Below are 128034 nucleotides of genomic sequence, written 5' to 3'. Positions count from 1 at the left end.
GAAGATATACTTTATTAATCCCTCAATGGGGAAATTCTTTTTTTTACTCTATTTTATAATTTTTTTTACATGCATTTTGACCCGGACACACACACACATGCAGTACAACGGCATAGACATGTGGAACAAATGTGGAGAGAGATGGTAGAGTGATGGGCAGCCAGCCAGACCAGCGCCCAGCGAGCAGTTGTGGGGGGGGGGGGGTGGGGGGGGGTCGTTTCCCTCTTCTTTACTCAAGGGCACCTCGGCAGTGCCCAGGAGATGAACTGGCACCTCTCCAGCTACCAGTCCACTTTCCATATTTTTGGTCCATGTGGGACTTGAACCGGTTCCCAAGCCAAGTTCCCAAGCCAAGTCCCTATGGACTGAGCTACTGCCGCCCCCCTGAAACTAAAAAACTGAAACTGAAACAAAGCATAAAATAAAAACACAGATTAGAACATACTAAGACAGCTCAAGATTTTAGAGCAAAGCAAGGCACAAATCAAAGAAAATGCATCACCACATGGCAAGCAGGCTAGCTAGCTCCTCAAAGGCAAAGTTTGTCTTCTGTCCATTTTCTTCAATTCTGAAGAGTAGCGAGGTATTCTCTCCTCCATCTCTTGTAAAAAAGTGTCTAGCTCTGCTGGGTCAAAGTTGCCAGAAGGTGCTGATAGAGCACTTATCTTCTGAGTCAAAACCATCACTGGATTGAGGACAGTTGGCATCTCTGGGTCTGTAAGCAACCATACTAGCATTCTTGTATTAATTATCGCCATGACTTCAGCCATCAAGGTACTCAGTACTTCATGTGTAGGTTGAGCATGTGCAGACTGGATGAGCATTGCATCCAGGATCCGCCTTGCAACCCTAATAAGTCTTTCCCATGACCCACCCATGTGTGAAGAATATGCAGGGTTAAATTGCCATGTGCAGGCTCTTTCCTGAAGATAGCTGTTCAGTGTAACATCACTGTGTTCAATACTCAACTCTTTGCAGGCACTAATAAACTTTTGCAGGTTCACGAATCAAACTCTGTGCCAAGCTGGTTTTTTTTACAGTGGACACAAGGCAATTTACTGTACATATACATTTTAGTCCACTTTGAAAAGGCTAAAAAAAAAGCTCAGATCTGCCAATGAACTTCCTCTCCTTTAATCTACACAAGTCTATTCTCTGCATATTCACTACACTGTCGATGAGGTTCTGATTGGCCCGTGACTATCAAATATCAATCTCTGGCTTTCTCGTTCGAAAGGTGAGAAAGTCCCTTCATACAAGAAGGTAGATCCACATGGTAAAAGGTCATTGAGGGCATATTGCCCCAACTTTAGATGTTCCTTTTCCACATCACACCAGAACTATCGCTGTCTGGGCTGCATCTGCATCTTTAGCACAGTCCCTCACCATGCCGCTCCACTGCCATCTTTGACTTTTAAATCTTCTTTTTAAATCAACCATGTTGACGGTATGTCTTAGTAGATACATCTGCATCTGCATACTACAGGGTGTCCAGCAGTGACAGGTGAGCCAATACCAGTCTCTCAAAAGATTTCACAGATGTCAGGACGACGGGTCTGTAGTCATTAGCGTTTAGCCTTTAGTTCCAGTGATCTGTTGAAGATCTGTATGTGGTCCTGGTGCCTTCCTGATCTTCCGTTACTGAAAGAGGTGACAGACATTCTCTTCACAGATCCTCAGTGCAGGTGGGGGGTCAGTGGGTAGCCCACTCTTTTTATGAGTCATTTTACATAGGCTGAGGGATCATGTCTGGAAGAAAACACAGCATGCAGTGTATGTCACTGACTGAACTCTAGGTCCTCCTGTATATGCTGCTCATGGAGGGTTAACAAGAAGCTCCTTCCTTTATGTTTTCTGTTTTTTAATACAGGTATCTGTTATAATTATGTTCTATCTCTTTATCCTTTGTAGTTTTAATTGGTTTATCTTATTCCTCCTTTCCTCTCCTGTTATGCCAAAAAAGTTTAATTATATATTAATGAAAGTCAGATTTTTGTCCGCTTTGTTAATTTGTGACTTTCTTCACTGTGTCGACAATAACAACAACTGCCACTCACATGTGTCATGGGGAACTGTGGAATAAAGAAAGTGTTATTTCAGTGAGGCACAGCATTAATCATTCATATTCTATCTATGATACAGTCAGTTCAGTTTACTTTTTGAGTAGAAAGCTCACACTCCTCTATGGAAGTTGTGCTGCTGCTGGGAGCACACAGGTAGCTCAAGCATCAAGACACATTGCAAACAACAATGTGATTCATACCAACAAATGCTGGCCTATCTAGTCTGCACATAATACAACAACAGTGGAGACTTGATATCATGTGACACATGGTGCGTCAGAGCTCTGCTCATGTAGAGAAAGAGAAAGAGAGGGAGGGGCAATGATGGATTATGTGTGTGCATATGTGAGGAGAAAACCTCATTGTAGTTGTGACGTGGGTAACCAATTATCAACACTTGCTCTGACATCAAACCTTGTCAACAGAGTTCCCCCAAGCTATGTGGGACCAGCTGTGACACTGGCAGGCCAAGAGAATCCTCATAATCTGTGTTCACAAACAGTGTTCCTCAGAATTCATGAAGAGATTTTCTCATTCACCTCCTTCTGTGTTTTATCCTCTGTGCAAGAATGCAATTTAGTAATCCTAATCACATTTGACAAATGAACTTCTATGACTCACTACTACTCAAACAAGAACCCACATGTGTAGGCCATATGGTATTTATTTACATTTTGATTAATAAATGTTTCACATGGATCTCTGTTTTAGACAGGCCACAGTTCATCAAAAATCACCATCATTACCCAAATGGAATACATTGAGAGTGCCAATAAATTAGTGAATGTTGTGTAATGTAAAAGTGCCTTGCTTGGTTGAAATATATAGAGAGACTTAACAATGCCACCACAAACAAAGAAACACTGTTTAAACTTAGCACAGAGAGCTGAAATATACTGAGTATATAGTGACTGCACTGGCTGTGTACCAGGATCAGTGGACTGGGTGGGTTTGACAACCAACATAACCTGCTGGTGACAAGTGCTAGCAAAGAAGCTTTGGGACACATGGAGCAAGATGTTTTTTAAGGCTGAAGGAGAGAGGAAGCCAGTGGGTAATGAACAGGAAGTGGATAGAACAAGATCTGGAGCTGGGCTCTGAGTGGGCTCTATTTCTTTTTCATTCAGAATGGTCTTGATGTCCCTTGTGATCCAGGGCTTTTTGTTGGGGTCCAGGCAGAAACAACATTGTCCAAACAGGAATTCACATATACTGTGTTGCTGTGTGTGAACCTCTCAACATCTTGGTGCTCAGTCACCTCCTCAGAACAACTCCTCAAAGTCTTGTGTGCCTGCAGCGACCATCCTGTCCTGGTGGTCACAGGCTGCTGTTAAAGAGGATCTGTGAAGGGTTTCACCATGGGCCTGAGCTGCTCCAGAACCAGTCTCTCCATCGTCTTCATGATGTGCGATGTTAAAGCTACAGGTCTGTAAGGCAAGGTAAGGCAAGGCAAGTTTATTTGTATAGCACAATTCGTACACAAGGCAATTCATAGTGCTTTACAGAGGCAGGGAAAAACATTTGACATTAAGACAAGCAATAGCAATAGAAATAAAAAATGCAAAAGAAGAAAATTTGATTAAAAATATCAGAATGTCATTTAAAATCATTAAAACAGCAAATTTGAAAACAATTTAAAACATTAAACGAATCACTGGATTATGATTAAAAATTCTTTAAAAGTTCTTTAAAAGAGCTCAGCCATAAGCACGTGAAAATAGAAACGTTTTTAACCTGGATTTAAAAGTGCTCAGAGTTGGGGCTGATTTCAGTCCTGCTGGTAGTTTGTTCCAGTTGTGAGCAGCATAACTGCTAAATGCTGCTTTACCGTGTCTGGTTTGAACTCTGTGCTCCACTATCTGACCTGAGTCAGTAGAAAACCCTAAACCCTACTGGGTCTATATTCTACTAACATTTCGTTTATGTATTGTGGGCCTAAACCATTCAGTGATTTGTAACATAGAGCAGAACTTTAAAATCTATTCTGTGGCTAACTGGGAGTCAGTGTAAAGACTTAAGAACTGGGGTGATGTGTTCTGATCTCTTTGTTCTGGTCAAAACTCGAGCTGCTGCGTTGAATGAGCTGCAGCTGTTTGTATTTTTGGGGGAGTCCAGTCAAAAGACCTTACAGTGTCAAGTCTACTGGAGATGAAAGCATGGATCAGCTTCTCCTGATCTGTTTGGGACATAAAGCGCTTAACTCTGGATATGTTCTTAGTTGGTAGAAGGCTGTTTTGGTGACTGATTTTATGTGACTGTTGAAGGTCAGATTGGTCTATCATACGCCAAGTTTCGGACTTGGTCTTTAGTTTCTAGAGACAGTAACTCAAGGTGTTTACTGACAGCAACCCTCTTCTCTTTATTGCCAAAAACAATGACCTCAGTTTTTTCTTGATTTAACTAAAGAAAATTTTGGTTCATCCAATTTTTGACTCGCTCAAGACAGTTACACAATGACTCTATAGGACTGCAGTCATCTGGGGACAGCGCAAGATATTCTGTGTGTCTCTGCATAACTATGATAGTTGACATTAGAATCTGCAGAATTTGCCCAAAGGCAGCATATATAGGCTGAACAAAAGGGGTCCAAGAACTGACCCCTGAGGAACCCCACATGTCATAGCCACTCGATCTGATTGATTGCTTCCAATGGTCACAAAATAACTCCGCTCCTCCAAGTAGGACCTGAACCATTCTAGGACTGTTCCACGGAGTCCTGCCCATGTTTCCAATCTGTTCAGCAGTGTGCTGTGATCCACAGTGTCAAATGCAGCACTTGAGATCCAGCAGGACCAGAACTGATACTTTGCCTGAGTCAGTGTTCAACCTTATGTCATTTAACACTCTAATAAGAGCTGTTTCTGTACTGTGGTGAGCTCGAAAACCTGATTGAAACAAAAAGTCCACTGGAGTTCAAGTAATTACTGAGTTGATTAAAAACCACTTTCTCAACAATCTGGCTATAAAGGAAGATTTGAGACAGGTCTGTAGTTGGTTAACTTGGAAGTATCCAGCGTTCGCTTTTTTAATAGTGGCTTGATGGCAGCTACTTTTAGGGGTTTAGGAAACGTGCCGATTGAAGTGAGCAATTTATTATTTGCTGCAGATCTGTTTGGACAGATTTTACAATAGCTTTAAAAAAGTCAGATGGCATTGTGTCAAGACAGCATGTCGATGATTTAAGATGCTGAACTGTTTCTTCTATGTTTTTGATCAACTGTATTAAATTCTGACATCACATTCCTGATTCATTCCTAGGCGGTTTTAGGGATTGCGTCACTTTATCATTTTGTAGATTTGTGTTGATATTTAACTTTATAGATTGTATTTTTTCATTGAAAAAGTGAGCAAATTCATTGCATTTTTCTTTTGAAGAGAGTTCTGGAACTATCTTATTTGGGGGGTTTGTAAGCTTATCAACTATAGCAAACAGAGTGCGAGTGTTGTTGATGTCTTATTAATAATTTTAGAAGTGTGCTGTCTAGCCTTGATTAACTCATGGTTGAAATTACTGAGACTTTGTTTGTAGAGGTCGTGGTGAATTTGGGTTTAGTTTTTCTCCATTTACGCTCTGCTTTCCTGCATTCTGTTTTCAATGCCTTTACCGTCATAGTGTTCCTCCATGGTGATCTCTGTCTACTCAAGGTCATCTTAGTTTTAATAGGTGCAACAGCATCCATGACATTTGAGATTTTCCAGTTGAAATTATCCAGGAGTTCATCAACTGTCTCTGCGCTCACAGTTGGTGACATTGCTATAGCCTCCATTAACTTAGCACTAGTATTCTCATTTATGTACCTTTTCCTAACAGACACAGAGGTTATCTGAATGTTTGGAATTATCTGTAAGTCAAAGAACACGCAGAAATGATCAGAAAGAGCCAAGTCCTTAACAACAACAGAAGAAATGTCAACACCTTTAGAGATAACCAGATCTAGAGTGTGTCCCCGAGTGTGTGTGGGCCCTTTCACGTGTTGGACAAGGCCAAAGGTGTGCTGGTCTGTAGTCATTGGGGGTCGCTGGGGCGTGGAGTTTTGGGGACTGGAACCAGGCAGGACGTCTTCCAAAGCAGAGGGACTTTCTGCAGAAAGAAGATGGTGTGAAGTACTCTACAGAAGTGGGGGGCACAGGCTTTAAGCACCCTAGGGCAGATGTTATCAGGGCCTGCAGCCTTGCTTTAGTGGAGCTTTTGAAGCTGTCGACTGACCTGGTCAGGAGTGAAGGACACTGAAGAGGTGGGTGTGGAGTCGAGTTGTGTAGGACAGGAGTTGTGAAGAGGGGAAGGGGCAGGTGTGTCCGATGGGGGGTCTGAGGGGAGGGGGAGGTACAGAGTGTTGGGTGGGCGAGGTTACCATCAAACCTATTGAAAAATAGATTCATGTTGTTGGCCCACTCCCTGGTGTCGTTCCCCCCTCTATTAGCAGCACTTTTAATTCCAGTGATGGTTGTCATGCCACTCCATACCTCTTTTAAATTGTTCTGCTGGAGCTTCCCTCTAGTTCCTCCTGTATGCATCCTTAGCTTCCTTAATCTTAATTTTAAATTGCTGTTGGACTTTTCTCACCTCCTCACTGTCCTCATTCCTGAAAGCTCTCTTCTTTGCATTCAGGATGTCTTTGATGTCCTTTGTTACCCACGGCTTGTTTGTTGGCATAACAAAGGTGGTGCTTGGTGGTCCGTGGTGTCAACACAGAAAGTGTGGCTCGCAGAGTGCATTCCAGTCTGTCACCACAAAACATTCCTGAAGTGCCCCAGTAGCCTCCTCCGTCCATCTCCTCACAGTTCTGGTGGCCACAGGTTTCTCCTTACCAGAGGCACATAGCAGGATTTGAGTGTACCAGGTTGTGGTCTGACCTCCCAGTGAGGGAAGGGCAGTTGAGCTGTATGCATCTTTATACACATAGTTAGAAAATCAGGAAGGGGTAGATCAAGTGGAAAAATGGAGGGCAGAATGGGGTTTTAAATTTTCAGTGGAAAAAAGTAAAGTAATGTTCTCCTCAAAAAGAAAATCAGTGAAAATAAAAAGTTATATGGAAAGAAGAGGTAAACAGCATGCAATTCTTGGGATTGATTTTGATTCTAGATTAACGTGGGAGAACATGTGAAGGGAATAGTTAAAAAAGTAAGGGAGGATTGAATATATGAGGTGTTGGCCGGGTTAGAGTGTGGAGCTGATTATGTCATTAAAATATATATATATTATATATATAAATAATTATATATAATAATATATATATATATATATATATATATATATATATATATATATATATATATACTAAATATATATATATACAATAGCCCTAATTATCTAGATAGAGTACGGTGGTGTGGGGTACGGATCAGCAGCTAAATCGGTCCTCTCGCAGCTAGATGTTATTCAGTCTCGAGCATTAAGAACTTGTCTAGGAGCAATGAAAACAGCTCCAGGAAGTTCCCTTCAGGCTGAAGCAGGAGAAATGCCTATGGGCTAAGAAGAAAACAGCTTATAGCCAATTACTGGACAAATGAAGACCATCCAACAAAGAGAGATTTGGAAATGTCTTGGGAAAAGGGGAAAGAACAAAAATCAAGCTTTGGATTTGTCAGTGACGGAATAGCAGAACGACTAAAATACAGATAGAATTCAGCCCAACAGTTTTGTGGACAACAATACCAGAATGGGTGATACAAGAAGCAAGCGTAGATCTGGAAATGTGGGATGTCTAGAAGAAATAAAAAAAGCGGACCTAGTACAGGTATTTTATAACTACGTAAATGTAAAGTATGGGGAATATGTTTACATATACACCAGATGGATCAAATGATCCAAAAACAGGAGCAACAGGTGCAGCAGTGGTGGTTCAGTCATCTATCACAATATCAAAAGAACATCAGATCATTTAAAACATATATGCAGTGGAGATATGTGCATATATTACTGACAATAGAATGGGTGGAGGACAGGGTGGACAGGAAGACAGTCATATGTAGTGATTCCGTTTCATCACTCAACATAATTATCATAATATCAGGGAAACATCCAACTGGTCCATGTAGCTGTGGAGAGAGACAGTGGAGCATGTGATGGTTGCTTGTCATGGTATGAAAGGGAGAGGAAGAGATATAGCGGGCTGTGGAAGACAGGAAGAGTGAGAAGAGTTTCAAGAGTAGAACAGAATGTGGGAATGTAGAGAAGGGAGGAAACATTATGAGATATCTAGTTTTAACTGGGTTAATAAGATACAACAAAGAAGAAGTAAAGAATAAAGTCCAGAAGAGGGCGGTATAGGCAACAATAAGGATGCGGACTGCCGTTAAACAGCTAAGCAGAAGAAGCAGCAGAAGGTGGAGGTGAAGTGATAAGCGCAGCTCTGTGTTCATCCTCTCTGTGTCAGGATGGCTGAGCGGCTCGCTGCGGCGGGTCGGACCGGAGCACGCGGTAGGTTGTTAAAGAGCGTGTTGAAGCTGGGTCCAGGGTCAGTGTCTGTTCTGTGTGCTGTGTCTTTGTGTACAGTGTTAGCAGCGGCTATGCTAACTGTAAGCTAGGTCTGACAAAGCCAGGCTGAACTTTATGTCGTGCTCACGGTAACCGGCTGACAGCAGAGACACCGTGCTCAGGCTCACCGTGAACGGAGGCTCTTCCGTTAGAAGGGGCTGGTGTCTGCTGTCTGTGTGTGAGCGGCCGTGCAGTCCACGCCAGCTGCAGAAGTCACAGAGGAAGGCTCGTTGTGTTGTGCTGCTCACACACACACACACACACACACACACTGCTGCTCACACACCACCTTTCTCTGAGTCATGTTTCCTTCTCGGTGTGTGTGGAAGGTAACGTAAGTGGACAGTACCTAAAAACCTACTTCCTGAGTTCACACACTTCTGTTACAGTCACTGAAGAAGGAAGTGGACCTTATGTTGTCTCTAGGGATAATTCAACCCTCAAAAAGTGAGTGGTGTAATCCTGTGGTTCTGGTTCCAAAAAAGGATGGAACAATCCGGTTCTGCATCGACTTCAGGTACCTGAACTCAATTTCAAAATTTGATTCATACCCTACTCCACGTATTGATGACCTTATCCAGTGTCTAGGGAAGGCAAAATACCTGACCACAGTCGACCTCTGCAAAGGCTACTGGCAGGTGCCCCTGACCCAGCGGTCTCAGGAGTTGACAGCCTTTCGGACCCCCTGGGGGCTGTTCCAGTTCACAGTCCTGCCATTAGGGTTGCATGGGGCCCCTGCAACCTTTCAAAGATTGATGGACCAGGTACTCTGTGGACTCTCTGATTTTTCATGTGCATACCTTGATGATATTGTTATCTATAGCAGCACCTGGGAAGAGCATCTGAGGCACCTGGGAGAGGTCCTGGAACGGCTGAGGTCAGCAGGCCTGACAGTCAATCCAGCAAAGTGTGTCATTGCCAGAGAAGAGACTGAGTATCTCGGTTTCACCATTGGAGGTGGGTTAATAAAACCACAAGTTCATAAAGTCCATGCACTTGAGTCCTGCCCTCTCCCTCAAACTAGGAAGCAGCTGAGATCTTTCCTGGGAATGGCTGGCTTCTACCATCGGTTTATACCAAATTTCTCAGCCAGAGCTGCTCTCCTCAATGATCGAACCGGCTCCAGATGCCCTAACCATATTCAGTGGACAGCTGAGGCAGTGGAAGCTTTCAAGGACATCCAGAGATCTCTGAGTAAGAACCCTGTCCTTCACAGTCCAGATTTTGAGAAACATTTTGTATTGCAAACCGATGCGTCTGAGAGGGGTGTTGGAGCTGTGCTTCTTCAGGGACCGAAAGAGGACCGGCATCCTGTGGCTTACATCAGCCGGAAGGACTTCGACACCGGCCCCAGTAGTAATTGGCAAGGACTCGTCTAGCGACAGTGACTTGTGGCTACTAGTCCCAGAAACGCCTTTGCTGCAGGCTGGAGCAGTACCAAGTTTGTCTGGCACCACTAACTCTCCTGTTGCAGAAGCCCGACCAATTCCAGACACACCTTTGGCACAGGGAAGCGCTAGTGCAACCCGGCTCCATCTTTAGGTCAGTCTAGCCATAGCGAGGCCTTACGCCATACAGCCCGTCCTACAGCTGGTCAACATCCAAATGTTCACCGTCTCCCTCGTGCTGTTAACTTCAGAGACCAGGGGATTGAACAACTGCCCGGGCTAGTGTTAAATGCCCAGTCTGCCCTATTTCGGCCTTGGTGTTAGCTTGGTAACGTTGTTGGTTCATCGTCGGGGCAACGATGCAAAGGTGGGGGGTAGAATGTGGCAGGTTGAGGGTTTTCCCTCCCCTTTTTCACTCGCCACGGCATGAGCACACTCAGGTGCAGTGATTGCAGGCAGTGCGTATATAGGGTGAAGCAATTAGTGCTCAGGTGTGTGTCTTGGTCCTGGAGCTGGTGGCAGCAGTCGTGGTGCGGTCCTGTTCGGTGTGGCAGCAGTGTAATTTTGCGACTCAGAAAACCTGTATCCAAATTGTAAGTAGCTGTTTTCAGTTTTGTCATTTGTAAATTGTAAATTTGCGTTGTTTTGGTTTTGATTTTGTTTCTCTTTTTTGGTGCGTTATTTCGTTTCAGTCTTTGAATTGGTTTTGTTTTTGTTTATTTTGTTTTGGGTTAATTGCCCTATGGTATTTTGCGCTTTTTTTTCTTATTTTGCTTTTTCTTTTATTTTGTTTAGATTAAGTGACAACTTAAGTTACTCTCCTCCTATTAAAGGCACTCTGACGTGATGACGTACATTGTAGACTTACGCATACACACCGAGATGCTGTGATTTTTCTTATAAATTGACTGTGTTGCCTTGGGTTTGATTTTCCTCTCGTTGTATTATTTGGGGTTTATCTATAGTGTGTTTTCTATTTGATATTATGTTGGAAATCTCCTGCATCCTGTGCGTTTGTATTGTGTCTGACCATCACCTGTAGAAGTCAATTTAGTGCAGTCTGTTGGAGGCCACACACAGTCAGCTGTTTTTGTTATTTTTTGATTGTCACTTAGTTTGAAAAGATTAAATAAAATATATTTTTTTATACTGAAATCACGTCTGCCTTAGTGTGCTCTTTGAACCTGTGTGACCTTAAGACTCCCTTGGTGGAGTTCCTGGGGTTTAGGTCCCCCCAGGTGCCGTTGTTGAGCTTTTCAATACAAGAAGCAAGCGTAGATCTGGAAATATGGGATGTCTAGAGAAGAAATAAAACAGCGGACCTAGTACAAGAATTTTATAACTACGTAAATGTAAAGTATGGGGAATATGTTTACATATACACAGATGGATCAAAAGATCCAAAAACAGGAGCAACAGGTGCAGCAGTGGTGGTTCAGTCATCATATCACAATATCAAAAAGAACATCAGATCATTTAAACATATATGCAGTGGAGATATGTGCAATATTACTGACAATAGAATGGGTGGAGGACAGGGTGGACAGGAAGACAGTCATATGTAGTGATTCCGTTTCATCACTCAACATAATTATCATAATATCAGGGAAACATCCAACTGGTCCATGTAGCTGTGGAGAGAGACAGTGGAGCATGTGATGGTTGCTTGTCATGGATATGAAAGGGAGAGGAAGAGATGATAGCGGGCTGTGGAAGACAGGAAGAGTGGAGAAGAGTTTCAAGAGTAGAACAGAATGTGGGAAATGTAGAGAAGGGAGGAAAATCATTATGAGATATCTAGTTTTAACTGGGTTAATAAGAATACAACAAAGAAGAAGTAAAGAATAAAGTCCAGAAGAGGGCGGTATAGGCAACAATAAGGATGCGGACTGCCGTTAAACAGCTAAGCAGAAGAAGCAGCAGAAGGTGGAGGTGAAGTGATAAAGCGCAGCTCTGTGTTCATCCTCTCTGTGTCAGGATGGCTGAGCAGGCTCGCTGCGGCGGGTCGGACCGGAGCACCGCGGTAGGTTGTTAAAGAGCGTGTTGAAGCTGGTCCAGGGTCAGTGTCTGTTACTGTGTGCTGTGTCTTTGTGTACAGTGTTAGCAGCGGCTATGCTAACTGTAAGCTAGGTCTGACAAAGCCAGGCTGAACTTTATGTCGTGCTCACGGTAACCGGCTGACAGCAGAGACACCGTGCTCAGGCTCACCGTGAACGGCAGCTCTTCCGTTAGAAGTGGGGCTGAGTGTCTGCTGTCTGTGTGTGAGCGGCCGTGCAGTCCACAGCCAGCTGCAGAAGTCACAGAGGAAGGCTCGTTGTGTTGTGCTGCTCACACACACACACACACACACACACACACTGCTGCTCACACACCGACCTTTCTCTGAGTCATGTTTCCTTCTCGGTGTGTGTGGAAGGTAACGTAAGTGGACAGTACCTAAAAACCTACTTCACTGAGTTCACACACTTCTGTTTACATGGAAATGATTGTGGAGACTGGACGGCAGTGTGTCTCCATACTGATCCTGTGTGGACTGCAAACCTTTTCTCTCTCTCTCACACACACACACACACACACACCGTGAAACTCCATCCTGTAGATCCAGTTAGACATGTCAGGCTGCACGGACAGCAGAGCTGTGATCAATGCTGCACAACATAATCATAATCATAATCACAAACATAAACAGTACACTTGGCTGGAGTGTATTTTATTACTTTTATCCAAAACGGGGAAACAGCGCCACCAAATTCAGCTTGTGGTAAAAACAAATATTACACTTGTAGTAAAAAAAAAAAAAAGAACCTGTAGAATGAATGTGATGAAGCTATACATTTTTATGACTAGTATAAAAATCTTATGCACTCGACCTTTGTAAAGAAGATATTTTGTTGTATGTAAGAAGTCAGAGAACTAAATACAATCTAGTGTTATAGATGTATCCAGTGTATGTCCATTTATGTTAGTTGCTGTGAGTTGACTCAGCAAACAGCATAAAAACATTAGTTGTCAATATCTGAGAGATCCTCAGTTTTAGTCTCAGTCCAAAGACACACAATTCTCACAATGCAATTCATGTTCTCTGTTGTAAATTTGTAGTTGCCAAGCAAAGATAGCTTGATGACATCACTATGACACAGTGCTGTCAAGCCCAAGTCAAGTCCAAGACTAGTTGAGACCAAATCAAGATCCAAAGAGGTTCCAGTCCAAGTCAAGTCGAGTTCAAAGACAGAGACAGGATAAAAATAATCTTCTTCACACAGCCCAGAACAGGAAGGCACCGTTAAACCTATTAAAGCTGCCTGCTAAAACATTGGTGTTCATCAATTAGGCATCAGTGATAACATAGGTGAGGTGCATGCACACATCCCAAAGAATATTAAGACGCCATCCAGCCTGTTCACCGTCCTGCTATATGACACAGAAGTGATACAGAAGTAACGGTTGAAGCGCTTGAATGCGGAGCAGCTTCTTTTCTCAGGCTGTGACTGAACTCATCCTCCACACTCCTGATTTTCCTGTGCAGCTAAAGAACTACAACTTTCATTTCATTGTGCATCCTTTGCTGTAGAATGTCAAATGAAGCTTTAACCTTGATGATGCAGTGGAATTCACAGATCTTGAATTGAAAGTCTTTCTGCTGAATGCTGAAAGTTGTTAATGTTGATCACACATACAGTTAACATAAACACATTACTATTAAGGTCAATCAGAAACTAATTTAAAGTTTAGCGTAGTGTGCCATTGCGTCTGAGTTGGATGTGTTATTTGTCCCGTTACAAAGCTTCATGTTGTTGTGACGTGGCTTCACTGCAGGGGCGTGTTGGCCTGATACCAGTCTTGAATGAAGGATCGTCTTGTTTATCCGTGCTCATGGCTCCTCTGCGTAGCCTTCTAACTCCTCAGGTTAGCCGAGAAGAGAAGAGACATGAAATAGGTCAATGAGAATCACTCTGTGTCTTTGTGATGTGTCCAGAACTAGGTTCATGCTTTGGAAAGTCTCCAGGCTGCAGGAGGGAGGATAGTGTGTATGTATAAGCCTGAGGAGTGACGCACAAGCGATGGGTCCTCGAAGGAAGGCCTCTAAACTCCAGCCTGTAGGGAGCAGCAGCGGAGGGGAACTGATACTGAGACCCAGTGAGCCCAAAGACTACATCAATGAGCTGTCCCATGAAGTCCTGTGTCATATTTTCAGGTACGCTTACCTTCAGTTATACCATTCTGCGAGTATACATTCTGGAATATATTCCAGGGCTGGGTGGGGTTCCACAGTGTGTTTCATTAGTTAGCATAGTTGCACATTAGGTGACATATCACAGCTGAAACAATCTAACACAGTACAGTATGTTCATTTTGTTTTTATTCAAAGGGTAGATCAAATCCAATACTGTGTTGAAGCAGTCCTGTTCACTGATATACATCATTGCTTGGTTTTGTAGGTACCTTCCCATGAAGGACATCATGTGTATGGAATGTCTGTCTAGAAAGCTTCGAGAAGCTGTTACTCTGTACCTGCGAGTAGTCAAGGTAGTGGATCTATGTGCTGGTCGCTGGTGGGAGTATATGCCTTCAGGTAAGTGCTTACATAAGTGCATTCCTTTTTTTCCTTTTTTCCCCCCCTTTTTTTAAATGAATGACTTTGGAAGAAGAAGGGGTGGCTGTGGCTCAGAGGTAAAGCGGATCGTCCACTAAACAGATGATCGGCTGTTTGATCCCTGTCTCCTCCAGTCTGCATGTTGAAGTGTCCATGGGCAAGATACTGACTGGTGTGTGAATGTGTATGAATGGTTAGCTCCTCAAACTGATGAGCAGTTGGCACCTTGCATGGCAGCTAATGCCCTCAGTGTATGAATGTGTGTGAATGAGATATGTAGTGTAAAAGAGCTCTGAGTGTTCGAAAGACTATAAAGGTGTTACAGTGGTCCCTCGTTTATCGCGGGGGATACGTTCTAAAAATAACCCGCAATAAACGAAATCCGCGAAGTAAGTTTTACAATTATTATACATGTTTTAAGGCCGTAAAACCCCTAACCACACACTTTTACACGCATTTTGTACAGTACTCCCTTAATCAGGACGCAATGCGGTTCTCCCTTAGCCAATATAGGACGCAGAACACAATGCGCGTTCATACTGTACAGTACGCTGTAAAAAAAAAGCATGCAAAATTACACTGATAAAAATCCGCGAAACAGCGAGTCCGCGAAAAGTGAACCACATTATAGCGAGGGACGACTGTATATAAGTACAGTCCATTTATCATTTACTGTATTACCTTATTTCACAGGCGTGTGTTGAATTGACATATTTGTGCGTTTTGAATGGCCATAAGTGAAAACCTGTTAAATTGAGAAACCCTCCGGTGGTTCACCAGTTAATAATGCTGTTTTTGCACATTTTGAGAAAAGCGTGATGTTTCCTGGTTTAGGCTTCACGGACAGCAGCTTTCTGCTCCTCCTGAAGAAGATGCCAGATCTGGAGCAGCTGTATGGCCTACACCCTCGAAACTTGGAGAGGAGACGAGTCAGAGGCTACGAGGCTTTCAGCATACCTGGAGTCCTGGAGGCATTACAAGCCTGTCCCAACCTGCTGGTCAGTATGTAGTATAAGAACAATATATTTCTGAGAAGTGTGTGGCTCAGCAGGTAGAGCGGGTCGTCCACTAATTAGATGATTGGTGGTTCGATCCCTGGCTCCTCCACTCTGAACCTGTCAGTCTGTGAATGTGTGTGAATGGTTAGCTCCACAAACTGATGAGCAGTTGGCACTTTGCATGGCAGCTAATGCCATCAGTGTGTGAATGTGAGTGAATGAGATACGTACTGTAAAGTGCAGTCCATTCACCATCTACTATTTACACAGAGCCAAGAGGTTTTCAATCAGATCAAGATCAGACTCTGAGATGTTTAAAGTTCCATATTAACCACTAACTATGCTTTTGAAGAATATACATTTTGGCTTTGACCATCTGTCATATTACAGCATTGTGCGTTAACAATACAGGTCAATAACCTTTGGATCTGTTTGTTGATGCTTATATTTACTCGGCTGTTCACAGTGGACGGAGATAAGAAATGAGCGATCCACTGACATTATTTGACCTGATTTAGGGTGTGGAGACGTCCCATCTAGAGCTGGTGGAGGCCATATGGAACTACATGCCTCAAGTTCACATACTGGGAAAGTTCCGCAACCGTAACGGGGCTTTTCCCATTCCTGCTGAGAACAAACTGACCATCCCCATAACTGCAAAGATCCAAACCCTACATCTAGTGGGTAAGTAGCATATCAAGACAAACTGACAGAATGACCTTGGGAGCCATGCTGTGCTCTAGTTTTATTACATAGCTGTATTCATGTACTTCACATATTGCTTGTTTTGTTGTAGGTGTGAATGTCCCAGAGATTCCCTGTGTGTCCATGCTGCGCCACCTTTACCTGAAGTGGGTCCGTCTAACCAAACCACAGCCATTTAAAGACTTCCTGTGTGTGAGCCTGAGAACCTTTGTCATGCGGAACTGTGCGGGGCCAACCAACTCGCTCAAATATGTTCCTCTAGTTACTGGTTTAGCATCTGCCCGGAACCTGGAGCAGCTGGAGTTGGTGAGAGTTCCCTTCCTAGGAGGATTAATCCAACATGTGGTGGAGGACAGTTGGAGGTCAGGTGAGGAGAGCGTGTGTTTATGAAGTGTTGCTTTTACCAGAATAATATGTGTCTTATTGAAGTGAATCAGCGACTTGGGCTGTGGATATACTGAAATACAGTTCATATGATTATTTCTGTCTACAGATTACTGCTTAACATGTTGGCACACTACATGTGATCTTCTATTGATTTTATGTTTCATGTCATCTTTGTGGGACAGTATTAGTTCACAGTAACAGTTCAGATCCTCTCTAAGATTTTCTGACTTGAAGGTTAGGATCCGCTCACCATGCTTTTGTTATTTGTATAGCCCAAAATCACAAAGTACATTTGCCTCAGAGGGCTTTACAATCTGTACAGGGAGTGACACCCTCTGTCCTTAGACCCTCGGTTCCAGTGAGGAAAAACTTGCCCACAAAAAACCTTTAACAGGGGAAAAAAGGTGGAAGAAACCTCAGGAAGAGCCACAGAGGAGAGATCCCTCTCCCAGGACGGACAGACGTACAATGGATGTCACGTGTACAGAACAAATCAACACAGACACTAAGCTCTTAGATCTTACCTAAATGCTGACAAATGTACCCCTTTTGATTGCGTGTTTAAAAAGTTGTCTTGTCTGTAATGCTGTGTATGTCTCATCTCTAGGAGGATTTCGGAACCTCCACACTATTGTGTTTGGAGCCTGTAAGAATGCTCTGGAAGTGGACCTGGGCTACCTCATCATTACTGCTGCTCGCAGGTGCTCAGCTATCTTCAGCTACGTAAACTGACGGAGAGGAACACTCGCAGCTTATGTTTTTAATGTTTCAGCGTTTTTTATTGTAATACTGTAGCAAATGTTACACAATGTTCAGTCTTGAAAAGCAGTCTGTGGCAAAGAAAATGATCCAAATTAAGAAGTTCAGTACATCTTATATTTATGTGATTGTCAGGTCTAATACTCACTTTTACACTGAAGCTCCTCATAATTATCACACTTGCTATCGTATGCTGTATTATAACATTTAGCTGAACGTACATTCTTGAGTGTTTTTGTGAACATTAGACATAAGAAGACTCAAAATCGTCTTTAACTTCACTGAACAAACAGAAAAGGTTGTCAATTGCAAAATATTGTTGAAATGACTTCTTACCTACATAAATGCATTTAATTTTATGATTTCTGTGTGTTTAATAGGCTTCATGAGCTGCGTATCCAGCCTTCACTCACTAAAGATGGAGTCTTCTCAGCTCTCAAAATGGCTGAACTAGAGTTTCCTCAGTTTGAGACACTTCATCTGGGATATGTGGATGAGTTCCTGTTGCAATGTAAGTCCCTTCTATCAAATAACATGTTCTCAGAGAGCATTGGGTAATGGCCCCTCTCTGACAAAAATGAGTGGGTTCTCCTGTACTTCATATATGCGTGTATTAAAAAATGCTAAGCAGGCTAAGTTTATTCAGATTTTTTAATCAAGATTTAAAGAGTTAAAGAGCAATGTGAGTTTAATAACGGTTCATTGTTGGGGCGTGGGTGGCAGGAGCTTCACAAAGATTGTTCATCGGACTGTAATAAATTACAATGTTTAAAAATGAAAAGTCAGCAAAAGTGCAATTCTGGTGAATTTTGTACATATGGTTTCCAGGTGTGGAAAAAGTGCAACATAGTGTGTGTGTGTAATTGCAGGTAAGATGAGTCACTCAGAGCTGGTTAAGTACGGTCTGGCTGATGTCATTGAGAACCCAGGCATCATCACTGATATTGGCATCAAGGTGGTGAACGAGGTGTTCACTAATATCAAATACCTCCTCATCTACAACTGTCCTCACCTGCATAATCCTCACCACTGGATCACAGGTAAAACACTACTGTCCTCACTACTGCATGCCTAACTTGCCACATGATCCGAATATTAATATCAATATGTTTGTGGTGAGCTCAGTTTCTTTATATAAAACTGGACCTTCATGTTACAGCTGTACATCATCTGTCACTCTTTGAACAGTGAAGTCATCGTGTAGTCCTCTGTGTAGCTGTTATCTTCTGCCTGTTTCTGTCCTCAGATCAGTCCAGATGGAGCCGTCTTGTTGATCTCACTCTGGTTCGCTGTCATGCTATCAAACTGGAATCCTTCTCCCAGTTCATAGAGATACTGCCCAGTCTGGAGTTTATCTGTCTGGACCAGATGTTCAGGGAACCACCCAAGGTACTTAGTTCACTTTTACATTACATTACATTACATTACATTGCATTTAGCAGACGCTTTTATCCAAAGCGACTTACAGAGGAGGACATAAGCTGAGAAAGGTGTAAAGGAGCACAGAATAGTTGTTAGTTTTGTTAGGCAGGGAAGCATTCTCGAAACAGAAAGGTTTTTACAAGTTTTTTAAAGGTAGAAAGGGATGTTGCTGTTCTGGTAGCCGTTGGTAGGTCATTCCACCATTTGGGGACGACCACAGAGAAGAGTTTAGAGTAACCTCGCTTTGCGAGAGGCGAGGGTACAACTAGACTGTTTGTATGAGCGGAGCGTAACGCCCTGGTCGGGACGTGAGCCTTTAGTAAGGCGCTGAGATAGGCAGGGGCAGATCCTGAGATGGTTTTGTAGGCTAGCGTCAGAGCTTTGTGTTTAATTCTGGCAGCTACAGGCAGCCAGTGCAGGTCGCTGAAGAGTGGGGTGACATGTGACCTTTTAGGTTGATTGAAAACCAGTCGCGCTGTGGCATTCTGGACCATTTGCAAAGGTTTGATCGCGCAAGCAGGTAGGCCAGCCAAGAGCGAGTTGCAGTAATCGAGGCGGGAGCTGACTGTAGCCTGAATCAGGAGCTGAGCGGCATATTGGGTCAGGTACGGTCTGATTTTTCTAATATTGTACAATGCATAGCGACATGACCTCGCTACGGAGGAAATGTGTTCAGAGAGAGAAAGACGATAATCTAGTACCACGCCCAGGTTTTTAGCAGCATGGTTAGGGGTAATAGTGACAGTACCAATTTTCAGGTTGAAGTCATGGCAGATTGACTCATGGGCAGGGATGACCAGGAGTTCGGTTTTTGACAGATTAAGCTGGAGATGGTGGTCTTTCATCCAAGTTGACAGATCAGAGAGACAGGTGGAGATGCGTGCGGAGACCGTGGTGTCGTCCGGCTGGAACGACAGGTATAGCTGTGTGTCATCGGCATAGCAGTGGTAGGAGAAGCCGTGTGAGCGGATAACATGGGACAGCGAGGTGGTGTAGATGGCAAACAGAAGGGGACCCAGCACCGACCCCTGCGGCACCCCCGTGGAGAGGGTATGAGTTGATGACAGACGACCTTGCCAAGACACATTAAAGGAGCGTCCAGCGAGGTAGGACTCGAGCCAGGAGTGGGCAGAGCCTGTAATGCCCATGTTAGCGAGTGTGGTTAGGAGTATGTCGTGATTGACTGTATCGAAGGCAGCCGATAAGTCGAGAAGGATGAGTACAGATGATTGCCCTCGTGCTCTGGCTGTTTTTAAGGCTTCTGAGACAGATAGTAAGGCTGTTTCGGTGGAGTGGCCACTTCTGAAACCCGATTGCTTTGGGTCAAGTAGGTGGTGATGGGTGAGGAAGTCAGTGATTTGTTTAGAGACCGCCCTCTCAATGGTTTTCGAGAGGAAGGGGAGCAGTGACACCGGCCGATAATTTTCAACCGAGGCGGGGTTAAGCGTAGTCTTTTTTTAGTAATGGCGTAACTCTGGCTTGTTTGAAGGCCGCTGGAAATACGCCTGAGGACAGTGAGGCATTAATCACGGATGTGATCGGTGGGACTACCGTAGGAGCGATATCTTGTAGGAGTTTAGAGGGGATGGGGTCCAGTGGGCAGGTGGTGGGTCGGTTGTTTATGATCAGTTCACTGTTCACCTTTTGCATGCATTCATGCATAGCATTGATCATACCTCACACTTGCAGCGTTTTCTGTAATCTATCTGTGTATGCTAATGTGTGCACTCGCATCTAAATCCATTCATCCCTTAACTGCAGTATACCTAATTATATATTATTGTTATTATAAAGATTCCAATAGCAGTTCCAAAAGTACAATCAAAAACTATTAAAGTATTTTTGAGAACTCCTAAGCACGTTGTTAGTGGAAGTAAATATGTCTATATATATATATATATATATATATATATATGTGTGTGTGTGTCAGGGCTGTGCCAGGGTGGGCCTGAGTGCAGGAACTGGTATTGGTGTGTCCTCCGCACTGGTCAGCAACCAGAATTCCAACAATGACAACGACAACAACAACAACAATAACCACAACCACCACCACCACAACAATGAAGCCAACCTGCCTCCTGCTCCTCCACCTGTCAACAACAACATAAACAACAACCAAAGGCAGCAACAGCCACAGCACAATGGCAAGTGCCCGCCATCATTCTTAGTCAGTGGAGCAGCAGCAATGAAATCGCAGCAGCTCATTACCAGCATGGATTGTGGCTTCTAAAGTTTTTAGTATTTTGTTGAGCAATTTAAATTTGAAATGTTACTGTTGGAACTCCCTAAAACCTGACAGCAGTATGTCGGTCAAGTAGACTTCTGATCTGTTAACAGACAAATCATAAGACTGCACTGGAAACATAAACTCCATTGTGAATGTAAGTAAGGAAGTTTTGGTTGTTTTCACAGCACAAGTTGAGGTAAATGGGATGGAAGAAGAGGAAGAGGGGGAAGAGGAGGTGATGTTGGAGGAGGGGAACATGGAGGCTGAGCCGCAGATAGAGCTAAAAGGAGCAGAAGAAGAAGTGAGTGTGGAAGAAGCTGATGTAGCTCCAGGGCCCAGTCGTCCAGCTGGGACAGAGCGTCCTGATGAGGAGCAAGCAGGTTAGATCTGTCTCTTTTTTGATGATTAGCAGAGGTGAAGGCAAACTTCACCTGCATTCTTACTCTCCATTGTATTAAATAGAAGGTGTTTGGTATTAAGCATTGGTGTCTGCTGATATATCTTCCTACCTCTAGGACCCAGTGGTTTAGTCCAGCAGTGCAGACCAGCTGGGGTCACTGTTGCCAAGCCCTCACTGGTCATCTCAGACTCAGACAGTGAAGAAGAAGAAGGTCTTGTTTCAAGGCTAATGCCAGCTTCCTGTTTACAGCAGCCAGCTTCCTGTACAGAAGGTCAACACAACACATTTCATGAGCTTATGATTGTATGTTGCATTGCAGACTGTTCATTCAGCATATATTAGTGAAGCATGTCCATCTTCATGTGTACCAGTAATTCAGACGCATACCTAACTTTCATACCACCTAGTTAACCTAGTCGGGTGTAGAAACTGGTGTGGTGAGTGAAGCTACAATACCAGCAACTTCTGATATTACACCACCAACACTTTCTAGTTTCATACACATGTGGCGTTGTGTTGTATCAGTGTTACTCAATTAAATGTTAAAGGTGTAATATAGGTGTGAAAAGGTGTCGTATAGGTGTACTACAGGTGTAATATAGGTGTGAAAACGTGTACTACAGGTGTAATATAGGTGTGAAAAGGTGTCATATAGGTCTCAAAACGTGTCGTATAGGTGTACTACAGGTGTAATATAGGTGTGAAAAGGTGTTGTATAGGTGTACTACAGGTGTAATATGTGTAATATAGGTGTAGTATGGTATGAAAAGGTGTAGTATAGGTGTAGAATAGGTGTGAAAAGGTGTTGTATAGGTCTGAAAATGTGTACTACAGGTGTAATAAAAGGTGTACTACAGGTGTAATATAGGTGTAGTATAGGTGTGAAAATGTGTACTACAGGTGTAATATAGGTGTAGTATAGGTGTGAAAAGGTGTACTACAGGTGTAATATAGGTGTGAAAAGGTGTCATAGGTCTGAAAATGTGTACTACAGGTGTAATATAGGTGTAGTATAAGTGTGAAAATGTGTACTACAGGTGTAGTATAGGTGTGAAAATGTGTACTACAGGTGTAATAAAGGTGTACTACAGGTGTAATATAGGTGTAGTATAGGTGTGAAAACGTGTAGTATAGGTAGGGTAGGTCTGATTTATTTATTTTTATTTTTTTTCTTAAAAACATGTATAACTATTGTAATACTATGGAAACTGTAGGTGTATTGACAGGTTGATCTGTTCAGATGTGTTGTTTGAGGTTTTGCTGTGCATAAATATTTATGTTCCACACTGTGTGTACATGTCCCCACCAGTCTGACATAAATGTGTGTATTTCCAGGTAAAGGAAAGACTCCTCTGCGACGGAGCAACAATGTAGCTGTATCAGTTGCTGCCTCAGCAGATCAGACAAAGGCTCAGATGTTAGAGAGCAGCTGTGAGAAGAGCTGTCAGGTGACCAGTGAACAGATCAAGGCGGACATGAAGGCTGCTGCTGAACACAACAAGAGGAATAGCAGTAAAGGAATTACTACTGAGGCTGGCGATACCACTGCAAGGCCTGGGGCTGACAGTGGGACAGTACAGGGCACTGGGAGTTCTGGGACAGCTGCAAGGACTGGAGTGAAATCAGCACCTGGTTCTGTGGGCAGGGTTGGACCTGGGGTAGCCACATCTAGGCAGGTTGGTGGATGTGGAAGGGTGGTGGCAGGGACCACACACAGAGCAACCACAACCACTGACAGAGCGACAGGAACTGGGAGGACTAATAATGGCACAGCGGGCCCCTCTGGAGCACATACTGGGGGCCATTGCACAAGAGAGTCTGGGGTGAGGCCAAGCTCCGGACTGTCCAGTGTGGACAGCCAGGATGCTGCTGTAAACCACACTCCCAGGAGACCTACACTGCTGGATGGTCAGGGAGAGATCTCTGCTGAATCTGCCTCTGTTGTTGGTTCAGGGTCACAGCAGGGTTTTGTTCCTAGACGACCTTTGACCCGATCTTGTACCCGTATGTCTTCTGCGTCCCTGGTACTTGAGACAGGTAAGACTGAAGTTACATACACAAAACAGAACAATACATACACACACAGTTACTTGCTGTTAAAATATGACACAGCTGTGGTACATCTTATGCCATGAGGCACAGAGAATAATGCATAATAATCATAAGATGAATCTCCACCAGATTTCCTCGTGGTCATGGGTAGAGTTGCGTGCTGTGTCTGTTCACCACCACCACAATAACTATGTAGGCTAATAGTCCAACAACGTTTCACTTCATAGATTTCACCGTCTACAATCCAGAATGTCATTAGAGACTCGGAGAATCCAGAGAAATCTCTGCCTGGCTGTGACCTTTGACCCCTTTGCAAAAGCCAGCATGGGGTCGTCTTAGTGATAGCACTATGAATATTCTGCACATCAGTGAAAACTCCAGTAATGCACACAAGTACATACCGTTTGGAACAACATATGCTGCAATCCTTTGGCATCTTTTTCTGGGACGTCTCTGCATATTTTCAACAAGACAATGCCAAGATACTCCACGGTAAAGAAGTCCAGCTACTAGATTGGCTTCTATCCCACACCTGTCTTCCACTGATATGTGTAGCAAGCAAACAATGGAGACTGTCCTACCCACTATAGTATCATACCAGCAGTAACTGATATAGTATGGTGTGGTATAAAACAGTATGAATATGAACACAACAAAAACAAAAACTACATTAAAGATAAAAAGGTGCAGAAGAAGAGACATTTTTGAGCACTCTTCTGTTTAATGAGAGCAGAGCATACTGTATCACTCCCACTGTGTATACAGCAGCGTTTCTGAGCCTAATGATTGGCCTGAACTGCAGTTGAGTTGCATTTTGGGTAATGTGAGTGTTTGACAAAGAAGAAGAGTGTGTGAGACACAAACAACATGTCTGCTGCATCAGTTCAAATGCTCTTTGTAAACTGTTCAGTCTGACAGTGTCCGAGAAGTGCAGCGCTAACTGTGTACAGTACTGTGTTGTCTCCAGATTCTAAAGTAGCTGACGGTTTTCTGGCAGGCAGTTAAACGTGAACACACTCTGTGTGTTGCTCACTTTGGTAATGTTCTCTGTGTGAGATTTCACTCTTGTTTTCTAGATCTTTCAAGAGCCAGGCCTCGAGTAGCAGTGAGGAGGAAACGAATGGCTGACAAATCAACAAGCACCTCAGACCCGGTCACTGAGGATGACCATGTACAGGTACACACACACACACACACACACGTTTTCACTGTAACATTATAGTCACTGTCATTCAGTCAGTGCAGGCAATTAATTATACGTTATACAAAGTACATAGTGATAATACACTTCACATTGCAAACTTGTTCCAAAGTGTAAATGTAATTAAGGTCTTCGTCCTCTGGAGGGAGTCAGAGGGGAGAAGGGTCTTTTCCTTCATTCAGTTCACTTCATTACTCTTGCAAAGCCAATGTGATGTGAGCTGCACTGAGGCAGGGCAGGTAACCTGCTGTTTGCTGTAACAGTTGCATGCTTTGTATTCTTTGTTAGTGTTATTGAGATACAAACTGAGATGTTTTTGCTCATGCAGATTTTGTCTCTGAAGAGTAAGAACCTGGTGGGCATCACTCTAACCAACTGTGGAATCACTGACCTGGTTCTCAAAGATTGCCCCAAGATGATGTTCATTCATGGTAATGAATTCTGATCTTCTCTTTTTTTCATTTTTGCCTGACTTTGACTGAATGTGTTCCATTAATGTTCAACTAAAACCTTTCTGCAAGTGGGTGTTGTTTAGCTCAGTTGGTAGAGCAGCCGCCCCATGTACAAAGGCAGCCAAGGGTTTGAATCCGACCTGTGGCTCTTTCCCGCATGTCATTCCCTATCTCTCTCCCCACATTCCTGTCACTCTTGCTGTCTGTCAAATAAAGCTCAACAAGGTCAGAAAAAACCTTTCTGTGAGTGGATTTAAAACCCTCAAGTACAGTACAAATGTGGAATTTGCAGGGTATGTGTTCCAGAAGAAATTCTAGCCACCCACAAAACATGACCCAGGTCAACCCTAAGGAGTCGGTACAATAAAGTCATCAAAGCAACATGTAAACCAACTGTACGTCACACATTCAGTAGCTCTCTATCAACATTTCATTTAAACTTCATAATCTTAGATTGTCATTTTTGGAAAAAGCACCTATTCTCACCTCCAGATATGATCACATATCCAATATGTCCTCTAGTACTGAATGTTTGAATTTGTAATGATTATGTTTTAGCTGCTGTGCATTCAGTTCAGAGTTGCAGTGTGGTGCTTGGATCTTAGAAAACTTACTTTGTCAGGGCTATCAAAAACATTCCTTCATTCCCCTGAGGTCGTCAGTATTCACGGCAAAGATTTGAAGAGATCTGTACCAAACAGACTGACAATCTCTTGAGTGTTGTGCGTGGTGTCCAGCTGCTCCAGATAAGTGTCCTTAAGCAACATGGCTGTGACGCTGGTTTATGAAAGTATGCAGAAAGTTCATTGTTGATTATCCAGTGCAAAACTTTCTCTAGTCTGTTTTGATCCAGTCACAATGAGTTTAGTTCAGACTCTAACTTCTATTCAGACTGTGAAAACATTCAGTCACAAACTGTCTCTTTGTGTTTGTCCTCTCTGCAGCTACCAGATGTCGAGTATTGAAGAAACTGCGAGTAGAAAGTGCCCCCATAGTGAACCGCTTTGATTATGCTCAGTGTAAGAAGCTGGACATGGAACAGGTCCTGGATCAGATACTGAGGATGCCTCCTGAGAGGAACCGCATCATCTACATGCGCCCTATGCACCAGGTAGATCATCTGTGATGTCTCTCTGTCCTCATGAACTTCATTCTGAACATGATTGTATTGACAGAGCTGGATGTGGCAGCGCCACTCAATCTTACTGCCAGTTGGTCTCACTGGTCCCCTTCTGTTTCTAACAGGAAAGTCGGATTTCAAGTGCAGCTCAAAAAGCATTTAACCCATAGACCTCCATTCTGAAAAACAGGACACCTCAGACCGTGAAAGTCAATTCTCATCAGTCTTTAAACCTGAAGATTTTGAATTTGTAAAATATTTCCAGAGATGTCATCCCAATGAAACCATGGTAGAGCCTGAGGAGGAAACTGTAATGAACATGTGCAGTGTGCAGAATACACAGATCCTAATAAAGGCTTAACAATCTTTGACACTAAATGTGACAAACATATCTGTCAGAAGTTCAGTTGTTCAGACGTGCTTCTGTTTGTTTCCACACGAATGGATCTCTCTTTATATGATCGGAACTGATTTGATCAAACATTCCTGTGATCAGGCATGTTTAGTCTTTCGACACCAAAAACAAGCATGTGCTAATGTTATCAGATGGATCACATTGGAATGTAGCACCAGAACATAGCCTTACATGTGTAAGCTGTTCAATGAAACAGTTCTACATGTGGCTCATAGTAAAAGGCTTTAAGTGAAAATAATTGATCGAGACTTTTATTTTGAAAAGACAACTGTAAGTCAGCCAGCACTTAATTTTGGTTCGGCTGGACATTTGTTGGTCGATCCGTTTTATTCAGCAGAACATGTCCTGTTATGTATACATGTTCCAGACTGTTGACATTGTTCTTCTTCCAGCTCTCTGTCTCTGCCCTCACTGGAACACACCATCTCATAATTTCTCTCTCCTCTCTTCAGATTGACTCAGTTGCATTGGAACGGCAGCTCTTCCAGGGGCCTTATCCCTATCACATTGCTATAGTGCATGAGTTCAGCAACCCTCCAAACATACGCAATAAGGTTCGCATTCGCAGCTGGATGGACACCATCGCAAACATCAGCCAGTGAGTATGAGCAACCTCCACATACAGAGCCAAAGTCTCTTCCACTCTCTTCTGTCACCATCTTGAGCCTGTGAGAGCTGAATTTCCATAATTTTCTGACATTACCATTACACCGGTGCATGCACATAAATACACCAACAAACAAAGTCAAGAGTCAAGACAAAGTCAGACAAAGTCAAGCTGGGATTTGCTGTCTTTTGGAGACTTTTCAGTGATTACATTGCAAGGTCTTCTTTAGTGTAACTTGCTCATAAATCTTGTCACTATACGTAGGGAAGCCATCTGTCCTCTGAATACCTTCAGTCACTAGTTTTTAGTGACTATGTTCGAGGTCACAACAGGTCATCTTATACAGTGAGATCAGTTTGATAAAATGATCACTCTGCAGTAAAATGACATCTATGAGCTGAGCTCATTTGAATTCACAAGAGAATCAGCATTTTAGTCAGACCCAAATTCTGACATTCAGTGCTGTTTCAGTATTTGTGTACAAATCCATTGCAGCCATTTGTTTTAGCATATGTAAACACAGCAATCACTCTGATGCAGTGTAAAAAACTGAGCTCTGACTGATTTTCAGTAAGATTTCATTAGCTGAACTACAAACAAACCATCTGATAAAGAAATGTGTTCAGGAAATGATCTTTGTAATCAGTCTGCTGAGTCAGTATGGACAGGAACCATCCAGATTAAATTTTTTCTCTTGGTCCAGAACAAATGATGTGAACTGATCAATGTGTTTCCTCTTTCTGTCTCTCAGAGAGTTAATTAAGTATGAGTTCTTCCCAGAGGCCACCAGGACAGAAGATGATGTGAAGAAGTTTCCCAAATACCCCTGGGGCCGGGATATCTATACACTAGAGGGTAAGAATGTCACACTACATGTTTCTGCTTTACCACTGATGGTGCACTAGAATAATTGTTGTGCACATACTTATTTTAAAGTGTGTGTGTGTGTGTGTGACAGCTGTCAGGCTGGAGAAGTGGAGTGTTTTTGAAAGTGAACCATCTTGTGTGCTGTTGCTGAACAGGAGTGGTGGATGGAGCTCCTTACAGTATGATAACAGACTTCCCCTGGTTGAGGACTCTGAGAGCAGCTGATCCCAACAGCTACGCCCGCTATGACTTTGAGGATGATGAAAGCAGTGAGTGCAGTCAATCCATCCATCTGTCCTCTGAGCAGTCACTCCGCTCTGTGCTTATTTCTTAGTATTTACAGTTATTATATGCTCCCTGTAACAGGAATAATTTACATATCTATCAGCACATGAAACGTTTTCCTCTGTTGTGTTGCATGTTAGCCACCATCTATGCCCCGCGGCGTAAAGGCCAGCTGTCAGCTGACATCTGCATGGAGACCATCGGGGAGGAGATCTCTGAGCGACGACAGGGCAAAAGAGGAGTGTTTCAGAGAGTGGTGGTCCTCTTCCTCCATCACTGTGATACACCAGGAGAACCTGTGGATGATCACTACATCTAGACACCACAAAAGCAGACAGCAGTCCCGCTGCAGCTCCTGACTGTGACACTTGATTTTCTTTGGAAAAGGCACAGACGTGTGTAATCTGTATGCTGTGGAGGCTGCAGGTCAGAGCTGTGTCCATACACACTGACGTACACATGATCTTTTAGAAGCTTAACACGCTTAATAACGAAGGAGTAAGTGTAGTATAAGTTGACTGTGATATGGAGGGACACTTCCTAAGATGAATGATCAACGGAAGTGGCCAAAGGATGTCTTCCAAAGAATGTACACATTTGTGATTTGGTTCATTTGGACCAGACTGAAGGCTTTGTCACTTCATCTATTTCAGTTTCTTAAGGCCTGTGTGAAAGACCAAACACTGAAATCTAATTTATTTGTGTGTTCGGCTTTCAACACGAGGCAGTCAGGAATAAAGGTGTGTCTGGTGTCCTGTTCCAGAGAAAGGTGGGGCTCTTTCTGCTGTCCTCAGGTGTCTGCACAGTGATTCAGCTGCTTTTCTTGTCGAACATGCTCACACCGAGAATACATGTAGAGCACCATCTCTGTTCTGTTGATTGGTTTTTCATTATTCCACAAAATCGGATTTTTAAGTTTCCCCTTTCTTTTCTTTTTTTTTAACAGAATGAAATTTCAGTTCATCTTTGCTTAGGTTTATCTGTTCAGATTTTTCCCAATGATCAAACGTGATTATGATTGGATGGTTCAGCCCTGGTCACACATGATGAACATCTGAAGCAGCTGCTCTGTGCGCTCCATCATTATCCTCATCTGTGATATTGTTTACAGGTAACCAGTCACAGCCATGATGATTCATAGTAAATGTATGATGTTGATATTTGACATCTAAACTTCCTGCTTGGTCATGCTGATGAGTTCTTTCTTTATTTCTCCTCAGACTTCTGAAATCATTTTAAAAGCATTTACCATGTCATTTACCAGTCATATATACATTTATAGAGTATATATCATGAGGATAATGTCACAGACATTTGTCAAAGTGGACAAATTAGAACATTAAACAGACACTTGAGTCTGACTGACTGCTCAGACCACCTCTCCAATTCTCTTCTTCAAGTCTGTGTGATGTGATCGTGGATAGAAGTCAGATTGAAGATTGTGAAATTGTAAATGTTTTGACCGATGGATGCTGTTTGTTTTTTGTTTTTGTTTTTTTCATTTGCAGGATACAAAATGTGGATGCCTTTTCCTCTAGCTTCTTAAAGGAGTCAGCATTTGTTGGCTGATTAAAGGTCATGTATGTGACAGGTGTGTGCTGTAGGACTGCAGAGCACAGACACCATAACTGACTGTTCCATGTTCAGGCTGAATTTATGTTGAGAACAATAAACAACATCAATGGTGAATGTTGAAAAAACTGCAGATTGAGTGGACTGAATGAGTCCACCCTTGTGTTTGTGTATTGACAACTGTACAGCTGTCATGGATGACGAGACGCTTCCATGGTGTTTATATGTTTATAAAGACAGAAGACTTATTTCACATACTGAAAAATAAAAGAGAAAAGAATTCTTGTCTGTTTTTTTCTACCATTGAATGTGGAAGTGACCGGGGGGAAAATTACTAATAAAAAAAAAAATATATAGATAGTATATATACATACATACACACATACACATACACACACACACACACACACACACACACACACTGAAGGAAAAAGCACCCCAGCTCATGATTGAGCCTCCTCCACTGTGCCACGTAGAGAACATCTCCAGTGGAATCTCCTTGTCATGCCAGTAACGTTGAAAGCCATCAGGACCATCCAGATAATTTTTTTTCTCGTTAGAGAATAAAACTTTCTTCCACCTTCTAATGTCCCATTTTTGGTGCTTCCTTGCTATGTGCAAATGGACAAGTTTGTGGTGTGGGAGGAGATGTGGCCTTTAAAGACATTTTTGTTCTTTAAGGCCTTCTGTTGCAGATGCTGTCTTATGGTGATTGGGCCATTGGGCCACAGTCAGTACAGTACAGTAAAGGTCTACGTTTGGGTCAAGAATCTGAATCTGTCATGTCCTCACTGACAGCCCGACAGATCCTCCAGCTCAGTGCAGGTGAAATGTTTTTGGGTCTGTCACTTGACTTTTTGTCCCATAACCCTCAGGATCTTTGCGAGAGGCTCAATAATCCTGTCACATTCAAAGACAGAAAACCTTTTTGCCTTTGCCATCAGGGGGTCATGACAGCATGAATGCCTGATGTGCAAATATTAGTATTTTTTCTCCCAGTCTTAAGATCTGCAATCTGATCATTATGTCATAACTGTATGTTGAATGAAGTTGAGCAGGCTGTCTGTTGAAAACTAGTTTTAACTAAACTAGTTAAACTAAGTTCTGCTTTCCTCTGGACTATCAATAAGTTGCAAACATTAGTTGGTTTATTTAGTTTCATCAATAGTTCAAGCAGGAAAATAATTCAAACTTCATCAAGTGTCTGATATTCTCCAATCATTTCACTGATAGATCATTTTCTCTGAGCTGCTTGTTTAGCTGTTTGCTGTCTGAATGTCTTTGCTGGTTGAAATGTTATCAAGTGTAGTGAATGTTGAACTGCTGCAATGAAATGTTTGAACATGCTATGAGTGTTCTGTTCACTGATGAAGTTCCACAGCATAGAGCTGACAGAAAGCAGATCCATGCAGCAGGGCTGTAGAGACAGAGCAGATCTACCTGTACACACTGTTCTAATTCTGGCTTCACTAATCTCTTTTCTTCCTGCTTTGACAAGTTGGAGTACAGTGAGATGGAGTAACACTCAGTCTCTGTGTCACACATACACACATACAGCGCATGAGGGAATCAGACTCCCCTGCTGCTGTCGCTGAATGTAAACAGAGTGAAACTGTCCACAGCCTTCTGTCAACCTGCACAACCTCCTGCTGTTCCACTGGACTTACTGTGACACTAAACAGCTTCTGTTAGACTTTCACACTGTTTCAACACAACATGAGCTCTCATCTGATCTTTAGAATGCATTAGTAACAGGATCATGTTAAGATCTCTATTAATGTTATATATTGATTAAAGAAAAGAAAGAAGTGTCTTCAGGAGGAAAGTCTGATGTTGGACAATATGGTCTGAATGATCACAGAACACTGTACGATCAAGCAACAACCACCTTGTTTGTGAAAAGCAGCCAACATGGAAATGCTGAAAACTGCACTTCCTCTTCTCGTCCACTTGAGGCTGGCTCCAGAAGTGAGTCAGTCTCCATAAGTCCCCATGTTCAAATGTCCAACTTCACAGCAGAAATAAACATGTTTACAGCCTGGTACAAAAAACAGCTTTGGTCTCTATAGCTAATTTCCCCGTTCATGACAGCTGTACTGAGGGTGAATTTATATACAACTCACCTGTTCACATTATATTAAGACCTAAATTTATGCTGATTTAACAGCGTGGCAGTTACAGGTGGCTTCTCTGATGCCCCTTTAAAATCCTAACATTAATACCCTTTCGCACACAAATGTGCGCATAAAAACATCAAGCTATAAAAATCTTTTTTTTTTTTAAACCAGCATCCCTCCTAATCATACATATCAAATATTAATGTTTTATTCTTCTTATTATTATTATTGACTTAAATTTTTGTGTTTTTTAGACTAAAATATGGAGGTGCATTATGACAAAAATTTATTTTCAATACACTTCATGCAAACTGGATTATTTATGGTTTGTTTATTGCATCTTGGTGTATGTGAAAGATTAGCAGCAATATTTATTTATATGCATTATTATTTTCTTTGTAGTGTCATTTACATAAAATCTTCACTAATCTACATTTAAAAGCATGTTTTATACTTTGTATCTGAGCAGGATCAAAGTAACAACAGGTCTATTTTAGTCCACATTGTTTACAATAGGCTAAAAATAAAAAATACATTAAAAAATTTTGAGAACACTCAAAAATGCACAACCTTGCATAAATCATCAACAATATGCATTAAAAAAATGATATAATATGCTAGATAGTAAAAGCCAAATACACAAAAATGTGCAAAGGGGCATCAAAGGGTTACATACCCAGGTGTCAGTCAGGCCACCTCTGTTCGACCCAGACTCCACCTCTGCCTCCACCTGCCCATTGTTTGATTGGCAAGCAGATGGAGACTGCCAGAGTCACCACAATGAACTTCACATCAGCTCTGTGGGTGATGTTACAGATGTCCATGGTTCATACAGTCACCCCTCAGAAGACAACCTGATGTAGACCAATAGCTATGGAAGCACACAGTACATAAACAGTATAATTGTGTTTAATCAGGTAATGTGTACCTGCTCCAAAAACAGAATCTTTTATATTGTGAGGCCGGAACTCTCAAACAGAGGTGTCATGTACACCAAAATTCTGGTAAGGAGCAATTAGAATGGGGGCCATGGTGGCCCTTCCCTTGTAAATGATGATGCAGTTTGACAGGACATGATTCTGGATATATAGTAATATACTGTTTATGTATTTAAAGATTTGGTTATTGAAAATGAATGTGCTTATTCACACAGTTTAAGCTAATAAATTCAGTCAGCATGATAATGATGATCAAACACAATGTGTCAGAAACAAAGGAACATTTTCTCTGTGAGATTTGTGTCCATGTGCTATAAGAGCAATCACCAGGCCTGGGTTGCCAACCGTCCCTTGAAAAACGGAATCGTCCCGTATTGAGCTGAAAAGGGACGCACTTTGTCCCGTAAAAAATAGTCAGTAAAATGCCAATGGAAAATGAATAACAGGGCGCTTTATATGAAAGTTTACGGTAAACTTGTTCCCGGGCCCTGTCCTGCTCTGTGTACAATGAGCTGACACAGTATGACAGTACAGCATCCGCTCAGCCCATTGGTCCAGGTACTGCTGCTCGTGGAGCAGATAGCGGAAGACAACAAAGCAGCATGCATGGTGACAGTGACACTGCTTTAGGGACGGGACAGCTCCGAGCAGCAATGCGACTTGTACTGCTCCGAGAAAAAACAGAACAGGATGCACAGATACCGAGAGGAATGGGAAAAAGCAAACACCTGGGTGGACACAGTGCGCGGTAACATCCATAAAGCGCACTGCTTCCGTAGCCCATGGTGGACTGACTGAGCTGAAACAACAGCTTCCGGCGGTGGACACATGCGAAGCACAAGGGACAACTAAACTGAGACCAAGCTGCTGTCCACCAGGCAACGCCAGAGGCAGATAAGGTGTGTAAAGAACTTTTTTTATTTATTATTTAATATGGGAAAGTAGCAAGTGCAATGGATGTCAGCATTGTATGGACAAAGGTATTATAATTGTATTTTTTTAGTACATTAAATAGATAAATAATACATAGATAATAATAATATACTGTATCTTATATATGTCTTTATATATATTATATATATATATATAATATATATATATATAAATCAATAAAGAATAATAGATAAATTGAACTCTAAGTAGTATACAAAATTATGAATATATCCAATAAGATTTTTTCCCATTTATTTACCACCGTAAATGACAACTTTTCATGTCTTCTGGTAGGCTGAACATCTCCATGGATGATCTGTATGAAGAATGTGTAACTGCAAACAGTCTTCTGGAGCGCCTCACTCAGGAGAAGGAAACCTGGCAGTCCAAAGGAACAGCAGAGAGGTGGATGGAGGTTCTTCAGGCAGCTGACCTTCCCAACATCCAAGCTGCTGTATCCTTTGTCCTCAGCATCTCATCTTCCACTGGGTTTGTGGAGAGGATTTCCTCTTTTATGAAGAACAAATGGACTGATGTGCGCAACAAATGTTCCACTGAATTAATTAAAGGTGAGCTCATTGTCTGCCTCAATTATGAACTGTCTTACTCAGAGTTTTTCTCTGTAGCACTCAAAGACAAACAACTCCTCACTGCAGCAAGAGCTCAGAAGAAACACACATATCTCCACAGAATGTGGCACTGAGCTGTTGAGTTCATACGTTGTTTTTTTCAGTTTTACTACAACTGTAGCTTACAGTCATGGCCTTTGAGGCACAAATATTTTTACAAGTTTTCCACAGACTTTTGTTATTGCACTAAAAATGTGCACTATTACATTACTTGTATGTTCTATCTATTGTTTTATAATAATTTATACGATTTTATGTTAAGCAGGACAGGTTTCTGTTTAAGAAAGATACTTATTTTATTGAGTTAATTTTGTTATTTTGTATTAAAGTGAATTGCTGGATAATAATTTGTTTTCCATGTGTTTATGTCACTCAAAAATATGCATCTAATTCAGTTCAGGTTCGAGTCAAATAGTTAAAAAATGGTTTCACTCACAAAAAAAGGGGCTAAAAAAATTCACCACACCAGGAAGGGTGAAGGCAATCGGGTCGGCCGGCCCTGCCAATGAGGTGTCCCTTATTTATTTTTCAGGGAGTTGGCAACCCTACCACCATCTATACACAGAGCATGTTTCATTGCTGGAAGTTGTCAGGAGCAGCACATACAGATCCAGAGGATCCCAGTGAAGGGCCAAAAAATGTGGCTCTCCCAACAGTCAGTCGGTGTGTGTGTTCACAGACGTTGTTGCTGTCTGCTCTCCCCATCCCTCATCTTGGATTTTAGAAATCCTTCAAAGGTTTTGGTCTTGTGCTTGCATGTAGCAGATGAACAGATGTTTATACATTTTGGTGGGTAGGACTCCTCTCCATATGAGGACAAAGTCTGCAAACACACACTCTGATTTATATCAAATTTAGTCCTGATGTGGTCTCATTGTACATTTACTGAAAGGTAATTTTAAGTGTGTGTGTGGGTGTGTCCATGCTTGGTTGCCATCACTAATAGCCAGTCTTGTCAGCTGCTGTAAACAGTGAACCATCTCCAAACATTACCTTATTAAGACACAAGAGACAGAACAGACAGAGAGGAGAGTTTGAAGCTGGTTTATATCTGCCCCCCTTTACTCTCTCACACATGCACACATTGTAGTTACAATACTTTAACAGGGAAAATATCAATATGAATAAAACCAACATTCAGAAATGTTGATTCTGTTTGACTGGTGAGTAATATTCTTACTAGTTACACACACATACAGTTTAACCAGGGAAGTATATAATAATGAGTGCCCTCTTTTTTTAATTGTGCCAAGCCCAGCACTGATAGATCTCATGAGACTCATCCATCTTATGCCATGCTATGTATGACTTCCAGACAGTTATCAGTTAAGGATGTGTGGCCTATGGTCAATCCAGGCAGTCAGGAATAGCCTCTGAAAAACAAGACAATCAAACAAAGAAGGCTAGCACCATGGTATAGCCAGCAGACTCGTAAATTAAAGCAAGAGGCACGAAAATCTGAACACAAATGGCGTGCCACTAAACTGGAGGAATCTTGATTGGCGTCTTAAAACATACAGGAAGGCTCCCCGTAATGCCAGAACAGCCTATTACTCTTCATTAATAAAATAATAAAAGGAAAATAAGAACAACCCCAGGTTTCTCTTCAGCACTGTAGCCAGGCTAACAGAGCCATTGAGCCATCTATTCCTTTAGGTCTGAGTAGTAATGACTTCATGAGCAATTCCATTCCCTTTCTCTCTAAGATACAATGATGAATCCTCCATGCATACCAAAGTTTGTCATGGAGTCCCACAAGGTTCTGTACTTGGACCAATTGACCAAGCCACATGAAAGCAACCAGTTAGCTAAACTTCAAACATTCCTAACATAAAAAACTGGATGAGCTGCAACTTTCCCACCAGTCAATCAGAACTGAAGAAGCTTCTTGGATGAGAGGCGAAACGTCTTCACAGATCTACAAATGGTCAACAATTGCCCCAGACTTAACCTTTTTGAAGAAAGATGACCTGGATGACTGAGAACCTTCACAGATGGACACCCTCAGATTGGTTTGGGAGTATGATAACTAGGAAAGTGGCTGACTACAGGAACCACCTACGTTTCAACCTAAGATGCACTAACAAACTAAGAGAACCTTCCTAGTATAACACAGACTCCCCACCAGATTGTACCACTAGATCAGGGATTGTAGTTGAGCCTGCTGATGTGGTCCTGCTTGATGACCACTACAAATATTATTCTTATTATTAACATTATTAGTACTATCAGTCATATCTCCACTAAAGTTATCATTATTATTATTTTTGCTCCTGTGCATCTCTCTCACTCGTTCTCATTTATCTATCTATCTATCCTTCGCTCTCTAACTCAGTTGTTCTGTCTGTTAGTTTTCTTGACAACATCACTAAGTGCTTGCTCATGATTGGAACTGTTGGTCTCTGTTAATAATACTATAATATGTACGGTCTAGACCTGCTCTGCATGAAAAGTGTCATGAGATAACGCCTGTGATGATTTGGCGCTATATAAATAAAATTGAATTGAATACACCAGTGATTTAAAGGAGACATATTATGCTAATTTTCAGATTCATACTTTCATTTTAGGTAACTACTACTATAGGTTTACATGATTTATGGTTAAAAAAAAACAACAACATTTTTCTCATACTGGCCATAGCTACAGAACTTCTTTCCATTCACTGTCTGAAGTGCTTCGTTTCTAGGCTCCCCTACTGAAAAGCCTTGGATACCCCAGGGCTAATCAGGCACCACCCATTGTGCTTCTGCATCACTTCCACAGGTGTTAGGGATTTCCTGGCAGTCAGGGAGTCAGTTTAACCCATTTTAGTTGTTTTTAGTTTTAGTTATCCCTTGATTGAGGCATGACAGCAATAACATCCTCCTCTGATGGGTCCAGAAACAACTAAGCTTCATCAGGTCATTCTGAAAAACAGGACAGATTTAGTGTTAGTTGTAGGACAAATACTGTATATAACAATCTTCAAGTATAAGTACAACTAACTACAGCTCGTTGTATCTCATTGTAGTCTCAATATATGAATCTACACAGCTGCACTTAAAGAGTCTGGCAGTGAGTCTCTGGGGTGGATCAGTCTGGCTTGTTGCAGGAAATGGTTAGAAGTAACACCAACTTCATTTCAAATGTGTAGTTATGGCAACAGGTACACATAGATAGATAGATAGATAGATAGATAGATAGATAGATAGATAGATAGATAGATAGATAGATAGATAGATAGATAGATAGATAGATAGATAAAACTTTAAATAGATAGATTAAAAAAAATTAAATCAATTACTGTATCAGAATGTGATTGAACAGAACATTTGACCATGACTTATCCTATGAGCTCAGAAGGCCCTCATGCAAAAAGCAGCACAGAACTATCTCTATTATCATGGTACATGTGGTACAAATAACCCACACCATGACCTTGCATTTGTTGTTACTAAAATAGGGTCCAAGTGTTTTTGAATGGCCTCATTGGAGGATTACAGGGTTAACAGTGCACTGTCAGAGAGAGGGCTAGGAAAAATGTACTTATAGGGATGATGGAGCACACTGCCTCTCTCCTCTAAGACATTTATTGTAGCACTAATTTGTTCACATAAAAGTCGTGTTAAAACAGGCTATGACTGTTTGTGAAAGTTTGAATAATTTAAACATGTTGTAGGATGAGAGAGAGAGCTTTGGATAAAGTCTCCAACCCTAAACTCAGATAATGTCATCATGACATCATCAGGCTGAGTGGTACTGTGTGTGGTGATCATTAAATAAGTAGTTCAGTGTTCATGAATGTATGATTACTGTATGAATTGAGTCTCACAGCCTGTGCCTCTGTTGGTGTGTGGTGTGTGGACACACAGCAGGGTGAACGGGCTGGCTGTGCTGCAGGGCTTTCTCTTTAACTTCAGGACTGATTCCAATGGCACAGTCCCCTCTCTTCCTCTCTCCCTCTGTCTGTCTGTCTGTCTGTCTGTCTGTCTGTCTCTTTCCCTCCCTTTCTATCTGTCTTCCTCGCTCTCAGCAGCGTAATAAGTTCCACATGGTAATTCAGTTTGCTGTCTGGTCAGCTGCCTGATGCAGAAAAAGCCCAAATTTAGAAGAAATATGAAATTTTGCCCCCCCCCCCCCCCAACGCACACACACAACAACACACACTCCTTATTTCCCTTTCTCTGTTCAATCTTACTTCTCTTTTTTCCTCTTCTTTCCTATCTTCCCTCCTCTTTCTACACACCCTCCCCTTCTCTCTTTCCCCGTCTCCTTTGTTTCTCAGCTTCTGTCTTCTTTTACTTACACTTACACTCCTACCTCGGCCCTCTTTTTCCTTTCTCTCTCTCCCCTCATGCAAACACTCTCTTCTCTGTTTATCCCTCTGTCTCTCCTCTCCCTCCACATCTTTCCCAGACAGACTCGACAGGTCACTAGTTAAGGTTCCTCAGTCATCGTTAGAGGGGGCATTCCCTTGTGTAAGGCCCGCCCCCCAGTGACCATACAAGGTAACAGTGGAATGCATGGTTTGGCTGTCCATCTGCTTCATAAGAGAGACACACAGAGAGCAGAGGGTGTACCACACTGATGAACTATACTATCAGTCTGAATGCAACTTCAGCTCACTGGTAAAATACTGAAGCTGTGAAAGTAGACCTGCTCCAGACAACGACATGACAGGCAGTGGACCTCATCAGTGCAGCAGTTATACCGCCTGCCAGCTGCAGATGACAGCTCCCAGCAGCACCTCAGCTGACCTGCAGAGGACTTAATAAGGTATGATCATGTCTTTGACAACTCATTAGAAAGGTCTGCACAGCAAGCAATCACATGTTGATGTTTGAAGTTAAACGCAGATTTCACTGTCACTGCCATGCATTTCTGTTTTTCTTCATCGTCATGGACTACATGTAAGATCTACTGATGTATGATTTGTGCATGAGAGTGATTCATCACTATTTCACTTTAATAAAGATGCCAGTATGTATGCTATTCTTGCAATAGCCAATGAACTGTGGCAGTACAATAAAAAAAAAAGTTAAAGTCACTTTAACTCAAAGACCTCTGCAGGTTAGATTTGATATGCAACCTGCAATGTTACAGAGAAATGATTGTGCACATCTGGATGGTAACTAACCATCTTTTTAAAATACCACATCGGTATGTAGATCTGTGTGCTACACATCATATTTGAAAAATAAGCTTCAATTGGTCAGTTAATGACTCGTCTCATTGATCACACAGTCTGACAAAACGTATCTTACAGTCTGACAGAGACTAAATGAAACCTCTCTCATACGATACAGCGAACCTGTAAATTTTATCATATCACACAGAGAGTAAGGGTCTTGAGATGGATCAGCCAACTCAAGCAAGTTTTACTTAAGCGCAGTTAAAAAATGAGCCCATAGTGGATAAAACCAAAAGGATTCTGCACATTCCAAAATCTAAAACACTGTACTGGGCTCAGTGTATACTCTGGGTCACTTCACTCATTTATTAATTTGTTCGTAGCCCAGCACGGACTGAACTAAAGATTTCTTTTTTGAACACCAACTCACCCAAATAACCCTCTTGGGGGGGGGGGGGGGGGGTCTGTCCTTAAATGGTCAAAACAGAGCAACAATCTGATATGAAACCCTCCTGCAGTATGGCTGACATCACTCTCACATAACTTCTTTTCTCATGCACCAGGAACCAGTCGTGGACCAGCATCCATGACTAGGGCCAAATCTGCAATGGGTGTTAAACCAAGAGGAATGTCGGGAGGTGCAGCAGAAACAGACAAGGTAGAAGGACTACACACACACACACACACACACACACACACACACACACACGCATTATCTGTCCTGTAACCCTACCCTTACCCTAACCTAATCATAACTCGACACATTAAATCTTCTTAACAGTCAAATGGTCCCTGAAGTAGCTGGGGGCCACAAACACATTCCTATTATGATGGTTTCAAACTGAAATGGGTCCGGTCCTCACTGAGATAGTACCACGAGTCCAAACACACAGAGCATTTTTGTAGTTTGTTCTTGAACTTCTTGTGAAAACCTTTGAACATGAGAAAATGTATGGAGGGAGGAGAAGAGGAAGTGCTCTATTTATTTACTGAGTGGTCAAAAGTCTTAAGGGCACTGGTTTGGAGGACTTTCACACAACCCCCTATACACACACACACACACACACACACACACACATGCACAAACCAGTCCCTTTTTGGGACCAAGAGACCATGATTCCCAGGGTCAATTTCACATGGGAGAAGGAGGGGGAAGGGGGCAGAGGAGTAGAGGCATATGGAAGGTGAGGGAAGTGGGAGGAAGGAAAAGAACAGGAAAAGAGAGAGAGATAAACTACTCTGATACTCAGTATCATTTTAAATTCCTTCAGCAATAATGCTTCAGCTGGGTTAGGGTTAGCCTCTTCATGGCTTACTCTTCCGCTGACGCCCTTTCTGTGCTTTCATTTCAGTTTCAACTGACATGGAATATTTCACATGCAGTACGTTAAGACATTCAAACCCGTTCATAGTGTTTCTGCAGTGTTCAGATTAAATTCTTATGCCTGTTGTCATTTTCTACATATTTTCTCGAATTTCAGATTCTAAGAAAACAAGTGGTGCCTCCATATATTTAATCTTCTGTCAAAATCAGCTTGTAGATAGTTAAAGGTTTTTTTGAGTCACTGTTATCAGTCACATAGTGTGAAGGTAAAATACCTGATCTCAGTCATCAGTCAGCCAATGCAGGACCAGTTACAGGAAGCAGTAGTCCAGCCTGTCTTTTTACTGAACTCTTTCATTTTTATTCTTATTTGGATTGGATTTCTACATCTCTAAAAGTATCAAAAGGCAAAGGCGACTTGATGAAATCAGTGTCAGCTTTTGGTTTGGATAAATAAATGTATACCGTATGTATTGCCATGCACTGTATGTATGTATTGTCTGGCTGCTAGAGTGTCTTTGGACCTCAAGCGTCCAGGCAGCACCCTGTGTAGTAGCTCCCTGCCATTGTTGTGTGATGGGTGAAGGAGTGGTAAAACCTTGTAAAGAGCTTTGGAACCATTTAGTGACAGCAGGTCCAACAACCTCTCGGCTCCATTCATTACAGGTTATGACCTTGGCATCACCATGAGTTGTGATCCTTTTTTTTTTATTACATAGATTTCTTATTAGCTTCATTAACTTCTTATTTAACTTCTGATTTTTCTTACTCTAAGACTCCTCCAGAACCTCAGCCTGCAGGCTGCTCTACATTACAACTAAGACTCCCTTTTAAACCATTTAGGCCCATTCTGTCACTACTGGCCTCCAGTCTATCACCAACTGCGGGTAGAGCATTACCATTTTTGGTAATTGATTTTAAGATCCACTTACACAGTGACTTTTCTGTTTCTGTTTAGATCTTAGACACAATGTTTAGTCCTTCAATCACTGGAGTACTGCAGAGGCATTTAGTGTGACACAGAATGAGTAAAATGGAGAGAAGGCTTCCTGTGTGTGATTTACAGAGCAAAGGGGAGAGAGACTAGAACCATATTAGGCAATGTTTGGCTCAACAGGAGAGATGGCTCTCACAGCCTGTCTAAACACACACACACACACACACACACACACACACACACACGCTCGTATAGACACATTCCCTCTCAGTGCTGCTAGTTAGACTGTGAAGTTAGTCTGCACAAAGTGTTGGAATGCTTGGCTTTTTAGTTCATGTAAATCTTTTTCTTTAAAAAAGGAGAAATGATACAGTGATTTGATGTTTTGTATCATATTGAGTCAGGATGAATACAGCGGTTGTGCTGACTCCATCGTCCTGCATTCTTTCCCTCCTGTGCTGTAGATTAATTCCCATTGTTGGCTGTGTTGTTGTGATCTACTGTTGTACTTTAGGTGGTCATATTATGTTCAGCTCAGACTATTTATTGTTGGGATTAATATATTTCAAACTGCCTCAATCCAGAGCAATACAGCGACATATGTGTGTGTGTTTCTTTATACCACTACTAGGAGCTGCCAAAGTCAAATTTTGATATTTAATGTCAAAATGGAACAAATAAATAGCAAATGTTAAAATTGTGATAAGAACTATCAGACTAGTACGACCACTTGACTAGAACACACCCAGTTTCAATTCTACACAGTCCCACTACCACCGCTCTACCACATATTCATATTTCTGTTGAACCTGAGGTAACTTTACATTCAAAGTGTTGTCATTTTTCTATTATCTTCACTGAAGAAAGGAAAACATTTTGGCAGCTTACCACATGACATGATCATCCCTGGTTTGTTCTCAGCTCTGCGGACCCTGAATGAACCACACCTTTGTCTCTAGGGATGTGTGAAATGTGTCGTGTGAAAGTTTCTCCACTGAGAAATCCAGAAATCTGAATTAAGAATGTTCCATGGTAAAAAAAAAAAAAAAAAGAAAGCTAGCAGTTAGACTATAGTCTACACTTGATATGAATATATTTGAAATTATCAGGTTTTATAACTCCAGATCTGTCTTTAGCTAACCAAAGACTCAGTTGTAGATTTGAATGCTGTAATTGTAAATGTTATTATACTAAGAGAGTGACCCAGGCTTTTATTTTGACAAACACAGTACCAGTCAAAGGTTTGGGCACACTTCTCATTCAACGCATTAATTCAATACTACACCTCCTCCTCTATCTTCACGGTGGGAACCACACATGCAGTATAGGTTACTTTGGGTCTTCCTTTTCCACATGAGAGCCAGTTCTCAAGTGACAGACTGACTGACTTTCAAGTCTTAAAGTAATGATGGTCATTTCTCTTAATTAGTTCAGCAGTTCCTGTCATAATATGAATTGCTACAGTAATTGAATAGAGCTGATGAAGCTGATTAAGTGTACGAAGCTGTCACCAAAGCAAAAAAATCTAAAATATAAAACATATTTCTTTTCTGTTCCTTCACAGTTCTGATGTCTGTTAATCTACAATGTAGTAAATAATAAAAAATAAGAAACTTTTGACTGGTACTGTAAATAAAATAATGCCAAAAGCCTCAGTCTGTGAAAGGTGACACACTAAAGAGAGAACCAAGTGATTTTATCAGAATTTGTCTAATAGCATAGATTTCCAGATTTCCATTTTGTGTGAAGAACATACCATAGCTCATTATTTTAACATTTTTTATCTAATTGAATGGAATGGAAGTGGAACAACATGACAGAACTTATCGAATGATTTCAGAAAATATACTTTTTACTTTTTTTCTGAGAATGAGATGAGAGGATCATTCTGATAACATGAGCTGGATAAGTGCTGGACTTCTGGATTTAGTGTTTGTAGGACTCCAACCACCAGTCCTGACTCCAGCTTAGTCCCTAGCACACAGGCAAGATATAAATTATATTCATCTTCTCATCACACACACAATAAGCATATTTCCCAACATGTTGAACTATTTATAAGAATATAGACTGGACCCTGGTTAAATCTTCATCCTGTCTCAATCCACCCGTGTCAAACACGATGATGCTTTCAACACAAAGCTAATACAGCTGATTAGAATGGATATTAACAAGTAGGACAACATCATTTTAATCAATGTTGATGATTGTAATGGTGAAGAAATTGGAGTGCTGGCTGTGGTGTGAAACTTGGGACAGGATGCAGGCTTGAAACTTGATGTCATGTAGCATACACATAGACACAGTCAGGCTGGGAGAGGGCACGTTTGTTTGTTGGTTTATTTTAGTGAGGGCAACACTTCTTGAGGACAGACCTGTGGGAATTCGGCCATGAGAAAGAGAGAGAGCAGGTCTTTCTTCTTAATATGGACTTGTTGAGCCCAGAGCAGAGGGAGAAGGTCTGAGTGAGATAAAGGCCTCTCTCCCTCTGCTGCCTTTTAAGTGAATCTTTCCCCACTGTGACTAGAAAAGGGAATGTATGCAGCCAGCTGGAAGGAGGAGGTGGTGGTGGTGGTGGGGTGGGGGATGGTGTTTATCCAAAGCAGTAATCCCATTTTCCATGATCCCCAAAATAAAAGGCTGGCTCAAGCCTTATATGGGCAGACTGGGAGTTTCCAGCCAAGCAGAGTCAGAGCATTCCTGGAAAACACCCGGCTTCTCTTTCTCTCCATCTGTCTCCTCTCTCTCTCTCTCCCTCTCTCTCTCTTCTTGATATATCATGAACTCAGTGATATATGAAGGTGACTGTTTGTGTGCCAGTGCTGGCATCTAGATGACATTAAACGCCCATGAGAGCATTGTAATCATAGATAATCTTAGTTTATTTTAAAATGTTCACTCTGTTCTTTTTAAGGTGTTGCTGTTGAGATCATGGAGATCAAAGATGGAGATCCAACAGTCTGCAACCGTGGTAAGAGAACAGCTTCAAGCTGTACAGAGCGTTGTCTCTTTTGAACTTATGCTTTTGTAAGTTTCAGAACAAAAGAGTGTTTAAAACATCTGCACATTTGACATAAATCTTCCAGAATAACATTTCATCTACTGAGCTCACAGGAAGCTATTACCACCACTGCCTCAACTGTACAGTCCAGAGCTTTAGCCTTACATTCATTCTGGGTGATAAAGTAAAGAAATAAAGTTCAGCTCCAAATGAGCTGACATACCAATATCAGCTGTGTCCATAAGTTCTTTACTCATTTTTTTTAAATTTACAATTCAAAGTAAATTGGACGTAAAGTATTTGCCAATTGTTGGTGTGTAAGTGTCACACCATGTGTGACATACACACACACACACACACACACACAGTGACACATCCATCCATCACAGATCAGTATCTCCTGTTACTGAACCTGTCTAGTGCTGTAGTGTTTGGTAGTGTATCGGAGTATGCCTCAGCTAGGGTTAGGACCAGGAACCTTCCTGAACCCTGCGTCATACAGATGAATCAAAAAGGTCCAATCTCACACATATTTGCTCTGACGTTATTACACTGAGCCCTTTGGAATGTTACATATACACATAGCTGGCTTTCAGAGTCTGAATTTAGGCAAGGAAGTAGGCAAGGTATTCTAGGTAATATTTTGAAACCTTCATGGTTTAAAGAAATGTTAAATGTTAATTGTTCACTGCACTACAACATAGGATGTGGAACACTAGCCTCCTGTGCCAACATCATATGACCTGTATTGCCATTTCCCACCTCTACTTCTACACCTTTTACCCTTCCTCACCACAATAATCACATGAACCATCTCTGGATGTCAGAGTTACTCAAGCAGGGTAACCAGGAACACAAGAAACAGGACCCAAATGCACACTCTGATGCTGAACTGCTGCAATACAACAGATTTAATTATCAAATGAAGGATATAAAAGCACACTGAAGGCATACTGTGAACAAAGAGGCAAGCAAGAGTCAAAACCAGGAAAGCAGTCCAACATAGACAAACAAATCCAAAGTCCATGAACAGGCAAAGTCCACAAAAACATTAAAGAAAAAAGTTTATTGTGTCTGTAAACTACAGCATTTATATTAGGCTAGTAAAAAATATTTAGACTCATTTCCAACTATAAAAGAAAGAAAGTATTAGGCTGCACTGTGGAGACTCAATTGTTTTAGGGTTTTTTTGCCAAAGAAACATCAGTTTGTCAGTCAACCATGTTTTTTGTTCACAGTTTGGAGGTAGGAAGTTTGAAATTTAAACTGTGGAACTGTGTGTGTGTGTGTGCGTGTGTGTGTGTGCGTGTGTGTGCGTGTGTGTGTGTGTGTGTGTGTGTGTGCGTGTGTGTGCATACAGTCACAAATGTCTGCTTCTACAATGCCTCTATTTCGTGTTGTGTTTCAGATATCAGAGACAGCATATAATTGGCATGTAATGGAGAAGTGAGTATCACACACGCACACACACACACAATGTGTGTGTGTGGAATGTAAGAGGGAGCAGCAGCAACAGGAAGTTGGTATTATAGCGATCTACAGGGTTTTAAGTAATTTCCTGTTTATACCTCCCCAGCTAGAATGTTTGTGTGCTCTCTCTCTGTCTCTCTCTCACTCACACACACACACACACACACACACACACGCACGCACGCACGCACGCACGCACGCACGCACGCACGCACGCACGCACACACACACACACACACACACACTGTCATCATATCTGAACATGGTGTCTAAACCGACTCCAGTCCACTTCCTGGTCCTATTCCTGTGGCCCATGGTGCAGTGCTGCATCTCTGGTCAGTTGGTAGTCTGAGATGAAGCACTGTAGCTCGGGACAGAGGACAGACATTCCAGTCTGCTCTGCTCACATCCAATCCAGAGCCACTGAGGACTCTAAAGTGTCTGTGAATGGTTGTCTGTCTCTATGTGACAGGATGTACACCGTCTGTCAGGTTCAGCTGGGCTCCAGCCCCCCTGCAACTCTCCTGAAGATAAATTTGAATAGATAATGGATTGATAGGAAAATATCATTCTTCATTCATTTGTACAAAATAATAACTTTAGAGTCTTCATTTAATATTTCAGATGAATGTAGTTTACCATAGCACACATCAGATTATATGCCGAATTCCACGATTAAGGTGTTTCAACAGCAGAAGATGGAAAGCAGAATAGAGGTGTGACTGTTTCTATGTCTGATGTGATGAATAACGGATCAGATCAGAAGAGGAGGAGCTCACTGACCTCATTTTTTTTCTTTTCCTCTCTCCTAGGGTCCAGTTTTCCCAGGAATCCCTTGACCTATCAGAAAGGGGGATTCCTGGAAATACTGTTCTTGGGGGCGGGGTTTATCAGCAATTCCATTAACAGTGTTATACTATAATTATGTGAGGTGTGTTTAATCTTGTTCTAAGTTTATATTGAATGAGTTTTGACAGAATTTAGTGTTTAGTCACGTTTAGACATGTGGCCTGCTTCTGTGCTACAATATGAAAATTCCATGTAAAATGTGTGATTACTGCTCATAAATAAACATTTAAAGAAATCAAAATCTACCCAAATCATTTATCGTCAAAATGTACATGAAGTGCCAACAAGTAAAAATATTCCATTCTGCAGTGAAATGCCTTCGTCTGACAGTCAGTACTATCAAGAAGGAGGGGTTTTGGTTTTGGGGGCTGATGAACACTTTTTATTTTTCACTTTTCATCACTGATGTTAGTTAAAGTTATCTATATACAGAGAGAGAACTTGCTGTTGTGCAGCCTTCCTGGTCATTGTGTTGTTCATGAAAAGGCATTTACTTTCCTTTCTTGGATTTTTGCAATAATGACAGTAGTAATATGTGTAGTGGACGTCATGCAGGACCACAGCAGCAGCAGTCACGATCCACGAGAACCTGCTGGACGACAGAGCACAGAAACTCTGGGGAAGAAGTTTAAAAATTAAAGAAATAAAAAAGGCTAATGTAAAATACTGCATTGCTGCAAATATATATGACACTGTATGAACTGAGCAGCCTAATGGGCCTAGCAATAATTAAGGAGGTATGAGGTCAGAAAAACATGATCTGTGTAAATGTGTTCACACATTATTGGCTGTATACTGCATCATTACATATTACTGACTGTTCTACATTTTGGTTATTCGTGTCAGAGATGAACTGAGAGTCATGAAAAACACTCTCAGAGTTTGAACAAACACAAAGGCATCATGATATTTAGAGAAAGATGGAGAGAGTGAGTCAGCAGAAATATCTGAAATATCTGAACAGAAAATACAGTCATATTTTCTTATTTGGAATCACAATTGTGTACACTGTAATTCTATGTATTAATTGTCATTCACATCCCAGCTATGTTACAAATTTATTTATTTTATTTTATTTTATTTGTACAGAGACGTGATCATACTAAAGCAAAAAATAGTGTTAATACATCTTAAATGCCACCATTGGATAATTGTAGAGGTTTGGACGTGACGACATGAAATCACAGAGTTATGACATGTGACCAAAAGGTGGCCCCATTGTCAAGCACACAGCTCTTTGTTCAGAGAAACACAGGAAGACACTGGCCTAGCTCCTTAAGATACTCATCTTCCATGATCACACACATAGGATGTCTGTTTATAAGATGTTCTCAGATCTAAACCTGTTGATAGTGGCTCATGTTTCCATATATGAGTTCATTTGTGTTTTCTCCATCTATTAGCAATAGACACATAGGTATGAGACACAGAGTCCAGCAGTGTTTCTGTAGGACTCATGTCTCATTCCTCTTCTGGTATATATATGAGGACAGGTGTAGCTGTCACACCTCTCTATGGACTTGTTTTACTCATGTATGTCCGTGGATTTAATCTTGAAGAATGCGCTCTGCTGAAATTTTCATCTTCAAAACTTATCAGAAGAATTAATGAATATATTGTTTCTCTTCACCTAAAAGAAACAGACGAAAACACAACCAGGTGAAACACTGATCTGAAGGCAGTGTGAGTGAGTGAGTGAGTGAGTGAGTGAGTGAGTGAGTGAGTGAGTGAGTTTAACTTAAGAAGAAATACACCAACAAAATGACAGAGCCCATTACACAAAATGGGCAGAAACAAGATGAGGCAGGCTGATGGGAGTTTGGCAGCATTGCTCCACCCACACACAGGTACAGTCTGTCCTGTCAGAGCAAGCAGAGCAGCACAGAACACGCAGAGGTTCTGCACTATGAATAAAAGCCCTGAAAAGTAACAGGCTGAACTCAGAACAGTACTGCATGTGCAGCATTAGTGCCATTCAAGTCATCGAGACCAACTACTTTCTGCAAAGAATACAAGAGCTGCTCCACATCATCTGATGAAAGAAACTTTGATAACATGTTCTATGAATACCACATCTATAGTGCATTATATGTTTTTAAAAAAATATTTCATCAATTTATCAGTGGAATATTGTTGGATGGTTGAATGGATGGAATCAGTTCAGTCAGTGCAAAGAAAGTTCACAGGAGGCCAAGATGTCTTATGCTGGAAGGCTTGATCAAGAAAAACTGAGGATTTCTGTCATGACATGATGCCGCCTCAATGCTGAACAAGCTGTCCTTTCTGATTCGTCTATATGCCCTCAGGACACTGACACTACTACTCTATGTACAGAAATGGTTATTAGTGTACAGACATTATCTGACTCTGTAGATGCTTCTGCAATATGTACTTCTCTGGTGCGACTATGGAGTGAGGCAGCCCTATCCTCTGACCTTGGTTACCATAGTAATGATCAGAATGGCGCTCTTTCCTAAACACAAACATACAGCTGCTCTGTATCGCAAGGAGAGAAGTCAGTGTCTCCATAACAATCTAAGATTTAACACTGTCACTACAGTGACTTGCTTGACCCTGTGTAACACCATGTGTGACATGCTAGAATAGAAAGTCTCCTCAGATATAGTAGAGTGCCAGTTAAAAGTTTGGACATACCTTCTCATTCAATGGTCAGCATAAGACTGAAATTTATCGACTCCCTATGTCTCGCCCCAACCAGGGTGACCAGCGAGAAACTTAGAGGTTGTGATTGATGACTAACTAACCGTCTCTAATTATGTTACCTCAGTTGCCTGGTCTTGTCGCTTTAATGGTCGAGAACACAACGGTGCAGCTGGTTTTCAACCCAAAAGGGGGGTGGCCAAACGTGAATGTTACCCTGCTGCTCATTGAGCTCCACTGGCTACCTGTATCATTACATTTAAATCGCTAATGCTGAGTACAAAGTAGTCTCTGTTTCTGCACCTACCTATCCTACCCATATGTTACCTCACGACCACTGCACTCCTCCACTGGACGATGCCTGGCTCTCCCACCTGTTCACTCAAGGCAATCCAGATTCTGTCTGTTGTTTCCCGTTGGTGGAACGCACTAATATCAGGGGTGTCCCTCAAAGAAGTACTGAGTTGTCACACTACATCATGCCCACTTTGGTGGCATGCCTTTGGTGTGTTTGGGGACCCAGAAGTGTACCAATGGAAGCAGGGCATGCTGCTGGTCGGGCTCAGTGGAGTAGAGCTCAGATGGTATTCTCATCATGGGCCACAAAACACATGTGGAGGCAGACCAAGACCATGATGGTAAATGGACTGTATTTATATAACTCTTTTCTAGTCCTCTAACCACTCAAAGCTCTTTTACACTACATATCTCATTCACCCAGTCACATTCATACACTGATGGCATTAGCTGCCATGCAAGGTGCCAACTGTCATCAGTTTTAGGAGCTAACCATTCATGCAAATCTTTCAGTATTTTGACCAAGGAGACTGGACGAGCCGGGGATCAAACTGCGAACTAGTGGGCAACCCGCTCTACCTGCTCTACGCTATGATACCAAGCTTCTGACCAATGTAAGCAGGTCAAGCTGCGACTTAACCTAAAAATTTAATTCAAGGTGCCAGAGGCCAGCTGTCATGGGCACTGTCCACTGTGGGCTGGAATGCAGGTCCTTCATTTTTTGTTCAATAACATTTTTTTAGAATTCACAGATAATAAAAATACAGATTTATTTTTTAAGTGAGTTTGTAATGCACATCCGTGAAAATCACTTCAATCAACTGGATATATTTGCTTGGATTATTATCATACATTCAATTTGATTCAATTTTGTCTATATTTTGCCAAATCATCATTATCTCATGACACTTTCCATACAGAGCAGATCTTGATTGTACTCTTTTTAATATTATTTACAGAGATTCAACAATACCACCTGGAGCAAATTTCCCCTGTCATTTGGTGATGGAAAAACTTCCTTTAAGAGCCACAAATCTGGACCAGGACCCAGCTCATGGTGGATGGACATCTGCCGTGATCGGTTGAGTTCATGGAGGAAGAGAGACACAAATGCACCTTTAAAACAAATAACACACCTACACACACTTTTTGATTGTTTTGTTTTTTCCCCTCTCTTCGACCTCCTTCTTTTGTCTACTGACCAGCTTGTATTGTAACCTTCTTGCACAATAAAAAGTGAAATGTAGTATTTATGAGCCATTAGTTAAAGAAGTGTAGCACAACACAAAAACCCTGTGTCGTCTTCGGCTCCCTCACGTTATCATCCATCTCCAGTTCAACAATGCTTCCAAGGACATTTGCATAACTGGTTCAACAGCTGGGTGACTTTCTCACATGTGGTCACATGTTCTGTGTGAGTGTTTTTTGCATGCAGCTCTTCTTGTCAATGCACACGTAAATACCCTATGTAAATGTAAGAAAGGTTCATAGTTGGCACAGAGGAAAGATTGGTGAGGTATGGACAGACTGATTTGATTTAGCTCTGCAGGTGAATGAACAATGACTGTATGCTCACTTTGCTCTTATTAATCACAGCAGCAGTCCACAAAGTCAGACAAAAAGAAACTCTGTGAGTTTTTAAAAGTTAGAAAAAAACACCTCTTTGCTTTCCCAACAGTGTTCTACTCAAACACCCTGAAGCATTTAGCCTTTACTCTGCTTTCTTCCAATAGAGCTATTCTGTATTCTGCCCATTCATTTCATCCTAACCAAACTTCCAATCTTCTGAGATATTTGTAGCAATAAACATTTAACAGAGCATGAACTCTGTTAACATTTATTTTACTGATGACAATAATAATAATATCTAGTACTGTAGGTTATATAATAACATGCTGATTTGAACTGATAACTGGTTGTTCAGTTTCAGCTCCAGCTCTAATCAACCCTTTAATTCAAAACCTCCTAAACCAATGAGCTGCCAGTGCTACTGACTGCACTCTGTCCTGTCTTTTGTGTGGTTGTGATATCACATTGATTTAGAACAGCTTGTTTAAATAATGATTTATAATAATAATGATTAATGTTTTTCATGACACCATTAGGACAGTTATGGGCAATTTGTCACTCAAGATTAAGATGGCAGAAAATGAATCTTAACATAATTTCAGAGTCACAGGAGGGACACTGCTACAAAAAACATGCTTTAATACAAAAGATAGCCAGTCAACAATGAAGTGACAATACAAACTTTTGACATTCACTGAGATTTCAGCTATGATTGTAATGTGAACAGAAACTGTCCTTGTAGTGAACTCAGCATAGACTCATGCAGTGCAGTGCAGCTTTTCAAAGCCTCAAATAATTCTGGATGCTTGAATTGTATCTGGTATAATGATAGCAAAAGCACATTGTGATACATTTGGAATTTAAGACATGTCCTAATTAACACAAATTAAACAATCCAGCTCCATACATTTCCATATACAGTGCGAAGAAGTTCCAACTTCCATTCAGTACTTCCAGCACAAATCATCCTCCATCAGCTCCTCTAAAATCTATGCAATGCCTTCTCTGGTATGTCAACCTCCCCTGTCCTTTATTTACACATTAAACATATTCTGCCAAGAGCTTCTGTTTCTGTGTATATAAACATATAACACATATCTGATTTATGAATTTTGAGTTACTGATGAAGATGAAATGACTCCTAACTCAGCCCTGTAGTCTGTTAGATACTTTATATTACTAATTCTACACCAGGTATGAAGAATTATGTGTTCTCACTGACTAATCCTGAGTTAACACTGAGTGTTGCAGCACTTACTCACGTGTCAGACAAATGAATACATGCAAATGGAGTGCAGTCTACACAGGTTAATGCAGTCAACAGAAACTGAGCATCTCATCAAAGAAGATCATTTACTGATGTGAAGCTGGTTAGACAACTTTACACACAGAACTGTGTCAAAAAGTGTGTGTGTGTGTGTGCTTGTAGATTGGAGGTTTCTACAGGTAAAAGCATGTCCCACAGCAAACACACACACCTGAGGCCAATCGTCTTTTGAACGTCAGTGAGAAGATTTGTCAGAAAGGAGCGGCTGAGCAGCACACCCACACACAAAAATCTGTCCTGCCCCAACTGCATAGTTAAACCAGCAGAACCTTTCTGGGTGTGGCTGGATTTTTAGTGACTCACTATAATGTCATGTACACACACACGCACACACTGCACACCTATAGTCTGTAAAAGATCCTGCAAACACCGTGATGTAACATAATAGTAAAGACTGTATGTGCGTTCCACATGAGAAGGTGTCACAGTGTGACATGTCAGCTCTCACATCACTCTCCCTTCACATATCCTGCCTTCACCACTGCAGACTAGCTGGCACCTGAATCAGCACCTTAACACGAGCTAGTTTCAACATGAGCTACAGCCTGGTTTAACACTAGCTATGTGTGAGAAGTGACCGTTTGCTCGGAATCAGCAATGGCGGCTGCCACTGGCAGTATTTCTTTATTGAGAGTAGAGCAAAGAACGACACTGAGGGCATGTTTTCACTGTTCTGCGGACTGCTTTGACTCCATCATATGATTTGTGGATCTGATTGGTTGAAGTCACCTGTAATAGACAGAGGTTTCATCCAATCACCTGGTCTGTAGTTTTTGAAAGAGTCTACTCTTTTTCAAATAGTTTCTGACCGACCTTTCAGATTAGATAGAAACAGCACAGTGAAAGAATGTAGCTACAGACTGAACTAAAGGCTATCAGCTCTCCAGCTCTTTTCTATGTTTGACTCCATAAAGATACATTCTATTACATTTTGCAGTATTATGTCTTGTGATGTCACTAGTTATTGCTGTATAAATGCAACCTTTCAATTTCACCAATTCTTTCTATTCAATTGAATTCAGCACAAAAGTAAGAAATGAAATGTTCACACTCATAAACTTTATTGTTTTTTGTAAATATACACTCATTCTGAATTTGATGCAACAAGACAAAAGTTGGGACAGGTTCAACAAAAGACTGAAAGTTGTGGAATGTCTGAAGCTTCCACAGGTGAACAGTTTCATTCAGGTATGAAAAGGGCGTCCTCGAAAGGCTCCGCAGTTCAGAACAAAGAATGGAGCTAGTGTGAGAGCTGTGCTCCAGTTACTAAATAATCAGTTTTTACATTTAGCTGGAGGGATTATAAATAATACTCTTAACACTAAATAAATGTCTGCATGTGCTGCATTTAAAAATAACATGCATAAGTGTTTGTTTTTTTTACTGTGGCATTTAAGCTTTTCTACTTCCCCCTGTCTAATTAAGTGTCACCTGCTCTAGGCAATGAGTCACTGTAAATACTGGGCGGCACTGTAGAGCCCTAAATATGTAGACTTGTTACTATGACTCGGATGTGCATTATCCTACCTCTTCCAAAATGTGGTGTCTGTGTGGGTAACGTGGTTGTTGTGTCCAAGTCAGGGTGTTCTATACTGTCTATGGGGATTTTCAGGGACTGTAAGGCCCTGTTTACACGTACACGGGTATTTTTAAAAACGGAGACATTTCCCTTCGTTTATACCTATCTTTTACACGCAAACGGTGAATTCGCCTCTGAAAACGAATCTTTCTAAAAACTCCGGCTAGAGTGGAGATTCTGGAAAACTCCGGTTTTGCGTTTGCGTGTAAACTGAGATAAACGGAGTTTTAGGCAGCGGATGCGCCAAAAGTGCGACCAATGTTTACTTGTTGCTATGACGATGCTCATGGAAGCATTATTCTGATTGGCTTGCAGAGGATTCGCCTTCTTCCTACACTGCCACCCACAGGCTTGGCGTAGTTATGACGGCGCTCGATGGCGTATTTATGCGGGTTGACTTTTTTGAAAACGATGCTATGTGCACGATGTTATTTTGGAAAACGGAGGGAGGGAAATATTCGTTTCTCAACATACCCGGCTACGTGTAAACGTAGCCTAAGTGAGGCATTCTTGCAGCTTTTTCATGTTGCATGTTGATAGTTGTTGTGTTATATGTGCTCTGTACTTTTCATCATACAGTTTGTTCAAAATAATAGCAGTGTGTTTAAAAAGGTAATTAAAGCCCAAAATCCTTCTAATAGCTTTTATTTCCATACACAGATGCATTGGGAACACTGCACATTCTATTCCAAATCAAAACATGAAAAATGTATCAAATTTGTTATGACTTTACAGAAGGTGTAAAAAAAAGAAATATTAGGCTGTTCAAAAAAATAGTAGTGCAGAGCTCAATTAGTGAGTCATTCATTCTGTAAAAAAAAACAGATGCAGAAAATGAATGGCTGCTCAGCTAAAATGATCTCAAATGCTTTGAAATGACCAGAAGACGTGGAAGAAAACGGAAAACTACCATTTGAATGGATTGAAGAATAACCAAAATGGCAAAGACTCAGCCCATGATGAGCTCCATGGAGATCAAAGGTCTAAAGTTAGACAACAATTAGAAGACGCCTATGTGAAGCCAAACTATCAGAAAAGTCCCATTGTTACAAAAATGACGTGCTGAAGAGGTTACGATTTGCCAAAGAACACAATGACTGGCCTAAAGAGAAATGGCACAACACTTTGAAGACTGATGAAAGCAAGATCATTCTTTTTGGGTCTAGAGGCCGCACACAGTTTGTCAGACGGCCCCCAAACAATAAATTCAAGCCACAGTACACTGTGAAGACAGTAGAGCATGGCGGCACAAGTATCATGATATGGGAATGTTTCTCACACTATGGTGTTGGGCGTATTTATCGCTTACCAGGGAACATAGATCAGTTTAAATACATCAAAATACTACCCAATCCCTAAACCTTAATCCAACAGAAAACTTCTGTTTCTGTTTCTGAGGCAAAACAAAGAAATGCAGAGGAATTGTGAAATGTAGTCCAATCGTCCTGGGCTGGAATATGTGTTCACAGGTGCCATGAGATGGAGAACGAAAAAGCAGTTCTCAGAAACAGTGGTTATACAACTAAATATTAGTTCAGTGATGCCCAGGAAAGCTAAATCTTCAAACATGTTTTAGTTTATACAGTAAATGTTTGAGTTTGTAAAGGAAAATACAAACACTGCTATTTTTTTGAACAGCCTAATTATACCTTTTTCACTTTCTGTAAAGTAATAAATTTGATACATTTTTCTTCATGTTTGAAGAATAGATTTGGAATAGAATGTGCACTGTTCCCAGTGCATCTGTGTATAGAAATAAAAGCTATTAGAAGGATTTGGGGCTTTACTCGCCTTTTTTAAACACACTGCTTTTATTTTGAACACAACTGTAACTGGCTCGTCTCCAGCCTCCTGGAGCCTGCTCTCAGCTGATTGATTCACATCCATGCTGGGGGACCCACAAACGACTTTATGAACAGTCCTATTTATCAGATCAGTCTCAGTTCCACAAAGTTCTGTGCTGGACCAGTTTTAGTCACCTTATATATGCTTCCTTTAGGCAATTATGTTATATATTAATTAGGTATTATGAGTAATCACTCCATCAACTTTCATTATTAGACTGATGATACCCAATTTTATTTACTGATCAAGCCTGATGAAACCAATCAGTTAGATCAGGGATATGTGTGGTGCGTGCGAGCTGCTGCTAGGGGGTGCGCCATATGAAAAATGTAATGGCGGTCTGATAATTACACAATTACAGTGTTTTTTCCAAACACAATAAAGACATGTAAATAAACATTTCCTTTGTAAAATTTAAAATAAAAAACTTGAAATGAAGCACTGTATATGCGCAACTAGCTTGTGGCCTCTACATCATTCATTATCGCAATTGGCTGAAATCAGGGAAACTGTCAGGTGAGACATCTAAAGTCAAAGTTAGTGATGAAGGAGGAGAGGAACCCAGAAAGAATGAGAAATTGGAGGCAACAGAGGAGAGAACTGCAACGGATCCAGGAGAAGAAAACGAGCAGGAGTCAGAAAATGATGAGCCTGGAGGAAACCGCAAGGAAGGGAAGGAGATGGCAACAAGGCAAAAGAGGTGAAGAGGGTGAACACCAGACGGGGAAAAAAAGAAGGAAATACGACGAAAATGATCTGGGTCTGGGCTTCACTCGGATTGGTAATACAGACTGCCCAAAGCCACAGTGTGTGGTGTGAGGTTCTAGCAAACAGCTGCCTGAAGCCTTCTTATCTACGCCGCCACCTTCACATGAAGCATGCTAATGTTACAGGCTTCATATCTTGTCGGCTACAGAATAGCAAGAAAGAGGCTGTCTCTTACAATTGCCGAAGATGTGTGCTTGCCAGCTGTCAAAGAGATGGTGGGATGCATGATTTGAGAGAAAGAAACAAAAAAGTTAAACATGATTCCAGTATCCAATAACACTGTGTCGTGCCGCATCGATGCAATGTCTGGAGACATCCTGGCTACATTAGGCACACGTGTGAAAGAAAGCGATTTTTACTCTCTGCAAGTAGACAAGTTTACAGATGTGGCAAATCTGGCCAATCTCCTGGTGTATGCCCGTTACCTTTTAGAAGGCACGGTCCCTTGCTACGCGAACAACAGGAGAGGAAATCTTCAATTTAATTGACGTGTTTATGAGGACCAAGGGGATCGACTGGACACGCTGCGTGGGCATTTGCACTGACGAGGCAAAATTGATGAGGTGGAAGCACACAGGGCTTATAGCTCATATCAGGAAAATATGTCCATCCATTCACTGGTTACACTACAGTGTTCACAGGGAGGCCTTAGCAGCCAAAAACATGCCAGTTGATTTACCTGCAGTCCTGCTAAATTCAATACTGTTCACACTGTTATGCAATGAGATGGGCAGCGAACACAAAGCATTACTGCTGCACACTGAAGTGCGTTGGTTGTCCCGAGGCAAAGTGTTAACAAGGCTTTCTGAACTGCGACATGAGCTTTTGAGGACAATCCGTTTCATTTGGCTTTCAGTCTGCATGACGAAGACTTTCTGAAGGCTCGCCTATCTGGTGGACATATTTTCTGTTTTGAATGAACTGAATCTAAGTCTGCAGGGAGTCAGTGTTAGTGTTCAACACACAAGACAACATCAAAGCTATAAGAAGGCTACGTTCTGGGCAGGCTGTGTGAGAGGGAACACACTCTTGTGTTTCCCTACTCTTCACGAGTTCTTGGGGGAAAAGGTACCTGGGTGAGCGTGTGAAAAGTCTCATAATTGAACACCTCAACCAACTCGCCGAGCAGCTACAAAAATGCTTCCCACCTATAGACACATCTCAAGCATGGATTCACAACCCATTTGAAGTTTCCCACCTGGTCCCACAGCTGTCATTTTCAGAGCAGGAACAGCTGATCCAGCTGTCATCTGATGGGGCACTGCAGTAGCAGTTCAAACAAAAGCCACTTGTGGATTTTTGGACTGAGTCAATGCCATCATACACAGTCCTGGCAAAGCAGGCCTTGTTTGATGCCCTTCACTACAACTTATCTATGCGAGGCTGGTTTCTTTGCTCTGACAGCAGTTAAGACTAAACATTGGCAAGACTGGATGCTGTCGAGAAAGATTTGAGGCTTAAACTGTCTTCAATTGCGCCAAACAGCAGAGAGCTTTGTGCCAAGATGCAGGCCCACCCGTTGCATTAATATGGGTAACTATTTGGCCAAATGGTATTAATATTATTGCTACAAATATACTGGAAATACTCAATACACATTCCCTGTTTCTCCCTCCCTCTCTCTTTCTTTCTCTCGCTGCAGGCTGAGCCACCTGCGCTGCACTTGAAAATCCTCAGGATCCTGTTTTTTTTTTTTTTTTTTTTTTATCTGTTTCTGAGCCATGCTCTTTGTTATTTATGTTGTATGTAACTTTATTGCAATTTCATTCTAATTACTGGCGTTCTAATTTTATTTCCATAACCTGTGTTATGATGACAGGGTTGTGTTAGCTCCACGGTCATTTAAACTTTCTGCAATTTTTGTTCAACGCGGCTCAAAATAAAACATTTTCCCCAACCTATCTGCTTTCTGCCTCTGATCCTGTCATCCATCCTCTTTGCTCTTAAAAGTGGAAGCTTGCGCATAACTTTGTTGCATTATATTAAAACTGTGTTAGTGTTTCAGATTAATTCAAATGCCAGAGCGCATTGTTGTGATCGTGATTATCTTATTATATGTGTGTTCTGGTCATCTGAGCATGATTAAACATGCCGCCTTTAATATGGCTATAAAAAAGCTTGTTGCATTTTGGGTTTTTTTGAAGGTGTGGGGATTGGGGGAGTGTCAACCCAGTTGGGACATAGAAGGGGGTGCACAGCTAAAAATGTTTGGGAACTGCTGAGTTAGATGAACTTCAAAGATGTCGTAAGGACATAAAAAATTGGGAGAGCTGCAATTTTCTGATGTTAAATTCAGACAAAACTGAAGTTCTTGTAATTGGACCCAAACACCTCAGAAACTCTCTTTCTAGAGACTTAGTTACTTTAGATGGGATCACCCTGGCCTCCAGCTCCATCATAAAGATATTTAATTTTCATATTTCTCCCATTTTGACTACCCGTTTAAACCTAGAATAGAATTTAAAAGCCTACTGCTTACCTACAAAGCTCTTTATGGTCAGGCACCATCAGAACTGGAAGCTGGTTCGACAGGGCGGTTGTGGCTCAGGAGGTAGAGCGGATCATCAGATGATCTGCATGTCAAAGTGTCCTTGGGAAAAATACTGAACCTTAAATTGCTCCTGAAGGCTGTGCCATAGGTGTGTGAATGTCTATGAACGGTTAGCTCCTAAAACTGACAGTAGTGCAAGTACAGTCTATTTACCATCATATCTAAAAAAGCTCATCTTACTACCCCACTAGAACACTGCGCTCTCAGAATGCTGGGTTCCTTGTGGTTCCTATAGTCTCCAAAAGTAGATTAGAAATATGTGGAACCAGCTCATTGAGTACACTCAAGATGCATCTTTTTTGATAGAGCGTTTAGTTCAGGCTTCCCTTAGTTTGGCTGCACAGGCCTGCAGTTTCCTAAAGCTAGAACACTACTTTTTGACAAATGTTTCCAAAAGGGAAGGGAAAAAGGTTAATTTATTGGGTACCATTTTCAGTGGCAGGTTAGTACACATTTGTCCCATTCTCATTCTGTCTTAATAAAGTATGTGCATTCATAGTCATGAACATGTTAACCAGTTCAACAGTGCAGCTCACTGTTGGTGTAACAGTTGAGTTGAGATGGCAGAGTAACTGGAGACTCACACGGGACGTAAGCGCCGCGGAACGACTGCGCCGTGGTTTAGCTCCATCCTCTGCCCGGCGTCAACTCACACCGGGCGCATGATGGCAGCGTAACGAGCCCGCTGTATTCACGCGAGATCACGCGAGAATCCTGGACGTACACGAGACCCCACGATAAACTGTGTATAAAGAAAACAACAACAAACAGCTGACTTTGCTTCTCCGACGTGGAAGAGATTATAAAAAGCATCTGTTGTGTCATAAATGATTGTGTGTTGTTCCACTTCAACAATTAGTCTCTCATCGTTCATGTTGAGACCCTTTGATCGATTGACTGCTGACCTGGTGCCATCGGTCATGACGTAATGTTGATGTGAAGTTGTAATAAGCTACATGAACTGCGTATTGCGTTTTATTTTGAAAGAGGGCGGAAGTTTATTACGTTGATTCTGTGTCGGATTTGTGGATCTGTTGAGATTTATGCGGTTTAGCAGCGGCTCACGTCAAAAATAGAAGTGTTACGGAATGATAGCGCTGCAGAGAGTCTCTGCTGGGACGCTGCTGAGACGTTCCTGCGCCCTGTGTGAGTGCTCTCATTGATTAGACTGGCAGCCATCAGCTCCAGTGACCGCGGTGCTTATGCCCCCAGTGTGAGTGGGCCTTAAGACTTGTCAAGATTTGGATGCACCTACAATATTCTAGTCTGAACACAGTATTAGTTGAGAATAAACATAAAAAAACACAATGTATACTTTAATGATGCAGACACTACAATCCTTCAATGTAGGTGCAAATCCTTTTGCATTTAACTTGATATCTCCACTGAGGTCGACTCAGTCTGCCTTTATCCAGTGACCTGATGAAATACAGTACAGCCCCTGCTGTGCATTTTTGACAGTGGCCACCTCAGGTTGTTGGTGATGTGCAGACCCTGAAGCTGTTAACACATGCCACCTCAGTGTTGCAGAGGGAGCCTTCTTAGATTAGCTCAATGGTTTGGTCAGTGAGGACAATACTGTTTTCCACCCTCATCCTTCAACTGGGATCCAGTGCCGTCCTTGCTAAGTTCTAGGACTTGTGTGTATGCTTTAAGCCAGTGGTTCTCAACTGGTCTGGCTTCGGGACCCACCATCACCCCTAAAGGACAAGCCGTGACCCAAATTGAGGAAAATTTTCAACTTCTCAAATTTATTTAATGAAAAGATGGTGCAGTTTGGTGGGTGTCTATTAACATTACAAGGCTTTATTTTATGAATAGACGGCACTCCGCGGCATAAAAAATCCACTTCAAAATAAAAGCACAGGATTTTGTTCTTAACATTTTTTTCCCAGGCAAAGGCCCGCGACCCACTGAGAACGGGTCCACGACCCACTTTTGGGTCGCGACCCACCAGTTGAGAATCACTGCTTTAAGCCATTGCAGTTTCCTTGAAGTGACTATGTATGGTGGAGATACACTATGTGGGTAGTTTTATGTTTAATCTTCAACAGAGTCTATTAACATTTTCATCTGAGACAGCTTTAATTGTGTGGGTGCTTGATAATGACTTGTGCTTGAAAGTCTGAGTTATGTCATGTTTTTATTGGTATTTTTGGAGAAGACCATAGGTTTTACAACAGATTTAATAATAATTCAGAGCTCTAAAGAGAGGGAGAGAGCCATAGTATCATTCTACCATTGACTGTTGCCATGAGCTGCTTATATTGTCAACAGGCAAACTCCTAATCACCATAGGAAAACAAAAAGAAAAAAAAAAACATTAGATTTTTTTTAGTAAATAACATCCAGGATTGCATCAATTATTTCAGAAACAAAAAAGGAGAACAGTTTTCAGGTTTACATGTTTTAACATTTGCTTGGTAAAAGGAGGGAGTGAAATAATGAAGGAGTGAAGAGGGGAAGAGATGGTTTGAGATGTTTCCACTGCGAAGAACAGAACAGAGGGTGAGCCGACTATCTTCTTAGCTTCAGTTTCCAAAGAAACCTTACAAAAAGTCAACACTGAAAGGAGGAAAGAGACAGGGGTGGATTGGGGACAGGGGGGTATGTGTGTCTAGGGTGGGGCAGGGGGCTACAGCCTCCACTCCAAAAAAAAAAACAAAAAAAAAAAACACCTGCTTTTTCATTCTTCTTTTCTTTCGGAGTGCAGAGTTTTATTATATATACATATTAATATATAGATAACACAGCACAGTGTGTCAATCTATACATTTCCATTACATAGATAGTTATTATGGAAGGAGAGACAGACTTTCTGTTTGTCGCTTGTCCAGGAAGAGAGACTTGTTGGTCCTGGTCACCAACGCTTCTGCAGGTCTGCTCAGGGCAGAGACCACTCAGAAACCTAAAGACACAGAAACACAAGCAGCACAATTACCTCAGTGTTCAGAAGGCCACAGACAGAAACACTGACTGAGCAGCCACACCAGCAGCTTAGTGTCTGAAAGCAGGAGGTCCAACAGAGAGGAGCAGGAAACTACAGGGAGGGAAGAATATGGAAACAGGACAAGCCCAAATATTGTTCTGCAAATTTGTTCAGTAGCCTCTCTCATCAGAGCAGTCTTTCAGGAAGCTATATTCCACTACTTAGTATCATAAAGCTTCCAAGATTTTCTGACAATAACATAAAGATAACACATTCGAGCCACGCGCTCAAACAGAGTTCACTTGAAATTGCACAAGAAAATGCTGCACTGTTAGAACTGAACAGGGACTATTTTTTCTGTGCTAGCAAACAAGATAACCCTTCCAGGAACCATTATACTCAGCTTATCTACACACTGGCTGACTAACAAACCCTATGCTAACCTGTGACTCATAGGTTAGCTATAAGCGCACCTTCCCTAAAGGGGAAGGCTCCGCTGCTGACAGAAAGGTGCAGTTATGTTGTGGGTGTGCGACTACATGTGGAAGAAGTATCCAGGTCCACTACTTGTAAAAAAAAAAGTACTTCCACACAAATTATAGGCCCTTTGTGAGTCAGGTCAAATCCTGCTTTATCACATTCTACGTCCACAGTCAGCAGTTCATCTGGATGTTCCAACTTGACAATTCATTCATATACAGTGTGTATATGACTTGTATAACTTGTCACATCTGATTATAAAACAATTACAGTGAAATCTGTCTGTGAGCCTAATGAGCTCAAAAAAAGAAAGAAAGAACAGAACAACAAAGATTATAGCAATAACAACAAAAAGGACAACACTAAGGAAGAAATAGAACCATTTAAAGTTTGCTTTGTGTTTGATGGTTTTATCTTTCTTTGAACTAATTGTCTACACTGTAAATTAACAGGAGACATTCAAATGATCAAATAACACAGATGGATTGAAGTGACAAACCAACCCAGATGACAGATTAGAGCCCACCCAACTATTTTGACTTTAGAGCAAGTACTTTGACGTCTTTCATATACTCAAATCTCATAATGTGGCACACTCACACACCCTCATGATAGATTTCATCTGCATATCTGAAATCTGGTCCATAGCCTAAATCCACAAGGAAATTTGCCATGATGAAAAAAATTTAACTTTTCTGTACATGTTTGCTGTTTACATGTATATAACCTTATAGCAACCAATAATGTAATAAAGTCCAATAATGTATTACCTGCCAATAATGTAATCAATTTGGCCATTTTGAGTGTAATAAAGCTAATAACGTAATAACATGCCGATAACGTAATAACTTAGTAATAACTAGACTGATTAGACTTTTTTTATCTAACACTGAGCAAACACATGTAGGTCACATGACCACTGTCCTCTTCCTGAATTCTAGCACATTCCAATAAGTGATCTAACTACTATACACTTCACTGTAATGAATAAATAATATTCCTCCATACATGACATTATGAATTTACATATTGAAGCAAATAAACAATATTCTAAATAAAGATTTTGTACAACAAATAATTCTCAAATTGTCTCTTACCACCATAATTAAGGAGATGTAATGTATGACCACTATGCCATTCACTCTATTTTTGATGAGCAAACTACACAAAAACTGCAAAAAAATATTTTATTTCCAAGAAATGCAGTCCTATTCATGGCATAATAAATTATTGGATAACGAATTTTTTAATGCTATGCCACCGACGTCATAACTTATTATATTATTGTCATGTTATTACGTTATTAGCTTTAATATATTTAAAATGGCCAAAATGATTACGTTATTGCAGGAAATACATTATTGGACTTTATTACATTATCGGTTGCTACAAATCTGCTTATTTTCCAGGTGTTAAACTGTTAAGTGTTTGTGTCAAGTATCAGGTGATTAGACGCATGCTTCAGAAGGTTCCTAGTCTAAACACATCTATGTGTCAATATTGAGTGACAGTCCCAACCATAATGTTAATGTTAAAATTCAAACAGCTTTTCACGTCATCATATTACTGTAAGAGATTCTTACCTTAAGGCATGCAGGCAGTCAAAAACTAACTCAGGTGTGGATTTCATGTCATCCCCCAACAGTGTTAAGTCTGGCAGAATAAATGCGTCCAATCAGTGTGTACGGATTTCAGCAAAATCAAGTTGTGATGATATAGCATGTTAAGTTTTGCCTCATCTGAAGTTATTTACATTGTTGTGGTTTGTGGTGGATGTTTTTTTGTTGCATCCTTTCTTTCATGTACTCACTATTGTTAATTTAACGCTGTTATTCACCAGCAGTGGAAAACCTCTTTAGTACAAGGTTAAAAAAACAACAACATTTTAATGAAAACGCTGAAAATGAAAGCACGGGTGTTCTGAAATGAAATGGACTGAGGATTGTGTTATTTTATTTATATGTGTCAAAACAATATATGGTGGTGTTTCTAGTGGGAATTGTTGGCCCAATCAATATCACAATGCGCTCAAAGGAAATTTCTTTTGTCTCCAGACAAGGTTGTAAAAATATGTTCAGATCTGAAGATGGTTCAATGTGTCTCTTCTCTAACTTGCAGAACTTTTGCTTGAAATAGTTTCCAACCAGACTGATGTTTCCCTTTTTTTCTCTTTCCCGTATGAATGCACTGCGGTGGACCTGATTTCATGTTTGCAACTCAGAAGAGTGATTGTGGCAATGACTGCATACAGTGACATCACAGGTATATCCTTTACTCCAGTCCCCATGGATCAATACTCCTCGGTTGTTGTTCCTAATGAGCCACACCTAGTCTCCATCTGCTTGACATGAGGTGTGGATCATTAATGTCACAGTCAAATAAGCAAGGGAAAAAAAGCGTTGTGTAAGGAGGAAAAACAATGAAGATATTTTCAACATTGTCCAGTTTTGAGAGGGAATGTTAATAAAGAAAGACTGCAGAAGAGTCATAGGTGTGTGATCAGAGTAGAGTCACAACGGAGAGAGCCCGTTGTCCAGTCCCAACAAAGGAACAGAATAGCATGGCAGCAAAGTTAGTAGTCAAATTCCCCAAGGACGTCTTTGCTTCTGCAAGACAGACCAATTGTGTCAAATTATTTTATTTTGGATTTTATGTTCTTTTAAAGGTGCCTCCTCAAACTTATCATGCTATCTGGCTTCATCATTCCAACAGGAATAATAAGCATTATTTGCTTTTGATTTCCAATTTGGAGTATTTATTCTTAAAAGAAAGGGGCACTGGGGTGCGGGTTAAGGAATAAAACAAAATCTAATAGTCCTAAATACAGTACTAAATGAATATATGAGCAATTGGTGTCTGTAAAAAACGTCGCTTGGCTGTTTGCTACTAACCTTTTATGTTAGGCTTGGGTTTGTCAGTTTGCTTGCCTGTGGGGGTTTGTGCCTGTTGGCCCTGGCCCCCGGAGGAGGCCCCCTGCTGGGCTGCTTTCTGTTTCAGCATGGTCCAGTCAAATGTGTAGTCATACTGGTGGTTCAAAGTCCTGAAAGACACAAACACATTATCTCCACAACACTGCCAACAACCAGGTGCTTGAAATGGCAAGAAGAAACATCACAGGCAAAGTCAGACAGAAGAGAAGGTAGGGAGAAAAAATACTGTAGCAATGAGAATCACTTCTATGGGCCAGGTAAAGAAAAAAGAAAAAGGGGTTAACAAAAGTAAGCGTGAAGTCATTAAGTGAGAAGTCAGTAATTTGTCAAACTTGTAAATTTACTATGAATTGGCGGGAATTTGTGATGACAGCCATCATCTGGAGCATAAAAGGCCTGAGCCAGCCTATGACAAACTCACACTACTAGTGCAACCCTTACACTACACCGTGCCTTTTCGTTGAAGTATGTGTATGTGTTTACCTGAAGAGGATGCGGAACAATTGGCGCAGGTACATGTAGTCCGGAGCCTCTTCAAAGCGCAAGCCACGGCAGTAGTTCAGATACATGGCAAACTCTGCTGGGAAACCCTGAGAACATGCATTTATATGGTATATAAATCATATGGACTTCTGGGGCACAAACATAGATAACTTTTACCACCGTCCCTGTTTGACGGGTTCTTACCTTACAGAGGACCTCAACAGGGGTGGACATCTTCTTCTCGGAAATCTTCTCATACTTTTGCTTTTTTGTGGCCGCCTGACAAATATACAAAAGACATAAATAATGCTCGTAGCAATAAGCACTGAAACAGCTTTTGGCAGCATAAATATAGTATTTCAGTTATTGTTTTTGCACCACAGTTCACTGGTTGCTGTGGTAGTAGCTTGCATTAAAACTACTGCTCAGAGAAAATGTTCTTATCCATTCAACACCTGTACAAACACAATTTCAGTATCTGCACACTGTAGCTTACTTGGGCCCCAGTATTACTTTAATTTACTAGTATTTAGTATTTACCTTCAACCTGGATATTTCAAATAGACCACTGGTCTTAGTTTAGTTACAAAGGTTGAGTGTGTTTTAATGTGTGTCAAATAAAATGGACAAAAATAAAACAAACTTTAAACTAAGAGAGGAGAAGTGAACAAAGACCACTCAGTGGTACAAATCAGTTATGTTCATACCTTTAATCCCTGCCACGGCAGACTGGTTCTGTTGAAGTACATCAGCACGTAGCCTAGTGACTCCATGTCATCACGGCGACTGTAGACAACAATAAAGTTAGTTGTATACAAGAAGGGCATCACTGCCTCTCTGACATCAAAACATTTCCTTCATTACTGTTACTATGACTGCAACTTGAAAACCATTCCCATGAAAACCAACTTTGAGTCATTTTTAGTATTGGTTCGATTTCAGGAAATCAATCATTTACTTTAAAAGTTGCCTTCATCAAATGAAATCAAAACAGATTAATTAAATGTGTGCAGAGACCTCTGTTCAATGCCCAGGTGTGCATTGATGGAGGCATAGCGTGCTGTGCCAGTCAGGTTCTTGTCTTCTCTGTAGGGGATGTGCTGTCGTGTCCGGTTGTCTCGATATTTCTTTGCCAACCCAAAGTCAATAAGGAACAACTGACAGAGGAAAAGAAGACATGATGGCGGTCCGTCAGTGACACTATCAATATATAGTAATCAAATAATCCTCCAATAAAGTTACTCAGAAATAAAGATGCACAAAATTACTTTACTTTAAATTAGCTGAGTCCTGTCATAAAACATGAATATCAAACACATTATTTTATAGGCTGAGGAGATACTTGTGACAACATTAACATGTACGGGGGAAAAGGTGTTACATCATTGACTACATCCCTAAAGCGTCAAAGTGGCAACAGTACTCTTTACATTGCACATTGTATATGTAGCCAACTTAGATTCATCAGACTAGTTTGAACTTTGTCGTTAATGTAAAATATAAATTTATTATTATTCCGTTCAGATCATCATTAGGCTGTGAGACAACACTTTGTCAAATACCCTTTCTAAATGGCTAAATTATAATATAAGAGTGGAATACAGTTGGCAATGTGTAGATCCATTATGACTGACTGAGAGGTTGCAAAGTTTGGCACTCAACATCAAGCTGCCCAGTTCCAGTTGACTTCCTACAGTGTATTGGATGGCTTAAGCAGCTGCTTTCCTAAAGCTAAGCTGTAAACAGTCAGCTCTTTTGCTGGATCCTACAACAATTATGGCACGGACATAGTTACCCATCAAAATGACATGTCATATCTGTAATCCTTTGATGGCCTTAGTAACAACACCAAAAGGTTGAGATCTTTAGAAACAAGCAGGCCAAAAACACACATTATACCAACCCTAACCTCACCGTACCTGCCAGTTTATATGTTGGCCTTTTAGGCCAGTCATGGTGCTCCATTAGCCATCCATCATATGGATTGTGGGCTCTAGAAAGAGTTTCTTTTTTAGCATAAGAGTACAAAATGACACTGAGGGCTCAGCCATCATGTTGTCAAGGTGAAGAGAAATGTTTGTGAGTGTGAGACGTGCAGACGTTGAAGTCTACAAAATGTTTCTTTTATTACCATAAAGTTAAAGAGCATAATAAATATTGATGCAACATCCTACGCTGAAGCAGGAAGCTGTAACCACCTATCCTCAAATTACAGCAAAATGTTAAGAGTTTATCAATAAACTGATAACTACAACAGAACTACTGATACCCTTTTGACAGAAAGCCTCCATTGATGGATTTAAGAAAACACTTTTTTCCCCTCGAGCTGCAGACAAGCCATGTGAATGACTTGACATGTGAAACATATTACAGGTTATGTTACTTGACACCTGGTAAAGAAATGACAATGCATAATATTTCAGCACCACTGCACACATAAGAATGATCGCTAATGCAGACATCAAGTTTAAATTCAAATACTTGACCAACAGGAGAATGATTTTAAACAGGTCTTCTACTCTGTTATTCTCTTTTATGACTTTTCAATCTATGAAATGTAAATGACTTTTTGCAAATCCTGTCTCAAGTTTTACTATTTCAAATAACCAACCATCTACAGAATGTTTCAGTGCATGTTCTACAGTAAATGAGTGAACAAGATCAGTCCTCAATAAAGCCAGTTAATCAGCAAAATAAAAAGTTCTTCTTTTATGGTTTCACAGCTGTCACGTTCAGTACATATAGACACATCCTTTGGCATACTACAGAAACACACAGCTGGCTGATAATTTTTTGCAGCCATGCCCATCTCAATTTTTTTTTTTTACCGTTCTTTCAATATCCGATATATATTGGAGCCATCCTTCATTAAAAGTGAGACCATGCTAGCTAAGAAAGACCAGGGAGGCTGGCATCACTTTCCAAACATCAGTATAGAGTAGATGAGATTTATCTTTTACTTATGGGTCAACTAAAACTACTATATGTGTGAACTACACACATTGTTTTAAAATTAGCTACACTAATTTAGCTCAAAAGGTAACAAAGATATTTATGACCTCCAACATTTAACCTGCTAAGCAGCTGATTTTATGCAAATCAAGTACAGAACATGAAGCAAGTGCTCATCCTTACTCCAAAATCCCAAATCCAACAAACAAGTAACCAACACAACAGCACGACACAGCAACATGGAACATTAACAATCAAACTATTCAAGGTACTAACGTACATGTTCAAACAATTTAAATAAGAATTATTTAACAATAATAAGTGTCTTCTCTGATTGTGTGTATGCGCTCTCTCTCTCCCCATGTCCTGTGCAGCCTCTGGTTCTGGGAAATGAAGCCAATGCAGAAGTGCTAAAAACTGTAATTTCTCGAGCGGCTGCAGAAGTGAGTCAACCTCCATTGGCACCCATATTAAAATGTCCAAGTTAACAGCAGAAATCAACATGTTTACAGCCTGGTTCAGACAACCGTTTGGTCTCTATAGCTAATTTCCCCGTTCATGAACACTGTGAGGGGATATTATGCTGATATGCTGAATAAACAGCGTTGCCACTTTGATTTAAAAAGGTAAATGACATTACAGATAGTTTGGAGTACCAAGCAGTCAACAGCAGTCCTGTTTGTCTGTTGAGTGGGATTTGCCAGTCATTCAGAGTTATAGAGCCCTCAGACGATGAGTAGATGAATCAAAGAACCAATCTATGCAGTGATGATCTAGACAATCTTTATCACAGAGCTAGCTTAACATACAACTAAACAGCTCAGACCTCACACCGCTGAGGATCGCTACGGCACTTGACTACAGGTATGAGACCAGAAATGTCTTCCCTAAGCTGAAAGGAGTGAGGTGCAGGATTCATGAGCAACCTGGTAATGGGAGACAACAACCATCTGCAGAGACTAAAAAGAGAAGGATGCGCATCTTCATGCTGGGTTCTTCTGATATTGACACAGATGAAGAGAAGAGTCCATACAGTGGCGGTCAACGAGAGAAAGAACAAATGCCAGGCTGCGCTGCTAACAGTGCACTGTAAGGTTTTTTTTCTTGCAGTGCACTCAAGCTGCTTTGTACCCTGATAATGAAAACAGCCAAACTGTTTCTATGCAGTGAAACAGATTCAACATTCTAAACTCTCAGCACTGTCTTTTCTCCTCCTCCTTTTTTCTGTTTATTGACTACAGTAGCTCTTTTTAAATTCAAAACATTTTATATTACTTGTTGTCATCTATACTAGTGCATATGAAAATGATTCTATGCTGATATCTAATGAATTAGTGTCCCTGACACTGTTGCCTTGCACATAAGAAACATGCCCTTCAAACTATGTATTTGGATGGACTTAATGGTTTTGTAGAAAACTTGTACTTGAGTTCTTCTGTGTTCAAAGTTAAGATACTTTTAAACAATGCCAAATCATTAAATCAACACAAGCATCTCTCATAAAAAAAATGTAAACAAATTCATTACACAATTTGCTGTGATTTCCTTTTTGACATTCATTTTTAAATCGATAAACTTCTCATGCAAGATGCTTTGGAGAAACGTTATCTCCAATTTAAATTACAGTTGCTGTTAGTTTTAGGCCCTGAATGAAGTTAAGCTTTCTAGTTTGCATAATTTACATTTGTTAAGATGTATTACATTGCTGCCCAATGGGTACTCTGGTTTGCATAATTTCACTGATTCATATGTACCATACCAATGGAACCCTGAAAATCCAGTTTTCAGACTGAAAGACATACAACTAAAAAAGAAACTAATTAAGCCATGTTTAGACAACAGAAGCACAATCATCAGCTGCCAATGTGAAAAGCTGGCAACAATTTTTCCTCACTCGAACCGAGGATCTAAGGACAGTCACTGAGGGTGTCACTCCCTGTGCAGATTGTAAAGCCCTCAGAGGCAAATGTACTTTGTGACTTTGGGCTATACAAATAAAATTTAATTGATTTGATTTACATTGGTCTATGAATAGTCTTTGTACCTTTCAGGTAGAAAATATTGTGGTTAGTTTTGTCGCAAAATTTTAAAGACATGGCATGAGTGTTGTGGTGTTTACTGCTCGACTGCCTGATGAAAGCCCTGTGGGGCAAATGCTAAATTAGCAATGGGGGCTTTTTCTTTTTCCCCATTGCAAAATGCTCTGTGGTGGAAATTTTTGAAAAACAATAAGGCCCTTAATATTTCTAGCAGTTATCAGTAACCACTGTTCACTAATATCATATAACGAAGATGAGCAATTTAAATGATGCCTTGGTTTAGGTATGCTGGAAATAGGTTAAGAATATAGGCAAGCTGTTTTTAATGAGGGAAAGTGACAGTTTACGCTGATGTTCACATGGATAAACTAAGTTGAGCTAAACTATTTGTACTATTTGGTGAGTGGTAACTTGGCTGTGATTTAGCTGCATAAAATCGCAAAGCTGAATTTGCAGCCTAAACACAAATTTCACACTAAGAACTGTGTTTGAACATTATGATTAAATGACTTAGAACCTACTTAACTGAAGAGCATGTTTTATTTTATGTTCCAGCAAAAACACACATACAGATGAGGTTCCTTTCCAATTCATACCCCAAAACTGTAGAATATTCTGCCCATGGACATTAGAATCCACACCTTTAAGACACCCATGGCAAACTCACTTGGCAATTACTTTGGCTGTTTGCTTTATTCTACTCCCAAATATTTCCATGATATTTCCAAGCTTTCATCTTCATTTTCGAAACAATATGAAATTATGTTATACTATCCTTGTGGCATTGTTTGTATTGTATCATTGTCTATATGTGTCAATAACATTTGCATCGTTGCAGAACCTTTTTCTTTTAAACTGAATGCATAATGCTTTTGTACAGCTCAGTGATGATGACTTGTTTAATACTTCTTTAGCTCTGAGATTAGGTTTTGATTTTGGGCTGATATGAGTTAGTTATGGAATTTATTCCACTTGGACAAATGTTTTTACTGCTCTCAGGCAATACATCACATAAAAAGTCTTCTAATGTAGGTAAGAAGCCATTTAAGCCATTATTAGAAAGGGCTGGGACAACTTTTTATAACAAATAGGGAAAATAACGACTCCCTAGGCAAAGCCGATGGAAACTTTCCTCTCACGCTGTAATGTAGTGTCCTCTGGGTGGAGTAGAACATATATTGGGTATCATGAGTGCTGGTGGTCTGATTGACTTTTAACCAGTGTAGGTATGATTGCAAAGCGACAACTGCTGTTGTGAGGCAGCTTGTGTTGTGGTAAAGGTCACACCTGGTTTAATCCTGAGAAAGATGGGTCCTGAGAAGAGCTAACAGCCAAGCTTCTTTTCCTCTTCCCCACTGACGAGTCTAAACACTAGGGCAGACAGTAGAGGGGCAGGGGTCAAAATCACAGCCTCTATCCACCTTCAGTCACAGTTAGCATGAGTACAACAGGAACTTCTGGTTGCACCCACATGGTTTGCTCCCTTTGATACAACTAACAGTGTCCTGTATGGCTAGGATAGGCAACTCATTATGTACATCCAAGGCTGGACCTACACAGGCAAAAAAAAAAAAAAAAAAAAAAAAAAAAAAAAAAAATCCACTTTAAATCTTTGTGGTACAGATGTGATCAATCAGGCCATCAGTCTAGAAGAAACCACATGATTGTGATTTTCTTCTGTCAGGACAACCATAGAAAGATCAACCCTGTACAACAAGAAGCCAAAAGTGTCTCTGGAGACATAGAGATGTTCAATATCATGTCTGACAGTGACAATAAAGGCCAGTGCAGACAGGCAACACCATGGCTCAGAGAAGACCTGGGGAAGAGGGGTGGGGGGTAGGTGCAGCTGATGGTAAAGAGCCCATGGTTAACCATCCTCTACCAGCAAAACAAAGAATGCTACTGACAAAGAAAGCCCTAACTGGCCCCTGAGTATAACAATAATGATATTATTTTAACCAGGTTTGTGTACAGTCCACCACTAACAGAGAACGTTGTTCTTGTCTTTGTTTATATCAAGAACATAAATCATGCAGAACTAAAAAAGAGACAAGTAATGGGTTAAAATTTTACTAGAGTTGGGTTAGTATTGAGAAAGGTGGGTAATAAGCCAGCTGACCATCTACAATAGTAACCAACACATCAGAATGACTTCTGGCGTACTGCAAGCCTTACCAAAATGAAATTCAAACTGATCCTTATCATCAACTACAACTACAGTTCCACACATAGGGTTGGCTGAACAAACCAACAAAAAAATCTAAAATAATACCAATACTCATGTATTTGAGTAAAAATAGTACTACAACTACGTATGTAACAACAGCAGTCCCAGCCTAAGAACAAGGTATCTCTACAAAAGACAAGCTTCTACTCTGCATTAGTCCTTTTCTGGGTCCTTGCACTGCTCTGGGGCCTGATCCCAAAACAATGTCTACTAAGTTAAGGTAATAATCATGAGCAAGGGAGTATGTGAGATAGCATAGACTGCTGTTAGTCTGTCATGCTAACATTTGGAGGTAAACAAAGCACTGCCATCAGTACAAATCAAGGGCTTCAATTGCAATCTGAGAAAGTATTTGCTGAATCTACTATCTAACCCTTATATAGTGGAAAGGCGATAATCAACAGCATTATTCAAGCACGTCAATATCAGAACTAGTACTCATTGGGCGCCAATTGGGGTTGTAATGATCTACTGCTCCACAGTTTTTAACTCGACAAAAAGCATCGATGCACACACTGGCACATGAACTCAACTAGGAAAGGTGTTTTGAGACTGTTTAACAAGGCCCAGCTTCACATGAACATTTTTATCTACTTGTGATCAGTATTTCCACACTTTAATTTTTTTTATTAAAACAGTAACTTTTAGTCAAGAGTTTTAACTACACTTCACTTCGTACTTCCATAGCCTAGGTGCACATAGTTTACACATTACTAGCTGAGCCTTCCTTTTTATGGTAGGTGGCCTTGTGGGTAACCTGTGTATGTGACGTAGTGAACAATGAATACTTCCTGGTGTGAGAGAGAAGTACCAGCACGCTGCTGCAGCCACAGAAGAGTATATGCTTTTAGGGGTAGTTAAGATACAGCCCTCAAGTTTCTAAATATGCTCAGGATGTGGCATAATAATTTCTGAAATTGCTGCCACAGAAGAGAAATAAAAAGTGCACATTCATGCAGCATTGGTGCTACCATCATGTCTTCCTGCATTCATCACAGCACATTTGGTTTAGACTGAAAAGCTAGGTACCAGCTACAAACCAGGCTTAAGTTAATGAGGTAACATATGCAATCATATTTATCATGGAATCAGTGTTCACAGGTAGACGTATGTATTGAGCGGGGGGGGTGTGAATGTTATTATATATTATTTTTAATTTTTCTATGGGCTGCACAGAAAACATTTTTACATGTCACATCAGGAAACTCACTGCCATATTCATGATTCTACAGCATTCCACTTACATGAGGTACTGTCATAGTCCACAGTAATGGGACACAGTCCCATTAAGTGAACTAGCATGCAGTAAAGTCCACCTGTGTTTTTCTGGCTTTAACAAGTCAAAATGCCTGCTGTACAATCAATACATTTGCATTTCTCGGAGACTGTTAGAAAAATGACTATGAAAACAATGGTATAAGAAGTTTTTTTTGCACATTTTATGACCAAGGAGGAAAAAATTCTCTGTCAGTTTATTTCAAACTTAGACTTCACTGTTCAAATCCTAGTGCTCGTAAAGCATCAGTTCTGTGCTCGTCCTTGCACAGCATTTCATCAAATACTGGAAAATATCTTGACACTTTCATTGTCATGCTTCAGCACAGTCACACACACACACACACACACACACACACACACACACACACACACACACACACACACACACACACACACTCTAGTTTCTTAAGCCAAAAAAATCAAATCATCTACATTTGCTTCATTCACAGTCCCACCATACCTAATACATCTAGTACTGGCAAACTGTAAAAAAAAAAAAAAAAAAAAAAAGTACATTTCAATTCTTACAATTAATTCAATTCTTATGCACAGACCAAACTGATGTCATGCAAAACACCATGGTCTGCACCTGCAAGATGTTTGCTTATATTCTGTGTACTTTTACAGTTGAACTGGTTTCACTAACTGTTCACTAACTCACACTTGATATTACAACAGTGATATACATTCTATAAATAAATGTATCTATCTTTATCTAAATTTATTATATCAATAATTGGCTCATCTTCCTCAGAAATACAATATTGAGATTAAATACAACCTAACTTACATCTATATACAGTACAAGTCAAATATTTGGACATATCTTCTCATTCAATGTTTTTTCCTTATTTTGATTATTTTCTATATTGTAGATTGTAGAACACTGAAGATGAGGTGTGCTGTTTAGGGTGCTTTGCTAATGGCTTCTGTTGGCAGTTCGTTTAAAATTCAAGGCAGCCTTAACCAGCATGGCTACCACAGCATTCTGCAGTGACGCGTCATCCCACCTGGTTTGAGCTTAGTGGGACCATCATTTGAACCAAAACATGCCTCCAGGCTGCATCACATGACCTGACCTACACAATCACCTGATCCAAACCCAGTTAAATGGTTGAGATCAGTAGGAACACAAGAAAAAGCAGCCAGAAATCTCCGTACAGGAACTCCTTCAAGTGTTGGAAAACCATTTGTGGTGACAACCTCATGAATGTGACCAAGAATGTACAGAAGAAGAGTGTACAAAGCTGTCGAAGCAAAGGTGCCTACTTTGAAGAATCCTAAATAAAAACGAAGACAGGTTTTCATTTGTTTACACTTTTGTTCCCCACATAGTTCCATCTGTGTTATTTCATAGTTTTCATGTCTTCAGTGTTTATTCACAATGGAGAAAATAATAATTTGAAAAAATGAATGAGAAGGTGCGTCCAAACTTTTGACTGGTATTGTATAACATTATCATGTGTGTGACATAAAATGCCTACAAGTGGTCATATTGCCTCTTCTATGGTACAAAGTGAATAATCTACATCACCGGGGCTGTGACTGGAGGGAAAAACAACCACCAAAAGTAACTGACTGACCATGTGCTTTGCATTGCCTTGGGTCTACTGTTAAACGTTTCACTTGAACACACTTAAAAAGACCAACTGAATCCAACTGAACATTCTACTTTAGCATTACAAAAAAAACAACAACATACATTTAATATATTCTGCTATATAGCTGTAAAATGACCCATCTGCAAATGTATTATTATTTATTTATGGAGCAGGCTAATCTTCAATAGAATTCAGTTAAAACTACATAAATGAGTGTTTATCTATAACAAACAGAGCTAGCAACGTTAGTGGCATTATGGTCTCAATGCTGACTGTCACATTAAATGTCAAGCAGGAAAGGTCAATGGAGGTTGGGCTGTGGTTGCACACCTGTTATGCAGCAGAGTGTACATTCTTTGAGGTTTGTAAGATATACATCCCATGCTTTAACTTGACCAAATGTTGCCTGTCTGCAAGGGCTCAAAATAATGGGCACAGAATATTCCATTTTAATTTCAGGCAACTTGATTATACACACCTTTGACCAGATGCAAACAAATGACATCACTGGATAAAATGAAAAGACAACTGCTTGAATATGTTTGTTGTACAAGTAGCTAAAAAACCAGCATCATTATCCAACATGCAGAATAAGTTCTTCATTAAGAATCCAATACACAGAAACTGGGCTACATCACCCTGCAAGCTTTAGGTTACACCAATAACTATCTTTATAATGAAGGAGAAATGATAGAACATAATGACATTTTGTTTATATCGGGCCTAAATTTGCTAATTTTTGCTGCCTACAAAATGTACATTACAATACGTGTGTATTGTATGTCCTGCTATATTAAAAATACTTGATTTGGCATATTAACAACAACAATTTAAATAGAGGTTTGTCCTCTCTGAGCTCCTGTAGAAACTTGGCAGTTCAATATGTTCAATATGTAAGACTCTTCTCAATCTGTGGACATGAATGGCTCATTCTTATTTAAGCATTAGATTTTCTGGGGATAATACAAGAATGAAAAAATATACATATTCAATTTCTGACAGTAAATGCACCTAAATGTTACACACTGGATCTTTAACTTGTGGGGGAAACAAACTACAACAGCAGGCCATGTCAGCTTACATTAGAGCCCGACCGATATACCTGTCAGTCAATATTGGCCTAGAGCATATCTGTATCTGCATATCTATAGGTATCTGATATGCACAATCATTAAAACTGTTTTATCCCCATGATATGTCACATAATACTGTTGTCACTGCAATGCTCATACGGCAGAGTTAACTGCGATTTACAATACTATGGCAAGCAGTACAGACTAAGAGAAAAACAGCACTCAATTTCAACTAGAACTGATTTGCTATTTAAATTATTTAATATGTTTACAAATATTTTATTTAAATGTTCTTTAATGAAGTTATTAGTTTAGGAAAGCATCTTTATATAGTCATTTTTCTTAGAAATTCACTATAAACCGGTCACCATAATGGCAATGCCTCTAAAATCAGTACTGGAGTAAGAAATCCCGTAGCGGTCGGGCTCTAGCTTGCACTAGACATGATATATAAAGTGCAGCTGCCGTTAGTTCTTAAACAGGGCTATACTTATTAGAATGTAGTATATAGTAGATTGTTTCAGTTTGAGGTTTTCTTGTTGGTGCTGAACATTTTACTAATCTTATGCCAACTCTATCATGTCCTAGCTGCATTTAGCTACTAACTTTTGTGGATTATGTTCAAAGCTCAGGCTTCAACAGTCATGATAATGACCGCTGAAGAACAGCAAACAAAAAAAGATAAAAGAATGGGGCCTAAAATAAAGAGAAAAAGTATCAGCAGAAATTGATAGTGAAACCAAAGTTGTTAGCCTGCTTTGAATGCATTGTGTAAATTGTATCCTGTTGTCACTTTAAATTTGTCTGTGAAAGTGGCCCCTGTTGACAAATAGATCATAAGTTACCGTATTTTCCGCACTATAAAAGGCGCACGTAAAAGCCTTCAATTTTCTCAAAAGCCGACATAGCCTTATAAAAGCCTTATAATCCGATGCGCCTTATATATAGATCAATATTGGTTAATCATGGCTACCGTAGTCAGGGGGCGTAACCATAGACATATATACGTAGACGCTGCATTGAGTGCTGAATCGTACGTCGACGTCGCCGCCTTTTTGGATGTGGCAAAGTAGAGCGCAACCCTTTTCCTTTTATTAGTTTACGGGCAGATCAGCCACATCCAATATGACGGACGTTAACGTATCACAGCAACGGACCAACCTGCTCAATGAGGCATCTATGTATATATGTCTATGGAAGTAACAGCGGTAAGAATGGTAAAGAGGAATTCCTGTCCAACACCATTTGTGTGGCGAAAATACTACGTCACTGACATTACCTCTGGAAAAATAATAAAACAGCTGTTTATTCATTTTGGGAGTGAACGGAGTTGTCAGAATGCTGGTTTGTATTCTATTAATAAAGTTCGATTGACTTATCGGACTGTTTTGTTGACATTCCCTTTAGTGCAGCTCCATCTAGTGGATGCATAACACAACCCCAGCCACTACTGTAGCTTCTATTCTATGCGCCTTATAATGCGGTGCGCCCTATATATGAGAACAGTTTCAAAATAGGCCATTCATTCAAGGTGCACCTTATACCTCCGATGGGCCTTATAGTGCGGAACATACAGTAATTCTCTAATTAAAACATTTATGTTGTGTATTAAAGACTAGTCTTTTTTTTATGCCTATGTATGTTTATAACACTAGATGGGTCATAATTCCATTCATCAAATAGACAATAAATAAATCAGGTAATTTGACAGTAATTTGAACTGACAATGAAACCAATGAAATGTTAATATTGGCATATTTATTCCTGGAAGACACTTGTCAATCAACCTCTGGGGATCAGATAACCAATTATGATTCATTGTTATGACACTCGATGTGCAGTCTTCAGCAGAAACTAATGTTTTATCTAGAATGTGAAAACTAAATGAAGTTTCAAACCACTTCAAATGCAGATGGCATTCCACTCCAAGGTCAGGTTTTCATATATTGGTGATTTCTACTAATAACTGGGATCTTTGTAAATGTTCTTCCACTTTATATGCAGGTGTGCATAAACACACTTTGTTGTCATGAGATTTCAGAGATTAGAAAACAAATGCTAATGAAATTTGCTGGAAAACCAGGAAAACCTTAGAACCCACAGTAAATGTTTTTTTCTAATAATCTAGATTTATACTTCATGACAAAGACATTGATAATACTGGTTTTGTTTTAAGACTACACTTGAGTGACACCAGTTGACAGACGACTAATGTTTAACTGTGGAAACTTGACACCATCTCAGCAGTGCAGCCTGCTGTTTGCTCCATCAATGTAACTCATTTTTTCAGAACTCCTCCACTAATTGTACTAGTTATGTCCTCTCTCCTCTTGATTATTTTTCATACAAGGCTGTGACAATGTTGCGGTCACTGAAAAAAAAAGAATAAATAAACAATATTTGATGTGGTTTGCAGGTGTTTCTGAAACAGCAGTGATGGTGAGTCAAGTCATGGCCATGAAAACATTTTAGTAGGAGTAAATAGATATGAAAATATGACACTACCATGAAGAGATTACCATTTTAAAAGCTAAATCTGTAAATTATCTAGAGGTCAGGACAGTGGAGATACCATGGCTACCATGACATATAGCTGTTTGCCATCAGTTCTACTGTACCTTCAATAATGCATACTTACAGTACCCGCACTGGTCTTACCTTATTACAATGGCGGCCGATGCCCATGAGAAAGTTGTCTGGTTTGATATCTCTGTGGATGAAGTTCTTTGTGTGTACATATTCAATTCTGCTGATCATCTGAAGATGAAAGAAGGCCACAGTTAAATATTTCACAAAGTTATTAACCATCATCACGTGCAACCAAACTGCATAAAGGTAAGACAAGACATCAGACAGATGAGTTGACACGGGCATTATCAAATATGGGCAATTTAGAGTCACCAATGTACTTTGTTCACAGGATATTTTCATATGGTTGTTTATCAACAATATGAATGCTAATATGTCAGTAAGTGGGGCTGCATAATCATAAAAAAATCATAATCTAAACAATTTTTGTTTTATAGATATAATAGAAATCATTTAATAAAATCATGATTATTCACTGACTGGAAACACCATGACTTTCTTTAACATCTAAAAAAAACCTTTTAAACAGTGTATTTAAATATAATTGAACTGAGAGTAAATTAATGTAATATGTACAATGGCATCATGGACCTCATTTTCACTACTTTCACTTGCTTCCATCTACCTATCTGTCCAATTATCTTAACTCATTCAGTTTTGAACGTGCTTGGGGACTGCCAAGAGGCCAGGTGGAACAAGCCGGTGTGTGTATGTGAGGAACAGCATCCTATTATTTTTTATAAAACTGTGATATAATACCATCATAAAAGAAAGAGACAAAATACTTTGATATAACATTTTGGTTGCACTGTGACTAGTGTACCACCCAGTGGGAAGACGATTGTCAGGCATATTCACGGCTTCAAAAGATTGCATTGAGGTGGGTGCTACCTGGTCTGCCAGCATAAGGACCGTCTTCATGGTGAAACGGCGAGAGCAGAAGTTGAAGAGGTCCTCCAGACTGGGTCCAAGCAGGTCCATGACTAGGACATTGTAGTCCTTCTCTTGGCCATACCACCTGGTAACACAAAAGTGATTTAATGAGGTTTGGTCTCTCATAGATCTGAATTGATTACAGCACTTTGTCTGAAGTGACTTCACAAAAGAGAATCCTAATTTGGTCACTCATGCATAATGACAGACACACAAAGTCAGGTAGGTTAAAGCAGACGAAATATGAAAGACATTAGACGCTGAGGCTCTCTGATGAGAAAACAAATGAGACCAGAGCTAGAGCAGGGCTACAAAGTGTGACCAAAATTTAAGAGTGCAACTAATATTTTTTCTAGGTCGCACGGGTGCACCTGACGCTGCTAGGGTGGAAACATACATTTATTTTGCGCATCATCTCTCTGTGTTCTCCTGTGACCAAACTCGCACTCATGGCAGGATCATTTCATGGTCAAAGCCAATAAGAGACAGAGCTTGGGCGGGCCTCTGATTGGCTGTGGTGCTGTTCACTGCTCTAAGTTGTATGCATTTAAAAATTGCGAGTGACCAGAGCACCAGAGTAGCCTAACTGAAACGTAAAACAAGGGAAAATGAAGAGAGGTAGAAACATTGAAAACTAAGCCTACAACCAGCCCTACTACTGCCATTCCATCCATCCCCACTACTGAGAGTCCATCCAGCCAAGACACGGAGCCCTCAATCCCTGGTAAGATGCTATGCCCCGCTCCTTCTATGATATCAGACTCAGAACCAGAGGAGGCAACCGAGTTTGAGATAAAGCCTGGGCCCAAGACTCATTACAATTACAATTTCCCTGGCTGAAGTACAACAAAGGACGTAATGCAATGCGTTTACTGTAAGGGGTGCGGTCAGAATATGGCTGCTAATAGTGCATTCATAAGCATATGCCGTGACAAGTGTGTAGAGAAAATGGCCCCTCTTCCAGCTGCATTTCAGCAGGCAATAATAATCAGGTCCTCGAGGAATCAGACATGATAATCAAATTTAATGTTGTATGCAACATTGCCAAAGAGGAGTTGCCGTTCACCAAATTTAAATCAGAAATTCTTCTCATGAAGAAAAATGCATTAACGCTGCTTAATGTTTTAGTTTGAAATAGGGCTGAACTTCGGCATTGGCCTCCTTAACTGCCACCGGCCATCGGCAAATAAAGAGGACATTCACCGATGGCAGTGGCCGATGATTATATGTTGATTTACATGTGGCATGAACGCTGTGCTGAGGAGAAACCTCTCTTTTTTTCCCTTTTTTTTGGACACTCCGAATCCCCACCACACACCTCTCTGGCACGTCGCGTACACGTCGCGGTTATGGTCAGTCCTGCATGCGACTTCAAATCCTACTGGGAGCGTTTCAGAACTGGAGCATTTAGCCTGCCAGTCTTTTCCCAGTGTATGTTCTTCTAAATGTGCTTCTACATGTGTAAATATATGCTACATAGTTAATTTGCTTCGCTTTTGTCAGTTTTTACGACTGGCAGTTTGCACAGGGTATTTTATTTTGAAAATCCACAGGATTCTCTATGCTGTTTCTCTCTATGCTCTGTAGGTTAACGCATGCTGCTCGCTGTTTGATTTGACCCAATAACAATGACAAATGATGACATTCAGTCAGTTGGGACAAACCGGTTTAAGCTCATTCACTGAAACAAATCCAATCCTAGAGTCAACCCATTTATAGAGTTGGCCTTTTTAATAACGTGTTTCTATGACTGCCAGTAATGTTATTATCCTAACATATGACAGCATAAAACATGTCACTCACTATAAAAGTAGCTGTGTTGTTCAGACTATGAGCTCAGAGCACCAGGAAAGTGCTAGTTTTTACACCACGGGTGGCAGGAAGAGGCAGATGGGGTGTGATGGTGGAATGGGAAGGAAGCTATGAAAAAAACAAAAACAAGAATGACTAAGAGGCCACAGCCCGTCTGCCATGTCTTGCTTGATGCTTGGCTTTGTTAGTTTTTGATCATACATAATGTAATTAAAACAAATGCATGTGTACAGTGGTGTATGCATGAGTTTAGCAAAAATGTGGCTTAGAATAGTAAATATGTGTGATGTCAAAAACGTCCACAAAAAGTAAAGTAAATGTTTAGAACTCTTAGAAAATCTGGCTCAAAAAAAAAAAAAAAAAAACCCTGTTCAGACCATTTCTCAACACTATTTAGTCATGGCAGGTCTGCCTCATAAGTACCACCACAGAAGCAATATAGTGCTGCGGATGGGAGAGCAACAAAACTAGTTCAGCCACAATCAATCTACATTAGTTTAAGTGTATGGCATATTTTAAATATTTTCACTGCTTTACTTTGCAGTCAGTCATTTCAGACGGGTGACTGAAGCCATTATCTACATTCTAACACACCCTTAAGCCACCAGACCAGTCTCCCGTCATTTTACCAGACTAGTTTCAAATCTCACTGAATTGAGGATTTATATTGACCAAACCAGAGATGGTGGATTGTTGGAACAGTTGAAAGACTAAATAAGTGTTGTACACTGTGTTGAAACCTTGTTAAGCTAATCTAAGGTCTGTGAAATAGAAACTTCTATTCAGAACCTGACAGTCTGAGTCAGATTAAGTGAGAGCAGGTGAGATTTGGTTCTGTGCAACAACTGATATGGACAGTGATTGTCTTGCAGAATTACCTGCATAATAAATGTCAAAGCATAACTCAATTCAAACTATAAATCAGGAAAGTTTAAAAACTTTAATGGCAATGTTACAAATCCAAATTAAAACCATTTCCTAATACATTTTAGATGCTTACTATGACCATAGGACCCTAAAATAAAATAGTTTGACAGCTTTTAGAGGCTTTAAGGAAATATTTGAATGTCATTCTCTTCCTTATCATGCATGGCTTTGTCATGACTATAAAAATGTTTGAGTAACTTAATCATTTACAATCGGCTACAGGGAGGTTAGATCAGGACGACACTGGGATATTTTGTTGTTAACTGAGCAACACACGTCTGTATCAATTTTTTAACTAATACTTTGTCTATGATGTATCTGTATGTTCATGTGCGGAAGCTAGTTAGACTTGGTTAGGGGATGCACCGAAATTCTGGGCCGATACCGATGCTTAAAATAACAACTTGGGCGATGTCGATGTGAACTGCATAACGTGGATATTTCTCAAAGCATCCCAGAAGCGTCTCTACACTGGGCTACACGTTGAATATCCGTCGGTTCTAGTTTTGACGCTTGCCGTGAGCAGCATGCGTCAATCTACACAGAGCACCAAATAAAACTCCCCGTGCAAACTGCCGGTCGTAAAAACAGACAAAAGCTAAACTAATTAACTATGTAGCATATTTACACAGGTAGAAGCATATTCAGAAGAACATACTGTGGGAAAATGGCCAAATCTGAGCAAGTAAACAAAGACTGACGGGCTAAATGCTATATAGGAAGAGTCTGTTTCAATGACCATACACCAAATAACTGATTAATGGTACTGTGAAGCACTGCAGGGTGAAGGATACCTGGACTTCTGCCACAGAAATTTTAATCTCCTTCCTAAAAGTAAATATAAAAATATCCCAGGCTTATGATGTGCAGGTAATGGGAAGCTCAGCCATGCTCACACACTTAACCAACACTGATTTAAAAAGGGTTATTACACGATGTAAAGGACCAGAGTTCTTTCAACTTTGTAACATTGTGGTGCAAAGTTGGCCATGTTATTAAACTTCCCCAGACGGGTTAAGTAAATCTGAAATAACAGTAAGAACAGGGAAAAGATGATAGGTAGTGATTGTATCAAGGGTGAGCCAGGTTGTTGTAAGAGTGGAGGAGGGGCAGCAGGATCAGCAGGTTAGACAGGCTCTAACAAGACTTTGCTGCAACATGTAGCCAGTATTACCAAGATTCAATGAACACTCCCTGCTTGCATTACATGTGGAAAAGGTTTACTTCAAAACCTGTAGAAAAATTGAACCAGAACTACCATGAACATGGCTCACTTCCTCAGCTGATATCCATTGTCCTAAAAGAGGAAATCTGGTTAATGGTGAAGAATAAAAGGCCACCTTTCAGTCAGCATTATCAAAGCAGGAGTACACATGGCATGTGGCCCTATTTAAGCACAGGTCAGTTCCAACGTGTGTTTGGGCCATGGTGCTCGCCAAACTCAAAGCAGAGCTGACAACCTTAAGCTTAACCATTATTAACACTACCAGAAGTCAGACCACTAGTTTTACAACCTGTACGCAAAAATGTCCATATATCTATGACAGTGGTTACCTTACAAAGCAGTATACAGTTTGCAAAGAAGCTGTGTGTGTGTGTGTGTGTGTTCAAAGTTCAGGTTTCAACTAGTCATTGTCTCTATTCAGCCATGTGCCAGCTGTGTTATATATGGCCACACATGTTAGCCGTTAGCCAGATATAGAACAGGGAAGGAAAAGCAATACCAGTCCAATGTTGCTATTTTCTGTCATTCAAACATGTAACATAGGCAGATACTAACTGAACAGCAACAGCTAATGAGATTAAAACAGTGGAAGTGATAGATATCAGCGTTTCCCCCTGAACAGCATCATGCATCATGCCAATGGGAACCTCTGGCAAAATAAAATGTTTTGCCATTTCCAAAAATAATGCCAAATATACGTATACAATGTGTGTGGGTGCAGTGGCTCACCACTGTTCTAAAACCCTGGTCAGCCTCTGTGACCCTAAGTAACCGTGGAGCCCATTTTGTAAAGCAGTCATTTCAGAGGAAGTGAATGAACTGTTCATTTTTGGGGAACACGGTGTGTAAAGTGTAGAGAAACACAGTGCAACTATAGCACCATTCCACGTGTGTGTGTGTGTGTGTGTGTGTGTGTGTGTGTGTGTGTGTATAAAGACATATACACACACACACACACACCCCTGGTACATACATTCTGGTAGAGGGTAGCCCACCATTAGCATGACCATGAACACTGTGGAAATGTCAAATCGTCTGAGAAGATCAGCGGTTCAATCCCCAGTTCCATCCCCTCCAGTCTGCATGTTGAAGTGTCCTTGGGCAAGATACTGAACCCCAAATTGCTCCTGAAGGCTGTGCCATCAGTGTGTGAATGTGTGTGAATGGTTAGCTCCTCAAACTGATGAGCAGTTGGCACCTTGCATGGCAGCTAATGCCATCAGTGTGTGAATGAGATACGTACTGTACAGTGCTTTGAGTGGTCGGAAGAGTAGAAAGTACAGTCCAGTAAAGGGAGAAACGTCAGGCAATGCTTCCAAATGAAACAGCTTGTGTAACCCCACTTATGACGACCACACATGCCCCTCCTCAGGTTAGCTAATGTGACAGATGTGCTCAAGTTTGAAGCTGTAGTTAGAATACCATGTCGAAAAGGAATTTTGATGTGAGTGTTACATACATTTAAGGGTTTCATATTTATTGTCCACGTCTTATGTGGCAACCTTCATTCCGCTATCTCCATGTTACGGTTTTCAAAGTCCGTACATGAAACAGCAAAAGAGCTAGCAGCTTACAAGCTAAAAAATAGCTCGTTCCCCTAACCTGATGGCTAATGAGAACATGATGAAGCTAGCAGATGTTACCTTTTATGTGGAACATGTCCTCATCAACATGAAAGGCTCGTATCATGTCAGTCCTGACTCTCTCTACAATGCTATTAAATGGCACAATTAGACTGACAGATGAACATGATAGAAATCCATGCCTGTCTGTCTGTCCACACATGGACAGTATTACAGCCCTGCTCAGTGGTGACATGTACACAACCATCTCCTTTAACCAATAAATAAACTAATAAATAAAAGCCTGGAACTCCAAATGTGTCAGCTGCTGCGTTACAGTGACCCAACAAGTCTATAAGCCAGCTCCCAACATGAACATGAACATGCCGTGTCCGCGGTGAGAACACGCTCTGCTCAGAGAACTTTGAACTGTTGTTTTCGCTTCTGTGCTCCGCCGCCATTTTCTAACAGGGCAGAGGAAGACATGTTGGAGCTCTACAAAACAAAAGAGGAGCGGCCATTTCCAAACACATACTTGTTTTTCCTCGTCCCTGACAGCTGTTCTTTACGATAAAAGTGCACAATATGGAGCTCGACGGGACCGATCCCGACACGGCTGCGATATAAAGTGAAAACATACCGGAACATTTGAACGTTTGCGTATTTAGATATCGTTACTAGGATATACGTCAGGCAGATTAGCAGGCCTAATGCCAGCAAGGTTGCTGCCACTTTCACATTAGTTCGCTTTTTTTTCAAAGCAAATGCTTTATCACACAGGTCATATAACACTTCATTTCGCTTAGGACAAAAACAGCTGCCCTTACCTGATGTGTGGAATCCCGACGCCCCCTTGTAGGATTTTGTACAGCTTGCTTTCGTATAACAACTGAGGGTGTCTGGCTTTCTGTGATTCCAATTTTACAGCTACCTCCTGAAAATCACACACACACACAAGAGAGAACATTGAACGATACAGCTCAGATATCACTGCGCCAATTCCACCAACCCAAATCGATCAACTAACAGCAGTTTTAGCTGGTGTACGCTGGGCTAGTAATAATTCAACTCTCCGCTAGCTACACGGCTAGCTTCAAACGCTAAGTTGCAATCTGTTTCTAACACTTTTGTCTCGGCTCCCAACTTTCCTACACGAACACAGACTAATATAGGCGCTCATCTCGTATATTACCTCTCCATTTGTGATGTTGATGGCCAAATATATGTCGCCGAAAGATCCCGATCCAATTTTTCTGACAAGCTTGTATTTTCCACCGACTATGAATTCGGCTTTGGAGCCACTGCTGCTCGCCATAATGTCCACCAAATGGCAATCTCCACCTGATTCTCGTTAGGAAATTGTGTGTGGCAGCCCGGAGTCCCGTATATCCAGTTGGTGTCGACGGGGGTGATTATGGACTAACAGTTAGCTGTTACTCCAAACAATATTATTGACAACTAACGTTAACGTAACAAGTTTCTTCTTATTCACAGGCTACTGGCTACAGTGGATCTTCGTTGAAGTAAAACCTCCTCACGGAATGCTGTATCAGTGTCGAAATATATACATCCAAAACTAAATCCGAAAAAGCTTACGGCCTTCGACAGCCACCCAGCTACCTCGAAGTAGCAGCTAGTATAATCTAACGCTGGCTAACGTTAGCATCAAGCTAACGCTGTCGCAAGGACCGCCGTGGAAAAATGTCCGGACCTCCTCCGTGCTGAGGGGCAGAAACGGCCTTTTTAGATTGTACGTCCGATCGTATTGTTGCTTTTCCAATCGTTTCAGTCCTTTGTGAGCGTTTTCGGCAAACTTGAAGGGTCGCTACCGTCGGTACAAAGCGCAGCCCACTCACTCCGCCATCTTGTCTTCTGTACCCTTTCTCTCAGCTGGTTTCCGTTGGAGGCGATTAGCAAATGGCTAAGGTTAGACATCTCATGACCCCTTCATGGACTGTCGGAAATCAGACGATCGAAACCCATTATCTATAAACGCCGCAGCAAAGTGCTACATGGTTGTGACTAAAAAAGGATATGTATTTTATATGAAACAAACAATGTACATAGTCAATAACTATGCAGTTAACTGTTAAGAGAAGAATAAGTTAATAGTTGATTTATTACGCAGCCATTTTGGTTATTAGGATGCCTTTGCATCCATTGCTTGCATTTTGCCCTGCACTTTTGCGTGTTTACGGTCATTTTGCATCACATTCCTGATTTCCAACATAAAATAAACAACAACCAAACCTTTTACAGACTGTAATTATTTGTACACGAGTCGTATTTTTGTCGGGTTTGACGCAATGGTTGCAGCCACGCCACAGGTAGTATTACGCCTGACGTTGCGTCAGAGATCACATCTCTCCCATTTTGACTTCTTTGCATCGGCTACCTATTAAATCTAGAATAGAATTTAAAATTCTTCTCCTTACTTACAAAGCTCTTCATGGTCAGGCACCATCTTATCTAAAAGAGCTCATAGTACCTTACTACCCCTCTAGAACACTGCGCTCTCAGGATGCTGGGTTCCTTGTGGTTCCTATAGTCTCCAAAAGTAGATTGGGAGCCAGAGCTTTCAGCTATCAGGCTCCTCAAACTCCCTTTTTGGGTTTCGGAGGCAGACACGGTCAACATGATCAATGATCACTACTAGAAGCTTAAGGACCAATTTTGTAATCCTAGAAGCTTTACTACTGAATAACTGTGAAGGAAAACATTTGATTTGATTTTTCCGAATTAGGCATGCTGACACCAAACGTTCAAATTCAACTTTCTACAGTGAGACAAGCTGATTTATTAAAATGATGAACATTAAGGTCTAGCCCAGTGGTTTGCGTATGAACAGTAATCAAACTATGGTATGTGTACTGGTGGTTTGCAATCTCCCTCTGGTGGTGTGTGGAGAAATCTCAGAATCAAAAAAGACATGAAAATAGATTATACTATCAGAACACTGCATTTGTAATGTAAGCTGAGAGAGTGGAATGTTATTTGAACTAAATCATCACATTTATTTTCAATAACAGCTTGCTATGTAGTCATATTCATGCATGTATTGCAGTCAGACATCAAGGATTAGCCATGAGCTACAGTCAGCAATAAATTATCTTTGTATTGGGAATGAACCTGTTTCCTTTGTAAGCTGTGTGCACCTGAATAGGGTCAGCCCGATGATGGTGGTACTTGGAGAGGTGAATATTTTCTGTGGCAGTAAAAGGTGAAAAAAGTTTGAATGATATGGTCCAAACAATACTGTTTGAAAGCCTTCTCTACACTGCCAAGAAATGTAAGATCAAAATCATTCATTACCAATTTTTTTAGGATTTAGTAGCTTTTATAAACACAGTAATTATACTGTAATCAGCCCATACTGTACATTTTAGTGTTATATTAGTATTTATAGTAGAATATAATCAATCCAAGTAGTCAATCGAACCACTCAGTTTAACTCAATTTAACAGGAAATATACAAAGACGGTTGAGTCTCCTCCATAGCTACACAATGGTCTAACAAAAGAAATAATGAAGTTGTGTTTTCAGTGTGATATTAAGTATAGTCTGGGACAAAACAAGGGCTAGAGTATTAAAAGTAGTTTTACTTCAAAGAAATCATATTCAAGAAAGTAATTTAGTTAGAATGTTAAATCTTTTCAGTGAATATTGACAACATTTCAATGTGTGAAAAAAAATGTGTTCCTGAGTAATACCCTTTATACATCACAAACGATCAATATATCACATTGATTTTTAATGCAGAGCTGCCTGAAGGGTCAAAGGTCACAGACATTCAATGTTAGGTCTCTGTCTTGTGCCTTATGTGCAGAGATTTCCCCCAATGCTTGGTGGATATATAATAGATAGATGAAGGCTTTTAGTTCAATATGATTCCGATGTGCCTCAGCCACAGTGCAGTCTCTGTTAAGTCAGCCATTTTCTGCTCCACCTGCAAAAAACACAAGACTTTGTGAGCGATTTCTCTGGATTCTCTCAAATTCTGTATTGGATTGTTTAAACTTTTTTGAAATAGGGGTTACAGTACATCACACTCCACCACTATGCCTTCAGCCCATCTATGATTCTCACATTTGTGTGCACTGTGTTTAGAATGCACACATTCTTCCTCAGCATTCCTTGATAGATGGTGAGTGTCGCGTCAGCACATTTGAGCACCTTGTGCTGAACAGTTCTTCTTGCATTTGCGCAGAGGGGGCAACTCACACTCCATTTTTCCCAGGGGGCCAACTAGATCTTGGCCTCAAAGGAAGACATTGTTAATTTTGCATGAATGGCCCTGCCATTCTTTGTACCTCAGTCTTCCCAATGAGCTGGCACTGTGTCTCTTCCTTTCCCAGAAATGCAGCACAGTTCAGAATATATCAGGTTCGACATCCCCAGCCAGACAAAATTTGATAATAATAATATCAAATCAAATCAAATTTTATTTGTATAGCCCAAATTGACAAAACACACATTTCCCTCTCAGGGCTTTACAATTTGTACTGGGAGTGAGGGAGGGGGAGTCCCCCGGCAGTCTAGTCCTATATCAGCATAACTAAGGGATGACCTGAGCCAGCCCTAACTATAAGGTTTATCAAAAAGGAAAGTCTTAAGTCTACTCTTAAAAGTGTTGACCATGTCTGCCCCCCGAACCCAGAATGGTATTTTGTTCCACAGAAGAGGAGCCTGATAGCTGAAAGCTCTGGCTCCCAATCTACTTTTGGAAACTATAGGAACCACAAGGAACCCAGCATCCTGAGAGCGCAGTGTTCTAGAGGGGTAGTAAGGTATTATGAGCTCTTTTAGATATGATGGTGCCTGACCATGAAGAGCTTTGTAAGTAAGGAGAAGAATTTTAAATTCTATTCTAGATTTAATAGGTAGCCAATGCAAGGAAGCCAAAATGGGAGAGATGTGATCTCTGATCTTGGTTCCTGTCAGAACACGTGCAGCAGCATTCTGAATTAACTGCAAAGTCCTAAGAGACTTTTAGAGCAGCCTGATAACAAAGAGTTACAGTAGTCCAGCCTAGAAGTAACAAATGCGTGGACTAGTTTTTCTGCATCCGCCTGAGAGACAATGCGTCTGATTTTAGCGATGTTACATAAGTGGAAGAATGCAGTCCTCGAAATTTGTTTTATGTGGACGTTAAAGGACAAATCCTGATCAAAGACAACTCCAAGATTCTTTACAGTGGAGCTGGAGGCCAGGGTGATCCCATCTAAAGTAACTAAGTCTCTAGAAAGAGAGTTTCTGAGGTGTTTGGGTCCAATTACAAGAACTTCAGTTTTGTCTGAATTTAACATCAGAAAATTGTAGGTCATCCAACTTTTTATATCCTTAAGGCATGCTTGGAGTTTAGTTAACTGATTGGTTTCATCAGGCATAAATATTTTACTTCAAGAAAAATAAAAAATACCATGCTGGTAGTTAAGGGTCAGACCCTGACAGGCTTTAAAAGTGATCAGTAGAATCATAACGCACAGGGAGCTAGTGGAGGGAAGCTAAAATCAAGGTACTGTGATGACGTCTGTAAGAAGCCTAGCTGCTGCGTTTTGAACTTACTGGAGGTGTGAAAGTGATTTATTGCTGATGCTGGAGAGAAGTGAATTGAAATAATCCAATTTAGAAAAGATCAATGTAATGACTATTTTTTAGACCTATTTCCCCATAGGTTAGATCTGCATTGTTCCTTGGAAGAGAATAGCTGTTAATCTATGCTTACATTGCCACTGGGCTTGTAGCAGGCCATGCTGTTACTACCAGGCATCCTTTTTGTCTGACGACAGGAATGTCACACACAGGCTGTCCAACTCTGATGTCCTTTGAGATGCTGTGTGCCTTCTGCACCCTGTTTGGTCTTTATTATAACTAAAGAGGGTCTAATTTGTAGGATAAAGGCTGAGCACTTGTGGGTTCAGTAGCACAAAGCACTTTATGATGACTGATCTCAGTTTGACAGGGCAGTATTTGTTTAAACAGGTGGTCACTGGTTCATAGGAACAATGGTGGGGACCATGGACTGCCTCAGGGAGAGACTGAAGATTTTGGTGAACACCACTGCAAGTTGGTCAGTACACGCCATGTGATCCTGGTCATCTCAAGTTGGCCAATTCTACAGTCAGTATGGTAGCCACCCTGCCGGCTACAGCAGTTCTGTGGTACATGGTATGGTGGTACACTTTACACTCTGTGGGAATGGAGGCTGTTGGAGGGGGCTAAGAATTTTCACCCATATAACTTGAGACACTACAACATATGGTGGTCTTATACACAATGATTCATTACTGTAGATTAAACCATTCGACAGTATATAAAGTAGTTCAAATGAGCTTGTGAGGAAACGTCAACTCTCTCGCTGTTTGCTGGGCCATCTTTTTTGGGAGAGATGAATAGTCTCAAATCAAATCAGATTTTATTTGTATAGTCCAAAGTCACAAAGTACATTTGCCTCAGAGGGTTTTACAATCTGTACAGGGAGTGACACCCTCTGTCCTTAGACCCTCGGTTCCAGTGAGGAAAAACTTGCCCACAAAAAACCTTTAACAGGGAAAAAATGTGGAAGAAACCTCAGGAAGAGCCACAGAGGAGGGATCCCTCTCCCAGGACGGACAGACGTGCAATGGATGTCACGTGTACAGAACAAATCAACACAAACATATTGTACAATTACAATGAATGATAAAATGACAATGAATTACAATGAATGATAAAATGACAATGAATTACAATGAATGATAAAATGATTACAGTAGCAGTGGAACCTGTGATAGAGACAGAGCGACACAGATGCACAGCGGCAGCAAGTCATCAACTAACTATAAACTGTAATGGAGATATGGTAGCAATAATGACAGTAATAATATGTGTAGTGGACGTCATGCAGGACCACAGCAGCAGCCACGATCCACGAGAACCTGCTGGACGACAGAGCACAGAAATTCTGGGGAAGAAGTTTAGTTAGTAACATGCATAGCTGAAAGCTCTGGCTTACTTTTGGAGACTATAGGAACCACAGGGAACCCAGCATCCTGACAGCGCAGTGTTCTAGAGGGGTAGTAAGGTACTATGAGCTCTTTTAGAAATGATGGGGCGGTTCCTTTGATGCCAGTTTGATGTTCCAGTCTCTGTAAAAGAATTTGATGGTCAATGGTGTCAAATGCAGCACTAAGATCTAACAGGACAAGTACAGAGATGAGTCCTTTGTCTGATGCCATTAGGAGGTCATTTGTAACTTTGACTAATGCGGTCTCTGTGCTATGATGCACTCTAAATCCTGACTGAAAATCCTCAAATAGACTATTGTTATGGAGAAAGTCACACAGCTGATTAGCTACAGCTTTCTCAAGTATCTTAGACAGAAAGGGAAGGTTTGATATCGGCCTGTAGTTGGCTAAGACCTCTGGATCTAGAGTGGGCTTTTTAAGAAGAGGTTTAATTACAGCTACCTTAAAGGACTGTGGTACATATCCTGATAATAAAGACAGATTAACATCACCTGCTTTCAGTCCTTTGTCTTTCTGGGTGTGTGCTTAAAGAGGGAGCACACCTACAGGTGCCAGTCTGGTGCCCTAAGCGTAATTGCTTTGTGGTGCACCCCAACAAAAAAAAAAAAAAAAAAAAGTAAATGAAAATGAGTCATTATTTATCTTTTTAAATAATACCGATAATTGTAATAACAATAAAATAGATAACAGCAAAAGTGCAATCTGCTTCAAGTTAACAATAATATTCCAAATGAAAAACTATTTTTATATAATATATTTTATTTTTAATTTTCCCACATCCCTTTTCTTTCTCAGCACCAGACTCCTGATGTCTTTTTGATGCCATGTTTTCATTGCTTTAGGGCTGATGTCAGGTGTGTGTTTGACTGCTGTAGCCTAATGGAGCAAACCACTGTGTGATGGGGGGAGCGAGGGAACCAAACCATGATAGCAGATAAAAATGTTGCCTATAGTAGACTGATGATGTACATTACATTAAGGATAAATAATACATTTAAATAAATCATTATTATGATCATCATCATCGAACTGCTTAAAAGACAGTGGAGTTTAAGCCACCACCAGATGAAGCCACAGCTGCTGAAGAGGAAGAAGAACCACTGGTAAGGCCAAAGGTGGTTATGGTCAGTGAGGACAGTAACTATCCTCATCAGAGTCTCAGTGGGGCTGAAGCCTCTCCCAGCTGACTTAGGGCGAGATTTATGTATTTTATTGTTGTACTACCAACCATGATGGTGGCTGCCGCTGAAGATCTAGCTCTTCCCAATGGTAGTTGGCTCTTCTCGTTCGCACCAAAGAATCATTTCTTAGAGCCGGCTTGTTCGTAAACGACACTTCACTACTTCACTAGTAGTAATGTCAGGTATAGTACAACAGTATTGTATTCTCACAACTCACAGTCAGCTTCACTCCCTCAACTGTACAGTAAATGCCACTTAACAGAAATGTGGTAAATGCTGTAATTCAATATGTAATATTCAAATGCCCCTCTCACATTGTTTAGGTCATACTAGCATAGCGTCTAAAGTTTAACACTTTACTGTGTTAAATACAGTGCGGTGAATAGGACTATTATTATTTACAACATATAATGCTGTAGTTAAAAGTATGTTAACTACATAGTATCTAATATCTATCATCTTAATGGTTGCTGTATTTGGCTCCTTACATTTGACCGGGGGAAGTCTTTAAATCACCAGTGCACATAGTATGTAGAGCATGACAATATCTCTGAAATTCATCCGAGTCTGAATCTGCCTTGTTTTGTGCTGTGTGGACAAAATGATTCACTTCGAATCAGTGAATCTGGTCACCTGGGTCTGATCAGTAATCAATCCACGGGACTCTGTCCTGATTTACTTGTGTAGAATGGATCTGTGTATCTGAATGTGTATCTGTGATACTGAAAGGAGAGTAGTGAGTGACACAATTTATAGTTTTAATTTGTATAGATGGCTTCGGGTTAGGCAGGTGTAGGATGGTAAGGATTCGGGTTAATAGAGACTACAGACTTGAATGATGGTCACCAGTCATACTCCACTAGTGGCAGCCAGTTGAGTGGGCAGCCAGAGTGGTCACCTTATTGACAGGAAAAGCTCTGGAGGCCAATGTTGGAATGGATGAAGAACAGTCTGAATCCTATAAACTATTAAAGCTGCTGTATTAATAAAGTTCAAGTTAACTGAAGAGACCTACAGATAGCAGATTGGCCAAGCCATCAGCTTAAAGCAAGACCTCCCAACATCCGCACCTGGGTGTGTCCTGAACCTACTCTCCCTGTAAACCCACTTATAGAACCGCAGTGACAAATCCCAGCTTCAGAGAGAGTTAGGAGAATGACTCATCTCTAAAACCTCTTTGCAAAGGCATGTGTACTAGAAGAGGACCAGGAAGCAGACACAGGGTGTCACACCGCGGTGAGGTCAAGTTGGGTTTTTGTCATGTCTTGTCATTTCCTGTTTTATTTTGAAAAGATAACTCTCCTCTCGTTTCAGGTCACTTGCCCTTCCTCATGTGTCACCGGTCTGATTGTCTTCCCCGCCCTGATTGTCTCCACCTGTTCCCCATTACCTTGTGTATATATTGTCTGCGTCTCCCTTTGTCTTGTGCCAAAGTGTTTCGTCCCAGGATTATTCACCAAAGCCTTGTTTCATGTCCATAGCCTTAGCGTTGATGCTCGAGTATTCTTTTGTTTCTTCCTCGTATGAGTGATTTTCTGTTGTAATTCCTAGTCTAGCCTTTTGTTACTTTGTATCTAGTCTAGTGTTTTCAGCCTCGTTTTTTGAGCGCCTTTAGTTTATGTTTCATAGCCCTTTTGGTTTTCCTCGTTATGAGTGATTTTGATTTCGTTAACCTTTAATACATTTAGTCATAGCTTTATTGTTCCTCGTTGAGAAAGATTTTGATTTTGTTATTAAGAGAAGTCCAGTGTTTTTTCCTCCTAGGAGTGATTTTTTGTTTCCTTAGTTTAGGCCCTTTTCATAGCCTCACTCAGTCGAGGATTTTTCCCGTCCTAAATAAAACCGCTTACTGCCTATACTCTGCATCTGAGTCCTCATTCGAGTCCCGGCCTGACACAGGGAGGCTGAGTAGTGTTATTGGGGATCCCTTCATCTTGCATTTGGGTCATACTGTTCCATGGGCTGCTGGACAAGCCAAGACCTATAACATTGCATTGCTCAGCACCTCTATTGGCTAGGGTTGCACAAAGAAGTAATGGAATACTGGAAACTATGCCATAAATGCAGGTTGTAGTGCCCACCGCATTTCCAACAGAGGCCAATTACATCTGTTGGCTGCCGGTCTGTCGATGCTTGAAAAGAAAAGAGCCACAACTCGTCCTGACTTGAATAATTAGGACTTTATTCAAAGAAACAAGTGAATTTGAAATGCATCTCCTGATCCAAAGACATTCAAATATTCATGCTGAATTGTCCTGCCGAATTCCTCACACCTCTTCTCCCGGTCCAGCTTTTATAGCCACAGAAAACTTGAATAAACATTCTGAAAACGTCCTTTTAAGGAACCAACTCCTGTCTTTGTCTTTCGTGAATTACTTTGCCCCATCTGTTTTACCTTTCAGAGAGAAATGGCAAAAGGTCAAAGCCTCCTGCCATTTCTCCAAAAAAGGTCATAAATACTATGTTTATTCTTCATGCAGAGACAGAGATCATAAATATTATAGAATGTTTAGTCTTCACTCAGAGAGGTCATTGCAAATTCTAACTTGATACTTCACGTTCAACTGTTACCTGAGGAGAGAAAAATGAAATACTGTGGAAGGCTTATAAGAAATTTTACCCATTATGGGGTATATTGTATATTTACAATGGATATAATTGGTTCTTTGCCAAAAAGTAGTAATGGACACAAATCTGCCCTTGTCATACAAGACTATGCAACTAAGTGCCCTGATATCTATACTGTAACAAAGTATTTGAGGTTTTAGCTACCTCAGCTCATTTCCCTCAGTCAGTTCAACTAAAATTGGTTCTGTACTTAAAATATAAAAGTTTTTCTGTGCCCAACTAATCATTTTAATCAGAATTCAGGCAACATACTTTTCTTAGTTGACTCAACTTATGTACATTTGGCCCCTGCAAAAGTGCATAAGCAACCCCACACAGCCAACAAGGGCTAGCTACCTCCTGAAGCACCATGTGCCACAAGAAACTTCCTCTTTGGATCAATAGTTTCCAAGGTAGGAACAAACCTAGCCTAACCTTTAGCCTGCTTGTATTTATCAGAATGCTTATTTAATTAAGTATTGTTAGACAGGTATAAACTAGCTGAATGTTACACTGGATTGTCACAATTAAACATTGTATCAGCAAATGGTAAATGGACTGTACTTATATATCTCCTTTCTAGTCTTCCGACCACTCAAAGCGCTTTTACACTACATATCTCATTCACCCATTCACACACATTCATACACTGATAGCATTGGCTGCCATGCAAGTAGGGTTGCCAAGTCCCTGAAAAATAAATAAGGGACACCTCATTGGCAGGACCCGATTGCCTTCACCCTTCCTGGTGTGGTGAATTTTGAAACCAGTTTTTAACTATTTGACTCGAACCTGAACTGAATTAGATGCATATTTTTGAGTGACATAAACACATGGAAAACAAATTATTTTCCAGCAATTCACTTTAATACAAAATAACAAAATTAACTCAATAAAATAAGTATCTTTCTTAAACAGAAACCTGTCCTGCTTAACATAAAATGTATAAATTATTATAAAACAATAGATAGAACATACAAGTAATGTAATAGTGCAAAAGTCTGTGAAAAAACTAAAAATATTTGTGCCTCAAAGGCCATGACTGTAAGCTACAGTTGTAGTAAAACTGAAAAAAACAACGTATGAACTCAACAGCTCAGTGCCACATTCTGTGGAGATATGTGTGTTTCTTCTGAGCTCTTGCTGCAGTGAGGAGTTGTTTGTCTTTGAGTGCTACAGAGAAAAACTCTGAGTAAGACAGTTCATAATTGAGGCAGACAATGAGCTCACCTTTAATTAATTCAGTGGAACATTTGTTGCGCACATCAGTCCATTTGTTCTTCATAAAAGAGGAAATCCTCTCCACAAACCCAGTGGAAGATGAGATGCTGAGGACAAAGGATACAGCAGCTTGGATGTTGGGAAGGTCAGCTGCCTGAAGAACCTCCATCCACCTCTCTGCTGTTCCTTTGGACTGCCAGGTTTCCTTCTCCTGAGTGAGGTGCTCCAGAAGACTGTTTGCAGTTACACATTCTTCATACAGATCATCCATGGAGATGTTCAGCCTACCAGAAGACATGAAAAGTTGTCATTTACGGTGGTAAATAAATGGGAAAAAATCTTATTGGATATATTCATAATTTTGTATAATATTACCGACCATGAGAGTTCAATTGAAGTGATGCTTCTTTCTGAGTTATCCATCTCTCGCTCTCTTCTCTTCTCTCGGCTGCTCTCTCTCGCTATATATAGATATTATATATCTAGAGAGATATATATAGATATATATAGAGTAGTGTTTTGTGTGTGATTAGTGTTATATGATAGATATATATATATATATATATATAGATATATATAGATAGATTAGATATATATATATTATATATGTATATGTGTATGTGTGTGTGTATATATATATATATATCTATATATATTATATATCTATATATATAATATTATAGTAATATATCTATATCTATATATATATATATATATACTATATATATTATGGCATGCGTTCGGAAATTAAACCTTTGAATATATTGAATGAAGTCTGAATATATTGAATGAACTTTGAATATATGGAGTGAACTTGAATATATGAAGCAAGTCTGGATTATATGAATGAAACCTTGAATATATTGAATGAAGTCTGAATATATGGAATGAACTTTGATATAGGAGTGAACCTTGAATACATTGAATGAAACTCTGAATATTGAATGAAACCTTGAATATATATAAGAAACTCACTGATGTCAGACTTCGCGGCAGTGCCTGCAGCCATCTTGTGTAACAGTCTGTAAAAGCGAAAGACAATGAGTCAGGCCGCCCGCAATCTAGTTGCAGCGATATTAAACAATGAGGACATGATAATACACTGCGAATGCGTGCCGAAATCCTCCCGAAAAAGCTAAATTTTTAACCGTGGCAGGCCTACAACAGGCATAAAGTTTCGCCATAATCTCATTATGCATTTGTCTGTCTGTCCGCAGTCCGCTGTGTGAGTAACGAGCCCACAATGTGTCGTGAATCATAAAATACGTTCAATACTAAACTAAATATTCACCCTGCATTGGTCATGAAGTGGGCGATGCTTATTGTATCTAAACATTTATGAAGAGCTTCTCTTTCAGTTCATGAAATCCCTGTAGCCGCAGCAGCTCCCCAGTCCCGGAGAGTGCCGCGTCAGAGCGCCAGTGCCATTACGCACGACCATTCACTGTTTTACCTTCATTAAATCACCTGAAAACTATATCAAGCTAACCATACAGTGTCTTGGACCCTTTTTTGTGTATGGGTGGAGATTGTACACTAGGTCAGGGTCGGACTAGGAACAAAATCCAACCCTGGAATGTTTTCTCTGGACCGGCCCACCATTGGAGCCATTTGGTGTTTAGCTTGGTAGCTTAAGCAACCGCTCCACATGCGAAGGCTCGCTGCGGGGGCGCAGGTTCGACTCCCGACCTGTGCGGCCCTTTTTTCGCATCTTAACTCAGATTTTCTCTGCTCCTCCTTTCCTCTTTTAGAACCTCTGTTGTCCATAATTTATTGTAATTAATATTCGTGCAACATACAGTATGAAGTTTATCTATAGACTGTATATGAGTCTATCCCTGCTTCGGTTTCACGTAAACCTAGCGGTGCCTGGACGCATCCATTTGGGGAGGGAGGGGGGGGGGGGGGGGGGGTGTAAATCGTAACTTCTGAACCTGTCTGAAGAGGCAATATTTAACCGATATTAGCCAGTGCAACCCAAAGCCTATTCCAAATGGATGCAAATGGGCGCAAGTCCATTTTGGGCTGCTGGGCAAATGTTGCAAAGGCTACAAAATAAAAAATACATACATACAAAAAAACATCGGAGGCCACCGGCCCAAATGTGGCCGAGATGGACCGGCCCATCTGGCATTTGCCCGGTATCACAGACTGTCACACTAACTTGGATAACAAGTTATAATCCAAGTTTTTTTATTCAGGCTCTTCATAATCAGTAAACACTTATCCATGATCAGTATCTGCTTTCTGCTGCCTGAGTGTTGCAGGCTGCACTGGGTGTTGTGGGGCACTCCTGTGAAGTTGAAGGCATGCTGAGGTTGGCCTGATAAACAGCTGCCTGGCCTGTTTTATGTCTGCCACGATTAAAAGGGAGCGAACTTTCTTGTCAGGAAACGGTATTGATCAGGGGTATCGGCGGGATTTTGGCCCGTACACGCAGTGTTAATGATGTCCTCATAGTTTAATATTGCTGCAACGAGTTTGTGAGCGGACTGACTCGTTTTCACTCACTTTTAGCTATAACATCCACACGTTACACAAGATGCCGTGAAGTCTGACGTCAGTCAAGTTTCATTCCATATATTCAAGGTTTCGTTCAATATATTCAGACTTCATTCAATATATTCAATGTTTCATTCCATATATTCAAAGTTTCATTCAATATATTCAAGGTTTCGTTCAATATATTCAGACTTCATTCAATATATTCAAAGTTTCATTCCATATATTCAAGGTTTCATTCAATATATTCAGACTTCATTCCATATATTCAAGGTTTCATTCAATATATTCAAAGTTTCATTCCATATATTCAGACTTCATTCAATATATTCAAGGTTCACTCCATATATTCAAAGTTTCATTCCATATATTCAAAGTTTCATTCCATATATTCAGACTTCATTCAATATATTCAAGGTTTCGTTCAATATATTCAGACTTCATTCAATATATTCAAAGTTTCATTCCATATATTCAAGGTTTCGTTCAATATATTCAGACTTCATTCCATATATTCAAGGTTTCATTCAATATATTCAAAGTTCCATTCTATATATTCAGACTTCATTCAATATATTCAAGGTTCACTCCATATATTCAAAGTTTCGTTCAATATATTCAAGGTTCACGTTCATGTGTGTGTGTGTGTGTGTGTGTGTATGTGTGTATATATATATATATATATATATATATATATATATATATAAGAAATGTGTAAGGTTGTATACGTGTGTGTATACAGTATACATAGTATTATGTATTATTTATCAATTTAATGTACTCGTCTATCAATTGTACTTGAATACAATACAATACAATTATAATACATTTGTCTATACAATGCTGACATCCATTGCACTTGCTACTTTCCCATATTAAAAAAAAAAGTTCTTTACATACCTTATCTGCCTCTGAGTCACAGCCGCCCCAGCTGTTTTGAGTAACATAAGATTGTTACTTAGTATTACTTGTGTAAAGTTTAGTTGCTGTAGTTGTAACATTGGCTCAACTATGGATTTATATTTGTACCACATATCTGAGTGTGTGATTTTTTGGAACAAAACATTTTTGTAAGAAGTGTATAAATAAGTCACGAGCCAAGTTATAGCTAGCATTCAATTATACCTGGTATGATTGAATGAGTTTACATAATACACGTCCATTTTTTAATAATTAGGCTCATTAAGTTGTCCAGTATCAGTACTAAAGACAAAATGACATACACTAGAAAGATGATGTCTCACTCTTTTGGATTTGTTTGAATGAAATAAATGCTAAGTTAATTTGGGATTTTACAGTTGTGTTACAGAGTGAAGGTTCTGATCATAAAGCATCTTTGACAAGTAGCCTACTCTGCTGTGTTTTGCTTTGAGGTTCATAATGTAGCAGGTCTCTTTCTAAGACAGCAGTTTCTACAACACAGCATCCCACTACATAAACTAGTGTAAAGCATGTGAAAGTGAAATATTAATTAGGCAACAGTGGTGAGTGACACAGAGTTCAGACAATGAGATAAGATACACTGATGCACTAACCTTTAATGCTTAGTTTGCTGAGATTTTGAGATTTCATAAAATTGAATATACTATGCAACTAATGCAATGACCCTGAGACCCTGTCTGTGTCCTGTCTGTCTCTCTGCTGTCTGTGTCCTGTCTGTCTCTCTGCTGTCTGTGTCCTGTCTGTCTCTTTGCTGTCTGTGTCCTGTCTGCCTCTCTGCTGTCGGTGTCCTGTCTGCCTCTCTGCTGTCGGTGTCCTGTCTGTCTCTCTGCTGTCTGTGTCCTGTCTGTCTCTCTGCTGTCGGTGTCCTGTCTGCCTCTCTGCTGTCGGTGTCCTGTCTGCCTCTCTGCTGTCGGTGTCCTGTCTGTCTCTCTGCCGTCGGTGTCCTGTCTGTTTCTCTGCCGTCTGTGTCCTGTCTGCCTCTCTGCTGTCGGTGTCCTGTCTGTCTCTCTGCTGTCGGTGTCCTGTCTGTCTCTCTGCTGTCGGTGTCCTGTCTGTCTCTCTGCTGTCGGTGTCCTGTCTGTCTCTCTGCTGTCGGTGTCCTGTCTGTCTCTCTGCTGTCGGTGTCCTGTCTGTCTCTCTGCTGTCGGTGTCCTGTCTGTCTCTCTGCTGTCGGTGTCCTGTCTGTCTCTCTGCTGTCGGTGTCCTGTCTGTCTCTCTGCTGTCGGTGTCCTGTCTGTCTCTCTGCTGTCGGTGTCCTGTCTGTCTCTCTGCTGTCGGTGTCCTGTCTGTCTCTCTGCTGTCTGTGTCCTGTCTGTCTCTCTGCTGTCGGTGTCCTGTCTGCCTCTCTGCTGTCGGTGTCCTGTCTGCCTCTCTGCTGTCGGTGTCCTGTCTGTCTCTCTGCCGTCGGTGTCCTGTCTGTTTCTCTGCCGTCTGTGTCCTGTCTGCCTCTCTGCCGTCGGTGTCCTGTCTGTCTCTCTGCTGTCGGTGTCCTGTCTGTCTCTCTGCTGTCGGTGTCCTGTCTGTCTCTTTGCTGTCGGTGTCCTGTCTGTCTCTCTGCTGTCGGTGTCCTGTCTGTCTCTCTGCTGTCGGTGTCCTGTCTGTCTCTCTGCTACGTCTACGAAAAGCCTAGGGCAATTCCTGGCTCCTCCAGTCTGCATGTCAAAGTGTCCTTGGGTAAGATACTGAACCCCAAATTGCTCCTGAAGGCTGTGCCATCGGTGTGTGGTGTGCTCCTAAAAACTGATGAGCAGTTGCTAAAACTTCTTTGAGCAGCCTGGTTGGTATGGAGTCTAAGAGACAGGTTGACGGCTTAGCTGCAGAAATGATTAAAGTTATTTGATGAAGGTCGATGGGAGAAAAACAGTCTAAATACATAACAGGTTTTACAGCTGTTTCAAAACTTGCTGTATCAGAATGCAGATCAATGCCTGTTGAGGGCAAGAGGTGATGGATTTTGTCTCTAATAGTTATAATCTTATCATTAAAGAAGCTCATGAAGTCATTGCTACTTAGACCTAAAGGAATAGATGGTTCAGTAGAGCTGTGATTCTCTGTTAGCCTGGCTACAGTGCTGAAGAGAAACCTGGGGTTGTTCTTATTTTAGATAGCAGAGTGTAGTTTAACATAGTAGTACAGTATGGTACAGTAAAGTTTAGCATGGTGTAATTAGTTTTTATGTGATCATATTTTATAATTAATCTCTTTTGTAAATGCTCTTACTTCTTACAGATATTTCAGAGATTGAAATAGTAGAAATAGTAGTTTGATAAAGTAAAACTACTATTTATACATCCAAATGTCAAATATGAACTTTCAGTCTGATCTGTTCTGTTTTCACTCCTGTCCAAAAATGTGTGATGTCTCACCTGGTCCCTGTATTCCTGACTGCAGCTAGGACTGGATATTTGTTTTTCCAGGCTGCTCTTTTGAGCCAGTCTTGTGTAAACCTTTGGCCAACATGATCTGATCTGGTGAGTATTACATTACATTTATTTAACTGAAGCTTCATACAACACTTACAATTAAGTGCATTAACACATACAACCCAGAAGTAGTACATGAACCTCATCAAATAAGTTGAACTGTCACAATGTTACATTTCAAAACAAATAAAAGACAGGCAGGTTTTTATTTATTTATAATCTTTTTCTTTTTTTCTGTTATCGACCAGGGTGCAGTCTGAACAGATTAGACTTTAGTCTGCTAGGGAGTATCACCTGGACTTTACTATGCAACCAATCAGCTATAGCCACATTGTGTATAAAAGGAAAACACAGTGTGTGAAACACACATCTGTTGCCCACAGAAACAAACAGACACACTGGAAGTCATGAAGCTGATCGTGCTGCTCTGCTCTGTCCTGCTGCTTTCTGGTGAGTTCATGTTCTTAACAAATCATTTAGTCTCCACTGCAGCTCAGCTGAAGAAAGTGAGTTCTCCTTCCTGGTGTCATTCGATTGTAAATCAGGATTTGCTCGAACTAAGACACAGCAGAAAAAGTCTGAATGTCAGAATACACCAGAACACTCCATTGAAGATGAGATTTTAGAACTTATTATGAGACAAAATGATTCATGATTCATCAAACAATCAGGAAATACATTTTTATTTCTCTGATTAACAGCTTTATCGAGGCCGGCGCTCGCTCACTGTTATTGTTACTCTATGTCTCTCGACCAAAGCTCTCTCTCTCTCTCTAATCATTGGACACAAATCAAATTAAACTTCTTTGTGTCATTATATTTTGCAGCGTAAATTGCGAGTCAGACTCAGATTTAGAAGCTGCTACATGAAATAACAAAGTGAGAACACACACAGACAGGTAGATGATCAGAGTTTAGTCTGTGAATCCACCTGGATAGTCCCTGCTTCAGAGACATTTCAGGCTGTCTGTGCAGGTTTGACCTTTCTGAGTGTCTGATTGGTTTGTGGAGTGAGACGTGGGGCTCTGTTTTTCCCAAAGCTGGATCTGGCTCAACTTCTCTCCCGCATACCGCATTTTTTTGTGGCAATCCCTGCGTTGCAGACTGCTGGTGCGGGAACACATAACCCCCACTTAAATGAATTGAAAGACCTCCGTTTTTCCCGCAGCACCTGATCCTGTCTAAACCCCCGTTTAAGCAGCTGTGCTTATTAACAGATAAAACAGCACACAGATCACTTTGATACCTGACATTAAAATATAAACTCAAACCAGATTATTATAAAGCCTTACCATACATACAATACTAATAGACTGTAGTGTTAGGGTCTGATCAAATGTTGAGTTTAAAATGATGTTAGAGGACCAGTGTGTAGGATTTAGTGGCATCGAGTGTCAGCAAAAAATGCAAAAGGCCTTATCTAGAGACAGTTGATTTGTCCATTCTGGGCTACTGTGGAAACAAGGCAGTACATCATGAATTTTATCATGCTTTGTGCTAATATAACCTGGAACATCAACAGTACACGTGGGGTCATCCTCAGTTTTTGGTTTTGTGTTTTTGTTTCCGTGGTGTGGAAATAGATTGGTTCAGTAGGCTGAAGGCATCAGTGTGTGAGGTTACCATAGATAGAGGGTTACCATTAGCCGTTCGCTGTTAGATATATCTATCCTTTAAAAGCTGTTTCACAAAACATTATGTGGACGACATCCAAGACGTGTCTTAGTTTACTGTGTTATGTATAACACTTGTAATGTTTATTTATATATAGCAGCCATGTCTCATCTCTGAGAGTTTTTTAATGCTAATCATGTGTATAATATACTACATATTAATTATGCATGCTTTATTTTACTACCATCATATATACTACTGTTCAAAAGTTTGGGCTCATTTAGAAAATTCTATGTTTTCCATGAAAATATACAAGAAATTAGTTTAAATAGGACATATTGCAAAATGAATAGGAAATATAGCCATTGGCAAGGTTAGTAATAATGATTTTTATTTGCAATAATAATTGTTTCCTTCAAACTTGGCTTTAATCAGAGAATCTCTCGCATGGAATAGCCTTCATTTCTCAGAGCAAAAATAAGCTGACGTTTCAGAAGAAAGTTCTTTGTGTCTGGCCATTTTGAGCCTGTAATGGAACCCACAATTGCTGAGAAGGTTTTATTGCCTCTTTAATCAGCACAACATTTTCAGCTATGCTACCATGATTGCAAAAGGTGTATTTAAAACGATGAGAGTTTCCAACAACAATAGTCATTTACACTATTTACAATGTCTACAATGTATTTCTGATTTATCTGATGTTATTTTTATTGACAAAAAAATTGCTTTTCTTCTGAAAACATGGACATTTCTAAGCAACCCCAAACTTTTGAACGGTAGTGTACATCTCTATATGTAGCGACTAAAAAACAAATTAGTTGCTGAGAGGCTAAGCGTGGGGTGTTTGCTGATTGTCTGACACGCTGTACTAACAAAATATTCGCTGAGATAAAAAAATGCGTTTAAGGATTTTATTAAAGAAGGAAAAAACACAACTTTTTATAACGTGCTTAAAGTATGGAAAAATGAATCACAGTGATCCAAAGGAAAACAGAGGTCAACAAAAAATACAGCCTCCCCATCACTCACCCTCTCTCTCTTTGTTACTACTCCCTCTGTGCCAAAGCACAGGTGAATATATTAACTATATGGCACCGCCCATATTCCCGTGACCCAATTACTATGATATCAAAAATAACAACAACAAAACAAACAAAATATAACAACCAAAATAACCCAAATATAAACTACGAAATTATCTATGTACGCATCATATATGCTTTCATGGCTCCTACACACCAGCCCCTAATTATTGAACTTTCACCCCAATAATTACCCACAATTCAAAATAAACAGTTCACATAATTACTTCACATTTCTTGTCTTCTTCCTTCCTCCCGATCCTGTAACAAAAGTCATAAATCAGTAGGGCCAGAGGTTGCCCTGTAGTGATCTAGGATCTTCACAGTCACTATCAGTCAAAGTGTCAGAGTTAAAGTCAAAGCTAGAAGCAAAGATCATGTCATCAATCCGTACTAGCCACTCCACATCCTGCATCGGCCTCCTGTATCAGATAGACCTTGGTTATAGGCCGGTCCAGGTAGCTACTCTTTGTTTTGATGCACACTCGATGCACAAAGCCTCTTCTGTCCGGAAAGGTTTGTAGGACTTGTCCTATGACCCAGGAATTGCTGTGTTGCTGTGTGGCTATAAGCACCAGATCTCCAGGAACAAGGTTGCGCTTTGCTCCTGACCATCTCTGCCACTCCTGCAGTTGAGGTAAATACTCCTTCACTCTTCTCTTCCAGAACAGGTCTGACATGTACTGAACCTACTTTCCATATCCTTCTTCAATGAACATCGTCGTTGTTCCACATCCAATCCAGACTGTACAAGATCCCTGTTCAACTGCCTCCTCTTCTGACTGAGAGATGAGAGCCAAGTTTTAAATCTCAAGATCCAAGCTACAGACTTTCCTAAATGGATCCAAGAGCTGTAGTAGTGGATCATGCGAGTCACTGCATCAGCCTCCTTGTTGGAAGTCGGTGAATATCCTCAGGATTGACAGGCCACTCATTCTCAGGTTGACGAAGAAAACAAGGCCCTGACACCCATGTTACATTCTTCAAAAATGCAGCGACTTTCACACCCCTGAGGCAACATCGGCTGGATTACTTGTAGTCTCAACATACCTCCACTGAGAGGGTTGTGAGGCCTTGTGAATTTCTGTGACTCGGTTGGCAACAAAGACTCTGAACCTGGAAGTCTCATTCTTGATGTATTTGAGCACCGAAGTACTGTGAGTCCAAAACGCAGAGTCCTGAAGATGCATGTGCAGCTCTCTCCTCATCAGGACATCAGCCCAGCCAAGTGTTCTCCTGCACAGATCCCTTAAGATCTTCTTTGCGGACAAGACGACAGGACTCAAGATATTCAGAGGATTGTAGATGGAGCCAACCGTAGAGAGGATTCCTCTCCTGGTGAGTGGTCTGTCCTTGACAACAATCTTGAACTTGAAAACATCAGACTACACCACTCCACACCAAGCACTCTCTCCACAGGTGGCAAATCCTGATCCACCTTTTCATGTCTTTAGCTCTGTACTCTTCAGGTATCACAGCTAGAACATCACACCTGTTGCTTATCCACTTTGTGAGTTGAAACCCACCTTTAGTACAGATCGCGACAAGCTCATGATAAAGAGACACAGCTTTCTCCTCTGAAGGCATGGACACAAGACAGTCATTCACGTAAAAAGAATGCAGGACCTTATTCACTACTTCCTGGCTGAACTGTCCTTTGTTGTCCTCTGCACATTTCCTAAGGGGCAAAATTGGCACAGCTGGGAGAGGATTTTGTCCCAAAGAGATGCACCATCATCCTGAAGTCCACAAGATCTTGACTTAAATCTCCAGCAGGCCACCAGAGGAACCTCAACAGATCAGCATCCTCTGGTGGTACTCTGACCTGGTGAAACATTGATTCCATGTCCGCTATGATCAGAACTGGTTCTTTCCTGAACCTGCTCACCACTCAGTGAACTTGTAAGACCTGGACCCTGTAAGAGCTGAGCATTAAGTGATGTTCCTTGAAAACTCGCTCCACAGTCAAAAACAATTCTCATCTTTTTTTGTAGGATTGTAAGTCACAAAGTACATTTTCCTCAGAGGGCTTTACAATCTGTACAGGGAGTGACACCCTCTGTCCTTAGACCCTCGGTTCGAGTGAGGAAAAACTTGCCCACAAAAAACCTTTAACAGGGAAAAAAGGTGGAAGAAACCTCAGGAAGAGCCACAGAGGAGGGATCCCTCTCCCAGGACGGACAGACGTGCAATAGATGTCACGTGTACAGGACAAATCAAAACAAACATACGGTATAATTACAATGAATGATAAAATGACCACAGTAGCAGATATGGTAGCAATAATGACAGTAATAATATGTGTAGTGGACGTCATGCAGGACCACAACAGCAGCCACGATCCACAAGAACCTGCTGGACAACAGAGCACAGAAACTCCAGGGAAGAAGTTTAGTTAGTAACATGCATTAATGCGACATGTATGTTTACATATGGTGTGTGAGAGAGAGAGAGAGAGAGAGAGAGAGAGAGAGAGAGAGAGAGAGAGAGAGAGGAGGAAGATAGAGTCTGATAGCTGAAAGCTCTGGCTCCCAATCTACTTTTGGAAACTATAGGAACCACAAGGAACCCAGCATCCTGAGAGCGCAGTGTTCTAGAGGGGTAATAAGGTATTATGAGCTCTTTTAGATATGATGGTGCCTGACCATGAAGAGCTTTGTAAGTAAGGAGAAGAATTTTAAATTCTATTCTAGATTTAATAGGTAGCCAATGCAAGGAAGCCAAAATGAGAGAGATGTGATCTCTGATCTTGGTACCTGTCAGAACACGTGCAGCAGCATTCTGAATTAACTGCAAAGTCCTAAGAGACTTATTGGAGCAGCCTGATAACAAAGAGTTACAATAGTCCAGCCTAGAAGTAACAAATGTGTGGACTAGTTTTTCTGCCGACAGTCACAATGTCAGTCTGAGGAGCTGTGGATATGGACATGGCTGGAATCCATCTCTGGCCAGACTCTATCCCTGTGCACAACCACAACCTCGTGAAGATGGCAAATTATGGCATTTTATTTATTTTTTTATTCCATTCACACCGATACAAGAGTGAAATCTGGAATTCCCTATGGTGCACTGAGAGCTCAATCTGCAATCTAAGAAAATACATGCAGATAGATAAAACACAAGCCAAAAACACTGCAAACATAGAAAAAGACAGCTGAAGTGTTTCCGGTGGACTCATGCTGAACATGGAGCAGACACACATGTTGTCGCTACAGTTTGTGAAGTTATCCCTTGATGTTTATGGACTCTCTTGTGCTGCTGCTCTACTCTGCAAGTGTGCAAAGTAACTGCTGCTGGTATGTGTTGTGATATGTATATATTTTTTTATACTTCTATTTGCTTTGTTTTGTGGATTTTAGAATAGAATAGAATGCCTTTTTTGTCACTATACGCATGTACAATGAGATTAAAAGCTAGCCCCAATAACAGTGCAGCAAAACAGTGAAAAAATATAAACATAAAAATGTACAATATAAACATAGGCAAAGAAAAAGGAGGTAAGGTGCACAGTCCTGAGGAGTATGCACATTTGCCTACAATAGATATGGTGCTATATGCAGTGTTACATATATATATATATTGCACATTATGGGATGGAATATTGCACATTGTAAAGTATTTGCACATTGTGGAGTATTGCTATTGTAAGTATTTCACATTGTAAAGTATTGCACAGTAGGTACCTGTAGCGCCTCCCTGGTCAGGCCAAACAGGCCAAAGCCAGGGTGGGAGCTGACTTTGGTGATGGTTTTGGCTCTGCTGAGGCAGCGGGAGGTGTAAATGTCCATCAGGGAGGGGAGAGGGTAGCCAGTGATCTTCTGAGCTGCCTTTACAACTCTCTGGAGCCTTTCCCTGTCTGCAACAGTGTAGCTGCCGTACCATACGGTAATACAGTATGTCAGCAGGCTCTCTATGGATGAGCGATAGAAGGTCAGCAGCAGGTTGGAGTTTAGGTTGTACTTCCCAAGGAAAGCACTGCTGAGCGATGGTGGTGAGCCGATGCTCAGCGTCCAGGTGGAGGAGAGGTGGGGGCCAAGTCTCCAGGTTGGGGTTGGTTAGTGAGAAGTCTCTTATCCAGGCACATGTGAGAGGAGGGAGGCCGAGTGTCACCAGTTTTGTGATGAGTCTGTCCGGGATTATTGTGTTAAAGGCTGAACTGCAAAAAGCATCCGGATGTAGCTCTGCTGCTGCTCCAGGTGGTTCAGTGCAGAGTGGAGAGCTACGGCAATGGCGTCCTCTGTGGATCTGTTCGAGAGTCATCAGTCTTGTCCCAGCGGAGCAGAGTGTGGCCACACTAGCAGGTATTCCTGAGTGAAGCCAGGTTTCGGTGATAATCAGAGCACAGCAGTCACATAGCGATTTCCAGCGAGTTGTAGTTCCAGGTCGTCCGTTTTATGCACCAATCTGGCATTGGAGAGATACAGGCTCGGTAGAGGTGGCTTGAGTGGTTGTTTTCTTAGCCTTAGCATAACACCGGACCTGCGGCCCTGCTTCTGCTTCCTCTCCCTCCTCTGTCTGTGCCCCCTCCTAGATCCGACAACAATCCACGGAGAGCCCGGTGGTCTCGCTATGTCATCTGGGATGTTATGCGTGTTATGCGTTTGGAATATGTAATATTTTCTTGTGTTTCTTAAGCTGCAGTACATTGAGCTCTCAGTACCACTGTAGTTTCCTCTTCTTAAGGCCAGAATGACTTATTCTGCTCTGTCTTTTGTTGTTGCAGAAACCACATGCCTACTGCCTCTGCCCTAGCTAAGCTCACCGACTGGACCTGTAAAGGCCCGGTGAGAGTGTGTTTGTGTTGGACCCACTGACAGTATAAAGAATGGACAGCATAAGCATGATGTCAGCCGTTGCTAGAAAGGCTGTTGCTTTAGTAGTTGCAGAGGCAAAAACCTGGGTGTGGGAAAAGTTGGGGGAGGCAATGGAGAAGGACATTCATTTGGCCTCAAGGAAGTTCTGGTAAACCATCCTACAACTCAGGAAGGGGAAGCAGGGCTCGGCCCAGGCTGTGTATAGTCGAGATGGAGAAGTGTTGATCAAGACTGGGGATACTGTTGGGTGGGGAAAGGAGCACTTTGAGGAACTCCTGAACCCAACCAACATGTCCTCTGTGGAAGAGGCAGAGCCTGAAGAGATTCTCCCTGAGATGTTGAAGGCTTTGGACATTGTTGGGTTGTCTTGGCTGACACGCCGGAGTGGCAGACCGGGGTGGTGGTCCCCATTTTCAAAAAGGGGGACTGGAGGGTGCGCTCCAATTATCAGGGTATTATACTGCTCAGCCTCCCTAGGAAAGTTCACTCTAGGGTTCTGTCGGTTGTGGAACAACGGATCAGCTGTTTACCCTTGCAGGGGTGCTGAGGGGGTCATAGGAGTTTGACCATCCCATCTACATGTGCTTTGTGGACTTACGATTATGTCCTCGTCCTACTGAGAGAGTATGGGGTACCAGGGCCATTGGTACGAGCCGTCCAGTCCTTGTACAACCAAAGTAAGAGTTGTGTCCGTATACTCAGCCCAAAGTCAAATCCCTGATTCTGTTTATGATTTTCATGGACTGGATCTTAAAGCAGAGCCAGGGTGAGGAGGGTGTCCAGTTTGGGAACCTCAGGATTGGGTCTCTGCTTTCTGCACTGGGGCAATTTACAGCCGAGTGTGAAGCCCCCGTCGGAGGATGTCGGAGGCCATGGTTCTGCTGGAAAACAGTGAAATGCTCCCTCTGGGTTGGGAGTGAGTTACTGCCCCAAGCGAGGGAGTTCAAGTATCTCAGGGGAATTGTTCAGGAGTGATGGGAATAGGAGTATGAGATGGATCAGCAATTTGGTGTGGCATTTGCAGCACTGATGTTGTACCAGACCATTGTGGGGAAGAGGGAGCTAAGCCAGAAGGTGAAGCTTGGAATATACAGTCCATTTATGTTCCAACCCTCACCTATGGTCATGAGCGTTGTGTAGTGACTGAGAGTACTGAGATCGTGGACACAAGCGACCAAAATGAGCTCCCTTTGCCAGGTGGCTGGGCTCAGCCTTAGAAATGGAGTCAGAAGCTCGGACATCTGGGGGAGCTCAGAGTAGAGCAGCTGAGGTAGTTTGGGCATCTGATTAGGATGCCCCCAGGGCGCCTCCCTTTTGATGTGTTCAACTGGGAGGAGACCCCAGGGTAGATCCAGAACCCACTGGAGGGACTATATAGTCCCCCTAGCCTGGGAACACCTCGGGATCCCCCAGGAGGAGCTGGAATGTGTTGCTGGGGAGAAGGACATCTGCTAAACCTGCTGCCACCACGACCCAACCTCGGATGGATGGATGGATGGATGGATGGATGGATGGATGGATGGATGGTATTGGCTTCACTTAGGCAACAGAGGTTAATATTTGTTTGGACCAGAAGTGCTGGCCAGTCGCTATGAAGAAAGCCATTGACATGCAGCCCAATAAAGGACATCTGCAAGCTTGGGGACCACACTCAACAATAAATCTACAACTGTGGCCATGACTATTGCAGACATTAACCTGCCTGTTCAGACTCTGACCACACCACAAAATAGAGGGATCATAGAGAAGCAGCAGCAACAGCAACAATCAGAACAAAGGACAGGACAATGGTTCTTCCATCCACTTCTTCTATACATGTCTTTTGTACATATTAATATCACTTTAAAGTATTCAATTTTTTTCTTTTTGTTAAAAACACTTTTTTCCAAAGCATTTCTTATTCAACTTAAAGTTCATAATGAAACTCACCAACTGTACTGGATTCTCTTAATCCTTGTTCATGTAAAACTCATGAGTCTGAATGTTACCGTTTTTTCCAATTGCTTAAACACAATTTTTCAAACTATGCTGGTTTTATCAAAATACGAACACAATTCAGCAAACCACACACCCAAACTGCTAAATAACTCATATATCCTGCAAAATGAAGCACTGCAACCAAAGTCAAACTTTGGACCAGATGGGCACACACTTCATTCGTATTACAGATTTGTGTCTAACCAACTAGACACTGTTGGGCATAATGAAAAGCACTCTCATCTTTAGTATGCTTTGCCATAATACTAACATAGTTCAAACTGTAGAGAATTCTTCAGATTGTTCACATGCACAGAAATATTTGCAGATACACACACGTGCTATTGAAATATTTATTTTTTTATTTTTCACCAAACAAGTCAGTGCAACATATGCACAGCAGATATATTTACATTGGAGTGAACTAAAATATGTTCACAAAACAGTAAGCTGAAAAATACAATTGCAGAAAAAATGTCAGAAAAAAAATAAATAAATAAAGAGGAAAGGAAAATAATTAGACAACACTGCTCTACCCCGACCTCTAACTCTTTCTCCCCCTCTCATTCTCACCCTCCCTCTTCCTCTTCCTCTCTCAGCAATGTCTTCCATTGTTGTTGTAAAAGAAAAAAAGATGCTCACCTGTTCTCTTTTATTGCTTACTTCCTGATTGAAGTGTTACAGTTTTTTCCATTTGCTTAAACACAATTTAAACTATGCTGGTTTTTTATCAAAACACTAACACAATTCACCAAACCACACACCCAAACTGTAAAACACCTCATATATCACACAAAATGAAGCACTGCAACCAAAATCAAACTTTTGCACCAGATGGCACACACTTCATTCGTATTCGTAGATTTTTGTCTAACCAAATACACATCGTTGGGCATAATGAAAAGCACCCTCATCTTTAGTATGCTTTGCCATAATACTAACATAGTTCAAACTGTAGAGAATTCTTCAGATTGTTCACATGCACAGAAATATTTGCAGATACACACACGTGCTATTGAAATATTTATTTTATTTATTTTTCACCAAACAAGTCAGTGCAACATATGCACAGCAGATATATTTACATTGAAGTGAACTAAAATATGCTCACACAACAGTAAGCTGAAAAATACAATTGCAGAAAAAATGTCAGAAAAAATAAAAAAATAAAGAGGAAAGCAAAATAATTTGACAACACTGCTCTACCCCGACTCTCACTCTTCCTCCCCCTCTCATTCAAACCTCCCCTTTCCTCTTCCCTCTCAGAGATGCTCACCTATAGCTTTTATTGCTTACTTCCTGATTGAAGTGTTAATGTGGCCAATGAGCTCATGGAGTGTCATTTTAAATGGCAGTGTTTTGAAATTGCAAACATATGACTTTATGTCAGATGTTGTGTCCTATGCAGAGAACCGCGTTCAGTACACTTAAAAAGTGCGACTTCGAATTGCAAAATGTGTGTAAAGCAGAAAATGTGTTTAAAGTTTTGGAGACTTGAGATGAGGTTTTGCTCCCTGTGTATGGGGTGCCGTTTGTAAAGCGTCTCGCTCTGAAAATAACAGCAACATTTTGTCCACTTTAGCTAAAAACAATGTTTAAAACTGGTTTGAATTTTTGAGAGTCCTTTTTTGCACATTTGAACAAGATTTGTGAACTTAGAGATATTTTTAAATATTAAAATCCAAATGTTAATGTAAAATCTAAATGCTAAATCAAATAAATGTAAATATAAATCTAAATGTAATCTAAATGTTAAATATAAATCTAACTAATGGTAAATAAAATATAAATATAAATGTTGAAGCAATGTAAATATAATCTAAATGTAAATAAAAATATAATATAAAATGTTAGAAGCTAAGGTTTCGGGTGAAACTAAATATTTAGCTAAAATGGCAAATTCAAATGCCGTACCGGAAGTGCCAAAATAAAAGCTCGAGGAGTTCAGAGCGTGTTTATAGTGGCACAATAACGAATAAAACCCATCTGTATCCGGGAAATTAACTCGTGGACATGGATATCGTGATAATAACTACCTAGATGAACACACACGTTTGGAGAAACTTATTTGAAGAGTACTTTGAGTTTTTTTAGTGTCATTTTTATGAGGGTGCGGGACTTATGACCTGTAGCCACTATAGCCAGCCACAAGGGTGGCTCACTTTGATTTGACTCATTAATTGACATGTTTGCAGAGGTATGTCCGACAGTAACATTTACCGGGGTGAAGGCGGGCGGGTGTAGAGACCTAACACGCGAAAATGACAGATCAGTCAAAGTGTTAGTTAGTTATTATCACGATAATCCATGTCCAAGAGTCCATTTCCCCGGATAAGATGGCTTTTATTCGTTATTTCCCACTATAAACACGGTCTAACCTCCTCGCCTTGTATGTTGGCACTTCCGGTTACCGGCATTTGAATTTGCATTTTAGCTAAATATTTAGTTTCACCCGAAACATTTAGCTTCAACATTTAGATTTAGATTTAGATTTAACATTTAGATATATATTTAACATTTAGCTTCAACATTTAGATTTATATTTATATTTAACATTTAGATATATATTTAACATTTAGCTTCAACATTTATATTAACATTTATATTTAACATTTATATTTATATTTAACATTTAGATTTAGATTTAGCATTTAGATTTTACATTTAACATTTGGATTTAAATATTTAAAATATCTCTAAGTTCACAAATATTGTTCTAAATGTGCAAAAAAGTGACTCTCAAAAATTCAAACCAGTTTTTTAAACATTGTTTTTAGCTAAATGTGACAAAATGTTGCTGTTATTTTCAGAGCGAGACGCTTTACAAACGGCACCCCATACCTGTGTGTCAGTTAAAATATTGGTGCTATCCATGTCATCTCAGTGTGTTAGCAACTGGAAAAAACTGTAAGCAGTTGTGAATAAACAATACAATTTATATAAACTTGAACCTTTTAAATATTTAAAATGTATTTTCACGTGTGTCACCTTGCACTTTGGACTCTTTGAGATAGTTGAATTTAGCAACTTTCACTGTTCTAAAACATGTCTAATAAACAACACATTTCATTCATCTCTCATAAACAAGTGACTAATGATTAGTAAAAAGTTAATACATTAATAAATAGGTTTGTCACAATTAACAGCAATTTAAATATACTTGAACTTATACCTTATAAATATACTGTACCTTACTTTTTTAAAGGGTTTAGACCTTGTGTCAGCCTTGGGATGCTTGGGTAGGTCAATGGTAACTGTTGTAGGGGCAGTGTTAGGTCAGTGAGGGTTCTCACAGGTGTGTATGTGTGTGCGTGTGTGTGTGTGCGTGTGTGTGTGCGTGTGTGTGTGTGTGTGTGTGTGTAGTCCTGGCTGTTCCAGACAGTGATGAGACGATGATGTCTGCAGCACCAGAACAAGAAGCTCTTGCTGAACCCAGAGAGGTGAGACTGCTGAGATCTGCATTCTGTATTAATATTTAACTTACAGGTTCACAGATCATTTTCTTTTTTGTTTGTTTATTTTCTGGTGTCTTTAATTTAATGATTTAATGAGTTCATGACCAAACTTACCCTTTTGACTATCTGTGTTTGTGTCCAGCCGGACTGCGATAAGTTCGAAGGAGGAACTATGTGCACCAAACAGTATGATCCAGTATGTGGCAGTGATGGAACCACGTACGCCACAATATGTGTTCTCTGCCAGAAGAACAGGCATGTAACATGCAAACACAATTGCACACAGATCTACTTGTTAGTGTTAAGACAAAATTTGCGTGCTTGTTTGAGTCTGCCTTCTCGGTTTTGTCTACTGACTACGTGACCACGTGATCGCAAGAGTTCACTTGCCTGCTATTTATGCAGCAGGATGAAGACTGCTATAGCAGCAGATACTTTTGTATCTTGTATCTTTTGTACTTGCCAGATGGCAGCAGGGTGAACTGGCTGTCAGTGAGGTTGGTATTTCACCTCACCACCTCACTGATGCTCACTGATGCAAGCTGGAAAACCCACGTGAGTGGGCAGCTTCCATAGTCACTGTGCCCAAGTTTAATAAAACAATCAAGGTTGTTTGGTGACTGTAAGATCAGTGTCAGTCAGTGTACCAAAAAGAAGTCATCCCCACTACCCAACACTGAAAATGTGTTTGACACTTAGCAGGAGGAGCATCATTCATTAAGCCCAAGCTTTCTAATACCTACCAGCAGCTGCAGTCAAGAAATCTTTGACACAGTGGCCGCAGCTAGGGTGTTTCCTGTGCTCCTACAATTTATCAGTCTGTTATGGACTACTTTGGGCAATGTGATGTCTTTATTGGATGATATCTTCATCACTGCTTCCTATAAGGAAGAGCACTTTTAACACAATGAAATTGAATATTGGAAATCAAGTGATCATCCAAACACTAATGCTTTGTCACACCAACCTCAAGCTTTGGAAGACAACATAGCACAGAACAGGGAAGTATCTTCTGCTTCTCTACTAGGTGTGGAGATATACCATGAATGGCATTATGTGCAGGGTGAAGAACTGAGACCTTATTTCAAACAGGAGTTGTCAGCAGAACAAGGCTGTGATCTCTGGGCGGGATGAGTTATTATGTACAGAGATTACTGGATGATCTTCATGAGCATCCAGATATCTGTTGCATGAAGGCTACAGAGCACAGTGCTTTGCCCCCATCATACCAGCTTTCAGTCTAACTCTGGCAGTGTTTGGCTGTATGGCTCCACCTCTCCATTAATCCAGACTTTCTGGTTGGGGAAACATTGTATTGCTTATAAGATCACCACATCTTCAACACATTTGCTGATGTATAATGTCACTGATTATGTATATTCTCAAGACTGATGTGGTTCTCCTGGCTGGGTTATCTCTGAACATGTGCCAGTCTGTGCACTCAAGACAGTGAACAGTCTGATCGTTTGACCCAGTTGTATTGTATCGTATTGTATTATTTGACTGCCAAGTTTCTGTAAAGATGTGGGCACAACAGTCTCTGATTTATGGTTACTGAGTTAATTTGAGTCACAATTTCATCGATTTATTTTTCTGTGAGCAGACATTAGCCATAAGCAGGCTGCATAGTGGAATAGTCTAGTAGTTGGTATAATAGCTTTCAAGCTGGGTTAGTCAGTTCTCTTCCATTTGATGTTTGGTCTGGCTGGTCTGGGTGGTCAGAAGGGGGCAGTGTTTGTTTCAAGGTCCACTGCTCTTCATCCCATCCCTGTGCTTCCTTTACCAGATGAAGAGTGTTTATGTTTTAAGTATTATGTGCTACTGTTGACTCTCAAAACTATACTCATTTTGATTCTTTACTTGATGGTTTACTGACTGTATAGTTATTGTACTAAAATATAGTCAAACATACAGACTGCTGTATCTAAATTGGCATGACAGGAGTGCAACAAAATTCAGGCCAACTGAGAGGCGTGACTCTGTTTTTCCAGCTCTTGTACATAAACACTTTTCACTCATAATACATATAGATTGAGATACAGTTTCACAATTCTACACACATATTTTCCAATAACATTGCTACAATAATAATCCCATGAGCATCAACATGCACACACATAAGATACACTTCAATGTTGTAATCCCCCATGTACTGTTTTTTCCCTCTACAGACAACAGAAGCAGAATGTGAAAGTGGCAGACATTGGACCATGTCCTCAGTAATCGACTGCGCTGCACAGACATGCAAAAGGCTGCTTAAATGCGTTCCCTTCCAAATAAAGTTATATACTTCAACATGTCTCTGGTATTATTGTATCCACTCATGAAACATAATATTAATTCTGGATCTATGATCTCAAATCCACTTTAATTTTTCTCCAGTTTGTGTCATATTTTCTTCTTTACCTGAACTTGCGCTTTGAGAATAACTAAACTTGCTGTCTCCATATAAATCCCACGTATGTCAAAGATGATAATGGAATTCATAACATTTGCCTCCATGAATAAAGGATTAAACAATCCAGTCAAAAAAAGTAAAGCCAGACACAGATGTACAAGCTGGGTACATAAAATAAACCAAGCAAAGACACAACAAGTAGAGTATCATAGTTTAGTCCATAAACTCCACGGGGATTGCTCTCAGTTTCAGTGACATTTCAGAGCAGTGTGGAACAGCCACTGTAGTGTGATGGTGTGTTGTAGTGTGTAGTGTGTTGGGTTGGGTTAATCCAAAAGTTGATTCTGGTTCAGCTTTTCTGCCACAGGTTGCTGGCCTCTGGCCTCTGAACTACACCCAAGAAATATGCTGAAACATCATTCTGTCCAACATGATCTTTAATTCCAGAAACTCTATATATTTTGACACTTACATACTATACTTCTCAATAGACATGAATGCTGGCCTCAATTGTGAACAGATTTGTCCACACATTTACAAATCTGATTGTGCACTGACTCCCCTCTCCTCTCCACATTTATGAAACAGTTTGCGACAATAAAGGCTCCATGTGCATAGTTATGTAAGGGTTGAAAAAATATTTATGTTAACATCACTGTGAGCATGCTGACTGCTGTAAGTGCAGCATCACAGAACCACACGCATGGTTTTAGACACTTGTACCCTTTCTTTGGTGTGAGCCATCAAACATCTCTCTGACTGGCTTCCTCAAGTCTCAAATTATCTGGACTCTGTCTCCATCTTGTGGCACTTCAACAAAGGAGGGGAACATAACAACAGAGATCACGAGAGATAAAAACACAATGACAGACCTGCTGCAGCTGTATTGATACAATTATGATCACAGTCTCACTCTGCATTATTTGTATCAGTGTGTGCTGAAACCAATATTGTATGGGAGTGATGATGATCTTGGGAGTGGAAGTTCTTCAAATTGCTATGATACTTCAACCAGTGAATAACTATCATGATATGATTGGCTGCACCGATGGAACATATGTCCTATAATATTTGATGATGTAAATATTTCTAAATATTCATTTGGATTGAGTTGGATGGTGATGCAGCTGCAGAGTTTGAAAGTGAGTTTGTTAAATAGGAAATGTGTACTGATAGGAGTGACATAAGAGAGAATAAATGTGGCAATATAAAGACAAGACATTAGAATGAGTCTAAAAATTACAAACATTTATTGATTCATTTCTGTATATGTCCTTTCCAAAATATCTATTAAATATAAATATAAAAATATTTATTTCTAGGATGTAACATTAATCTTTATTCCTCTTTTTCCCGATTCATATGTTTCAGTCCATATCTTTAAATGTTACTAAGCTGCTTATTTAGTTTAAATGTGTGCATGTGATTAGGTACACATACACATACAGTATATGTGATTATCTCACTCCAGCTCGGTACCAGGGTTATAATAGTTTTGGATTTTTCAGCATAGTTTCGTTTTAGTTAGTTTTGGCTTTTAGCTAATTAGTTTTATTTAGTTTTAGTTATTTGTAGAGCAAATATTTTAGTCTTAGTTAGTTTTAGTTTTGTCAAAATGGTTTAGTTTTAGTTTAGTTTTAGTTAGTTTTAGTATTAGTTTTAGTTTTCCCATACCTTGTGAATTTGTGTAGTACAAGATTCAAATGTTCAAGTATGAAAACAAAAAGGCTTTATTTAATACAAACCATGGATAATGTAAGACATTACATTTGTCCCATTTCTCCAACACAGCCAGAACCTGTGGCTTACACAATCAAATGACCAACCTTAGTTGTGTTTAAAAAAATAAACAAACAAAAATAAACATTGCAGTTCTGCAACACACAACTGATCATCCCAATCCCTATGAAAAACATTCCAAAACTGCAACACAATGAAACGTAGCATGTCAAAAGCCAACAGCCATCAAGAACTCCCAATTTCAACCAGTAGTAAAGAACGCTCATTTAAAAAAACCCCAACTCATTTTTAAATGTAAACAACACTTCTTTTTAAATGTAAAACAAAAGGAAAAACGTTAGTGTGCGTTAATGTCAGTGTATTGTATGTGTGTGAGATAATGTTGATTTATGTGCATCTATCCATCTGCCTTTGTCTCGTGTGTCCATCTCTGTTGTGTGTGTGTGCGTGCGTGTGTGATGAGCATGAGGCTCAGAATGTGTCTGTGTGTGACCATGTGTGAACCAGTATGCAAATGTCAGAGAGATGGGTTTACATGAGTAAGTCCTTGTTTATCTTCAGGAAAACTCGCTGCTCCAGAGATGTAGTCGCTCTATTCCTCAGACCAGAGGACAACAGTCCACACAATGAGAAGATTCTCTCAACAAAGGCCTGTGAGGCAGGGGCACTGACGAGATCTAGTGCCAGAGGGGAAAGCTTTGGGTACACAGCCTCTCTGGACTGCCAGAATTTCAGCGGCGTCTCATCAGACACACCACTTTTGATTTCATCCTCATACCTCCGTAGTTCTGCCATCAGAGATCCATACTCAGGGCCATTTTGGAAAAGTACATTGACTTCCATACGAGTGGCAAGAAAGCGATACTTCTGGAAGACAGCATTAGCTGAAGGTGTTTCAGCTTCATTGCGAACGTCCTGAGGAGTTGTTGGTGGGTTGCACTGGTTGTACTGAGCTTCCATCATGTTCTGAATGAAAGACAGTGCGGCCATTTTGAGTGGCAACATGTCAGGTGTAAGAAGAACTACTGACACATTTGGATCGAGCAGGCAAGCAGCTGCCGGTGTTGCATCAAATTGTAGGGAAGCAGGGCTCAGAATGCCAGCAAAGCGCTCTCTTAAGGACTTAAGTAGTGTTTGCGCCAGCGGCTTCGCAGCAACAGTAGTGGTCTGCAGGTGCGCCTCAAGGTTGAGCAAGCATGGCACTACTTGTGACAGTGATTGGCTGTCACTCTGAAGTTGGTCTGTGTGAATGGCAAATGGCTCAAGCAGCGTGACCAGGTTCTCCATCTTGGACCAATCACTTGTGAGAAGTGTGTCCATGCCCAGCTCCTCCAGTACCTGGTTCAGTTCTGTTCTGATCTCCAACAGCCTTCGCAACATATCAAATGTGCTATTCCATCGTGTGCTGCAATCACGAACCAGGGTTTTACCACACTTCTTGATCAGTGCTTCGTTTGCCAACGATGATTTCCTCACTGAGTGTACCAGCTTTCTTGCTCTTGTTAAAAGCAGATCTGTGCTTGGGTGCTTCATAGCATCTTTCAGGCTGAGCTGAAGGGTATGGGCCAGGCATGGCATCCTCTGGAATTTGCCGTCATCTGGCAGATCAAGTTCTAAACAAAGACAGAAGAACAAACACATTGAACATTTCAAATGTCAATTAATTTTCATCAATTCGAATACTTAAATTGGCTTTAGAGTTTTGTTTCACAGGAGTTGAATAGAGTTCCCCATTAAATACATTTAATCTTTTATTTGTATAACTGAAGAAGATTTCAGATGGAAAACCTTCTACATGTCATCTCCCTGACACATTAGTTAACAATGTTGTGTGAATCCTGTGTATACTTAAGCTTAGACTTAGACTTTCCTTGTTGAAACCTACTACAAATTTTATATGCATGAGTTTTGAAATTACAGACTCCAAATGTGCTAAGTGACACATACCGTAGAAGAAGAAATAATATGCAAAGTAGGCCTAATCTAGCCAATATATAGTACACACACACACACAGCACACAATACTTAGCTGACACAAAACAGACACACAGTGTCCATATAGCATTAAAATGCAGTCTAACTATATAGTACACAACTCCCAATACACAGCCCAACAACACACACACAGACACAGACACACGGTAAGAGACATGCCTACGCCTACTTAAAATATATCTTTCAAAAAAGTGGTAAGTCATCAGGGAAATGGCATCGATATTCAGCACACACACACACACACACACACACACACACACACACACACAGTCATCTTAGAGCAAGCCACAAAACGTTTTGGCTATAACTGTACTACTCACCAAAGTCTCCACTTTCGCTGATATCCCCGTTCTCCTCGTCAGACTCTGACTCTGGTTCTTCCTCTTCCCACGATACGTCATCCAGTCCATCTCCAGGTGGAAGCCGTGTACTGTGTGCAGACGGCTCGATTTCTTGACGAGGTCTTTCGCTAAGCAGCCGCACTGCTTTAACAATGTTCGAGCCATTGTCAGTCACAACAAGCAGCACTTTGTCTCCAACGATATCCCATGCCACCATGGTCTCATCGATACAGCGAGCAATGCATTCCCCTGTGTGAGGATGGTCCAAACGATGCAAGCTTAGTAGAGCGTGGTATACCCGCCCTCCAGGTGGATGGTAGAAGCAGGCTGACACACCTAGGAAAGATGCGGTCAACCCCTTCTTACTCCATCCATCGACGCATAGGGTTAGCTTCCTGGCATCTTTCAGGATTTCTTTCAACCTTTTTTTTGCGTTCCCCATCCGCCCTGATATGAGGTTGTTCAGGCGCGCAGCCCCTGGGACCCTAAACTTAGGCTCAAGTGCACAGCTATATTCTTTAAAAGCCGGTGTCTCGCAGAGGCGGGTCGACATTCCAGTGTGAACGAAAAGATTCACAAGAGCTTCCTCCCTCTTTGAATGCTCTTGTGAATTAACAGACCAGCTGTCTTTCCGGCATTTTAGAAAGTCGAACAGTTTCGGCGTTTCCCCGCTCCGACTACTCTCTGCCCGTGCTTCGATGGGGCTAGCACTAGCAGCTAATTGGGCCAAGTAGCGACAGTTGGCGTCTTTGTGGTAACTTCTGAGATGGACTTTCAAGTTCGTGGGATTTTTTCCTTTTAATTGCGTTCCACATACCTTCCCATCCTCCTCCACCATGCACACACTCCTGTCCGTTTCACTGGAATATTGAAAGTAGTCCCATATAGGGCTGGCCTTCTTCTTCTTCACCTTTGCCATGTCTCCCACTCTACCGGTCTGCCTCTGACTGGCGTGAGGCGTGGTCAATGGAGGTAAAGGCGCTTCGATGTTTTTTTTATTTTTTATCGCCTTTAGCAAGGTTGGAACAAAGACGAAAAACGAATGGCAGTTCATTTCTAATTTCAGTTAGTTTCAGTTAGTTTTGTTCACAAACATTTTCGTTTTATTTAGTTTTAGTTTTTTAATTTGATGATCGTTTTAGTTAGTTTCAGTTAACGAGGAGTTTTTTTCAGTAATCGTTTTCGTTTTTTCGTTCGTTTTCGTTTACGATGATAACCTTGCTCGGTACTCACAGTTGGCAGCCGTGCTACAGGTATGATGGAAGCTGCAGAAAAACTCATTCTTTTTTATCTCTTGAAACATTGGTGGCATATTGAACATATCTTGTCTAGTTAACATTTCCACTGCTGGTTTACCAGCTGCAATGACAACACAGACACTATCACACATTATGCATCCTCTATGCTCAACTCAAACTGTTAACTCATAGTCCTCTACAATTAATGTTTCACATTACACAACACACTGATCTACAGGGAATTCAGAACCATGTGTTGTTCATGGAGTATCAGCTATTTTTCAAGCTGGTGTAGTTGTTAGAGGCTCTCTAGGCTTCTGCCATATTAAGTTGACGTGCTTCCATCTAAAACTGGATTGGAAAAACAATAGACACCAGCAAGATATCAATGGGACTTTTGGGAGCTGACCATTATTGTTAATGCCCAGAGTGTCATCAGTTACCCAGCAGTGAAACAACCAATCCTGCATAGAGTTTAGACTGGAAGTTCAGGGTTTGTGGACAGTTATCAGTGTCTTGGTTGTCAGACTTGGGAAAAGAAACACTTCCATTATGTGCTTATTACTTTGTGTTTCCTTGATTATTCTCTCATTCTTTTTGAATGTGAACTGTTTGGTGTTCTTTAAGGTGTTTGTACAATTAGACTAACTCTCTTTTTAAGCTTCAACCAGAGAACATCAGTAAAGCCACTGAAGATCAGCCACATCAGCTCACTGTTCCTTTAATCAGTTGTGTTCCCTTCATATTTCATGTGTTGTCCTTGTTTGTAGTAGTGCTTTGTTACATTGTTGACTGCATACTTTGGACGCCTATTACTCATGCTAACCCATGAATCAGTCAGACGCTTATTACTATTACTAAGAATTCTGATTCTATTATTAAGTTTGATTATTTGGGGATTCTGTGATTTGGATACAATACTATGTGCATCCTGAATCTAGTGTTGCACTGGGAGAATATTTAGCGATATTCTTCTGTCCTCCTGTAGTCCATGACCACCTCTTTTGTTTTGGCCAGGACAAGGTGGTTGCTCCCACACCACACCACAAAGCGATCAACCAGATCTCTGTACTCAGTCTCCTCTCCACCACTGATGCACCCCACAACTGCAGAGTCATCTGAGAAATCAAAAAACATGATCACAGTGCTGCCAGCTCGATCCAAATGCGAGAGAGCCTGCTGAAGCAAGTAAATGATCGCATCCTGAACACCAACTGTAGGGTGGTAGGCAAACTGTGGGCCTGGAGAGGTGGTAACCTGAGGTCTGAGATGGGCCAAGACTTTCATAACGTAGGATGTCAAGGTAACTGGTCTATAATCATTGAGCACAGATGGATGAGACTTCTTGGGTACTGGAACAAGGAAGGATGTCTTCTACAGAACCAGAACTTCTTCTGCATAAGGCTACTGTTGAATGGATGCTGTAGAAATTCTTTTACAGAGAACATCTAATTGGTATTAAAGTAACCGCCCTAAGCTGATTTAAGTCTTATTTTTCAGATTGTTCTCAGTTTGTTCATGTCAGTGATGAATCCTGATGAAAGTCACTTTGTTAACCTGCAGTTAACTGAAAACATAATGTCTTTGCTGAAAGAAAGACAAAAATAAATAAGGAAATAATCACATGGCAAATATAGCTGTAGGATTTGGCCCAGAACCTGCTGGTGTTCAACTGATCTATTAATCTACTAACCCTGATGTGAATATGCTTTGACCTCTAATGATGGCATATCGATGCACGTTTGCATTTTCAATTAAAAAGAAAATGTGCGCCATTTACTTATTTATTCAGGATTGCAACATAACAAACTGTAATATAATCAAATACTGTTATTGTTACACCCATGAAATACACCAGAATTCAAGATGCACGGATTTTAAGAAAAGAGAGAATGCTTTTATTGTGAAAGAATGAAGGAAAATAGTGATTGGTTTGTATCAAAATCACAGCAGTCCTAAAATAGAATCAGAATTCCACTAAAAATCAAGCAGGCCTTTCTGTGAGTGCCTGTACTGATGTTCTGTGAGTGACACAGTGACACAAACACCTTGAAGAACACCAAAAGATTGAGCGATTCATCAAGGTCAGTGTCATGGAGGTGTAACTTTTCCCAAGTCTAATACGACAATGACAACTGTCCACAAACTCTGTACTTCCAGTTCTGATGGCATGTCCTCTGTATCTCATCAGTGTAGTGTTCTTAAGAAGTTATGAGGGGGCCACACATGAATTTGGACTTGCAGTGCTCACGCCTCTCCTTGTACAGTATTATGTTGACTGACTTGCTCGTAGACAATGACAGTGACATTCTGTCACTTTTGTCCTGAATCCTGATATGCTGAAGTGCTGCACAGTGCTGCTTGTCTGTCTCTCTGTTTGTGTTCTGTCTGTCTGTGTCCTGCCTGTCTCTCCTGTCTGTATCCCGTGTGTCTCTCTGTCTGTGTCCTGTCTGTCTCTCCTGTCTGTATCCTGTGTGTCTCTCTGTTTGTGTCCTGTCTGTCTCTCCTGTCTGTCTTCTCCTGCTTGTGTCTCTGTCTGTGTCCTGTCTTTCTC

The 128034-nt window shown here is 40.8% G+C and overlaps 4 protein-coding genes and 1 long non-coding RNA gene across 9 annotated transcripts; 3 read left to right on the top strand and 2 right to left on the bottom strand.

The window, feature by feature from the left end:
* The first annotated feature begins 11809 nt into the window (after positions 1-11809).
* On the top strand, positions 11810-30272 carry fbxo38 (F-box protein 38). Its single transcript, XM_010750519.3, has 21 exons — positions 11810-11952; positions 13906-14124; positions 14369-14502; positions 15358-15521; positions 16040-16205; positions 16318-16593; positions 17221-17314; positions 17753-17883; positions 18242-18412; positions 18619-18761; positions 20725-20938; positions 21207-21401; positions 21537-21692; positions 22757-23458; positions 24550-24650; positions 25003-25105; positions 26071-26237; positions 27114-27259; positions 28020-28123; positions 28291-28404; positions 28561-30272. Exons 2-21 carry the CDS (start codon positions 13991-13993, stop codon positions 28737-28739), a joined length of 3594 nt encoding a protein of 1197 aa, XP_010748821.2. The 5' UTR covers positions 11810-11952; positions 13906-13990; the 3' UTR covers positions 28740-30272.
* An 8561-nt stretch (positions 30273-38833) lies between these two features.
* Positions 38834-54669, top strand: LOC113747128 (uncharacterized). 2 transcript variants are annotated; one of them, XR_003463363.1, is made up of 5 exons: positions 38834-39367; positions 40286-40380; positions 44898-44954; positions 46393-50875; positions 51221-54669. It is a non-coding gene; the product is annotated as an uncharacterized LOC113747128 (long non-coding RNA). The 2 variants fall into 2 exon arrangements; XR_003463362.1 differs by having other exon boundaries at positions 44898-50875.
* A 7355-nt stretch (positions 54670-62024) lies between these two features.
* csnk1a1 (casein kinase 1, alpha 1) lies at positions 62025-88859 on the bottom strand. 4 transcript variants are annotated; one of them, XM_010750511.3, is made up of 11 exons: positions 88136-88859; positions 87771-87877; positions 81376-81502; positions 80554-80652; positions 73001-73084; positions 67740-67879; positions 67430-67508; positions 66927-67001; positions 66723-66829; positions 66201-66349; positions 62025-62808 (listed from the first exon to the last, which is right to left on the bottom strand). In XM_010750511.3, the coding sequence occupies exons 1-11, from the start codon at positions 88256-88258 to the stop codon at positions 62801-62803; spliced, it is 1098 nt and encodes a 365-aa protein (XP_010748813.1). In that variant the 5' UTR covers positions 88259-88859; the 3' UTR covers positions 62025-62800. The 4 variants fall into 4 exon arrangements, with proteins under 4 accessions (XP_010748813.1, XP_010748815.1, XP_010748816.1 ...); XM_010750513.3 differs by having other exon boundaries at positions 66237-66349; XM_010750514.3 differs by lacking the exon at positions 73001-73084 and having other exon boundaries at positions 88136-88856.
* A 10286-nt stretch (positions 88860-99145) lies between these two features.
* Positions 99146-125440, bottom strand: LOC113747214 (uncharacterized). Its single transcript, XM_027286024.1, has 2 exons — positions 124222-125440; positions 99146-99243 (listed from the first exon to the last, which is right to left on the bottom strand). The coding sequence occupies exons 1-2, from the start codon at positions 125294-125296 to the stop codon at positions 99239-99241; spliced, it is 1080 nt and encodes a 359-aa protein (XP_027141825.1). The 5' UTR covers positions 125297-125440; the 3' UTR covers positions 99146-99238.
* On the top strand, positions 105156-120063 carry LOC104934775 (trypsin inhibitor ClTI-1). Its single transcript, XM_010750515.2, has 4 exons — positions 105156-105276; positions 117677-117753; positions 117911-118023; positions 119940-120063. Exons 1-4 carry the CDS (start codon positions 105234-105236, stop codon positions 119989-119991), a joined length of 285 nt encoding a protein of 94 aa, XP_010748817.1. The 5' UTR covers positions 105156-105233; the 3' UTR covers positions 119992-120063.
* Positions 125441-128034: the final 2594 nt, after the last annotated feature.

This window comes from Larimichthys crocea, chromosome I (assembly GCF_000972845.2).
Source record: "Larimichthys crocea isolate SSNF chromosome I, L_crocea_2.0, whole genome shotgun sequence".
Taxonomy (NCBI): domain Eukaryota; kingdom Metazoa; phylum Chordata; class Actinopteri; family Sciaenidae; genus Larimichthys; species Larimichthys crocea.
This window is presented reverse-complemented; position numbering and strand designations above follow the sequence as displayed.

Coding starts and splice junctions, on each gene's coding strand:
- fbxo38 (XM_010750519.3), top strand. CDS start 13,991: ATGGGTCCTCGAAGGAAGGCCTCTAAACTCCAGCCTGTAGGGAGCAGC. Junction 17,315..17,752: donor ATCATTACTGCTGCTCGCAG/GTGCTCAGCTAT, acceptor TGTGTTTAATAG/GCTTCATGAGCTGCGTATCC. Junction 24,651..25,002: donor CTGAGGATGACCATGTACAG/GTACACACACAC, acceptor TTGCTCATGCAG/ATTTTGTCTCTGAAGAGTAA.
- csnk1a1 (XM_010750511.3), bottom strand. CDS start 88,258: ATGGCGAGCAGCAGTGGCTCCAAAGCCGAATTCATAGTCGGTGGAAAA. Junction 81,503..87,770: donor GTCGGGATTCCACACATCAG/GTAAGGGCAGCT, acceptor TTGTGTTACCAG/GTGGTATGGCCAAGAGAAGG. Junction 80,653..81,375: donor TCCTTATGCTGGCAGACCAG/GTAGCACCCACC, acceptor TTTCATCTTCAG/ATGATCAGCAGAATTGAATA.
- LOC104934775 (XM_010750515.2), top strand. CDS start 105,234: ATGAAGCTGATCGTGCTGCTCTGCTCTGTCCTGCTGCTTTCTG. Junction 105,277..117,676: donor CTCTGTCCTGCTGCTTTCTG/GTGAGTTCATGT, acceptor GTGTGTGTGTAG/TCCTGGCTGTTCCAGACAGT. Junction 117,754..117,910: donor CTCTTGCTGAACCCAGAGAG/GTGAGACTGCTG, acceptor GTTTGTGTCCAG/CCGGACTGCGATAAGTTCGA.
- LOC113747214 (XM_027286024.1), bottom strand. CDS start 125,296: ATGAACTGCCATTCGTTTTTCGTCTTTGTTCCAACCTTGCTAAAGGCG.